Source organism: Curcuma longa, chromosome 16 (assembly GCF_044706935.1).
Source record: "Curcuma longa cultivar G26 ecotype Majalengka, Jawa Barat chromosome 16, ITB_CL_G26_1.1, whole genome shotgun sequence".
NCBI classification, from domain to species: domain Eukaryota; kingdom Viridiplantae; phylum Streptophyta; class Magnoliopsida; order Zingiberales; family Zingiberaceae; genus Curcuma; species Curcuma longa.
In genome coordinates, this window is record NC_133876.1 from 7,968,300 (window position 1) to 8,112,478 (window position 144,179).

Genomic DNA, 144,179 nt, shown 5'->3' on the forward strand with positions numbered 1-144,179 from the left:
TAAGTATCGAATAATACGACGGACTGCAACAAGATGAAGATGTCGAGGTGAGTGCATAAATTTACTAACTATATGAACAGCATATGAGATATCGGGTCTTGTAATTGTTAGGTAGATAAGACTACCAACAAGTTGTCTGTATAAAAATGGATCAGGTAAAATCTCGCCTTCATCTTTTCGGTATTTCACATTCACTTCCATTGGCGTATCAACAGCAGTAGCATTCTTTAAATCAGCTAGCTCAATGAGATCTTGAATATATTTATGTTGATTTAAGAACAAACCATGATCTCGAGAATGAACCTCCAGTCCCAAAAAATATGTGAGATGCCCAAGATCTTTCATTTGAAATGTACTATGCAACATTTCTTTAAGCTTAGTTATCAGTTCCTTGTCATTACCGGTGATGATAATATCATCAACATAGACTAAGAGAAAGACCATTCCAGTAGTTGTCTTGTGAAAGAAGAGAGAGGAATCATATTGACTTTGTGTGAAAGAGAAAGTGAGAAGAGTACTGCAAAACTTTTCAAACCAGGCTCTAGGTGCCTGCTTCAACCCATACAAAGAGCGTTTTAGCTTGCAAACTTCATGGGAAGCCATCATTTCCATACCAGGTGGAAGTTTCATGTAAATTTCTTCTTTAAGGTCCCCATTTAGGAAGGCATTTTTTACGTCCATTTGATGTAAAGACCAAGATTGAGAGGATGCAATTGCAAGAATAGTTCTCACCGTAGTCATCTTAGCAACTGGTGCAAATGTTTCTTCATAATTGAGGCCATATTCTTGTTTATTGCCAAGAGCAACCAAACGAGCTTTATATCTGTCTAGAGAGCCATCAGACTTAAGTTTTACAGTATAAACCCACTTACTACCAATGGGCTTAACATTTGGAGGACAAGAAACAATATCCCAAGTATGATTCTCTTTAAGCGCTTGAATTTCTTCTTCCATTGCTTGTTGCCAACACTCATGTTCCATAGCTTGCTTATAACAAGTGGGTATAGAAATAGAAGACAAGGTAGTGGACATGGCCACAGGAGTTGAAAAACCATACCTTTCAGGAGGTTTGCGAGGTCTAGAACTTCTTCGAAGAAGATTTGGATCATCGGAAATGGGTAGAAGAGGATCAAATGCCACGGGAAGATGTGAAGGAACTTCAGTGAGACCTGTAGAAGAATTAGATGCAGGTGTAGTACGCCTATGGTAAACAAAACCAGGTTTAAACCTTTGTACCGGTGTTGGCGACTGAGAAAAATGTGGCAAAGTGGATAGAGAGGAAAATTCGGGAGTTTGCTGGGTGCTAAAGAAGTATTGATTTTCAAAAAAAAATGACATTCCTAGAGACACGAGTTCGACGAGCATGAGGATCATAGCAAAGAAATCCTTTTTGGGTTCCAGCATATCCTAAGAAAGCACACTTGACAGATTGAACAGTAAGTTTATTTCTCTCATGTGCAGGGAGGTGAACAAAACAAACACATCCAAAAATGTGAAGATTAGAATAATTTGGTGTATGTCCAAACAAACGAAAAAATGGAGAATCATCATTTAAGTTGGAAGATGGTAATCTATTAATCAAATAAACAGCAGTAGATAAAGCTTCACACCAAAAATGAGAAGGAACACAAGACTCAATTAGGAGAGTGCGAACAACATCAAGAAGATGACGATTCTTTCTTTCAGCCACACCGTTTTGTTGTGGAGTGAAAGGACAAGAACGTTGTGATATGATTCCATGACTTTGAAGAAAAGATTGAAATTCATTTGACATATATTCACCACCTGAATCGGATTGCAAGATTTTGATTTTGACAGAAAATTGTGTTTCAACTAAAGCAAGAAATACTTTAAACACAGAGAAAACCTCACTTTTAGACCGAAGAAAATATACCCAAGTAAAGCGAGTGAAGTCATCAATGAAGGTAACAAAGTATTTGTAGTGTTCATGAGAAATTACAGGTGCAATGCCCCATACATCACTATGTACCAGTTCAAAAGGTTTAATTGTGCAGGTTTTATGTAATGGAAAAGGAAGTGTTTTGCTTTTACCTAGTTTGCACGATGCACAATCAACAATATCATTATGAGAAGAAGTCGAATTTTTATTTCCAAGTAAACCGGATTTAAGCAAGACTTGAAGTACATGGGAATTAGGATGTCCTAAGCGTCTATGCCACACCTGATTATCACATTGAGCAAGATTACAAGCAATAGAATTCGACACCGGAGAGGGAGATGGAAGTAAAGGAAAAAGACGTCCCACTTTAGGTCCCTTCGCAATTATCTTCCCGGACACTTGATCCTGCACAAGACAACCAGAATTTGAGAATTGAACAGTACAATTGTTGTCAACTAATTGACCAACAGATAGAAGATTAGTGGACAACTTAGGAGACACAAATATAGTATTTAAAGAGGCTGAAAGATCACCAACAGCTGTTATGGGTAAGGAATTACCATCGGCAGTATGAATCTGAAGATCTCCATTATATTTTTCAACATTATATAAAAATAAGGGAGTGTTGGTCATGTGATTGGAAGCAGCAGAATCAAAATACCATGGCTTAGAATTAGAATTTTTGTTACCTGAAAAACCTAAAGCAGAAAGGGCAGAAATTATCATTTGTTGGACCATTTCAGGAGTAATAGAAGGCTGACCAGGAGTAGGAGCATTCGAGGAACCAACCGAGACATTGTAGGCTGTTTCAGATTTCTTTGAAGGCCGAATGGAACAATCTTTGATGATATGCCCTGGTTTCTTACAATAGTTGCAAAATTTCTTAGTACAATCAGTAGCAATGTGCCCAAATCCTTTACAGCTATAGCACTGGACATTAGTCATGTCTCTTCGTCCTTTATACCTCCCTTGAGCAGCGTAGGCAACAGGAATTGGAGTAGAATTTTGAGCATTCTGCTCCATGACTGCCTGTGTGATGAGCCGTTGTTCTTCCCTAAAAAGCTCTCCTACACAAATATCCAACGAAGGAACTGGTTCTCTGTTCATCAGATTTGACCTGATTGCTTCAAAATCCTTCCTTAACTTCATTAAAAATTGATCACGCTTGCTAGTCTCAAGTACACTTTGAATAGCAAACAATCCTTCGGGAGGTACACTTGCATACACAATATCAGTGTACTCAGCCCACAGATTCTCAAAAGAAGAATAAAACTCTTGAATTGACATACCTCCTTGACTGAGTTGACTCAACTCAAGTTCCAATTGAAATCTTCGTGCTGTATTGTTTTGGTTGTAAACTTTCTTCAAGTAATCCCACATTGCTCTAGAATTCTTATAAGGCTTGAGATTTAGAAGTATGGAGGGTTCCACACTTCCAAGGATCCAAGACATAATCTGAGCATCCTTCACCTCCCATTTCACATATTTCTCCTTCTCCTTCTCGCTGTTAGGTGCAGGATCTGTTCCATCAATATGACCCCATAATTCCTTTCCCTTGACAAAGATCTGAAATTGGAATGCCCAAGTAGAATAGTTCTTGCCATTAAATCGAGCAAGAAAATATTCAGATCATTCCAAAGACATGACTCACAAAACAAGAAAAAAAACTAAAAATCTTTGAGATAGACAAGGAACCAGATCGTCCTGGCCAAACACACGATAGATACTCTGAAAAAAAACACTAAAATTCTTGGAGGTAGACGAGGAACCAGATCGCCCTGGCAACAAACACACGATGAGATGCTCTCAGAGTTTTGGCTCTGATACCATGACAAAACAAAGAAGAAATTCTGGAAAAAATTGTATATCTTTCATTAAGAGAATTACAATATATATACATCAATACATTCCTTGATCCTAGGGTCTGAAATAGTAAGCATAATCAGATCCCTTAATCTTAGACCTATTATAGGAAAATTTACAGCAGTAATTGCAGCAAGAATAATAAATATCCTCAAGAGGAAATCAAGGGATCTTGAGGAGGAAATCAAGGGATATGCAATAAACAATTTCTGTTCCGCCAAAGACACTCGAAGAGGTATATTCTTGTTCATTGCACTCATGGCCACAACCGGACTGGTTTCATGATTATCCATTTCCTCATGCGGACTCAACGAATTCACGTTGCTGAAGTAGGTGATATTGCTACTTTCCTACCTAAAAAGTTGAATATGATTTTCCTTCTAAAGTCTTTGGTCACAATTTCCTATTTATTAAGCAGGCATTGCAAATATTTGCTCATGCACGCCCACCAGGAATATATAAGCAGGAGTATATTGAAGCACTTTATAAGTTTTATCATGAAAGTCCAGAGAACATTTTTTGTCCTCCCACTCCAGAGTGGAAAAGGCCATCTGATCTTGACCTGAATGGTGAAGCTGTGCAAGACGATGATGATGAAGATGGTGATACTGGAATTGGATTGTCTGTATGTGTTTCATGCTGTATAAATTCTTTGTCCTTTTTGTTTCTTTTCTTACAATACTTTAAGTTCCTAAAAAGTAATACTGGTGATAGATCTATTAGGAGTTTTGTGATATAATATATGAGATTATTCAGGCGGATATTTGTTTGTAGCACATAATGTTTTGCTTTATTTTTCCTCTTTTTGTCACCCAAAGCTTTACTTCTCAGATGATACTAATCATATTGATTAATGGAGGCATTGTCTATCATATGGAAGTCACATGCACACATGCACAATTAGTAAAATTGGCCTTTGCTGATTTATTCATATTAGTGACATTATTAGTCATGTAAATCAATTGTCTGTTTTTGCATCACATGGAAATCATATGTAGGGCTGGTCGGTACGGTATACCGAATTTTGCATACGATACCGTATACCATACCGAAAATTTCGACATAAAAAAATCTATACCGTTACCATACCGAAATTTCGATATACCGAAATTTCGGTATACCGAATATACTGAATTTTCGATATATTACACCAAAAATACTGAAAATTTTGGTATACTGATAATTTCGGTACGGTATTATACTGAAAATGTTGGTATATCGAAATATCGAAAAATAATAATTTCATACCGATACCGATACCGAAAAATTCGGTACGGTATTATACCGTACCGAAATTTTTGGTATACCGAAATTTTCGATATGGACGGTAAATATCGGTATGGTATCTGCGGTATACCGAAAATTCGGTATTTTTTCCCACCCTTAATCATATGCACAGTTAGAAAAAAGAATAGCCTTTTCTGATTGACTCCAAATTATTTTTTCTCTGTTGAAGAGTTTTTCATATTATATGCTTTTCATCTATCTATAAACTTTCATTACATTGACTATTACATGATTATTGTTTTACTTTGATGGAAAATGGGCCAGATGGAAGAAAATGATGCAAAATACTAGAAGAAAATTTTGTTTATGTTGGTTGAAAATAGACTGAATTGAAAGTAGCAGATCATAAACATTCCAACTTTTCCTTGGTTTGTTTTCTTCCTAGTATGGTCAGGAATGGAAGGAATGTTTCCTAGTTGTGGAATGACTAATTGCTTCTTTCCTCCTAAAAAGTTATCCTATATACCACTTTCTTATAAACCACCCGTCCCACTTGCGCAACTGCAAATATATGATGCCTACAATCACACCACCAATTTTTCTCTAGTGACCCCCAAAATCTGGTGTCTACAACAATACAAACCTACATCCACACCAGCATGATAACACAAAGCCAAGGTTAGTAGTGCTGTTTTATTGAATATAAATTTCAATCTTTCTCTATTTCTCAAATGACAAAAGGAACACTCCAAAATAAAGTTTCATCCTCCCGAGTCAACAAAGCAAGAAAATAAATTATCATCTTTTATTAGTATCTCCCATCGTTCCTATTTCCTCCATCCACCCTACTTTATGTTCTCATAAATAAATACGACCTTGTATCACTTGGATATTTTCTTTATAAGAAGCTGTTCATTTTTATGATTCTTTGGCTTGTTTTGAAACATGGTAAATATACTGTCTTACTGATCCTAATTGACTTGGGAAGTGCTGGAGTTTACACCTGCTTTCTTTTTCAGGTGGATATGGATAATAAAGTCTTGACAAATGATGATGTTCTAGGTGATGCAATTCCTTATGACCAGCAAGATACCATGCGCCATCTTTGTTACCAATTCCTTGACTTAACTCCACCAACGGTATTTACATTTAGGATTATTGGTTAGATTTAGAATATTTCGTAAATATATATGTATAAATAAAATTTTAGAGGTTAATTATAAATAACCCTAATGAATTTGTAAAGATTAAGGAGGGGTTAATTATTAGATTTAATAATTAAGCATTAAAGGCTTAGTAATTAACTGGATTGTAACACCCGAAAATTCTCAAAAATAATTTTAGAAATATTCTATGATTTTTCTAGAATTTTAGAATATTTTTTTAGAATTTTTGGATTAACGAAAGTAGCAAAAATAAATAGAAACGTAAAAGCGCCTAAGCAGGATTCGAACTAAAAAACCCTAGGAATCTCAAAAATTTAAGAAGTATGTAATGTCCAAGTGTCCAACAAGGATTTACCAAAAGAAGATGAAACGGATTATTGTTATACGTAATAAAAGGCGAAACTACCCTTAGTATAAATAAGATAAGTTAGAGAGAAAAACTATTTATTTCCCCCCGACCTAATTCCTTCTCCACCTCGAAAACAGCGCTGCCTCTACTCCTCTTGGGCGAAAGCAGAAAAAAAAGGGAGAAATCCAGAGTTCTTGTGTGGTAGCCGACCAAGGAGAGGGAAGATCCAAGGAGTTCTTGTAGATCCGGACTCACCTGAGCGAGAAGAACGCGTAGACGTAGGAAGATCATCGAGAAGATCTTCTTCTCCGAAACTCTAACGAAGAATAGTAAGAAACTTAGCGCATGAAGTAAGTACATCTCTCACCTGCAGTATGAGTAGTTCTGTTATTATCTTTATTTTTCGATAGCATGATTTTATAGAGCATGCATAACGTATTCTTTCCATGACATCATTTTAAGTTAAAACATGTGTAAATTGTTTTTTTCCAAATTGCATAATATAAGAAGTATAAGAAAAGTATTTTACTTTAGACATGCGGGTATCGGGCACAAGGCCCACGAGGCCCACGGGCACGAGGCCCATGAGTTCTCTAGTAGAATTCGGTAGCTAGCTACCCCGATTTTTATTAGAGTTGCGCGCATTGATTCCACACTGCACCCAAAGGAGGATGATTATCTATTTTCACTCATATGTAGTATAAGTTTTTTTTCCATGTCACTTGCAAACATTTTCTTTCATGTAATAACATCTGTTATTACGAAGTCTTCCGTTGTTTTGTGAGATAGATGATGTATTTACTAAGCGTTGCTTATAGTTTGCATTCCTTATACTGCAGATAAAGGAAAGGAAAAGTTTTAGGAAAGAGGAGGCAGCTGGAAAAGTATTTGATGTGTGGTGTTGACGGAACCGCGAAATAAGATCAAAAAATTAAATAAATATTTATTTTATCCAAGAAGTTAATGTGTTTCCTTTTTGCTTCCGCATACTAAACAGAAAATTATTTGAGTTATTATATTTAATGAGTAAAAGTTAAGGAAAGTTTAAAGTACGTACCATCTCCCCATTAGTATAAGAAAGAGGGGGTGTTATAGTTGGGATCGCCCCGGTGCAATGAGCGTGTTTCACGTTTCAGAAACGTGCACAGTGGAAATAAAAGCGACAATAATTATAAAATTATCACAACAAACGCATGCATAGTAGAGAAACAATAAGTACAAGGGAAATTTAAAATTTTATAGAATTAACATTCTACACATACCTGGCGTATGAGGCTTAGCGACAAGGGCATCAATCGCATGGTCGTTCTTTGAGTCTCACCTCTACTAGTGATCCACACGAAGTGATCTTCAGGACGACTTTCAAAATCTCAAGTCACGTCACAGTCTTCGGTACTAGTCGACGAGCAATAACTGTCGATACGAGAGAAAATCCTAATATCAAAAACACGCACCAATACACGTCGCGCTCGATTCCTGGGCTTTCTTTTTATCATCGGGAATTTACAATTTCGACAACATAGAATACAAGAAAAATTACTAAAATAATTTTTGAAAAATGAAAAAGTCATAGGCACACAACAACAACCCTATAATATACCAAAAATCTCGAAACACCCATAATTTCTTCGTCCAACGAAGAATCCCACAAAAGCTTCTCCGGAGAACGGTTCGACGGCAGCAATTAGAGTTTTTGGAAACCTTAGGTGGCAGCAAGGTCAACCTCACTAGAATTTCGGTTGGTCGATGGCGGACCAAGGTGGCGGCGGCGGTAGTGAGCAGAAACCAACAGAAGAGAGGGTTTCGGACTCGGGAGCACGTAGGAGCAAAGAGAAGAGGTCAATACCTGTTCACGGCCTTCTCCTCTAACGAGCGGTTCCTCCGTCGAGCGGCGGAGCGTGCGCAAATGGCGAGAACAACGACGACCGCGAGATTTTAGGGCAAAAGAAGAAGAGGAAGAGGGGTGCTAAGGTTTGTGATTGAGCTCGTCTACTGAAACCTCAACCTCAGCCCTCTCTTATACCCTTTGCTGGCGCAAAAAAGGCAGCGAAATACTCGACTATCGACGGCGACCAAGCGGCGGTGAACTCGGTCATCGCACGCGCAAGGAGTTGCGGCGCTTGGTTCGTTTGGGGTCGCATGGGTCGGGCTGGGAAGAGAAGAAGAGGGATCGGTTCAATTGAACCAGGTTCAAGCTTAGTACTGTAGCAAACTATCTTTGCTTTTGGTTCGCTTGGTTTGGTGATCAAATGACCTATGATTTGACCCAAACAAGTTTTGTTTGATTCATCTTTTCGAGACGAATCTGGTCATCCCCTTTATTTTGCCAAAATAGTTTTCATTATTAATCAAATTAAGTTGATTTAATTTTGATTCAATATTAAGTCATTTGGTTCAATAACCAAATTCCTTCTAATCTAAACCAAACCAATTTTACTTATTGGTTGGCCCAACCACATCAACATTCTCTCGATATGAGAATTCAATTCTCAAACTTGTTTTAAGTCCTTCTGAAAATTTCTTGTTCGTATGACCCAATAAGTTCTCAGTTATGTTGGTCGTCCGTAATTAGGTGACAAAACTAATATTTTCTTGATCTTCTGATGCCAAGGGGATGTGGTGGTAGCCTTAGTATGCATTCATCATACATATGAGCCCACAACTTGAGGTCAAATCTACCAGTTGGTCAATTCGGGGAAGAGGATAGTAGTCCTTTGGGTAAATTTTTTTGAGATCGCAAAAATCCACACAGACTCGTCATTTTCCTTCAAACTTGGGTACCATCACCATATTTGTCAACTAAGTCAAAAACTCAACTTCCCAAATGTGTCATGCTTCCAATAGGTTAGTAATCTCAGATTGGATTACTTGGTTTTGTTTGTGTCCGAAATGTAATTTCTTCAGCCTGATTGGCCGAGTTCCTAGTGCAATATTGAGTCGATGTTCCATCACTATGAAGGATATGCTGCTGACTTCCTGGGTTGATTAAGCAAACACATCTTTGTTACAAGAAAGACAAGTGATCAATGCCTGCTTTACCTCAGGAATGAGGGCAAACGTGATCTGAGTGATTCTATCAGGTTGATCAAACATGATTTGTATCTCCTCCTGTCAATCATCTTGCCGAGAAACAAATATCTCTTAAAGGGCTTGAACTTCTATTCTCTGAGTCCTCCAGGCCTTTCAGGTGTCGACCTAGATCATTTCCATGTAACATTTTCTTGCAATCGTTTGGTCCCCCTAACTTCACTGACTTGATCGTCAATCGAAAACTCTGGTGAAAAATAGAGACGACTGCTTAGAACACACTCAGATCTGGCCTCCTCAAGATGACGTTGTAGGAGAAAGAAACATCGACTACCGTGACAACAATAGTCGATGTTTCGAGTCTGATTCAAGGGCTCTTCTCCTAAGGACAAAGGGAGGTTGAACTATTTGAGTGGTTGTACTAGTGCCAAGTGAATCCAAACAAGGCAGTGGGCATTGGTTGAAATTCGTCTCTATCGATCTAAATTTGGTCAAAGGCATCTTTGAATAAGGCATTGATCGAACTCCCCATGTCGATGAATACTCTAACCGCCTCATTGTTGGCTATCGTCGCCTTGACCACTAGTGCATCATCATGAGGAGAGACCACTCCTAAATCTCTTAGCTCAAACTTGATAAACAGACTGTCTTCTCTTCCTATTCTTGTGCTAACTCCATAGCACTCGAGCCATCGCCCATGAGCTTTCCTTGTTTTGTTCAAGTCCCTGTCTGTCATGCCTCCTGATATCATATTAATGGTACCTTGGTGGGGGCATCATCTCAAGAGGCTTCTTGTCGAGTGCCTCGGCAACATCTAGCTGACTCTTGAGATCGTCTCGCCGATGGCGTTACCCTTGGATGCCTGGGTTGACTGTCAGAGTCATCCCGCCATGGATACTTAGTCGGAGAATACCAAGGTGATGAATGCCAAGGTCAGAAATGTCAAGGAGAGGTTGGTAGTGATCTTCTTCCCGATTGGTATTGTTGGATGACTTATCGAATATCTTTAGCAAATTGGTTACACTCGTAGGTAGGGTGACCATGCATTTGATGGAAGGCATTTGATGGAAGGCATAGAATCGAGTGGATTTCTCGGCAAAGAGTTGACTCTACTTGATCGATGTAATCGAGACCTCGTCCATAGTTTGTACCTTTTCTCCCCTGCAAGCAGGGGCATAATTGAGAATTGGGTGAGGTACTTGGTTTTAGGGAGGCGTATGTGGAGGCGGATGCGGTGCCTTCTTATATTGCCGAGCGGAGGCAGGTACTTGAGAGTTAACAACACCTCTTCAAGCAAATTTAGCCACCTCCATGTTGATATATTTCTCGGCTTGTCCGATAAGGTTGTTAAAGTTAGTCGGAGGCCTCTTCACCAAAAATCTGAAGAAGTCTCCCTCTAACAGTCATTGAGAGAAGGCACTTATCAAGATCTCGGAAATGATCAAGGGGACGTCAAGGGTGACTTGGTTGAATTGCTGGATATACTCCCTAAGTGTCTCCCGAGCCTTCTGCTTCATTAAGAAGAAGTTGAGAGGTGTTTTGTTATACCTTTTGCTACTGGTAAAGTGATGCAGGAAGGAGGCATTGAATTCACTAAAGGAAAAGATGGAATCGGATGGAAGTCGATTAAACCATCTCTATGTCGATCCCGATAGAGTTGTCAAGAAAACCCGATACTTGACATCGTCTGTGTATTGGTGCAACAAGAAGGCATTCTCAAATCTGTACCGGTGATCTTTCAATTTCCAAGTCTAAGGACTCATGTACTCTCTAAGTTGCGTCTGTCAAAAATGGCAAGGCAGTTCCTCTTTAAGGATATCTCCAAAGAAGGGGTGCCTCATGCATTATTTTCTTTAGCAAGTAGGGGGGTTTTACCTTTGTTAAACTTTCCGAGTAACGACTCCCAGACTCTAAATTCCTGAGATTGTTCTTCCTGAATTGACAGCTTGCCATGTGTTGTACCCTTTCAGTACTCAAATTGAAGTTGGGGGCACTTAAGTGGGAGCCAAAGGCTAGGTAGAAGTCGGAGGCGGCAGAGTATGTCATTGCAGTATTCCCTCCACAGTGGCAGTGACGAGTTGATTGAAATCTTCTCTTGTTATGGTGATGAGTTCACCCCGACCCTTCTCATCAATGGAATTGTGATTGTCTTGTGTTCTTTCGGTATCTCCCATCTCAACATCTCAGCTCGGAGTTTCTACGGATGGCGCTAATTTGATCCGGTCTGAAATCTACGATGAGGGAACCACTAATGAGAATGCTAGTGATGAGTTAAAGGTCTTGGAGAAAATGCACCAACTTTGAGAATTCTCTATAACACTCAAAAAGAATTAGAATGAAAGTCAAGATAAACTTTAGTGTAGTCACTCTGACACTCAAGTCAATCCTGGTGATCAGAGACTGAAAAAAAATAATGTAATAGAAAAAAGTGGCTAAAATTGTATAAGCATATCTATGCTCGTGGGAGTGAATCTCTTTATATAGTACTTAGCGAAAGAGAAGAACAATTTCGCAGGAACTCTCGATCTGTCATTCATCTCACCATGTGCCTTCTACCTGTGTACTTGAATTTACCTCCCTCCATAACCGTGGAGCCAACTCTAGGGAGCCGCTGAGATGGCGGAAACCAACAACTCTAAATTTATGACGTCTTAGTTAAAGAGGTGTCACATCCAATCTCTTCATAGCCCACATTTTCCTCATTTGTTGTTAACTATGCCACCCCACGTTCACCACGTGGGTAGGAAACCATCATTTCTGCTACTTAGTAGTAAAGTTGTTAAACGAGCCAACTTATGATGGAGCAGGCAAACACGTTAGAAATCCGTCATATCAGGACAGGGCAGGCTGACCCATCAACTTGGCAGATTGAAAATTTTCCAACCCAACTCAACTTAAGGCGAATTGCGAGTTAGATGAGCCAACCCACGGAGCTATCAAAAATTAAAAAATATAAAAATTTTTAAGTCTAAATTATAATTTAAACGGATCAAGTTGAAAATTTTAAATTTGAATTGTCATTTAGCTAGGTCAAATCAACTAAGTCTGAATTTTCTCTTTTAATTTTAAATTAAAAAAATAAATTTTCTTAACTCGTCGGCCAACCCATGTGGGTCACGGGCCGACCACCTGAGTCACAAGTTTAGACAGATCGACCCACCTGAATCCACTTTAAAATGGATTGATAAAATTTCAATCCATCTCATTCAAATTGTTCGATAGGGCGGGACGGATCAATTTGACGGACCTAATCTAAATTGATGGCTCTGCTTAGTAGATCGAAAAAAATTAATTTAATTTTATGTATCCAATTTGAACTAAACAGACACTCATTCATTGAGTGCAATGTTAGAGAAATATAATAATAATTATCGTAGAAACGAGGCTTAAATTTTATTTCACAATTTAAACGTAAAAATAATTATTATGTCAAATTTAATAATAACAAAATAGCTATTTACAAGGCTGCTTAAATGTAAAATAGATTTAACAAAAAACGAAAAAGAATTCTATGCATCAAGCGGTCATAGATCCTAGGGAAGCTACGGTAACAAGACTTGCGAGCCTCACGATTTAGATTTTTAAAACTAATTTGTAAATATTTTACTTAAATAATTTTATTATTCTATGGTCAATCAGTCACTATCTTGATACAAGAGGGTCAAACACCATCAAAGGATAGGATAAGCTTACTGTGAAGGTTCTTTCCCACAGATGCGATGCACTATTCGTCTTTAATTTTATAATCTATAATATTCTTAAATACAATTAGATATATTTATAATAGAATTTAGTAACAACTAAATATAATTTAATAACCTTTAAATTAAAGCATTTAAAATATATTGTAAATGTTGGTTCCTACCGACCACCTAACCTATTCGCTAAAATGTTGGTTCTCACCGAGCACTCGATTTTAGTGCTCAAACAATGGCTTTTACCGAGCACACAGTCTCGATGTGCATATATTAATTTCTACCAGACACTGAACTTCAATGCTTACACATTGATTCCTACAAGTATCCATCCTAAGTGCTCAAACTTAGCATCTAACTTCAGTGCTAAGATATCGATTTCAAGATAAGTGACGTCTTCTAAATTAAAGAACAAGTAATGGGTGTCAAAACTGAATCCCTGATTCACTTGGTGAATAGAAAAGTTAATAGTGAATGACAGATCTGATTCCTTGAGCATCTTCCATAGAATATGTGGCAACAGATAAGTGAAAATGTCGATAATGATTATCAAGGCGGATCTCTTCATTGATTTTGATAAAAAAAAAAAATGAACACACGATATCTAATGTGGAGATGTTCTTTTGATATCTATATAAACGTTAGTAAAGGTAATTTTGGGAGGCAATTCAGTGTTCTGGTGGAGGGCCTAACCGAGCAAAAAAGGACACCCCTTATGAAATGCATCTACTATTGGTGTGATTTAAAGGTTTGTCCTCTTCGTATTCATCAAGTAATCCTTCCTTAACCTTAACTCATCATAATTTCTCAACAATTATGGCGTCCACATGGCCATCGACCGCTACCAGGATCTGGTCCGCGTTAGCAAAGAGTTATTGAAAAGTTGGAGAATTCTTTCAAATTATTAAAATTATTTACTATAATTAATAATTTTGTAATATATTTTAATATTTTTCTATATAATTAATTATATATTAACTAAATATACTTTGCATTATAAATAAATTCTTTATTAGTAGATATGAATTATAATAAATAAGGAGATATATGTTTATTTATAATTTTGATGTGAATTAAGCTTGTTTCTCTCTCTCGCTAGATGAAGCATCCAAACGCAACTCCCTGCAAAAATGTAGAGTTTTTTATTTTTAGTAATTTAAAAGAAAAGAAAATTACCTGATGATAGAAGTGTGAACCGACGGCGGCTCATTCCAAACGATACGCATAGAGGGAACATAACGGAGATGACTCCCATCACTGCAGACAAAAACCACAAGCACATCAGATCCTATTGGTTTTGCATCAACGAATTAGTACGCAAGATTAATTGAAAAGTTAATGCAGTGTAATTCAAAATGAATTTTGATTTCTTTTCTCCAAAGTGTTTGTTCCAGCGTAGCATCGACGCTAGCTTGATGAGAGTATGTACAAAACCGACGGCTCAGATCAAATCGCCGCGTCAATTCCATCTACGTCTAGCCTGCCTACTGAATTTGCCCAAAATGGAAGGAAAAAAAACTCTGATGTGGCCTCCGATCGGAATCCGAAGATCGCCCTCGATCCTGGCTGTGATGGCGAGGAGAAGAGAATGGAAGAATAGTGCTTGTTGTTTTTCGACGAACCTGGTTCTAGATCGGCGGGCGAATCAGATGGCGGAGATTTAGGGATCTTCGGCCTTGGACATCCGGGAGAGGCGGCTAGGGCGGGGTTGGAAAGCAACCCGCCGCCGCTGCTGGTGGGAGGACGGGCGGATGAGAGCGGAGAGGGCGCGCTTCACCAACTCTCCCTCAACCGCTCCGATCCGGACCAGTGAGTTGGCCATCGCGGACCTCCTCGCATTAAGCCTGTTCGACGGCGAAGCAGCGGCGGTGGTGGAGCCGCCGCCTTCGCGGCGGTTGAGGCCCTTGTGGAGGTGGCATCGGAAGGATCCGGGGTGGGTGGAGGGTGAACAGAGGCAGGTGCGTCGTCGAGCAGGGGCAGATCGCTTGTCGGCCGCCGTGGCGATGGAGCGAGCAGGAGAGGTGGACCGGTTATGGGAGGAGAATCGCACGGAGGGGCCGAGAGCAGATCCAGCACAGGCGAGGTGCACGCGGGTGGGGGAGGCGGATCGCTGGTGATGGTGGAAGAAGGTAGCAGGCGAGCGAGCGGAGAGGCTGGTGGAGGACGACGCGAAGCCGGAGAGGCCCTCTGCCCGGGAAATCGACCGCCGGAAAGGACACGCTGATCCCGTGGATCTTCTAGAAGAAGCCATACCCTAATCGGTGGCTATTTTGGCAAACATCGATCAACTCCGGTGTGGTATTTATAGCGAAGCCAGAAAGGGGCACAAGCGTAATAAACTACAAGTTACGGGGGAATTGGCTCAGGCGCAAGTCGGTCGGCTCGACACTCCATGGGCGGGAAGCCACGGATTCACTGATTCCATGGGCAATGCAGTGGACTTGCCGCGTGGAAAAAAGGTCCTAGCACTTGTACATTATTACGATCGATGCCACCCACGAAATTATGCCACCCACGAAATTACCAGATCGTGAGCCGGCAGCCGACTCGATGGCTCGACGTTAGGTTTTTTGTACCGATTCTTTTCCGTTGCTTTCTTTAATGAAACCCATTCCGGTCCCTTGTTCCTCCGAGCCTCGGAATAGCAGCTTTCTCGTAGCTGTGTTATTCTTTCTCGTAGCTGTGTTACATGGAGGCGGGTATCTGGGAGCTATTATTAAAGTTGGTTGGGTGTCGTCGTGACAGTTGGAGATAGACACGTTGTGTGGATCGAAACACGTAGCATTAGCATTAGTTGTCGACTTACATGCGTGGTCGGCATGGGCGATAGGATTTAATAAATGTCGCACTGCACACCTACATGCGTGGCCGGCATTGGCAAATAAAGATAGGATAGATAATGATTTAATAAATCAAGTTACTTGAATGTCTCCCTGGATTGCAGAATCCTTCAGATCCCAGTGCTAGTGTTTTTCACTTCTAGAACAATTAGTTGAAGCTGAATGACAAGAAAACGAGGGTGGACCAGCAACAAATAAAGGCTTGATCGTGATGGTTAATTTGGATTTCGAACCAAATTTTGGTTCCTTCCCTGCACTTCTGCCAATTCATCTCTGCTTGATTCCTCTCATGATAGTTGGGATTCATGCTCTTATGTAGATTTGGAATCCTTCCGTAAACACAGCATAAGAGTGCAATAGTTGGTCCCATACTACAACAGCTTCTACAGATCAAGAAAACTATTTCTCGAGGGTCAAACAAACAAAGAAATATAGAGTTAATAGCTTAATAGCTAGAACACTCATTTCCCTAACTAGTTATGTCCCACAATACCAAATGTATCTAGAAAATGCACTAGAATTGTCACTGATCAGATTCAGTTGAAGATAGAAACGAGGCCCATTTGTTAAGGCTGCTTTCTGTTTCTGGTTTTCTCACTAGAGTTGGAGTTAGAACATGAGGAACAGTTTGAACAATTTGGCACCAACGATCTTTGTTACTCTTCTCTGCTTTGTCTCTGAGAGACAGCACTTTCAGAAAAGCTTCTCAGCGACTCCAAAAACACCAAGTTAGATCCTGCTTTTTTGAGCTAAATCCCACTAGTAAACTCCTCTTTAATTGGTTCTAACATATTTTGACCTCGACAGCACACGAACAAAGATAATTCTCAAAGATCAAACATGCAAAATTCTAGTATCAATAAGCCTTTTGATCTCAAACAACACCAAATTATTCTGCCATATTTCAAACTTCCACATATTAGCAAATGCTACTACAAGTTTTACCCTTCACACCAATAGTTAAAGGTTTATTAGCATCAATGACGAAAGGTCAAATTCTACCTGAACAAACATAGACAATTGACATAGGCAACCAAAGATTTGAAGCATTGCATTTAGCAAAAGCTAAAATGTTTCTGAAGCACTAGTTTGCAATTAGCTAAGATCAGATACAAAACACTAAAAATAGATGCATTGTAACAAAATTAAGTCTTAGATAGTATTTACCTTGCTAAGTGAGAGGCAAGTATGTCCCTGATCCTTTGTCCATTCTCATCATCCTTCCCATCGAAATTTGGAAACTCTTGCTGCACCACACTGGTGTCAGTTCCATCCGCCATGAAGTCACCAGACTTGATGAGGAAGTTGTGGAGCAAACAGCTTGTTACCACCACATAGGGCAGAGCCTGAACGCACTCCTCCTTCCAGCTTGTGGGTAGAAGCCGCCATTGCATGCGAAGTCGCGCGAAGGCCCTGTTCACCAGCTCCATGGCGCAAGCGTGGAAATGGTTGAATGTCGCAGCTTTGGAGGAGTTCGAGCTCGAGTCGCCGTCTCTGTATGGTGTCAGCAACCAGGGTAGAAGAGGGCAGAAGGAGCCGCCCAGCAAATACTTAGGCAAAGTGCCCCCGTTAAGCTCCCGGGTGGACGAAGCAGTTCCCAGCAGCAAAGCTTGAGTTTTGGAGAGCTTCGATTTGGTGACTATCTCAGCAGGTGTGGTCGATCCGTGCCACCCGACGGAGATGTCGAGAAACCTCCCTTCCGAATCCACCAAACCCTGCGCGACGATGGATCCTCCTCGTGCGACCCCTTCGACGGTGAATCGGGTGAAACCGAGCACGCCGCAGCAGTTGGGCAGCGACAGCCGATCGAAGCCACGGACGACGCGTTCGAGGTCGGAGGAGAACTCGAAGAGGTGGCCGAGCCGGTCGACGGCGGCTTTGCAGACCTCGTAGAAGGAGCGGCACGCGGCTTCCGGCGAAGGGAGGCCGAATCGGTGGGCGACGGCGCGGTAAGGAGCGGCGTGGGCGAGGCGGAAGAGAGCGGCGCCGAGCTTGACGTCAGCGGGAACGGAAAGGTCCGATTGGAGGGCGGGGTAGAGAGACTGAAGGAGAGAGCCGAAGGATCGCTTCGACATGCGGAAGGACTCGGCCCATCGGACATCGTCGACGGCGGCGGAGGCCAGGAAGCGGGAGAACCAAGGGGCGGAGGGAGGAGGAGGCGGATCGATTGAGAGGGAATGGGGAGGGAGGACGGACAGGAGTCCGGAGAGGGATGCGGCGGCGGCGGCGATGGAGGAGTCGAGATCGAGGGACTGGGAAGGGAGGAGGAGGAGATCGGCGGAGGAGCGGAAGCGCAGGGAGCCGGACAGCGCGGAGGAGAGGATGTGGAGGAAATGGGTCAGCTCCTCAGCCGTAAGAGGCGGCGGAGGGTTTTTCGTGGCCGGTTGGGAAGGCGTCCGGGGAGCGGTCGTAGAGGAGCGCCGCTTGCTACCCCCAACCATTCCCCTATTTTGACGCACCAGCCATTTCGGACCTTCGGTGATTGCGACGAATCATCTCGAGCCAGTTACAAATGGAGTACAAGTGGAAGTAGAACCAAATTTTCTAACCTATTATTTTTTTTCTATGTTTTTATAAAATATTGAATATTTCAATCGATATTATGTATTTTTAAAATAAAAGATATAATATACTATTTTAAAATTGTCCTATATTAATCTATTAACACTAATTTTTATCCAAAATTTTATTGTATTTATTTTTTAAAATAAATAATAATTCATCATTTTCAAAAAAAAAACTTTATTTTATTGATTTTGTGATCACTAATGGTGCGTCCGTCACTGGAAAGCGATGATCTTGCCGGCCACTAACATCCAATCACTTGGGCTGCTCTGATCGCTTGTTCAAGAACATAATCAAGCTCAACTATGAATCCTTTCAAGAGCATGCTTCAGTAAATACGGCTTAATCCAATGTAGTTCGTACATTCTCTGCCAAAAATTCGCTTTATTATTGTGTGCACCTCCCCAAACACTTGGTCTGTGAGATCAAATCAGATCAATATCGAGAAGAAAAAACTTATGAAATCGCAAAATGATCAACGTTTTGAACACGGAAACCAGATAGCATCGACAGATTCAATACTGATTATAAACATTAACACCGCCTGATCCCTTTGGGTGAATCAAGCAGTATTTCATCTGGAACAGAGCAACCCAAATCCCTAAAAAAAAAAAAAAAAGCGGATCCACGCGCGTGTATATGGAAGTAGTTGGATCATGGTGAAGGAGAGGCAGGAATAGATCAAATTTTGGACACCAAAGCCGATCGAAAAACACCGACGGATTCAATACTAATTTATAAACACCAACCTGATGATTTGTTCGCCTTTGAATCGATCGGGAAGTTTTCATCGATCGGAAACAGAACAACCCAAATCGATCCACACACGTATATAGGGATGAGGGATCCTAGAGGCCGTAGATGGCGTCGGAGAACTTGTTCTTGATCCACTTGAAGCTGCTGGAGAGGGAGGACTTGAGCTTGCGCTCTGTGGCGAAGGAATTGTAGGACGCGATGCGGCGCTTGCGCTTTTGCTCGGGGTCGGTCGCCCCGCTAGGCCCGTTGAAGCTGTAGGATTTGGACCGATTGTCGAACCCAAACCCTCCTCCGGCGGCAGGTGAGGAGGAGAAGGAGGAGTAGGCGGAGGAGGAGGACGCCGGGAAGGACCTGCACTTCTCCATAACGAAGAAGGGGGAAATGCAACGATTGGGAGGGATGGAAGGAAGGAGGGAGTAATAAATACAGGTCTTAGTTTTCTACATGCCCCCTAAATTTTTCAGTATTTTCAAAACACCTCTTGGATATATTTTAATTTTTTAATTTCATTGAGAATTTGCCTCAAAATTAAAATATCTACCTTATCTTTCTAAAATATTTTTTAAATAATAAAATTTAATAGTTGAGGTAAAATTAGTTTATTAAAATTTCAATGAGTATTTTTAAAATTTTATTAAATTTACTATTAATTCGGGTAAAAATTAATTTCGCCAAAATTAAAAAGGATGTCCATAAAAATATGGAAAGAATGTCTCATTAATTTTTTTATCTTAAAATTTTTTTTCATAAATTAGTCCAACACTATTATAATAATTTTAATTAAAATTATTTAAATTTAATCAAAATTACTTTAATATTAATCAAAACTACTTCAATATTAATTAAAATTACCTCATTATTAACCAAAATTATTCTAATATTAGTCAAAACTATTCTAATACCAGTTTTATAGTTAAAATTATTATAATTTGACCTAAATTATTTTAATATTATTATTATAATTTTGATCAAAATTATTAAGACATGAAATAATTGTAAATAAAACAATTTTAACACTATTAAAATTACTTCAACTTAATCAAAACTATTCTAACTTGATCAAAACTTCTCTAATTGATAAAAAATTATTAGATAATGAAATAATTTTAATCAAAATTATTATAATAATACTAAATAAGTTGATTAAAATGGTTTGGGGCCGTTCTAATTAATCATATATTATAATCGTAGCATATGGATATTTAAAATTTTAATATATTAATAGTAGAATTTAAAACACCAATATATGAACATATTAAATGATATATAAATTTATTACAAAATCATACTATACCTTATGCTATCATTTAATATATCAATGTAAAACTTTATTATATTCAAAATTTTACAATATATATATGTTAAAGGATACTTTATATTCATTTGTTTTTCAATTTATCTAAAATTATGCAAATTATATTTTGTCAAAGGATTTATTTTGTTCAATTTTTTATCTATAAAAATTGGATAAACCACCTTTTCCCCCTCCCCTCTTACTCACATCCTTTGCTATTGTGAGATCAAAGGATGAGTTCATAGCCCACTCGCGATCTTGACTTGACTACGAGCTTGTGACTAGGTCCTAGTGAGCTCGTAACAATTGCATAGAGAACTTGTTCACTTGCGAGCCGTAATGACCATCTAATCTTTTTCTTTCTTTATTTTCTCGCCATGAGCTCTCTCACCTTTCTCTCTTTCTTTTCCACCATGGACCTCTTTCTAAGAATGATCCATCTTTCTTCAATCCGTCCTTCGTTGTAAACAGACCAAAGACAGGATCAGTTATGGGGGAGTTCAATAAAAATTATATCATTTTGAGGGGGTGAAGGGAAAAAATGAAGCATGATTGGTGTTGGAGGGGCCCAAACTACATTTGTGCGGGGTGGGCCCAGCTTGTTGGCCAATTTGGCAGCCAACTGCTTTGTCTGTTAGGTTCTAGATTGTTTTGTTTATAATTAATTCGATTTCATGAAAAATGAAATTTTTTATTTCATTAAAAAATATCATATAGTATACCGTGTTTATGATTTAAATAATAAATATTTGAATAAATCACTAAGCACATCATTACCATAAAGATTGATTTTTTGATTAGGTACATATATTTTAATTGTCTTTAGTGTCTCTATATGGGAATCAACTTTAACTTTCTGATTTACTATTTTATAGATGATTATGTGACTAACCGTGTGAAGTGTCTGAGTGACCTTTTGTCATATTTGATTGTCTTTTAATGTCAATTAAATCACTAAAGGCTAAGTTGGAGGCCACTTGCTCGCAAATGGATGGGTAAGAAAAAGCTCATTTGGTGGTGATAAACGATAATGGAGGGTCCTCCCTAATAAATCGACATGCCATTCAATCCCTTTTCCAATAATTCTCGTTGGATATAATCATAACTGTCCTTGTAAATATTAATAATTCACTTTCTTTTCCCGAAAGAAAATAAAAAGTTGCATAAAAGCAAAAGAAAGGCAACCAAAAGGAAATGCATTACAAAGCTCCACATCAAGCCCCTTTTTGGGCTGTGTTGCTTACCCAATTGGGCCGCAAGCCCATTTGATGATAGGCCCAATTTCAGGGGTTTTTTGATCTCATTGTCATTTTAAAAAAAAATTTAAATGCTCGTGAATTATAATTTACGCATACTCAAATTAGCGTCTAACTATTTACATAGACAGACTACGAAAGCCTACAATTAACTTATTAATTTATTTTAATAAATAAAGTTTAACTCATTAAGTTTTACTATTATTTTTAATAAATAAAGTTTTTTAAAATAAAAAATATTCTCTAATTTTTTTATTTAGTTAATTTTAAAATTTACAAAATTATTTTTAAGGTATATAATTGATTTTGTTTGAATTTATACTAACTTTGTCGCCCTAATTATAATAATACGATAGTGCCTAACAAACCCAACAAAATCGGATTGGATATTTAATTGGGATCCGGAAAGAGAACGGTCAGAACCGGTTCGGTTCGACAAGGAATAAATAAACCATCGGTTGGGCCGGGTCGGAGCCTTGCATCATTGTTCATGAAAGCATTGCAAGACGCCCTGGCCCCTTTTTTACTCTTTTTACCAGCAAAGCTAGGGCTCGCGAGGTCTTCTTATTCGTCGCGATCGATCGATCGATCAATCGGTGATTAGATCACAGCCCCCGATTGAGCGGTAGCAAGCCACTTTCACCCCTGCGCGACAGCGAGGAGGAGTCTTGAGCTCTGATTCACCTTCCCGGCGGCGGCCGTCCAACGGGTATGTTCAATTTTCGTCCTTTTTTCATTGTTTTTTTTTCCCGTTCTCCGACCCTTCTGCAATTCCGGCTTGTATTACGTTTGGCACAATCCTCATGGGTTTATTTCCCGTCGTTTCGAGTAATGGAAAGATGACTTTTTTTATGATTATTGACAGGAGAGCAGTGAGAAGAGGTGGATGTTTTGTGGTTCTTTCGATGGATTTGAATGCGTCACCTTTGCCTGAAGAAGATGAGCAGCCTTACGAGGAGAAGTTGGAGGGTGAGGTCATGCATGAAGAAATTATCGAGTCTGCGGTGGCCACAATGCGTCGGGTATGTACTGTTCGTCGACTTCATATCATGGTGGATTATCCTGTTAAGCACCGTCGGTATTTTTTTAAAAAATTTATTGCTTTAGCTCATCGCCTGAAACTGTTTAGCCCAAACTGTTGCCCTTCAAACATGCTTCTGCCCATGCGTGTCAGTTCATTGTTCATAATATACTCTGGGCATCGAAGTTTTACCTTTTGGTTGAATATGATGTCATAGTAAAGCTAGTTTCCTCGTTCCTTAAAATCATTAGGTATCGCTTGTTTTGCACTTCGGAAGGCCATCCTTTGAATGGGGTTTGTGTCTTTTAGAGAACAAATGTTTTTTATGGAAAGTGTTTCAGATTAGTTATATTGGTTGGCCTAAGATTTATGACAGTTTTGTTTCAGAATTATATATGTAAATGATCTTTTATACTAGTCTAATGTGCTGATTGAGTTTCTTGCTGATGAGTAGGAGCGTGAAGAAAGGCGTCAGAAGTTGAAAAGAGAAAACCATGATGAAGGTCATCGATATTCCCAACAAGCGAGAAACAATTACATGTCCCAGAGTAGAAATACTAGACAACATGGAAGAGTTAAGGAGGTCCCTCAAGGTATTTTCTTAATTATTTTACTTGTGTTGTTTGAGCCATCATATGCAGCTTTTAATTCTAGCCAAAGAGATAAAGATGAGCAATAAACATCAATTTTTGTTGCAATCTCAATTTAGAGTTAATCAGAAACCATATTTTGGGATCATAATGAAGCATATACAACTGACTGGTGGTACCTTGGTAGATTAATTATGCTTTCATTAAGTCAACATCTGAAATATTAACAAATAGGAAAAAAATGTAGGATCTAATTTAACACTAGAGAGGGGGGAGGGGGTGAATAGTGTTTTACAAATTTTACAAGACGATAGATTAAAATTGAATATTCTAAACCAAAAACAATAAGCAACAGAGATTAAATTTAGACCAAGCAGGAACAAAACCTAGCTTAAAAAGAATATTAATTAATTGAATTATGCAGACAAGAATAATAGTAAGCAAGATTCAACCACCAATGCAGATTTCTATAGTACTTAGCACGATAATCTTAGCATAATATACTTAGCACTATGAGCATGCAATTTTGATAGACAAGATAACACGAGAAGCATGCAAGGTTTATGAAGCGATAATTAAAGACTCGTACACAATTTAAAAATAATGATTCTTATTTAAATATTCTCCTTTCCAGAAAATTTTTGGAGGTGGAGAAACTTTAAAAAGAATCTAAACAAGGTCAACACAAAATATATGAATGCATGACAACTAATAGAATAAAAATTTACAATTCCTGAGTTGCCAATCGAAGTTGAATCTTGTGAGCTCGTCAACGTAGAAGAACAGAAGGAGCACGAGTAGAGTAAATGACAATTGGATGCGTGAATTATTTCTCGAACATCAGCCTCGAGCCTCCTTTTATAAAACTCATGTTGATGCGACATGACACTATGCCAATCGACTAGAGTATGCTGATGTGATTGTAAACTTTATCTAGTCAATGATGATATCTGCGATCTCCGATCGATTGGAATCCTTCCAGTTGCCTAGAGCTTGGCCAAATCTGATCTTGATCACCTCCTCCAGATTGTTAGATATCGTCAACTCCGGTCGTCTGGAGTATGCTGATGTGACTGCAAACTTTATCTCGTCAATGATGATATCCACGGTCTCTGATCGATTGGAATCCTTCTGGTCGCCTAGAGCTTGGTCAAATCCGATCTTGACTGCCTCTGGATCGCTAGATATCGTCAACTCTGGTCGCCTGGAAGCAGTCGTTCAGACGCCGAGGTCACCCCGCTCCTCGCTCCGTAGCCTGGACTCTCTTTCGGTCGTTTGAAACCGTCGAAAATGCTTCCCTGCATGAGTTAACATGTAATGAGTATGATTAAAATATAAACATTACTCGTATGTACGTTAGGTAGATGTTCAACTCCCAACTAATCCATCCGGACGCAATTGCCAAGACTCAACTACTAGCCGACTCCCTTGGACTTGCTGCCAAGATCTCATCTCCCAGCTGACTCCCTTTGGATTTTATCCACCTAGTTCCCAATTAGGATTTCCTTACTTGATTCCTAACCAAGTCTTTCTGGCCTAGTCCCACTAGGGTTTTGCCTCTGTCTAGTTCCCAACTAGGACTTCAGTTGCTTAGTCCCACTGGGACTTAGCTATTCCTGGTTTCCAACCAGGACTTCGACTCTTGTCAAGTAACTTGCACCTGCACACTTGACAACTTTCATCAATACAACACAAAACTAACTTTAAACTTAGTTATTCATCAAAATTTAGATTCGATATGGTGCTCCCCGCACCAACAAAAAGTATCTAAAATTAGCAATATTGTATTTTGGTTATGGCATTTCTACCTTGAAAAGCTATTGTGTCCACAGGGTTGAATCATTGGTTGAGATTGTATTTAGAATTTATTGTGTCCACAGGGTTGAATCATAGGTTGAGATTATTACAATCCCACAACCTACAACTGCAATAAATTTTGAAAATCATATTCAGAATTTGTGGTGTATCATAGTTACTAAATAATTTTTTTACTTTTTTAAAAAATCTTTTTGAAGATTGGATATTGATTACATTTATGTCTGGCTTTCTTACATTCAATATAAATATTCCAGTAAATTCTGTGTTTACATATTGTAAAATTAGGGTTATTTTGTAGGACGATAGACTCAATAAACTATGGCCGTATTTTACTTATTAGATAAATACTTTTATGCATTTCTAACTAAAATATGCAAACATGTGTTAGAGAATTTAGTTATATAGTAGCATAACTGTAATGTCTAAAAAAATTACAAAGGAATTTTTTATAATTTGCATACATTTGTAATCTGCAATCATTTCTTGATATCTCTACTATCTATTCCTTATGTACCTTCATCTTGCTATTCTTATGGGTTTTGTGGCTTTGCCAAGTCTCCATTCGGATTCTACCTTGAACATTTGCAGTTCCTTGACTTCCCCAAAATCTCGCTTCAATTTTCTTCTCACAACAGTAGTGCACATACCTCAACTTCATCCACCTCAATGTCTCATGCATGACGTATCAACACAACCTGTCCATATATAGTAGTTTATATTCAGTGGAATAGATAAAAAGCACTGGATTGTCACTGAATCCAATTGCAACCACAAAACTTCTCTATACTGATTCTGTACGACTTGCCTGATTTAGGCATGGATTTGCATGATCCTATGATTGTGAAACATGACGATCCTAAATACACTGGTTGTGGCACTGTTGTGACAAGTCTTAGAAGATGAAAGTTTTGATTTGAGCAGAGGAAAGGAGCTTCCAAGTCGTTTGCATAGCCTAATGTTATGCCAACCATACTTTGTAGGCTATAGTGGTCAGCAGTATGTAAACAGCCATTGGAGAATCAATTTAGTCAAGAAGAGGACGTTGAGGAGGAGTGCAAAGTAATTAAGAGAGAGAAAAGAATGTTACTATGCATGTTTTGTTGACTACATCTTTGATGGATGATAAATAAATGAAGATTGTATCAATATATTGTAAGATAATCCATATATTGTACGGTGTCCTAATCCAAATTAATTAGATTCAAAGGTGTAGAGTGCGAAGGGAGTTCCATAAGGACTCAGATCTTATTTAGGACATATTTCCAACAGGGGAAGAATACTGATGGAGACTAGTAGAAAGCTTCCCCATGACACTTGCTCTCCATTTCCTTTGGTGGAAAAAGGAGAGAAGGAAAAGACTAAGAAATTATATTTCTTCCATTTGATTGGAGTGGAACACTCACTTTTGCATGTAAAAATCTGATCTTAAAAAAAAATGCAAAAGTATCCTATCTTGTCAAATCTAATTTTGATTTATGATTTATTTTTCTAGTATTTTTATCCAATAAAATTTTAGCATTTAAATTCCCTCCCCACTTCCTATCCTTGCAAGGAAATTGTCAGATGGAAAACTCTACCTTTTCCCCTCTATGAGGAAATCAAAACTTAAGAAATATTCCTAGTGTTTTCCCTATGAGCCCCCCCATAGTTTAAAATCTTGAGCAGTATTGAAGTTTCGATCTATGATCGGAACGATACGGTTTCGGTACCATATCGTACTATGCCGATATGGTTTCAATATTTTTTAAATATAAAATATATTAATTAAAAATATAATATTTAACACAATCATTTTAAAAATATAAAAATAAATAAATTTTAAAAAAGAAAAAATATGGAATCGAAATAAATAAAGTTTTATTATATGTTTTTTAAAATTAAATTAAATTAAATATATAGTTAATTAGATAATATTTGTTTGGGTTTAATTAAATCTATTTAGATTATCCCTATCATAGTTAGGAGTTGATTTAGTTTATTAACATAAATTTTAATTAAAAAAATATCTAGCTCTCGCGTCTCGCGGAGTCGCGACACCCTGCGCCGTTGGGTCGTGCGAGCCCTCTGTCAGCTCAACCCCTCTGTCGTTGCCAATGGGGTCACGCAATCCCTCCGTTGCTACCGACGAAGTCATGCGACCCCTCCGTCGTTACCGACGAGATCGTGCGTCCTCTGCTGCGACCGACGGGGTCGCACTATAGTTTGTAGGATCGCGATCCTATGTAGGTCGATTTGGAGTTAGAATGGGATCGGTCGGGATCGAATCATAGAATCGTACAATCCTACCAAAAACTTAGTATTTGATAGGATGATCAAATTGATTGATGAAGACTAAATCAATTTGATATTTGATTAAAATTACCTTTAGAATAAATTAAATCAAATTAATAATAATAATATTAATGATATTAATGGTAATTATAGGTTGAAAATATATATAATAAATAAATATAATTTATTTATAATTTTTAAAATTTAAAATAAATTTATATATATTTTAATAGGATAATTCGATTAGGGGTTGAAAAAGTCTATTTAAACAATCTTATTTAAGTTAAGAGTTGATTAAATCAATTAACTAAAGTTTTAATTAAAAATCTAAAAACCTAAAGTTCACTCATCGGTCATCATTGTGTCGCCCTCTCCTCTCCCCTCACCCACCCGAGGTGCTCGCTGTAGCTGCTCCCCTCACGACCTCACTTGCGCGAGGTGCTCGCCACAGTTGCTCCCCTCACGGCCTCACCCGCGCAAGGCGCTTGTTGCTCGCTGCTCACTGCCACTACTCCCCTCTTCCCCATTGCAAGCAGTCGGAGAACAACCACTGGTGGTGCCTCCTTGCACCCCCCTCTGCAAGCCGCAAGAACAGTTGTGAGAAACTAACGACACCTTTCGTGCATCCCCCTCCGCAAGCCGTCGATGCCGCCTCCTCGTGCCCCTCTCGTGTCCCCTTGCTATTGCTGCCAGCCGAGACGTTGACAAGGGCGCTTGGTTCTGGTGCTGCGTCCGAATCGTTTGTAATGTGAGATCGATCGATTCCATCGATACTGTATGATTCCAACGATTCTGTTCCAATTCTATTACAAAATCCTATCCCAATTGATCCTGAATAGATTTAGTGCTTCTGGATCATTTGATCGTACGATCCGGATCGTGATTTTGTAAAGTATGGCGCGATCCCTCCGTCGTGGTCGACGGGGTCACACGACCCCTTTGCCGCGGCCACAAGCCTTGTGCCAAGCGTGTCAGTGCTGGTCGGCAGGACAGAACGAAATGTTTCACTCGTTTCGTCTGGTACGATGCGAGATTTCAAACCATGTTCCTCCTACTCATTCTTCGACTATAGCTGCTTCCTTCTGTAATAGGAAGCATGGCCTAATGACTTGTATCACTAGCAATATAGACTTACCTGGAAGCTCGATGGCAGGCTGAGAACCTTGTTGCCTAACCAAAATTATTGGGGTATGCAGTTTGCTGGTGGTGGTTATTGTTCTTGTCATTTTCATCCTTGCACCATCTTAACTGTTCTGGTCTTCTTAATATGAAGAAGTGTGTATTTTACTATCATGACTTCTCGAGAATTTTTTCATGGTTAAACACTCTAATGACCTTAAGGTTGTGTTCAAATATCGTCACTTGAATTTGATATGAACTATTAAGTTATGACCTACTTAAAAAGCCCATTTCAGTGACATTATCTTGTGTTTATGGTGGCCTTTTATTTTCAACAACTTGTTTCTTTGTTCTTCCATAGTTCTGAAAATAGGTGAAGCTAATACTAAGTCTAAGGATCTGTCAGAAGGATTAAATTCAGTGATAGTGCAGGAACTGGATGCTTACATAAACCTTCTGTCTTGATGCTACTTTTGTTGGGCAAAATTTATTGAAAAGATTTTAAGTCACTGTTTCTAGTCACTTTAACCTTTACATTTATAATATTTCTGAAATTGATGCAAGAAACATTTAATTCCTGGCTTTTTTTCTGGAAGTTTCAGATGAGGAAAATAAAGTCTGGTATTACTATGACAATCTGATTATGTCACTTATCGGAGACATGATAGAAATTAATGTAGTTGTAAGTTTATAGATTTTATGAGTTGCTAAATTGTGGTTTTTAAATTTGAAGGATTAGTCAATATTTTTTTCTTCAACATTCACTGCCGGTATTTTTTTCCCTAGAAACTATTTAGTAATGGAATATGATTTTCCTAAAATTCTACTAAATTGTGATGTATTAATATTGGTCTTCTCCATTTTTTTTTATCAGGTTGGATAGACTGTCCTTCATTTGGTCAGAACATTGGCCTCATAATTCCTTCCAAAGTTCCTCTAGATGAGACGTATAATGAAAGTGTGCAACCTGGAAAAAGATATTCTTCAAAACAAGTTATTAATAAACTAAGAAGTCAAGGACGCGAAGTGAGTTGTATACTTTTGTTGACAATGCCTGTTTATTTATTCCGTGCTTGTTTCATGCGAGTTATGATCATTTACAACAGATTGCTTCCTCTATCATTAAAATACTAATTTTGTTTTACTTAACAAATCAATTTTTGGCCTTTTGTACTATCAAAAATCTTCCAGTCCTCTGATTCTGCATCTTATTGTGTCTGACAATATTAGACTTTATTCTACATCATTGTAGTAGTTAATATATTCAGTTCATTGTGTAAAAATCCTATATTAGTTTGTTTATGAATTGGAGATAGAATCAAGATGAACACTCAACTATAACTTGCTATGCATATTCAAATAAAGCCTTGAAACAAACTACTTTTGCTATGCCATATTAGCTCCATGCTTTCTCATCCATGTAGTTCTCATTGCCAGGGATTATTCTATTGTCTCAAACAATTGCGAACTAATAACAAAATGATAATTTCCCTAGGAAAAATAATGAGATTATGATAAGTGAAACTAGGTATTTAATTATGCTGCTTCAGAGGGGAGAACTAGGGTCTGCATAGTTCAAAGACAGAGTCAATTAATTAAATTAGGTATTTCATTTCACATATAAAAAAACCAGTCCCATAACCATGACTCATAGGCTTATAGTTACTCATTTATTCATGTCATAATTTAGACTTTTATTTTCTAGTAATCTTGTCAACCATCAACTTTTATATTTCTTTCTGATACAATACTGGAGAGTTAAACCTTTCTCACCTGTTCTTTAAGGGTAGTAGGTGTTTAGGATCCACAGAATTCCAGCTATTCATGTGGTAATGCTTGGTATCCTAATAAAATAAGCTATTAAGTTTAGCTGGTTGGTTAATTTATCATTATTCTAATTTCTTATCTGAAACTATGGCTGTAGAGCAGCTATGCTTAACATGTTCCTTTATGCTTATCATGACTCAAAAGATATCAAAGGCAGAAACTTACCGGTTTTAATGTGGTGATAGAATATTAGAACTTGTGGAAAATAATAGTGTTCTCAAATTTAAAATATATTTTTTAATCATACAATTATAAAACACTATTTATGAAATTGCATAAAGAGAGAAAATGCTAATTATGTAAAGAAAATGGAGATCGATGCAAAAATACATGCACTATGTCATAATGACTATTCGATACATGTACTATGCCCTAATATTCGTGCTGATGCCATATATTAGACTAAGCAAATGAGACAGTGATATAGATGATGCAGATGATTAGAAGAAATAGATCAATCAGCATATGGACATTGTTTATGTAGTGCTTCCATTCATGGATGAGGTCAGACTCGGTGATAACACAGATTGAAGGAGCAGAGAGGGTGAATAATAGAAAGGTGGAGAGGATTAGAAGCGGTTGTACTCTCTGAAGTTGGCAAAGAGGATTAGCAGTGGCAATAATATGGACCAGAGTGGGTGGATAGTAGCAGGAGCAAAGATGGCTCACAGGAGAATGAGAAGGATAAGTCATAGAGAAGAGTTTATTTTCAGATTGGGTGGATAGTAGCAGGAGCAAAGATGGCTCACAGGAGAATGAGAAGGATATAGTCATAGAGAAGAGTATATTTGCAGATCTTATGTTGGGTTGCAAATCTAGAGCTAGGGTAATTCAGTGACAATAAGAAGCACAAATTTAGCTATAGAGAAACAACATGCTTGCAGACTAGAGACTAGAAGAGCAGATATTCTGGGATCCAGGATAAGATCTAAAGTAGATAAATGCCCTTTCAAATGAAGATTGAGAAAAATTGTTGAAAGAAAACAGTCTCTGGTACCTGCCTAAATTTATTTGGCCAATCATTTTCCCCCAAAGCTTGAACTTTTAGGACCAATCTATACATCTATGTTGGAAGCTTAAACTATATATTAACATAAGTAATGATAACATTTGATCAATTTCTCATATTATATTCACAATTTACTTAACTGGTTCCTTAGTCTAACTTAGGTTTTAGAAGGTTCTAGTTGTTCTTTCTGTAGTAGTCGAACTTGGCAAACCCCAATACAGATTGATCAAATTGGATTGAGATAGACAAGAGCCAATCTGATTCTAATCATATATCAAACATGCACCTGAAGATGGCCTGAAAATTGAATGAATATCGAATGAATCGAGTGAGAATTGGAAGGAATTGACAACTTAAAATCGGCCGATTTCTCAATGATCTTATGACAAGAATGAGATAAAGGAGAATAAATCTTGAGGTTAGGAGAGGAGGCGGAGAATCTCAACCTCAATGCACCACTGTCGGTTGAAGGATTCCATTTCAAGGAGATTCTCTTTGCTACACCCCTTGTTGAAGATGTTGAATTACTTGCAAAGGGGGAATTTTTATTTATGGGGTGAGATTAAAAAGGGCGAGCCTAGGAAGAATTATAGCTCTGAGAGGAGGAAGGCTTCTTATCTTGTGATTCCATGAGGCTTTCGTGAGAAACTGAGGAAGGATATGTGAGTTATCAACCTAATAAGTATTGTATTGCTAATTAAAGGGTATAAGATTTGAATATGTATAATTCTATTAGGTTATTATTATTTGATGGTTAAGGTTAATTATACTAGGTATAAGATTTGGAATTGTGAGTAATTTAAATGATTAACTGTGTTATGTAATGAACATTAAATATCGACTATTGACTAACATGTAAGAAACCAATAATCATGTTTTATTTATAATACAAATAATAACGGAAATAATTAAATTATTTACTTTATTAATATTTTGAAATAATATTATCATTGAATATATAGTATTCAATTAATATTAATATAAATAATAATAAAACATATATTCAATTAATATTAATATTATAATAATGAAGTCAACCAACTATTTGCTTTTTTAGTATTATAATAATAATATTTTTCAAATATCAAATAATTGGATGATTATATTATTAAATAATATTATGACATTATGTATCTATGTGAATTAGGTTTTAATTAGCGATATCTTATTATCATCAAATATTATTAGCAATAATAATTTAAAAATATTTTTCAAATATCAAATAATTGATGATTGATTATAATGACATTATGTATCTATCTATGTGAATAATTGACATCTTATCAAATATTATTAATAATAATTAAAATTTGTGAATAAAAGAAATGATAATTGAGATATCATATAATCTAAAATTTGTGAATCATACTTATATAATATGAAAACATATCTGCTAATATAATAATATACATACTAATATGCTTGTTAATCCCATACTAAAAAAGTTTGAAGCAAAATTAAATATCATACTAACCTGATACTATTATAAGCATATGATATTCATTAATCTGAAAATAATTATAGAATGATTATCAAATAGTCATATCAATATATTATTTTAATCAATTTAATATGCTGAGTGTATTTTTTCAATTGTTTTGATTTTTTTAAACTGATTCCAATTTACTGATTTGATATGGTTGATATCTCTCACCAGTCAGTACTAATATCGATTTTGACAACCATGCTTCTTGGACATCAAAGATATATAACCTGTGTAGTTTCGTGCTCTAAAGCTAGTGCAATCATTATTCACATTGAATATCTATGGAATAGCTGAAATCCCACCAAATTATGACCAATCTATACATTTATATTCATATATTACACTATATATTAAGATTAGGAAAGATAGTATTTGATCATTTTATCATATTATGCTCATGATTTGCTTAACTGGTCCCGTAGTCTTACTCAGGTTTTAGAAGGTTCTAGTTCTTCTTTCCGTAATAGTCACTTGGCAAACTCCAATATGGATTGATCAAATTGGATTGAGATAGACAAGAGATTCTAGTTATATCTCAAACATGTCTGATGATGGCCTGAAAATTGACATTCAGTTAGGATCTTGATGAATATTGAATGAATCAAGTGAGAATTGGGATGATTTGACAATTTTTGACTTCACAAATAATCATGTTAGTTATTCATAGGCCATCCATCTAAGCCAACAGATAGAAAACCTCCTAGTATTGTGTGTATTCAAGATATTCTTTACTGCTTTGGAGTCAAATTTTAACTAGAATGATTCTATGAGTTACTGGATACATTCAGCAGATGTTTCATCAATTTTTAGTTGGGGGAAGATTGCCAGCTCCTTGTCTTCACATCTACTATGTTGTGTTTAACTGTTTTAGCATTTTGTTTGCCGCCTTTCTAATTTCCTTGTCTACTCCCTAAGGCAAATTATATTTAATTATTTATGATGCTTTTCATCAGCTTGGATTGGTAATTGATTTGACAAACACAAGACGCTACTATTCACCATTTGAATGGACCAAGTTGGGCATTAAACATGCCAAGGTAAGAAACTTATTTTTCCTCTGCCAACTAGTTAGATGGAACTGCTTATAAAACCTTTTCCTAATACAGATTCCATGTAAAGGACGTGACTCTGTGCCGGATAATGAATCTGTAAATATGTTTGTTCATGAGGTTAGTGCTCTATTATCCATTTGCTGTTTGATATTCCTATCCTTATCTGGATAATATTGTTTAAAACATGATATCATGCTAATTTAATTCAATCTTTCTCCATGATTCTTTAAGTTATTTCTCCACGGGGAAGTGATTGTATTATAGGTTGTCATAATTGGGAGTTCTAATGGTTTGTGTTTGTCTTTCTATTTGTCAGTTTTCATGTATGATTGATTACTTCTATATAAAACAAGCTAACTGTGAACAATTTAGTTACTGGGAAACTATGCAAGTTTTTGAATTAATGTTTATGCTTCTATGAAGCAACAGCAACCACAAAATAAGTTGTTAATTTGCTTCATACATCTTCCCACCATTTAGTTTTATGTATGAATATTCCCTGGTAACTCCAAGTGAAATTATCTCGCTTATATTACTAGTAGATTTTCTTTCTCTACTACATCTCATCACACCTCCGGTTTCAGTTGGCGCACCTTGTGTTTGCGAAAACACATGGTTATCTTACCAATCATTGTCTTTTCTGTGCCTATAACATATTTATTTGCTTATTGTAGCTTCCTTAGCAACTGCATGTCCTTCTCATTACTTGCTATCTCTGCCATGCTAACTTAAACTCTGCCATGTTTAAATGTCAACCCCCACAAGCATGGCATGCCTACAACTGTCTTATAAGAACTTTCTTTTAGCTTAAAGGTAAAAATATTAATATGGTCTGGTCACACGATGCAACCAGCAGAAATTTATGCCAGTTTTCAGTTTGGTGTAACATGCTGACATGTTTATGGCGTGTACATAAAACAACAATACGGATGAGTAGAGCCATTTTACTCATTTATGGCCTTCTTATCAATATAAATATTTTATACATATACATACATGAATACTTATGTTTAAATGTACTCCTAAAATTACTTATTCAATTTGATATCAGGTTTTACAATTTCTGTTCCGCCAAAGACACTCGAAGAGGTATATTCTTGTTCATTGCACTCATGGCCACAACCGGACTGGTTTCATGATTATCCATTTCCTCATGCGGACTCAACGAATTCACGTTGCTGAAGTAGGTGATATTGCTACTTTCCTACCTAAAAAGTTGAATATGATTTTCCTTCTAAAGTCTTTGGTCACTATTTCCTATTTATTAAGCAGGCATTGCAAATATTTGCTCATGCACGCCCACCAGGAATATATAAGCAGGAGTATATTGAAGCACTTTATAAGTTTTATCATGAAAGTCCAGAGAACATTTTTTGTCCTCCCACTCCAGAGTGGAAAAGGCCATCTGATCTTGACCTGAATGGTGAAGCTGTGCAAGACGATGATGATGAAGATGGTGATACTGGAATTGGATTGTCTGTATGTGTTTCATGCTGTATAAATTCTTTGTCCTTTTTGTTTCTTTTCTTACAATACTTTTTAAGTTCCTAAAAAGTAATACTGGTGATAGATCTATTAGGAGTTTTGTGATATAATATATGAGATTATTCAGGCGGATATTTGTTTGTAGCACATAATGTTTTGCTTTATTTTTCCTCTTTTTGTCACCCAAAGCTTTACTTCTCAGATGATACTAATCATATTGATTAATGGAGGCATTGTCTATCATATGGAAGTCACATGCACACATGCACAATTAGTAAAATTGGCCTTTGCTGATTTATTCATATTAGCGACATTATTAGTCATGTAAATCAATTGACTGTTTTTGCATCACATGGAAATCATATGCACAGTTAGAAAAAAGAATAGCCTTTTCTGATTGACTCCAAATTATTTTTTCTCTGTTGAAGAGTTTTTCATATTATATGCTTTTCATCTATCTATAAACTTTCATTACATTGACTATTACATGATTATTGTTTTACTTTGATGGAAAATGGGCCAGATGGAAGAAAATGATGCAAAATACTAGAAGAAAATTTTGTTTCTGTTGGTTGAAAATAGACTGAATTGAAAGTAGCAGATCATAAACATTCCAACTTTTCCTTGGTTTGTTTTCTTCCTAGTATGGTCAGGAATGGAAGGAATGTTTCCTAGTTGTGGAATGACTAATTGCTTCTTTCCTCCTAAAAAGTTATCCTATATACCACTTTCTTATAAACCTCCCGTCCCACTTACGCAACTGCAAATATATGATGCCTACAATCACACCACCAATTTTTCTCTAGTGACCCCCAAAATCTGGTGTCTACAACAATACAAACTTACATCCACACCAGCATGATAACACAAAGCCAAGGTTAGTAGTGCTGTTTTATTGAATATAAATTTCAATCTTTCTCTATTTCTCAAATGACAAAAGGAACACTCCAAAATAAAGTTTCATCCTCCCGAGTCAACAAAGCAAGAAAATAAATTATCATCTTTTATTAGTATCTCCCATCGTTCCTATTTCCTCCATCCACCCTACTTTATGTTCTCATAAATAAATACGACCTTGTATCACTTGGATATTTTCTTTATAAGAAGCTGTTCATTTTTATGATTCTTTGGCTTGTTTTGAAACATGGTAAATATACTGTCTTACTGATCCTTATTGACTTGGGAAGTGCTGGAGTTTACACCTGCTTTCTTTTTCAGGTGGATATGGATAATAAAGTCTTGACAAATGATGATGTTCTAGGTGATGCAATTCCTTATGACCAGCAAGATACCATGCGCCATCTTTGTTACCAATTCCTTGACTTAACTCCACCAATGGTATTAATATTTCGACTTTACCCATAACTTGTAAAACAGTTGCCACTTCTTTTGGTTATGTGCATTGGAAGGTCACAAGATGATATTGCATAAGTGAGAGGAAGTACCTGTAATCTATGTTTTTTGTTTCTAGAAACTTTGCAAATTATGATTCAACTTCTTCTGAGCTTGCTTACTTTTCTTTCCTGGTCTCTCTCTCTCTCTCTTTTTTTTTCTAAACTTTATTTCTCATGTTATGTAAGGAACTAGGCTATCTTCTGTTTCATCCTGTGCCATTTTTTTAGCTTAAAACTAATTCTTTCCCATTTATAATTAGAGTTTACCTAACTCAGTTTTAAATAGCTATAATATGTAACAAATTGTTAAAACTTTATTTTCATGATATGATTTTGCCATCTTATTAATAATTTACTTGATCATATACTTTATTTTTCTGTATTATCTCTGAGATTTCATCCTTGGTTTGTAGGGAAGAGCAAACCCTCAATTTCCTGGCTCACATCCTGTTTCTCTCAACAGGTTAGTGTTTATTTTGGACTTCTGTATTTAACATGCTAAACCTGACTTGAAAGAGATGGGTAGAAATTAATGGGAGGAGTAGCACATTGTTTTTGTCAGACTAATGTGAACATTAGATGTGCATACAACTGATAATTTGTAGGTTCTCTGCATTAGTTTTTTGACTGTGTGTTCTTCTGATTGTTTCATGTTCAAGATTTTGCTTTCTGCTATAGAGAGCATCCTACATGTGGTTCTCTGCATTCTTTACTTTATTACACTTGATGGAATTTAGGTCCCAATCTGGAATAAGCCAGACATGTATCCTTGTGTGAATCATATGGCTTACAGTGACGTGACCATGTGACATGATTATGCAAGTTTTTAAAGTCCACAAATTGGATGTTAAAAGAAGTTGTTTGCTTCATTGTGCACAGTTAATGCCCCTCTGTTTTCTACTTTGCCATTGAGTTTATTTCTCCCGTAAATCAGACTTATTTAAATGCCATTCTTTGGAGCGAGCTAGTATGAACAATAGGAAGAAATTGGCATGGTGTTGGCTTCACTTCTTTGGAGCTACTTTTTTGATGTTTGAAAATAATTTATTCATCACACAACGTTTATGTGTCGACACAGGCAAGGGTATAATAGCATTCAATTGTTGATGAGTTGTCAAATCTTTTGTACTTTCAGAAGCATAGTTAGTGGAGCTCCACATTTCTCCCTCTTTTTTTTTTTTTTTTTGCTTCTAGTTTACAAATATCCTTATATATTGTAGAAGAAATTAATCTGATTCTCACTCTATATTTCATGAAGGGATAATCTGCAACTACTAAGACAAAGATACTACTATGCTACTTGGAAGGCTGATGGAACACGCTACATGATGTTTATTACTAGTACAGGATGCTACCTAATTGATAGAAATTTTTGTTTTCGGAGAGTTCAAATGAGGTTTCCCTTGAAGAATGCTGCTGAGGTACACCTGTTCTGACTTATTATGCCACATTCTGTAGCTTTATACCTTACCTAATCTGTTTGTTTATGCATGATCAATCTTTTTTGATGAAAGGGTTTCCACAATGAGACGCTGATTGATGGGGAAATGATTATTGACGAAATTCCAGATGTGGGACGGAAGAGAAGATATTTAGCTTATGATTTAGTTGCATTGAATCATTGCTCTGTTATGAAGGTATTGTCACATGCCCCTCATCCTCTTTCCCTGAACATTCTGATGTTAGGCTATCTTATTCTATCATTCTCTCATTCAAGTGTATATTCATGCTGATCAATGTTTATTTGTAAAGAATTGATGTGAGGCATTATATGTTAAATTGTAAATATGCCATTAACTTGCGCTAACTTTAGTAGGTTTATTTTCTCCATATCTTAAAACCATGAATTAGTTTTTTTAAATTGTAATCATCTTTAACATGTCTATTATTATTGTCTCGCGCTCTTAATTTTATTTTCTAATACTTTATTAGTTATAATTTTAAGTACAAAATTGACCTGTTAATAACAATTTAGTGAATGTGAATGTCTATCAACCAATCTGGGAATAATGATAAGATGAGGTGAGAGTGGGGGTGCATTGGGTATAGCCGTATAGATAAGTTGAGAATGTTGTATCCCAATATTATTTGAATAGGGATGCCATAATTCATTATCAAAGAAAAAGTAGTTAGGAACAATAAAACTTGAGATGGGTTACAAAATATAATTCACTCGAACACTCAAATAGCTGGTCGTAAATATTGAATATTACCTTTGGCCAAATCTGCATGATCTAACTCAGCCAAGAAAATAATTAAAATTTATGACACAACAAATAAGAATAATAATTAATACAAAGAACTTCAAAATATGCTTCACATGGTTTTAAGATATTGTTAGCTCATACAAATTTGTTAGTATATCGTAAGTTCCTAAAGCTTTCACCTTGTTAGTTTTTCTTTTATGACGTCTTGCTATTTACGACTGAATGACACTCAACTTTAGTTTTACACCGAGAGTTATGAGCTAATAAATAAACTTTATAAGCTACTATATTTACGATTTGCTTAAGTATTTTAGGCAAGTGGATGAACCTACCAAATCAATGGGTCAATTTCCTTATCTAATAAGAGGGTCATGACACTCACTCAGATTCTAACTGTAATGCGCTGAGTGAGCCCCTTCTCATGGATGCATTAACTACACTGATGGTGTGACAGTTTCATAGATGCACACCTCTTGTTGGTCAAAGGGTTGTGTTGTTGAGAAGCTAGATAACGCATCCATACACCCTGTTAACATGAGACAAGAGCATCACATACTTGATTTGAATAATAAAGAATAATGAAGAATTTGTTTATTATAAATGAAATGGATTATGCATTAATCCATTATGACAAGAAAAGTTTTGAATTAATTAGGTTAAAATACTGTAAGTACTATAATTATAAAAGGAAAAGTAAAGGAGGGAACAAGAAATAGCGGAAAGCTACAATGTCATACTAAAGCTCTAAATCCATTGGCAACAATGTTGTAGAATAGTAGATGCAATAGTATATCAAATGAGCTAAGTCAATGTCTCTATTTTCCTCTGACTCATCTGAAAATAGATATGAAAATAGCATTATATGTAACACTAGTAAAGGAACCTCCTAGGAAACCAAAATGCGGGGTCCGGGGAAAGGATCCATAAGCCTTAAAAGCAAAATAATTGAGACCGTTGCGCCTAGGAAACCAATCATGCAACTCTATCATGAAGTTCAATGTTAATCACAATCATAGAAGGGTGGGTTCATGACCCATATCGACTCATGGTTGGGTGATGAAACCCATCCATGGTTAATATGGGTAATGAGCCTTCCTATGATTGTAGTTGTGTTTCAGTCGAGGTTCATGATAGAATTGTATGCTTGGTTAGACTGATGATTGGGGCAAAGCATTTGCATTTACTTCCATGATTATTATTATCTTTGGTTTCTGGGAGGTTCTTCTACCAGTGTTACAATGTTAATTTCTTATCTACTAACAGATGAGTCAGAGGTAAATGCTGAGTCTAGGTTTACTATTGCATCTACTATTTTAGACTACTAACATTGAATTTTGAGTTTAAGTTCTACTTTTGGAATTTTCTGCCATTTCTTGCTATCTACTTCCTGTACTTCCCTTTTTTAAAATTGTAGTATTGTATTTATTATTGTTTCAAAACTTTTCTTGTCGTAGTGGATAAATGCTAATACATCATATTTTTAAAATAAATTCTTTTCCAGTAATGTGTTTGAGTAAGTAATGCTCGTGTATCCTATGAATGTTGTGTGTGGTTGTATTACTAGCATTATGTAGTGTCCTAGTGGCATAGCCATTGTCTGGCTGGAGGTACCTTCGATGGAATCATCTGTATGGATATTTCAAAGCCAGTGAAGGAGGCTTAGTCTAGGCGTGAGAAGCTTACTATCTGCATATAAAGATTGGAACCAATTTCTTGTATAATTTTCCACTTGTCTCCTAGGCTACTACGTAGTTTGGTGAAATACTATCAGAATCAGTTGTTCTATTAGCCTTACTAGTGGTTGGATCAATTGGTTCAGATTTATAAGAGTTAGACAAGAAAGTGACAAGTAATTAAAACTTGGAAAATTGAATGATTTTCCTAGAACTTGAAAATTATAATATACCTCTCGAGGTCTAATTTATATGATTTGGATTCAGGACTATAGTGTAAATGCAAAAAAAAAAAAAAACCTCCTGATTTTCATTTACTTGAATAAAATATCATTATGTGCCATGAAATGATTGAGCCGCACGCTGCTTGCTTTCCTGCCCATGCAAAGTCTTCCGCTGGTTCTCATCTATCTTCTTTCTGCAACTAGTCAGCACCTTTCCACCTTTGAAAAGAAAACCCTGACGGTAGTTATGCCTTGAATGGCACAATGGTTATTACACTTTGAATTCAAGAGTACTTACTGCTGCCAGGACAAACAATTGAATCCAAAATGTTCAGGATCTAGTTTTCAAGAAAATTGGGAGCATCTAACAGAATTTCTCTGCCAACATTCTCCAAGGTGTAAGTTAGATGATCAAAGGTTCTTCTGACTTTTCCCAATGTGATGTGCCATTCATCTTGAAGAAATCAACGCCTTTGACTGCTTTAACACTAATCTGACATAATACAAGTTGATCTAGAAAGAGAGGCCATAATTGATGATTATGGAAATGATATATATTAACAAGAGGTTGAAACAAACTATGGGGCTCTCTATTTGTAAACACGAATGCATTTTGTTGAACCCTATGAACTTCCTCACAAAAATAAGCAAAATAGAAAAATAGTTTCCTGGTTCTCCTTTAGTAGGTATTTATTTTGAGATAGAGAAAGAGATTAGGAGAAAAGAAGTGGAATATTCGCAAGTAGAATAGCACCGTGACATTATGCTTTCGAATTCCCATGATTAGCCGTTGATGCATCCCATGGCTGACAGAAAAGAAGAAATGGAAGAGCGGGTAACACATGACTTAGTCCCATTTAATCATGGTTTAGCTACTCCACTTGTGAACAACCAAAAACTTCTCATTACCTTGCAGACTCAATGTATGTATCTCACTTGAGAGTAACAACATTATTATTCTAATTATTAACTATATTATGTAATATATTGTTAGTAGAAGTTAATAGTGTGACACTAATTCACATCCATACTTTCATATCTTGACCATATTGTGTATACTATAATTAAAGTAATAACTACGTCATAAATAAATGGTATTATATTAAATTCCATTATTGTCTATATAGTTATCAACTTAATTAATTAAACTTATAATAATTTATCCTGTACAATTACTGTAAATACTATAAAGATTAGCTAGTAACTATTATTAACTGTATTCTTGCATTCATGTCATTTTTTGATTTTTTTTTTTTACTGATTCCGATCCTCCAATTTTATGTAGCCAATACCTAAAACTTTGAACTGATTGATGTATACCTATTCTGCCAACTATGATATCCTACATTTTAAATGTCTTTAAGTTATTTCTTTACTCTTCTATTCCCTTGATGTTCTAATCCAAATATTGTCATCTCTTTTGACTTCAACTAGCCTTTTTGCCATATGTGGATACCGTTAAAGTTGTTATATGCTATTTCTCTTTCGTAGTAGTTTTTCATGGGCAAATTTTATCATGTTACTTTTTGGGTTTAGTTACCATTTTCTGAGAGGTGGAAACTACTAGAGGAAGAAGTAATTCGACCAAGGAATTATGACAGAAAACAATTAGAGTTCGAGGGCAAGGGCCATCCCGTTTATAGATATGACATGGAGCCATTTTCAGTAAGTAACTCTAAAGGTAGATGTCTTAGTTATTGCTGATGTGCAACAGATACTATTGATCGTTGAATTGAACAGGTTCGCAGGAAGGACTTTTGGTTTTTGTCAACTGTTACTAAGCTTTTGAAGGAGTTCATTCCTAGGCTTTCACATGAAGCCGATGGTCTCATTTTTCAGGTACCAGATCATCTTTAGTAGTGTAAAATTATGATTAATGTCAACAAAGGTTATTTCATTCTAGTTTAAATTTTCAAAAGTGTGATTTGATTTAACTGGTTTAGAAAATTTGTTTCCTGGTGCAAATATTATATACCATGTAAATACTGCTTTATCAACAACAAATATTTTCAAAGTTGTTTGATCTTCTCTACTTCAATAGCGAATGAATGTACCAACTACTTCCGTTGTTCTCTAACTCAGGGATGGCTACATCAAGCTTATCCCACCACACCATTGAACTTTATATAAGAACTTATAGTTAGTAATATTTGTGTGCATTTATATCAATTATGTTAAAGTTGAGATCTTATTGGTTTTCCCTTTATTCCACAACGCACAATTTTTAACTATTATATTGGTATTTCCTGTGATGATAATTCTAATTAGAATTGTACTTTCCATCTTCCTTTTGTGTTTGATGAGAAAATTGTAGGAATCTCTGAAGTCATTTTAGTTGATTGTAGCTAGCATTAATCTATCTCTTTCTTGAATTCCAGGGATGGGATGATCCATATATACCACGTACACACGAGGGTCTCCTGAAGTGGAAATATCCAGAAATGAATTCTGTTGACTTTCTCTTTGAGGTTTTTTTGCCTATCTTTCATTTTCCAAATTTCCTTGTTATATTGAACGACTTTGATCATCTGTTCATGCTCTTGTTTGGTTGTCTTTCCTCATTTGCAGATTGGAAGTGAGAATCACCAATTGCTATTTCTTTATGAAAGAGGAAAAAAGAAACTCATGGATGGGGCTCGGGTTTCATTTTCAGGTGAATACTTGTTCATTTCAGTTTAAGAGAACATTTAGCAGCATGTCCTGACCCTTAAGACTGACATGTTTTTCACCGTCACCTTTTTTGTTCCTTGGTACATGATACGTTCTGTTTTGGAGCTTAGAGAATGCAATGTTAGATTTTGAGTGGAATCTATTTCATGCGTAAGCTTTTTACTGTGGTGCTGTTTTATCTTTTGGAAGAACAATCTTACTGGAGATTCTATACAGACACACTTGCTTGGAGATGAATATGATGTGTCAATCAGTAGTTTCCAGATGATTTTGTGCAGAGAAAGATTGGCATTTCAAAAATTAGATAATGTCTTCTTAAAGATCTAGAAAACCTTTTTAATGGTGAGTTATTTACCTTTCTAGAGGTGCTCCCGAGGCATTCCATGTGAGAGATGAAGTGAAAACTATTCGACAATTCAATACATGAACATATTTGGAGTTTTGATTTGGTATATCCATGAACAAGCTCTATTTTGTCTTCGAGCCAAATTTGTCCCAACCATATAGGTTCGGTTATATAAACCATAGTTGAAGTTCTATACAAGGGTGCAACACTAGTAACATCTTTTAAATATTTTTTTACTAAATTTAACTAAAGTTATTTTGGAGTTCACCTCAATCCTTCCATGCCTGACGCTAGTTGCTGCAATCTACTATTTTCTGTTGAACATGATATCATCTCAACCTTTATTATTATTATTATTATTATTATTATTATTATTATTCAATCTATTGGAGCTACACCTAATTGGTTTCCAATATGAACAAACTGTATATATGGGAAGTAAATAATTACGGACTATCAGCGACAGCAAATTGTTCATTAGTTTATCCAGGAGATTTGAGTTTTCCCGTTTCTCCATTTTGCCTTCTTTCTTCTTCTGCTGCTGCCCCTTCAACATTAGGTTAGCAGTGGAACAAGGGATTTGCAGGAGACTCAGCATTCTTCCTCTATTTTGGGACCTCTTAGCAGTTGGTTGTGGACAACATCTAAAACTAGCGCTTTAACATCTCGATATTAAACTAAAGTAACTTGTACATTAAGGAAGCAGCTGCATGAAGCCAAAGCTGAGGTCACAATATGCGTTGAACTCATTCCATATTGGATAGCCCCAACCTGTCAGCTTCTAGTTCCAAGAACCAAATTTGAGCATCTCCATCAAGATGGAATGATACAAGGCTGAGTTGCTAAACTTCAAATGAGAAGAATTAAAGCCTTGTGCAACCTGTGGCCTTGCGCAAGAGAGGGAGCAATGCAAGTGATGTGTCCACAGGAAATTGTTCAATAGGACGAATTAGACTATGAAAATGCCATTCCATGGTTCTCTAGTGTGGGCTTTCACCATTTATGCTGCCAATCACTGATCTAAATTTGGTGAACTTACCAAACTTTCTGAAACATGGCTCTCTGACTATTTTGACTCTCCAAAAGCAGGTATTCTTATGCCTAATCAAGAAGTTGAATGGTTCAGTAGTTGTTGTGTCAAATGTTTCAGGTTGAAATCCAGTCTTTTGGTAGGGGTGAATGTTGTTTTGTGATTTCATAGAGGTGCCATATCATATACCAGGGCATGTGCAAGAAAGGGTGGGAAACAACAAACGACATTTTCAGTCCAAGCTTGGATAAGTTATTTATAGTTTCATTTCAATGATTTGATTATTTTTTAACATTCGATCGTGGGACCTGCTGCAAGGAGTCAGCCATGGATGCCATCTCAAACTGGTAGCCTTAACCATGTGCTCAATTGAGAGAGGGATTGTATTTTGTTCTATCCTAATTCCATTCCCTGAAGAGGAAAAGACATGGCAGTTTCCTTACAATGAGGCCTGAGAAACATTGGAAACTTCTAGGGTGATACATTGTTAGGATAATGACTTATTTCTAGATTGAGGAAGTTAACTGGCAAACTTGTAGATTGGATAGAAAGTAAATCCTTTCTTGTGCTATTTATTAGTGCAGAAAAGGGAAGAAGTTCCACAATTTATTGCTCGTTGTAGAATGATCATTACTTACTAGGGAGGATATCACCCTAGGGTGATACACCTTGTTTTTCATTGAGTAACATCATATCAATATGCACATTTTATGCTTGTAAATATCATCTTTGTTGAGAACCATTCTTACAACTTGTACACAGGTGTGGAGGATATCGCCAGCCTGTCAGGCAAGATTATTGAGTGCTCTTGGGATCCAGAAGAAGGCTGTTGGTCATGCATGCGCATAAGAACAGATAAATCTACACCAAATGATATTAACACATACAGAAAGGCAAGCTTGGCTAGTCCTCAAAGTAGAAGTAACAAAACTATTGGGTTGAATAATACTTTGTATATCTAGTGAATCCTAGAGCCTTTTCTGTTCCTACTTTGTTTGTTCGTCTGATGCGACTTCCATTTCTGTCAATGCAATAGGTCATGCGCAGCATTAAAGATAACATTACAGAAGAAGTTCTGCTGAATGAAATTGCCGAAATTGTGCTCCTCCCAATGTATTCAGACAGGATACAACGAGCGCAGCAGCTTCAGCACAGGCAAAGGTGAGAGGGCTTTCTGTGGAGTGGTTGTTGTGATTGGAGATCATTAGGAAATGACTCAGGCCTCTAATCCTGCTGCTGTGCTTGCCTTTCAAAGATCTTAAATCAGAAGCTCCTTTCCAGTTACCCTAGAAGGCCTGGAGTAAGTCAGCAAATTTACCTTTAGTTTCATGATTGGCTTGCCGATTGCTCGCCCATGTAACTAGTAGTAAGTTAGTAGTAGAGCTCTCTGGGGTCGAGCAGTTTGGCTATTGCAGGCAGCTCAAACCCTAGCCAGAGGCCATTGTATATACCACTATTTTATGTAAAGTAATCATTTTTCTTGTATTGTTTTAGTGCCAATGGAGAAAATTTAGGAGTCAATTAGGAGAGGAAGAAGCATCCAATAGTACCTGTGCATTTTATTTAATTTTATTTCTCCTTTTCCTTTTTTTCAAATGACCAAATAAGTTAATTTTTCAGAATAATCTATAAAAGTGGTGGAAATGGAAAATACAAGACTAGAGTTTATTCCCTATGCTAAATGTTGTGTTGACGTGCAATCTAATATCAGTCAATGTTTATGTGAAATCATTTAGCCTTACTTTGCATGAATTTTATTTATGTGCTTGCTTGTGGTATATCATTATGAGTTATACGACACTTTCTAGTTTTTTCTTTTCGTGCATTTCTCTCGATTGTAAATTGTAATAACGCAAAGAAAGGTGGCCCTGAAAGATCTACCCTTGCATTTCAGAAAGAAGAAAAAAGAAAAATCAAATGTCAGTTGTTTATATATTTATTAATAAGTTTGAATTTTTTTCTTCATTAATATTTATGAATAATGTTCATAAATAATTTATTTATTAATTTATATAAAATTTGATTGTTAAAAATAATATATTTTATAAAAGAATTATGTTCTTTTCAAATATAATATTCATACTATATTAAAAATATAAATATAAATTTTATAAACTATATAAATGATAAGAATAATAATGTTGATAGTTGAGCACGATTAAAATTTTAAATAATATTGATAAATAAATTTAAATCGAACTCAACCTTGATAATATTTTTAATAAATAATTTCAAACATACTAGATAAATAAATAAATAAATTCAAATATAATTAAACTTAACTCTACTTAGTTTGTTTACTTCAAAAGGAATCTGTCACCTCAGCAGTTTCATACGATCGAGTTTCACGATCATTTGAGAGGTAAATCGAGAAGTTACAGTTGACCACATAAATCAAGAAGTTGCAGTTGACCATGACAGTAGCGGACATTATTTCGGCTTAATCGAAATTCGATCTTTACCCATTTTAGTAAGTCTATTTCATCATAATCAATTCAATTATGTCCCAAAAACTTAACTTAGTTTATTTGTTTACACTCCTATATGAGATTGATCGTGACTGAGATTGTATTTTAAAAAATTCACATTTCAGTTTTATATATATATATGCTTCCCCCTCTTCCTTCCCCTACAGCTACACCAAATGACAATCAAATCATTCCGGTAGAATCGATTTGTATTTCTCGATCTACTAGCCAATGAAAAATTACTGTAAAACCGAATCATTCTTTTCTAAAATTAATCAGATAATAAAAATTAAATATTTAAATTATAAAAAAATAAAAAATAAAAAGGAACATAAAGATCATGTCTACTGAGCACTAGAAAAGTTTTCATTTGTAACTGCTAACTCCATCGGAACTTTCTTTCATTCCAATTATTACAAAACTATTTTCCTGGAATATGTTTCTTCTCTTATTTATACATGACAGCACATTCTCATATAAACGTATGATCCAACAGTTCTACCAGTTCAAATGAAAAAGGTAAATTTTTGGGAGACTGGGTGAGAAAGAAAAAACTCATAAAAACTGGTAAAGAATGAAGCGAGGGAAAAACATCCTCCTCGCTCGTCATTCCAAAATAAAGAAACCTACACTACTTAGCTGGGGCCAGAAATCAGCACCAAACCGCCGTTGGTATGTTGCCCGTTCGCATGGATCCAACAAAGAAACCTAAACCTACCACTTAGCTAGGGCCAAACCATGGCACCACGCCGCCATTGCTATGCCCATTCGCATGGATCCCCACTTCATTCGGGCCTATAGATGGAGGTATACCAACAGCCATGGGCGAAGCTGAAGAATACAAGCCATGACCTTGAGCTAGAGGATGCCCACCCACCAAGGAATTGCTGATACTTTTAATGTGTTGAATGGTATGGATCTGCCTGAGCCCTTCTTCGTGAATGCGGACAACTGTCTCAAGTTCTTTCATTGACAAAGCTTCGAGGCCTGCACCGTAAAGTGGGGCGTGGCGTGACATTTCGTCTTGGAGTGAAACTTCGAGCGTCTGTATATATTGCTGCCAAACAGTAAAATGAAACATTGACTATGAGAAAATCTTCAGTTGATACAAAAAAATGATAATCAGGCAACTATGATTAATCTTGCAGGCTTGAACTCATGCACATTTCATAATCATAGTGCTTCTTTCTTAAGAATAGCGAAACAGTCGGTGACAAATTAGCACACGATCACTATTGTGTGCCAGTTGCAGTCCGCAATATCAAATTAAAACGAGCATACAAAGTGGGCAATTTTCGCTTATGAAACACAAACACCTAATCTAACAAATTTTTTCAATTCATGATGGAATAAAAGTGCATATTAGACTAGATGATTTTAGTTAAGAACAAAATAGAACAAACACAAGCACACAGAGATAGCAGTGTGTTCTTGATTGCATAAGTTGACGGACAAATTAACTCTAGGAATAATGTAAAATAAGTAAAATGTGCAATAAAAAACCTCATGCGGCTACCTGACACAATCTATTTTTCCTTTTTTGGAAAAGGGAAAGCGAAATAGCACAATGTTGTGAGATAGATACTAATATATCCATAATTAAGATAAAAGTTTACTATTTTATCAATAATCAAGGTATTGTGTGATACTATTCAGATGGTTGCTTTAGCATTGCATCTTGGACAGTTATGCATCCACTTAAATATCAGAGTAAATTGTTGGATATACTTGGCAACTACCCAGCTAGAGTTTAACCACATTCATAAGCAATGTTATATCACTGGACACCCGTAAGCATTTTCAAAAGGCAATTAAAAATTGTTTGAACCTTGTCATGCAAAGCATATGCTTTGAAGAAAATAGTCCATCAAGGTATAAGGTGAAACTGGGACTAAAATTTTTCTATAGAAAGATAGCTGTGAGAACGCTCAAGCACTCATATTCAGGTGAAGGCAGATTCCAAATCCAAAACTTTAGCAACAACTTCTAAGGTCCTTTAGTTGGCAGCCTGTTGAACTAATATTTTATTCACACTACTATAGAAATCATAATTAAAAAATGTTCCCGATCACAAAGGCACAATCTTTAATTCTTCCTAGTCACATAGTCAGGATTTCAATCTGACATCGCAGATTGGAAGGCTCTTATTTCCCATCTAAAATTAATCAAACAAATAAACCAGAAAAAAAAAATCCACAAGGGTTCGGTTCGGTTCCAATATAATTTGTTTTTTCTCTGTTTTTTGGGTTTAGGAAAAATGACAATAAGTTCCTTTTGGAATTAAAAAAAAAGTTTCAAACTTAACCAAACTGAAAGCTATAAATGCAAGCTAATGAATATCAATTGCCATAGAACAATCATGTCAAGCTGTTTTGTCTTACAGAATTATCAAAAGTATCAACATTGATAGCTAATAACGGACAAACTGAATCAAGTTGTAAAACATACATAAACATCAATTATATGAGAATATTCTAGAAGGTTTAGTGAAGCACACATCATTGACAGTATACTGCAGAAAAGGAAAACATTCTAAACACTCATAAAAACAAAGAAAAATACCTGGCATGCTTGCAACTTAGCTTCCATTCCATCAATATACGCTTCACAACGAGCAACTTGTTCTTCTTTCTCCATTTTTTCTCCCTCTGTTTGTCCAACAGTTTGTGTTAATCTCCGCACTTCATCTTCGAGTGATTGCCTAACTTCCTCTCTAGTCACTGTTTCTGTCGCATATCGCTTCAATTCTTCATCAAACTTTTTCCGTGCAGCTTCTGCACTTTTTAATCTTTCAGCCAGCACATTCTTCTCCTTCACCACTCTCTACATCATATTGTATGGTCAAATTATTTTCTGACAACAACTGGAACAAGTGTCCTTCCATAAATTCATCTCTTATGAGTAAAAAATGCAGGGAATTGAGAATAATTTCAATGTTATACTTGGTAAAAGAGAACACACAGTTAGCAGCTTATGAAAAAACCAGAAGCAATCAAAACCAACAAGAAGGCAACCATTACAATTTGCAAATGTCTTTTGTGTTATTTTAGATTGTTTTTAAAAAAGGTGATGCTTAGATCATGCACTATGTTACATACTCCAAAGTTCAGTTATATTTGGCACATAAGACAGTGGAACTCTTATTCACTTAACAAGGCCTTGGCATCCAACACAATATACCACACATGACGCATAATTGGAACAGTAGAACCCCATGGTGCAAAAACAATGTAGTCAAAGATGCTAAATGCATATACATAGACAGCTTCATTTTCCACACACTTGCCCTGGTCTATTACAAGAGACTAATCTCAATGTTGTTTTTTTAGTTTTTGCAACAGAGACTCAATAAATATCACCTGAAAAACATGTGAAATCAAGGCAATTGATGCCAGATGTTTCTCATAGATTCAGTAATCAACAGTTCAATGTATATTCTAAAATTTATTCGAGTCATCCTGTAATCAACTAATTAGACAAAAGGATCCTGACTAAATTGAACTTTCAGACAGCAAAATCCAAAATGATGTTCGAGACAGCACAACAACAACTCCATGACTCCATATACAAAACAAGAATGTACTTCGAACAACACCCATGGACATTGATGGATTCCATGTTGGTTTTGTTGATGGGTATGGTAAGGGAAAAAATATGTAAAACAGGGATAGATAATCAGCAATGCACTTTAAATATTTGAAAGACAAATGAAATAGAAATCAAACAGAATATAAATATGAAAGTTATCTACAAATCAAAGCAACTATCTATGGTACCTTTAACTCATCTCGTTTCCTAGTTTTCAACTGTGACAGTTGAGATTCTGCATCATGCAAGCGGTCCTGAAGAACTCTCTTGTCGGCTATGAGCTTTGCAATTTCGTCATCTTTCTCTGTTCGAAGCCATTCCAATTGATTCTCAACCTCTAGTATCTGCCCAGTTAATTCCTTTCTTTCCTGAGAAAATCTCTCTGACTCAACTTTTGACTCAGCCTGTCATTGGATAAAATAACAAAAAAATAATCAGAGGGCAAATACATGGTACAGCAGCTTAATGTAGACGGATAATTCAATCTAGGACAGACCTTAAGATGACTGTTGGTAGTCTCAGACTCCTTCAGTCTCTGGGACAAAGAAGCTTTCTCATTAGCAAAGTTCACACGCTCTTCCTGCCTTTCCTCCCGAAGATGAACATTTTCATCCTCAACAGCACATATCTGGTGCCAAAGCTTTGCATGATCAACTTGAGCAACTTCAGCAACCTCACGCAACATGTTCAAAACAGGTCGAGCTATTCCGTCCTCCTCCCTAACAAGAAATACCAAGACGTCCATATCTATATCAATTGCTCGGCAACTACTTGACAAATTTGTAGTATGTTCTATAAGCCCCTTCAACAACCTAACTCGGTAATGCTCCTCAGCATAAATCTTAAACATGATAGCATAAAGCATTCTCACAAAATCCTGGACTCTTGTGTCAGAGGAAAGTGATAATACTTTGCCAAGAGAAAGAACTGCTGTGAAGTCATCTTCTCGGATAGCCAATGAATCAAAGTCTCCATCTACTAAGATTGGCCTCTTCTGTGAATCATCCATAACAGGCCTAGATTTAACATTTGACCATTGAGAATGTCGCCTTTCTAATACTAGAGCAACTGAGCGGAGCCCAATGCATCCTCGAATTAAAGCTCTTTCAAACACCTGTGAAACTTCAACAAACAATCCAGGAACAGATAACATCTCCACCAAAATATAACCATCAGTGAGACGATGACATCCATCAACATGATCATTTCCCACGAGCACCCCATTAGGGGAAATGCCATTTTCCCGAAAAGAATAAGTACTACAAGTTATAGTACAATCACCATCAAGCTCATGATCAGAGTCAATACTGCTTAGAATGGCTTCAGCTACATCTGCATTATTATGCACTGTGTGTGACAGAAAATCCAGCACGCATTGAGCAACTTCAGTACCAAGGACTTTTAGTCTAGAACGAAAAGCTTTGACCTAGTGGATAAAGAGAAGAGGAAAGTGTCAACAATTAATTTATACCTTAACAAAAAATTATAGTGCAAGGTTGTCAAATCGAGATCCAATATCAAAGTCATCTTCCATTTGATGATTTTTCTATGCCAAACATAGGATGATCAAATTTCCTATTACTTATTTCATTTCAATTATAATGGAAAGAAATAAACAATAATAATTTTTTACATTGTCATCAATGTAAGATGTGAAGCTATATATAGTTTTATGAATCAACATCAACTTACTCCTATACTATTATACCGTTACGAAATATTATATTAATTTATATATTTTTGGTTATCAAGTAAAATGCTTTTTTAACATATTTTATAGTTTTCCATACTTGAATATGACATGACTTCAACTCACCACTTTCGCCTTCATTGTCATTCTATGTATCTATTTAACACAAGATTTATTCTACTCAATTATTACTAGGTGTCAAGTGCACCTTAGCTACAGTCAAACTTTGTATCTCCACGTGAGAAATTTTTTTTCTTTTTCTAGTCTTCATAAACTTTGAGATTTCAAACTCTTTGACCTTTACTTCTATTGTGTCACGTAAAATTCATCCTTTTTATTTTATAAACAGTTTAATTTCTAATCCATAAGTTTTAATTTAATTTATTAATGGTTTATATTTAATTATAATTGATTAGCTTTAAATTTAATTCATTCCCTTTCTTATCTTTTATTCTATAAACAAGAATCATATCAAATCGTATTGAATCAATAGCCATAGTTCTTTCTATTCCCAATTCATATGTAAGAACCACATCATTTTCCATATGAATTAAATTATATGATAAGTGAATTGTGCAATTCTGACAACTATCTTACAGAGTATATGGAGAATGGAGATTAATATAGTTCCAAAAGAAACAAAATACATACAGCTTCAGAAAGACGTTGACACTGTGATGCAGCTTTTAAAATGAAACTCATTGCTGCTACAAGGTTTTCATCCCTGGAATGTGTCAACAACTCAAAAGCAAGATATAGGATACGTTCCCAGACCTCATGTCCCAACTCCAACTTACAAACAGCACCAAATACCTGGAAACATATACACATGATATATTAGAGGGTGTCAACAGAAAATATAAATACTTTCTCCAAATAAAGTAACAAAAATACATAAATTGTGAAATGGCATATCCACATTAACAGATGAAAACATGTCATCAAAGAAATAAATAATACCAACAATAGCAATGAAGGATCAGCACATGGCTTATGTAGGTGATCTAGAAGTGCACAAGCAGCAACAGAATGTTCTGAAGGATCAACCAATTTAGGCACAAGTGCAACTAAATCGGGCTGAAGATGCTTTGGAGCTTTATTGAGCACAAGGATAATCTTCTGAATTGTCTCAGTGTGCCTTCTGGTTTCAGGACATCCTTGTGGCACGATGCTATCAAGTGTGTTCAGTGAATTGACAATCAATCTCAAAAGTTCTTCAGATTGTTCTGGCCATTTTGTCTTTAAAAAAAAATTGTCACAATATAATAAGAAATAATATAAATTATCAAGTGTTATTACAATTTGTAGTGTCATTTTTCTATGTTACCTTTGGAACTTGACTAAATAGATTGTCTGGTGGTTGGTCCCTGGCAGAAGACTCAGGAGGGAAGATGGCTTGCACCCGGTTACTTCTTTGCCTCTCATGTGTTTTTATTAATGAGCTCTGCACCGCATAAAGGTTTCTAATCCCTTCAAACTCGAGCCCTAACCTTTCATACAAGTCACATCTTGCATAGTCTGTTGATAATTCACTATTGACAATGGGTTCAAGTGAACTGCTAGCTTCATCTGAACCAGGAGAACTGATAGAGTTTGCTTCAGGATCATTCTCTGCTCTCCATTTTGATGGTTGACAACATTCCACCATGATATCTAGGAGTAAGTCGACGATAGCTTGTTGCAAGGCTTTAACCCCCATCAACAAATTAATCATGCTTGGAGAATTCACATCAGCCTTTGAAGTGTCATTATTGTTGCGCCTGCCTGAAGATATTTTAGTAGGTAGAAGCAAGCGTTTGAGTTTAGCAGGGTCATCAAGATAAACACGCAGACCAGTCAGAAATCCAGCTATTGTGCTTGCATCCATTAGAAGCTTTTCTCTTAAAGTAACTTGGGGTGGGTGGGAAGGGTTATCTCCATATGTCACATGGACGCCTGCTTGTGAAAGAAGGTTTCTGAACAAGTCTTCTTCATCTCCATTAATACATTCACTATCTTCAGACTCAATAAGGTCATCTGGTTCTGTTGACAATGCATCCTGCTCATCTTCTGAGGCCAAAACCTGATAAAAAGGGACAGAAATCTGAGTACATACAAGTGGACTATCAAGAAAGCATGCATTCTCTTCCTGAATTGACTGATGGTTCCATGGATTCAAGTTCCAATTGAATGTACTAAAATCTAGGGTGTTAAAAGACTATCTGCATAGCTTCCCTGTATAGTTCTTCTACTCACTAAAGTTTCATTTATGTAATATATATATAGGCAAGAGATATGAGGAAGTTGAGACTATTCTGGTCAATCGGAGCCAGGTATAGACATACATTTATATAATTTTATCTTGAAATGCGTGCTTACTATGCATACATGCTATACAAGAGAAAATTTTGATACACAAAGAATGACAAATATAAATGAAATAAGCCATGTTGTGAATGCATCAATTTACCAGAAAAACTGACATAAAACATGATAACAAAACAAAAAATACATGCAAATGCTAGGAATGCACTTTAGATTTCACACAGCTTGCAATCATATACAGAACCCATGGTTTGGCAAGGCTAATCTAAACATTAACCATTTACTGAATCAATAAAGACACATAACGTGCTGATTTTGCTGCCACTACAGATCATCAAGGATAATAGCTTTTTTGTAGTAACTAATGCAGTGTAGAGTCACACCTATCCATGACAATAAGCAGAACATCAAATTAAAATTTCCATTTTTTGTCATAGTTTCAGGCTAGAATCTGAACTTGAAACGTACAGTCCTACATTTGAACTGGCATAGAAGTTTCTTATTAGACCACAATACATTTGGACCATTAGGTTGGTAACCCATGCCATACAAACATAAACTTCACAATTTCATATTGTAATACATTGCATTTTATTGTTTTATAAGCATCATAGTAGGTGACTAAGCCCATTTTGTTACTGTTGAAAGTGTAGTCCCTGAATTCCATCTTACCTCAAGATCAGAAAAGTCAAACCAAGGACAGCAATCTAGTATCTCACAAATGAATACCATAGTGTCACGGACCAGAAATCCTGCATCTGATTCCAGTAAATCTGAAACCTTCATAAACTGCAAGACAGAATTGTTCCAAGTTTTGGTGCAGATTGATGATTCTTTCCAAATATTTTTTGCAGGATTTTTCTGGTTGACAATAGCCATTCTATAATGGACCCAAAAATTTTTGTCATGGCCACTTCCTGATGACTGATCACTCTCCAAATATATACAGATTGTGTCGAATGATTCATAGACACCTGCAATGTAGTCATATATAAAATGCAGCATTTATCTTTTAACAAAAAGGCAAGCATATCTTCAAGTAATCAAGAAACCTAGATTCTCAATGTACCTATTCGGAGCTCACATCCTCCTGCTTGAAAGAATTTGCTGAAAATCTTGCGTGTTTCCACGATCTCCTTAAATGATAAAAAGTTTTCCACCCTCCATGTGAATGATCCTCTCTTGCATATAGCATTGACTTGAGGCGTTAAATACATATTAGTTGATTCAGTGTCTGTGTCACTAAGTTCTTGGATTACAGAAGTCTCCTTTAATACGAGAACCTCAGCTGAGAAGACAACAGTGTCCTGGACAAGAAACCCAGAATCCTGATCAAAGAGACTAGTTAAAGTCACAAACTCACGCCAACCCCAATCTTTTGCAACCTTAGAGTAACGATTCTGTGACTCTTTTGTAACAGATTTCTCTTCCATTTTCTGATTGACAACTGACAAACGATGACTCACAAAGTAACTTGAATCACTTATAGTGTTACGGGAATCTGTGACCTCCAAAAATACAGAGAGATGGCATGGTGGTTGAGACTGTCCTGATGCCCATCGCAGATGCAGGATAAGATAAAGAGGCTCAATCAGCATATGTACTTTCCCATGAATATACTATGGATTAATCAGTCAAAAATATGTAATAGAAACTTATCTAACAATTAAAAGAGTGCTAAATCATGTGATGTATTACTAATTTAGTAATATGATTGGACAATGAGAATATAGAACATAAAAATTATCTTAGATGGAATGATTGCAACCAAAGAGAAGAAAGATGTTTTGCATGCCCAAGGATATGAGACTCATTTTTGAATTAGAGAATACAAAGTTGAACCTTGGCCCCGAAGGCTATGTTCCCTTTGAAGAAAGAACAAAATAAGACAAGGGAAAAGAGGATAAATTTGGCTGCTTCTTTCAAAGGAAAATAACAAGAGTTGAGAGAAAATAATATAGAAAACTTGAAGTTTTACACTAAAATGCTTCCACTTAAATTGGATGGAAAACACATTTGCCCTAACATATGAGTATGATGCTCCACCTGCCACTTCATCAAAACCGCTTCCCTCCACCTTAGCTTGCACTCTTCTCTTCCACCGGTTTATATGCACAATGTTTTCTCTTCTTTCCTTTTCCATTCCCCCAAAGAAAAAAAAAAAAAGAAAATTGTTATCTTTGACGTTCTCTTCCTTCCCTTCTATGTCTACCACTTCTCTTCTCTCATATTCTAATATTCCCTGGGGAGAAAAAACAACCTAAGAAATATAAAGGTAAAATATTTTTAATATTCTTTAAAAGAGTATCCAACATAAGTTTTTCTACATTTCCATATGGGAAACCTCATACTCAAAAGTAGCATGAAGTGAAGAGTCAAAGGAACATTTTAGAAAGAGCTTACCTCTGGGATAAACAATCAGACGACAATCCCGGTTACCAATCTGGAATCTCCTGCTCTTAATGCATAACCCTGTGATCTTGCGTTTCTTAAGCAGGTCCTTGAGCCTTGTAAAGTTCTCAATCCTCCATGTGAACTTGCCAAAATGCCCATCCGACTTCCTTGTTGCTCCCCTCCCACTGCTGCTGCCTACTAGAGGGCCAGAGTTCTTTGTGAAGTTGCTCGTCTCTCTAATAACATGGAAGGATGTACTGAATATGGCAGTATCATCGAGAAGGAAGCCAGTGTTTGCACCGATGAAGTCTTCCATGCGCATATAGTCGTTCCACCCTAAGCTAGTATTGTCGCCACCCTTGTTGTCGGCAGCAAACCGCCCATAGGAGTCGCGGTGCACATGGTTCAACCCAGGCTGCTGATTCAGGACAGACATCCGGAAGAGGCACCAGCAGCTGCGCTCAGGAGCAGGAGCGTTAGTGCTGGCACCATTATTGATCGCCTTCTCCGTATCCTTGCTCTCGAGGCACATAGAGAGGTGGTCAACCCCAGCAACCGAGCTCTGGTACACACTGATCCTGAGGTTGCAATCGCCGGCCGGGAACACGGGGCTCATGATCTTCTGCGTCTTGATCATCTCACGGAAGAGGCTAAAGTTGTGGACCTTCCAGGAGAATTTTCCGCCGTGGACGTCAGCGGGGGGTGGCTGCAGCTCATGGTCACGGCTGAAGACAACGGTTTCGTGCAGTAATAGAATGTCGGCGTGGACGATAAGGGAGTCCAAGGGCGGAAGGAGAAACCCGGATCTCGTGTCGAGGGCGCCGGAGTAAGGCGCGAAGTCGCACCATCCGTGCGACTTCTTCTTCGACGAGAATCGGTGCCAGGAGTCGCGGGAGACGGACTTGGACTCATCTACGTGGTTGGACACCGTGAGACGGTAACTGGCGAAGCAGTCCCATTTACCGGACGAGGAGCCGCCGCCACCGCCGCGTGGGTCGACGATCTGGAGGTAGAGCGACAGGTATCCAGGGAGCGCCTGCGAGTCACCACGGGGGTACACAAGGAGGCGGCAGTCGTAGCCGCCCACCTCGAAGTAGCGGCTCCAGAGCGCACGGGCCTTGGCGCGGGGAAAGTTCGGGACGGTCCATCGGCAGACGGCGGAGTAGTCGCCGCGCCGCTCCACGGCGACCGCGTCGCCGCCAGCGTCACGGGAGGGGACGATGGCTTCCGCAGCAGCGCCAATGGTCGCGCCAGAAGGACGGGGGTCGAGGAAGGGGCCCGATGCGAGGGCTGCGGAGGAAGACGCCGATGAGGAGGAGGAGACGGAGTCGGCGAGATTGGTAGCTGCCGAGATCATGGCTTGGGAAACTGGACGGATGGATCCACCGGCGGTGGATTGGATCGGGACGGTGTTCGCTCTATCGCCGCTCCGCCGGCGTTTCGGGCGACCGAAGGGTTGTCTGTCTGTCTGCGTGCGCGCAGCCCAGCGGAGGCTATTTGAGAAGGCAGCCGTGTGAAGCGTAGCGTAAGCTATTTAAAAGTTTTTTTTTTTTGAATTTGTGGTAATAATTTTTTATCCAAAATAAGATTATGCATAGAAAATGTGTATGAAAGATGGACCAAATTACTTGTAGTTAAATAATTGCAGAAATTTACATGGATAATAAAGGAGTAGATTGTCTGAGACATGAAGAACTTTGCCAAATGTTATTTACAAATGAGACTGCAGAGGCTATTTATTTTTCAAGGACTTCAAAATCTGAATCTTCAACAGCTTGCCAATCACTAGACTCCTCGTCAGAGGACGTCTTCAGTTTCGATGATGCTTGTCGATACCTCATGTTTTCCACATCTGCGGAAATATGTTTCCTCCTGAGGTAAGGAGGTAGACGCACCTGTTCTTTGGGGAAGAGAGAATCCATGTACTCCTCCATCACCAAGGCATTTCCCTTGTCACCAAATGAAATGCCATCAGGATGAAGCGTCGTTGCTCCATCAGCTCCACCAGAGACCTCGGACCACCGATCGATACTTTGTTGTGACTGTGTCTTGACTATCGTTGCGTCTTGCCATGCGTCGTCGCTATGCTCTTGCTGGATACTGACTGATTTATCGGTTGCCGACGAAGCCAAACTCTGTGAATCAGGGACGTGAGATTGTGTTGCCTCCCTGTTGCTTATTTCTTTTGCCTTTATGCGCATTGAGTCCACAATCTAACAACAGAAGAATATCAACAAATAAGCGCTACCGTAAGTTGAAAAGTGAACAAGAAATAAAACAATCCTATTGCACTTACATTACACATGTACTAAAATGTACTTATTGTACTGCACTTGTACATGTATTAGGACGTAGTTTGAAGAGATCCTCTACTATGAATAGGGGTGTCCACCCTCATTTGTAAGCATCCAAGCGGAAATACCAATCTTTGTGTTTCTAACATCTTTAGCTCATGAGGTCTTTGAGTGATAGATTAACTTGGGCATACAAGGAAAAAGTTCCTTACCTAAGACAGCATAGTACCCAACCAAAGTTTGCAGCCCGTGACACAGGCATCCTCTTTGCAAGCAACAAATTGGAAGAATTTAACCTACCTCAATAAGCTAATAAATTCCTAACACAAAAGCATCATGCATCTAGTTAAACTGATATTGTTAATGGTCAAAATTCTAGTTTTGTTGAACTCAACAAATCTCACTCAGACTCACAGAGGAACCAACTTCCTAAGTGCCTTTTTTTTAGTAGTGTATGCGAATCAAATATGCTCGATAGGGACAAGCAACAAATTCAAAAAAATTGTCCAAGAGTCATCGATTGAAACATGAAAGAGAACTTGGAAGCAACAAAGAGTAATGACAAAGTCCTCTTGAGATTCCTAGAAATAATCATCCTAAAATTTACTTGTGAAACTCATGTGAAACACAAGAAGCAAATTTCTTGCCTGACAAGTAGATAGCAATTCAGAATCATGCTTATTCAGCTTGGGATGCAATAGAGCGAAGTATATCTTCCAGAAAGAATCCTCACTCAAGCTGGTGGGACAAAGTCTAAGTCGAAGAGATTGTAAACTAGGCTTAAAGTGTTGAACAGTTGAAATGTGCTCTCTTTGAGCGTGAGACATATCAAACTCTGCAATAATAATGAGAAACAAATTGTGGTCAATTTCCATAAGCCACCCAACATAACAATATCAAATATATGAGATATAGCAAAGATAAGATTAAAGCAAAGTGAATACTCATTATAAAAGTGGCATATTGTTTTTATCCCCAGGGTGGATAATCTGTCAACTGTCTAGTAAATACCTTTTACATATCACAAGGGCAATTTAGTCCCAAGGGAAAGAATCTAGCAATCATCCGGCAATATGTTCGAACATATAGAAACCAACAAAACTTCAAAAAAGTCTCTTATATTATTGATATTTAAATCAGTATAAAGAATCATCAACTAATCTAACTCTACATATCATATTAGATAAACTATGCAACACAAACTGAGCTACAAATATCCTATATAAGTGTAGATCTAAGTCTCTGACAAAATTATTTCAAAAAATATATATTACACTTGATTAAAGGGATATCAAGTGACAGTTTCATAGTTTGAGTATCAGCACTCTAGTGTCACCATCTAACACAAGTGCAGAAGGGAAGACGAAAAGTCAAAGAATCAAAGCAGGTAGACAAAATTGCAAAAGAATCTACAGAAAATAAAGGCCATTCAATTGTATTTCTTTGTTCCTTTCTTTCAATGATATCTTCAGTTGTCTGTGTTTCCTTTTATAATTGCAAAAACGCATTTTAGGATGGTCATGGCACAGAATGATTGAGGAAACATCAACTGGCTTATCCCTATGCTAGACCTTATATCTTAAAGACAAAAATGTACACAAAGTTAATATTGAAAAATATTAACTCCAACATGAGATGGAAAAAAAATATAACTCTAAAGAAACATATATGAACTGATTAAAACACAGGATGTCATCATGTAGTACAGTCAGTGAGCTCAGCCAGGCCAATTTCAGGGTCAGCATTGATCCAACTAATGATCCATCTATCCAAATTTGACCAGATCAGGTGGAGGCAGGACACCAATTTATATAAAATCATCATCGAGTAGCAGCAAGCACATCAAGACATCTTTCAGGTCAAGGAAGGAGAATGCACTGTGCTAAGTCTACCTTGAGAAAAGTGAAGGTGCTGATCTAAGATGTTTATGGAAGTCACCAATCATGACAAGGTTGCTGGTCTAAATGCCATCTAGCTCTTTGCTCTACTCATAAAGTCTGTGAACCTCAAGAATGATGTCACATTTGATCACACTCATTGGTGAGAATCTTTAGAGAACAACAGATACCAGGCAGAGGATTGTTGCTTGATGATGCTTGCTTGTGTTTGAAATGATGACAATGGAGATTGTTGCAGATGTCTACACAGGTGTAGTGGATGGCGGAAGCTCGTAGCAAGGCTTCATCACAGGGGCCAACAACTATTATCAAAGTTGAAATAGTCCGCATGTTCCTTTCACTGTCCTAGAGAAACTTCAGTATCTCTTACTACAGCTTTCTCATTAACGCCTGACTTCTTATAGTTAATTTTTAAATTCCTAGGATTTATCTTTATCCTTGAACTTCTCGACTTTGACATTGAGATTGACTCAAATTCTACCACCCGCTTTTTATCTAGCTAAAACCCACTAGACATTGTGTTGGAATCAAATTCTATTCTTTTGAAGTGGAGCTACTACCGCGTACAAATTTTATGGACATCATCTTTTTCTTCATTATACTACAAAAAAAACATAAACGAGAAAAGTAAAAATACTAATCTTTAAGAAAGGGATTCCACATTAAAGAGAACACAAAGTATCAATGATCTTCTATGATGGTAATAGGCAATGCCAGAATTTGTAAGCGGCTACAACTTGGAAAGAGGGAGGGTGTTGTAGTTGGATAGTGGTTTGATGGCTCTAATTTGTAACTGATAGGATCCAAGGTCCCTTAACATGTAAAGAGACAAGGAAAAACAGGAATGAACACTATATGGAGATTAGCTTCCAGATGTTGATATTTTTAATATGCTTCATAAAAAGGGGCATAGGTTGATAGTTAATAAGCCTCAAAGAAATTGTCTAAAGGGAACAGAGTTATTTGAAAGAAAATAAAGGGAATATATAGGAAATAGGGAAGTTAGAAGTGAGAGAAATTTTAGTATCTATCTCTTTTCAGGATTATCATTTTGTGAAATTTTGCATGTGCCATTAAATTGATGGAAATCAAGTTGATCAGGATATTTCAAAAAGTACATCTAACATTAACATACAGTGATTCATCACCCATTTGCTGACCCATGAACTTTTAGTATAGACCAAATGAAACAATGATAACCTTGTCCAAAATGCATATTACACAACTAATAAGTTAAGGGGAAAAAAAAGACAACTTATTAGCTGTGTTCTAAAATAAATTGAGTTATCGTAAGAAAAGCAATTGTCCTCACAAACTATTTGACTCTACATAAATAGTTTAACTTTTGCTCCCTATGAACAGAAAAGCAATGAAAACTTGTAGAGGACGATGTGAAAGCGTGTACGACAAAATTTGAAAAATCCAGAAAAATCCAAATCGGTATTTTCTATCTAAAATTATCAAGGATTTAAACTTGGAGCAAATGGTATAAAGAAAATACAAATTTTGACATATCTAATCTCTGAATTAAAAAGCAAAGGAGTTTACCGTCGTCTATAGGCACCGGAAACTCCAACCATGACTCGGGGCACTTGACGAGATCATCTACGAACTCGAGAACATCCTCCGAAACCCCGACGTCACTCGACTCCACCGTCCGATCATCCGACGCCCTATCTCGGTCCGCTAGGCCACGCAACGCACCGGAGAGGCGGGAGAGTCCGCTGCGGAAGCCACCGCTGATCTCCGACAGGTCTCTTAGGATACCAACGAGCGCCCTGGCGGATGCGCGAGATGGCGGAGGTGAAGGTGAGGAGGCGGGGCGAGGGGACGGCGGGGGCGAATCGTGGTGGGCCGGGGCGAGCAGAGGGGAGAGAAAGCAGGCTATGTCGAGTAATTGGCGTCCGAGCTCGGAGAGATCGTCCCTCACCCCACGGAATCCCCGCACGGCCATTGCTAGGGTTTTGTGGTGAGGGAAGGGAAGGGAAGGGAAGGCGCGGCGGCGAATAATCGGGGAGGCGGAGGAGAAGTCGAGAAGAAGGGGCAAAATAAATATTTTCAGATATTCATTTATTTTGTTCCCTTTTTTATCCGATTGCTTGCGTCAGGGAGGTCCACTGAACCGGGTTATTTCATGGCTCACTGGAACCGCTGACGAACCGGTCAAGAACCCAAAAGCATCAGCAGGCTTCCACGTCAACAAAAAACAAACAGAGCGGGCCCCACCATTAGCATTTCAAAGTATTTGTTTATCTGGAAAATAATTATTTTAAAATGTTGTCGTGGTGTGGAAGTTTGGTATTCAATTTTTTTAAAAAAAATATTTGTTTTTATAAATATCAATTAAATAAATATATATGTATTACAGATTGTAAATTATTTATGAAGAATATATACCAAATAAATTTTTTTATCAAACTTATAAATAAAAAATAAAATAATTTTATAATATTAAATTTACTGATTAACAAAATAATCTTTAAAAATATAAAAATTTTAAAACTATCACTCAAACTAAGGATTTGATTAATTTTAAATTTAATTTAATTTACCTTGATTATCATATCAAATAACATGGGTGAGAAAATAAAAAATGTGCACTTTATTTTTATTATCATTAAAAGGGTGTTGCGTCTTGAATAAAACAAATATATACTCCAAACAAATTTTGTTATAGTTGTTCAATTATATAATAATTTTGATTAAAATTATTATTATAATAATTGATTTTGATTAGATTGAATCATTTTTAATTAAATTGAAGTAATTGTAATCAATATTTAGCATTTTTAGCCAATGTTAAAGCAATTCTAGTTATAATTATTAATTTTGAATATGTTGGAGTAGCTTTAACATAACAACTCTTGAATAAGTATATTTTTGAAATATAAGATGCCCTTTTAATATATTTTTTTGAAATAAAGTATTTTTATAATAATAAAAATTAAAAACGCGCTTTTGATATATTTTTATCTGTGAACTTAATTAATAAATATAACATTTAACTCATTTAAGGCGCTCTTTCTTATCATTTTTAAAAAGGGGGTATTTAAATTTTTTTATTAAAAAATAGTATTCGTATCATAAAAATGTTATTGTTTTAGCGCTATTACTACTGATTAAATATATTTTTAATTAAATTTGATCAAAATTTATTATACATATATATGTAATACCTTTATATAAAGATACTTTATTAATGTAATCAAAATTATTTAAAATTTATCAAAATCATTTAAAAATTATTATAATAATTATTAATAGTTGATACAATATTGTCAACTATTTAAATAGCTACTGTAATATTTTCATAGTGATTTTAATTATATTAAAATAATTTTAATCAATTTTCAATATGTTTAATTAAGTTGACAATATTGTCCACGTTTAAATTTTTAATTTACCTATTCAAAAATGCACTATCTTGATGGATGAGAGAACTCTGAATCCCTTCAAATAAAAATAAATGTACTTTTACAAATCATTTTTAATACAGTCCTCAAATCTAAATTTAACTGTAAATTGAGAGCAATTAGTTTTTAAATTTATAAAGACATGATAAAATTTATCATAAAACTTAAGATAATGATTCTTACTAACAAATACTATCAATGAGTTCTTAGAACTCTCTTGATTTTAAAAATACCAAATTTTAAAATAGTGTAGATAATCAATTTCAAATGAAACTGATTGATCAATCTAGAAAGATCAAAATACTTATGCAAATATTGTGATATTGGATTTTGAAAATCAATCGGAGCCATATATTGTGATAATTGGATTTTGAAAATCAATAATAATTTTTAATATTTTTCTTACCCTAAAAATGCCGAAAACAAATACTGAGCTGTATTATTTTCTCACCAAAATAACTACACCAGCCAACCTAACGAAACAAGAATGATGTCCTCTCAATGTCAGTTTGTGTCTTTAATCTTTTTAAAGAAAGCATCTTCTTCACACGTTAAGAATATTGAATGATCTTCAACACCAGAAACGTACGATTCAGGTTGCTGTCTTTTCTGTCAATTTCTTTTCTTCTTTTTGTTCTTCGTCGTCGTTGTGTATCTCCATCGTTCCCGGTTGCTGAAATGGCTCGCATCGCCCCACCACTTCTGTCGATCTTGTCAGATGTGCAGGGAGATCTCGAAAAGATCAGAATCCGCGTCCACATCCACCGCGTAGTTTGACTCATGATTCACGTAGTTCTTCTTGGCGCCGCTCTGGCTCTTCTTCGCCGTGTCGAACCACTGCGCGTCGATCCGTCCCATGGAGAAGAGCTCCCGGCTATCGTCGTCGCTGATGGCGGCGGCGCCGTAGTCCACCGACGAGGAGCGGGTGAAGCAAGGATTCGGCGTCCTGTGGGCATTGGCTGGTCCGTACTTGAACCTGCTCTGCCCCAAATTCACCAGAACACTGGCGTCGGTGTTCGATTCAAGAACCGGGAACAAGGGAGCTCTGTACATGTCGGAGTGGCAGTGGATGACGTGCATCAGCTGGGAGTCGACCGTGAAGAACACCTTCTTCTTCCTCGGGTCGAAGCCGCATCCGATCACCGTGTTCACCTCCGCCCACTCCGCTTTCTCCGATTCGAAAATTAGCTTCTTTCCTGCAAAATCTCACCCTTTTGAAACATAATTCTGGTAAGCGATGAAGAAAGACTCGATCTTGGGATCGCAATCGTACCGTCGAGATGAACAGAGCCGTCGGAGTGGAAGCCGATGGAGCCTGTGTACGTGCCGGAGAACGATCCACCAGGAAGTGCTCCGCCGTGGGCGAGACCCAAGGATAAAGTTCCGTTCTGGGTTTGGTTGCCTCCTTCCTCTTTAGCGTATGCGTTGGTTTCTTGGATGGGACGGTTGATTTGATCAGTTGCAGAGGGATGAATGGATTGGGACTCGAAGGAATTTGAATTCTCCGCGATCAGCTTCGCGCGATCGGTTTCCTTTCCGGCGTCCGTTGATTTGGTTCGCTTATTGGTTCTAGAAGAAGGCGGCGGCGGCGGCGGTTTCAGGTACAGGACGGTGATCTCGAAGTATGCCTCTTGAGGGAAGGAGGACACACCGAGCGGCGGGCCGGGCAACGGGAGGATCATCCTCGCCGTGGCAGCGCCACCCTCGCGATGGAGAGCCAGCGGGCTGCTCATGCTGCTCCTCCTCCCTCTCGGATGCAGCCTAACCGTCTGCGCGAACTCCGACGACCCCGGCGGCACCTCCCAGTTCGTCTCCACGGTGCCGCCATTGTCCCAGCCGGCGCACATCCCCCAGGCACCCGGCGCCACGGCGTCGGGCGGCCGCCCGCCTGCAAACACGAAGCGCGACCATCCGTGCTCCACCGCCTCCACCACCAGCCGCGGGTGCTCGTCCCAATTGAACCTCGCCGGCACCGGGCCGGCAGATTCGTAGTGGTGCGGGAGGAAGCTAGACTTGCGGCCGGTGCTGGAACGGTAGGGAAACTGCAGCTTGCCGATCCCGGCATGGAGGCTCTGGCTTCTAACCTTGCTTGCTGATGGAGGCAATCGGGGGGCGTCGTCCGGAGGGGAAAGGAAGCGCCTGCGGAGGCGGCGGCACCACAGAAGTAGGATTACGAGGAGGAGGGCGGCAGCGATCGCCGGAAGCAGAATTTTGATCCATATCCTCATCTGTTTACCTGTTGACAGAAAAATCGGCGTTGAAGATGAAGAAGAAGAAGAAGAAGAAGAAGAAGAAGAAGAAAGCAGGCATGGTTTGGTAAGGCGTCTTGACTTTGTTATTGCGAGGAGAAAACGAGCTTGTCGTGCTCGGAAGAATAACTAAAAGAATGGCCGACTCAAGGAAGGAATGGAGAGAGAGAGAGAGGACTCTTCAAAGGAAACAGCTGGATTGTTTCAAAAGAACGCCAATTTTTTTCATTATAACTAAAAGAACCTTAAAGGTTAAAAAGCATTTGAACTATTTTTAATCAATATTTACTTTAATATTAGTCAAATGTCAGTCAACGAATCATCGACAAAGCTACTTCAGGTTGGGTATCATGATCCAAACATGAAATACACTTCAAAAAAGAGGTTAGACTGGTGTCAGGGAATCTCGACAAACCACTCTGATGCTCAAGTTAGGGTTTGGATGGCGTTTTACCTCGAATAAATATGGGCGAAAGGTTTGGGAGGTACTTGTGAAAAAGATGCACTGGGGGATGAGAACCAGGTCTGACAAGCTGATGCACGGGGGAATGACATTTCCTACATACGCCATCAAAGTACATTGGAAAATAAGAAATCTCGACAACAAAGAAATGGCCGAGACTGGGCATGCCCGAGGGGACCAAATAGATAGGTCCGAAAAACGAGACATGTCCAAGACGAGACGAGAAATCTGGGTAAGAAACCAAATCTGGCACGTTTTGTCTTTGACGGGGTTGTTTAATACGCGACGAATTCAGCAGGAAGACTTTGGACTTTTTGATTTTGGAGATGTGCGGGGTGTTTTCTGGTACGAAAGACTGACCAAGTCACGTCATTTCTTGACTTTTGTTCTACAAAGCCACATCATCTATATCACCCGCATCAATACTTAATGAGAAAAAAGATTTGTGATGTTCCCAAAATGCTTAATAATTTTCACATGAGTCATGACTTCAATAAATATAGTCACTTATCCATTAAATAAATTTAAGAATTATTTTTGTATAATAATTATCATACATTCATGAAAAATAAAACAATGTTCCAGTTTTTTTTTAAATATATTTTTGTATAATAATTAATCTTCTGCAGCTTAGTTAATATGATAAGATATATGGCACATTTTTAGTGTGATTTGTGGAAAATGATGTGTTCATTTTTATGTTATTGAATTTATTAATAATGTGTGTTATCATCCTAATCTTTAGATATTTTATCTATAGAAAGTGTACAAGTCAAAATGGAAGTGAAGATGCTTAGGGCTGTAAATGAATCAAAATTTAGTGAATAAGTTTGATATTCAATTTGGTAAAATTTATTTATGTTCTTTCAATAAATACAAAATCAATTAAATAAATAAATTTTAACAACTTATTAAACTAAACAAATAAGTTTAAACACATATCTGTTTAGCTCATTGACGTTCATGAACAACATTCATGAACAATATTCATAAATAATATTTATCAATCATGTTCATCAATAAAATTTTTATTAACATGCTAAATAAAAAAAAATTAAAATGAACAAATAAATTTATATTATCGAGCTCAATAACCAACCAAACAAGATTAAAATATATAAATTTTGAACAATCAAACAAGCTTTAATTAAAAGCTCGATAACATGTAAACAAATCAAGCTCAAATCAAGCTTGAACCAAACTCAAACTCATAAAAAAGAAATCAAGCAAAGCTTGAACAATCATTTCAAAAGTTTGGTTCATTTTAGACTCGGCTTGATTACATTATCAAATAAGCTTGAACACCATAAAACTTGGCTCGGCTCGGCTTGTTTACAACCCTAAAGATGATTTTCAAAATTTACCAAGTGTTAAAATATAATTTATATTTGATGGTGTAATTTTTCACCAGCTTGGGCTCCTCCTCTCCCTCTTGCTCTAAAACTATGGTGGTATTGATTCTCCGGTGGGTCTGCTCCAAATGTCTTACGAATCAAAACTTGTCAACTAGGGACTGACATTGTCGGCATACCCCTCCGATGGTCAAGTCAATGATTGGCTGAGATGTGAAGCTCATGTGTGTGTGAGAGAGTGAAAAAGCTCGAAGAGGATTAACCTTTGCATGAGAGAAGAAAATCATACCTTTTCTTTCCTTTGCAAAACCTTATACAACCGTAGAGGTGCAAAGCTTGCGCGTGCAAGAAACCAAAAGAGCTTGAAGAGGATTAACTTTCGTGTGAGAGAAGAAAATCATACCTTCATTTACCTTCACGAGAACCTTATATAGCCGCAAAGGTGTGTTACGCTAGGGGGGCAACCATAATGGATCTTACTTCTGACACTATCTGGCCATTAGCCCTATGTTGCTTTCTAAATAGGCAGCCTTCGTTGGGATTGATTTTACATCAGGGGTTGTCAGAGTTGAGGTGAGAGAGATCAGAAATCTTGCTCGACTAAGATTCCTTATTGTCTAGGAATCAATATGGTCATACGGGTAGGGGAGGTCGATGCTTGGTGAGGGCTCTGTTGTTATGGAGGGTGTTGGTCGATGTACGAGACCCAAAATCAGATAGGGTGATGACCCAATCGGATTTAAAGCCTATGCCTAGGGCCCAATTTTAATTAGGGCTCATTTTTCAATATATCAATGTATATATTTTTAAAAAATAAAAATTATTAAAATATTTTTAATAATCAGTTTAGCTGATTAGGGCCCCAAATAAAATAGAAAAACCCCTAAAATGCCACCAAACCCCTCCATCTATATGATTAGAATAACTGATTTAGCTGATTAGGCCCCAAATTGAAACTGTAATGTTGTTTATATGATTATATCAACTAGAGGTAAACTTTTATTTCTTCAATAGAACTTATCAATTCCTTGACTTAAAATCATACGTACTGGTTCAACTCTTTCTGATTTTTATCTTTGGCAGTTCGTCGTTGGTCGTTCGTTGTTCGCCCTTCGCCACCAAATCTTTCACTTCGCCTTCGTAGTTCGCCCTTCGCCAGACCTTGTCGTCTCGTCGCGGTTGAAGAAGAGCAGGATCGAAGAAAAGTGATAAGCACCGAGCACCCCCTTTTGTGAATCTGTTCCTCTTTGCTACGCATAAATTAGATTTTATTATTATTTAATTTTAAAATAATTTTATTCCATAAAATAATATGAAATTATATTATTATTATTATTTGAATATAAATATGTCTAATAAAAAACTACATTTTATTTTTATAAAATTAATATTTTAATTTATTTTTAAAAAATTTTAAACCCTGATCTCAAGTTTGAATTAAAAAAAAGATGAGAGAAAATTTTAAAAAATAATAATTATTATTTAAAAAAATCACCGGACCTCTAGTAGACTTGAGCCACCCGTGATCCATAGTGCATTTGCCATGTAGAACTAAATTTAAATCTTAATTATTATTTATCATTTGCCATATAGACTAAATTTATAATTCAGTCGACTCATCCAATGGAATCTAACACATCCGATGTAGCAAATTGACTAATCATTTTTTAAATTTTTTGATAGGGTTTATGATTTTAGAATTTAGATGTGAGATTTTATCTAAATTTGATTTTTAATTCTCATATAAACAAAGAATGAATTTAAAAAAATAATTTTAACAGTAGATGCACGTGGGTTATTATGGATGGATGAGTAGAGTAACATTGTTCGAAAGTTAAGACTACAACAACAAATAAAAAGGAGAAAATATATAAGAACGAGGAATATGATTAACAAAGAACATGAAGAACACTCCTACTAATTTAAAAAATAAAAAATAAGTGGTCAATCATGTTGACTAATCTGGAGAAAAGGTCAACAAATTACCAATCAATCAATCAACATTCGCCTTCAATTTTTTTTCCTTTTTGCCATTTTTTAAAATAGAAACTATATGCATTTTTATTTATTTATTTATTAAAAAAATCCTATCTTCTCCACACCATTCAAAATAGTGATTTAATTGAGTACTTTACCATTAGAAATGCCGTGAATCCATGGTTACTAGGTTTTATTTATTGTTGTTGTTGAAAATTATCATTCAACGTTGACTTTGTAAAGGGTCAAAGTTGACGAATTATGCATCACATAATGCTGAGTCAATTATAATCTTAATTAAGATTGCTAATTAAGCATCACATCAAAGTTGAAGAATTGTCTTTGTTTGTCCCGGACCAATGGTGCCGCGGTAGGACATTCAGGTTGTCACTCAGGTACCTGTGGTTCGATCCCAACTACGGCGTATTTGCAAGAATTTTCCTCCAAATGAGAAGCGCAATCAAAGGATGCTGGACGTCTGACTGGCCGCTGCGTGCACTTCCCGACGTAGATGGTTCAAATAGAATAAAACAACGTAGATGGTTCAAACGATGGTTCAAGGCTTTGCCGACGTGCACGCTCCTTGAAGAAAATCGTCCAGACAGAAGAGAGGTCCTGAAAAGTACTCGACAAAGAGGGCCACAACGACGCCGAGATTGAATCCTAGTGATGTGGTAAGTCTTGCCCGGTCTGACGTGGCAGGGTAAGTCAACAGATCGCCCAACCTGGTCGGTCCCGGGGTCCACGGTCAGGGTGGTCTTGCTCGGTCCGACATGGCAGGGTAAGTCAACAGGTCGCCCAACCTGGTCGGTCCCGGGGACCACGGTCATGACGGTCTTAAGAATTCAGACCCAGTCATCCGAGAGTGGTCGGTCTAGTCCGTTCGCATGAACATCCTTACCCGGATCATGGGATCCAATGTTCTGTTCACCCGGATGAACATGGTTGAGGCTAAACCCGAGTGGACGGATCAATGCAATAGATCCTCGACCAATCAGCCTACCTGGCTTACCCATACTCATCATCTTGCCCCGCCTGCATAGGCCTCTACTTGGCCTACTCGGGCTAGCATGACTATGGTCAATCCCGGGTATGCGTGCATTGCTAGACCATTTCCCGGGCTACCCATCGTTTAACCCACCCCGGCTTGCTCGGGCTGCTCAACTTAGCCAGACTCGGCACAGCTCAGCTCTGCCATTCGGTTCGGTAGCACAGTCCTGCCCCTCCATTCGGCTCGGCACAGTTCAGCTCTGCCATTCGGTTGGCAGCACAGTCCTGCCCCTCCATCGGCTCGGCACAGCTCAGCTCTGCCATTCGGTTCGGTAGCACAGTCCTGCCCCTCCCTTCGGCACGGCAGCACAGTCCTGCCCCTCCCATTCGGCTCGGCACAGCTCAGCTCTGCCATTCGGCTCGGTAGCACAGTCCTGCCCCTCCATTCGGCTCAATCCTCACTGCCATTCGGCTCGGCTCGGCAGCCCTCACTGCCATTCGGCTCTGTAGTTCGGCAGCTCAGCCCTGCCAGCTCCACTAAGCCCACTCGGCACTCATCCCAGCCCCCACTCAGCCCACTCAGCATTCAGCCTACTCAGCCTATGCGACTCATAATGGTCTGCTCAAGGCCATATCCTGTCAGGGATGGTCACCCTTGGATGTGACTTATCAGAAATGGTCTTCTCAAGATCATGTCTTGTCATAAATAGTCTTCCCAAGATCATACCTTGTCACATCAAGATCTTCTTAAGGACCATGTCTTGTCGGCAAAGATCTCATTGAAATCTTCTCAAGGACCATGCCTTGTCAGTAAATGTCTTATCAAGATCTTCACAAGGACAATGCCTTGTCAGCAAAGTTCTCATCAAGGTCTTCTCTCCGAAGGTTATAAAAGAGGGGGCTCCGGCTCGCTCTAGAGGCTCTCTTCGGGATCTCTCTATCTCACTCTTCTTATCTTTTTTGAGCTGAGCCTTTTATTACAGTATTTCTATTTTACTGTACTTCTTCTTCCTCCTGACTGGGCTGACTTGAGCGTCGGAGTGGCCGTCCGGGGACTCCCCGGCGCCAGGATGACCTCTTTCTCCGGTGATGTTTCAGGGCCTCCAGGTGGCTGATCTTCTCTCCTTCCTCGGTGTGGAGGCCCTCTCCGACGGATGCAACCCCCTCTCTTCCCCTGCATGCTGACTGGTCCGGCGGCGCGTTCAGAAGCCGATCTCAACAGGAACATATTTTGGCGCCGTTTGTGGGAACACAAACTGCCCTGCCTTGAGACGTGCTGGGAGACAACCTCGTCGGACCTGCTCACACATCACTTTAACCCAAGAGGGATATCACCGCCTCATGGCTGCCGCTGTCGCAGCCTCGCAAAACCAGCCCTTCGCTCCAGCCCGACCCTTCACAAAATCACCCTGGCGGAGTTCCTCAGTATTTCAGCAGACCTCCTCACTATGTTGCTGAGCTCCTCAACATCTTGACTGACCTCTCAATGGCTCAGCCTGCAGCTCACCGATCTTCTCAGCGCGACAGCTTCGTCGATGTGTCAAAAGGAGCAATCCTGGTACACATGATTGCATCGTATTCTGATCCTGATGCATATGCTTTTTGCAGGGCATCTTCTACCGCAATCTCAACCTCCCCGCGCTCCTGCAGCCGGGGTCGAGCTAAACTCTGGTGGTCTCGGACCACTAGCTCCATCGGCAAACGTCCTACTATACAGGGCTCAACCTCCCCCGCGCTCCTGCAGCCGGGTCGAGCTAAACTCTGGTGGTCTCGGACCACTAGCTCCATCGGCAATACTCCCTTCGGCTCGGACATAGCCAAGGTTGAGCACAACTTTGGTGATCTCGGATCACTAGCTCCATCGGCAAACGTCCTACTATACAGGGCTCAACCTCCCCCGCGCTCCTGCAGCCAGGGTCGAGCTAAACTCTGGTGGTCTCGGACCACTAGCTCCATCAGCAAATATCCTTTTCAGGGCTCAACCTCCCCTCCCAGTGAGGGTCGAGCTTACTCCTGGTGGTCACGGACCACTAGCGCCCGCCACAGCAAAGTCTGGTAATTCTCGGAACACTCGCTATCTTTCCATGCTTAACTCCCCCGCTCTCCTGCAGCCGGGGTCGAACTCCCTTCGACAACAGAACCTTACTACAGTTAGCTCAGCCAGCATAACACTCCCTGACTCCAATCAGCACTCTCTGACCCATTTAGCTCAGCCAGCAACACTCATTAACTCACTCTGCTCAGCTAACACTCTCTCTCTCTGACTCATTCGACTCCGTCATGTCTTTTTCCGACCCGCTCGATTCAATTAGTACTCTAGGATCCACTCAGAACATCCTGCCGCCCTCTCGGTTGTGTTATCTGCAAGCTTCTCAGCTTCACTATCTGACAGTTCCGTCGTATCCCAACTTTTCACATAACTCAGAATCTCGAACAGTAGATCCTCCTGTGCCCTCCGATCAACGAGCAATTACGCCTCGACGTCAGTAGCCGAAGGGAGACAGCCCCATAAAGATCACGTGTATCCACACAAAGGGACCTCTCTCTCTCTCTCTACAAAACTTTTTCTTATCCAATCAATAGAAAAGCCATAGGAAGATTAACACCATCCGACACAAAAAAGCAACAATGAAGAGAAGTCAAAGGAAGTGATTGATGGGACCACCGTCAGTGAATGACTGACATCCTACCTACTTTCAAAAGTTGAGGTCCTAGCAAAGACAGATATCACCTCATTAGGCTTAAACATTTCGATCCTTATTCTTTTCTTCTCTCGGATTCGAGCGGCTCGACCCAGTTTTTCCTCTGCTCCACTCGATTATTCACTTCCGTTCGTTGATTCGCATGGGGACTATGGACACGGTGCGGTCGGCGCGGACAGGGCCCCGAAATCTCCCTCTCGGTCCGAAGTACTTCCTCCCCATCATCGATGGGCACCCACCTACTCCGCTTCCCATTGAATGCTTCCGACCAAGCCAAGTATACAACGCGGACTGGCCGCCGACCGGTGCACGCCACGTTCCCGGCCAGACTCCTCACACGCGAAGACCAGCTCCCTCTGCTTCTCTCAGTCTTCGCTAGCGCCTTCCTTCACCGGCGTCCAGAACCTTCATCTCTGAGCCTCCGGCCTTAAAGCTTCGCTCGAAAAAGCTTAGTCGTGGCTCGGAATCGCCAGCGACAGCAAGTTCTTCCCTCCTCTTTTTCGCTGCTTGCCTGAGCCGAACTGCGACAGCAAGCACCTGCCCAGGCTGAATCACGATAGCGAGCTCGACGCTGCCCACGCGAGCCGAATCGCCGGAATAGCCGAATCACGAAGTCCAAGCCCTTCTTCTCCGCTGTCTGCACGAACCGAGTCGCGACAGCAAACTCGTCGCTGCCTGTGCGAGTCGAATCGCGGAGGCAAGCTCCCCTCTTCTTTCCGTTGCTTGCACAAGCGGCAGGCTCTCCTCCTCCTTACCGCCAGAACCCGCAAGCCTCGCGCGTCGACTCCTCACCCTGAAGCCTCGCGTACCGATCTATTGGCCACCAAGCTGCGATAGCCTAAGTCTGTGTCAAGTCTCGCCAGCAAATTTCGCTTGCCCGAGGCCTTCGCCTGCGAAACTACGCCCACGGCCCCAGCTGATCGGGATTGCCCTGACACCTCACCCGAGGACCCCGCCTCCAGGACGACCCCATCACCACGCTCTCTGCCGACAAGCTCTTCTCCGAGGGCAAGTCGGTTCCTATCCAGCTCACCGCTCCGAGACGGGCGGAGGAGGAGCCCCGCTCGGCCCGGGAGGTCGGTTTGCCAGATCCGCTTCCGAAAGTAGAGAGGAATCCGCACGCGTCCTCTCCCCGTGCGCCATGGTACGCCGCTCGCTGGCGCAAGCTTCTCGATCTCAGGCGACTGCGCGGGGAGAAGTCCGTCGGCACCTGGCGCCCCGGTTGACGCCGCCGTTCCAAGGAGCGTTAATCCCTAGGTCCGTCATCAAGTATTCGCTCCTCTACCAGCAAAACAAGAACGCCTCCATTGACGATTCAATGAGTCTCCTCCTCCACCTCGACTCGGATCACGATTCGGCACAGATCGCCTCCCGTCTCTCCCACTCTTCCTCCGTGAGCTTAGACCACGAGGACCTCGCCAGACCCTCCATCGACTCGGACAAGCCCCCACCTCGTCGCCGGTTCGCCTCGCACGACGGCGCCCCGCCATGTTGGCGTCTTCAAGGGACTACCTTGGGCCTAATGAGCGGACTGCTGATCCGGTGGCGCAACCGCCACGGGAAGTCACGGGAGACAGTCCGCAGATGAGCCCGTCGGGCAAGATCCTACTCCAAGCAGAAGAAAGACCGCTACGACTTCGAATCGAAACAAGCAAAATTGGCTCGACCAGCCTGCCGCCACCGGCATCAGGATCGGGACCGCCATGCCGCCCCAAAAGACGAATAATCGTGTTAGTCCCACTCTGCTCCATCCGGCTCGACAGTTCAGCTCTGTCAGTTTCATTCGGCTCGGCAGCTCAGCTCTGCCAACTTCACTCAGTCCAGTTCTATCCCTCAGCCACTTCGCTCGGCTCTCTTGACAGTTCTATCCACTCTGCTCTCAAGACAGCTTGAATTTGACCCATCATAAATGCTCTCTCCAATAGTCAACCTTGACAAGCATTAATTGTTGATATGACTCATCAACAATGGTCTTATCAAGGTCTCAACAAGAACCATGTCTTGTCAGATTAGCATTAATGGGGAGGGGACCTATCAGAAGTGGTCTTCTCGAGGCGATGTCCTATCCATTCCTACCACCAAGAAATATACTAACCATATGGAACTATAAAAGAGATGACTCATCAGGCAGAGTCCTCAGTTGACGCCTCAGGCTGAATCCTCGATCAACGTCCCGCCTTACTTCCTGAACGGGAAAATAAGATACGGTCTGTCGCTACTGTTTGGTCTAGTCAGTCGAATCACGCTCCTTCGACTAGACTAGCGGGGAGGCTTGTGTTATGGGTGTTATAGCCCCCCCATCTAGGATTAAGCCCACTCGGCCCATTCGGTGTTCAGCCCACTCAGTAGCCCCGACCCTCCCCCTTCAGTTCGGCTCGGCAGTCAGTTCGGCTCGGCAGCACAGTCCATTCAGGCCATTCGGCTTGGCACAGCTCAGCTCTGCCATTCGGTTCGGCAGTTCAGTCCTGCCCCTCCATTCGGCTCGGCACAGCTCAGCTCTGTCATTCGGTTCGGTAGCACAGTCCTGCCCCTCCATTCGGCTCGGCACAGCACTGCCACTTTCAGCTCTCCATTCAGGTTTCGGCGGCACAGTCCTGCCCCTCCATTCGGCTCGGCACAGCTCAGCTCTGCCATTCGGTTCGGTAGCACAGTCCTGCCCCTTCCTTCGGCTCGGCAGCACAGTCTTGCCCCTCCATTCGGCTCGGCTCACAGCTCAGCTCTGCCATTCGGCTCGGTAGCACAGTCCTGCCCCTCCATTCGGCTCGGCAACCCTCACTGCCATTCGGCTCGGCTCGGCAGCCCTCACTGCCATTCGGCTCTGTAGTTCGGCAGCTCAGCCGGCTGCCAGCTCCACTAAGCCCACTCGGCACTCATCCCAGCCCCCACTCAGCCCACTCAGCATTCAGCCTACTCAGCCTATGCAACTCGTCATAATGGTCTGCTCAAGGCCATATCCTGTCAGGGATGGTCACCCTTGGATGTGACTTATCAGAAATGGTCTTCTCAAGATCATGTCTTGTCATAAATAGTCTTCCCAAGATCATACCTTGTCACATCAAGACCTTCTCAAGGACCATGTCTTGTCGGCAAAGATCTCATTGAAATCTTCTCAAGGACCATGCCTTGTCAGTAAATGTCTTATCAAGATCTTCACAAGGACAATGCCTTGTCAGCAAAGTTCTCATCAAGGTCTTCTCTCCCAAGGTTATAAAAGAGGGGGCTCCGGGCTCGCTCTAGAGGCTCTCTTCGGGATCTCTCTATCTCACTCTTCTTATCTTTTTTGGACTGAGCCTTTTATTACAGTATTTCTATTTTACTGTACTTCTTCTTCCTCCTGACTGGGCTGACTTGAGCGTCGGAGTGGCCGTCCGGGGACTCCCCGGCGCCAGGATGACCTCTTTCTCCGGTGATGTTTCAGGGCCTCCAGGTGGCTGATCTTCTCTCCTTCCTCGGTGTGGAGGCCATCTCCGACGGATGCAACCCCCTCTCTTCCCCTGCATGCTGACTGGTCCGGCGGCGCGTCCGGAAGCCGATCTCAACAGGAACAATCACAAACTTCAATAATCAATGATCTGCGACGAATAAATTTTTCATCGTCGATTTTGCAATAAAAACTTATTTTCATCGTGAATTTTCAACAAATAAATTTTCATCACAGATTTGCAATGAAAATATTTTCGTCATCAAAATCGGTGATGGAATCAAATTTGTTGCAAATCAACAGGAAGTCGTCATAGTAGCGTATGAATCGTGTCTTAGGGTTTCCCCTTGCAGCTGCATATAAAGGTCGATCCAGGTGCTTAGAAGTCCTTCCGAGTACCTTTACGTCATCCCGTCGATCTGCTTCTGATGCTGACTAAGCATCTTCCGGGTGCTTGTATCCCTTCTGGGCACCTAGATACTGACGTGGAGGTTGTCAGATCAACTTCAACTCTGCAATGCCTTATCCCTATCCGGGTGTTGGAGTCTTTCCAGGTGCTTGAAGGCTGAGGTGTCTCAACCACTGGGACTTTGTCACCTCATCTATCTAGCTGGCCCTCTCGACTGACGTTCAGGTGCTTGGATCCCTTCCGAGTGCCTAGACCGTTTAGTCGCCTGGATATAGATTAAGGCGTCAGGAACCCAAAGTTTCTATCTCACTTTTCCTATATCACAGAGTTAGCTCAGAACAAAATATAAACATGAATTTAACAGTTTTGGCAAACTATCTAGTTTTGACTTTTATATGTCCAATGAAACTTAGGTCAAATCGACACGTACTATTCCCCTTCCCAAGAATGCGTCCTCACCCACTCCACTCGAGAGAATTTACCTTTTACCAATCCGATCCTCCAGACCTATTGGACATTTGCCAGCCTCTGATCCTCGACCTCTAGGACTTCCATCGCTAGACGTCCGATCCTCCAGATCTTGTTGGACATTTAGCTACAAAATATTTTCGTCACAAAATTGAGTATTTGTTACTCTGCGATGAAAATTTATTTTCATCATAAATTTTGTAATAAAAATTTATTTTTGTCGCCAAGGTTGCGACGAAAATTGATTTCGTTGCTATAGAGAGGCTAAAGAAAAATGATGATATTTGACGATGAATAGTATTTTCATCGCCAATGTTTCGATAGCATAGTAAATTACGATACTTTTGCGGTGAAACTATTTTTGTCATAAAATTCATCACAAATCACTAAAATTTCCTACAACTTTTATTCATTTCATTCTCCAAATGAATCCTGTTTACATAAATCATACTGCACATATCAAACAACCAACCAAACATTAAACATATCTAACAATCAATCACATCATAACAAACAAACAACATATTAACCCAATATAATACTTACAACAACTAATGAAACATTAATATCAATGAAACATTAACATCAATACAAACACATCATCCTAAATAACATCAATGTTTAACAAACATTCACATCAATATCCAACACATCATTTTATATCATCCTGAATGTTTTACATCGTTGTTGATTCTTATTAATTTTTGTACCTAGCTTGATTACAAAATTTACACACATCTGCATCTTGATCTTCTCCCCAATATATCATACAACCATCTCTACAAGAATCAATCCTTTCCACCAGAAGACCTAAGTCTTTCACAAATTTTTTCATACTGTAAAAATCATTAGGCATTATGTGATCACGTGGAAATACCTCTCCAATAACTTGAATAAAATTATTAAAATAATATTCAGACATATTATGCTCTACCTTGATATTTAATAATCTTGTAGTAAGAGATAATTTAGTATGACTGTCACAACCAGCCGACACAGGTTCATCTGCAGCACTCAATATTTCTTGAAATTTAAGATATATGTCTCATTATTCACATGTTCATGAATATTTTGTTCTTGTACCCCTCCAATGGTGATGTATACGTAATAAATATTTGTTTATATGTTGAAAGACATCTAGAACTTCTAAACTCGGTTCAGAAAGAAATTATGACCTCCTACATCAAGTATCATCTTCTGATATGGATTAAATTGATTATAATAATTTGGATCACCATTACTTGAGACTTGTATATTTTGTCCATAATTCTCATTAGATATAAATGGTTCATCATGACATATCCAATTATAATAATTTGGGGTAAAATTAAATTTACAAAGATGTTCACAAACTTTGTCAGACTGTAAAAATTTACCATTGTAACATTTTCTACAAAGACATCTTATCTTATTTCCATCCATAAACTCAACATTAATAGAAGCAAAATCCAAAAATTATTCCAACCCAATAATAAACTCATCAATTAAACCTCTATGTTCAGGTTTACTCTTTTTATACATCCAACCCCTTTGTTTTTTTTCTATTTTTAATTTATTAATTTATTAAACAAAACTATTACATATAAAATCTATTACTACCTCATTAACAACCATAACATAAGTTAATCATACTAAATTTTTATAACAATAAGCAAAATTATACTTAAAATATGTGAACAAAATCAAGTGTATCCAAAGACTTGAAGCACACCTAAAAATGGGACCTGTACAAATAAAATTATAAAGTTATATTATCTAACAAAGACAATGAATAGAATTATATTGAAAACTAAATAAAATGGGTCTAAGTGGCGCTCGATGATCGACCAACGACCTAAGCCAAATCGAGTGCCAATAGTGACCTAAGCGGCAGTCGACCAGTCAAATCGGACACCGACAGTGAAATCGAGCACCGACCAACTAAATCAGGTGTCGCCCAACGGCATAAGCCAGGGTCGGCGACCGACCAACGGCCTAAGCTGCGGCTAGGCAACGCTAATCGACGTCCGACGATCAGGCAGCGGCTTAATCGATGCTTGGAGGTCGACCAGTGGCTTAAGTCGCGGGTTAAGCCACGGCTGGCGACCAACCAGCAGCCTAAGTTGCAGCCGATGGCCGACCAGCGGGCTAAGCCACGGTCGGCACCTGGTCAGCGGCCTAACCCACGGCCAGAGGCCCCGCAACAATCTAATCGCTGGCCGTCGGCTAGCCAGCAGCCTAAGCCGCAGACGATAGTCAAGCAGCGACCTAATCGACACCCAGCGGTCGACTAGCGACCTAAGCGGTGATCGGCCGACTAAATTAGGCGTAGGGAGCAGAAGAGAAGGAAAGGAGAGGGCAAGGAGGGCTTTACCGCTTTGCACCATCGCCTAGCTCATCGCCATCGCCATTGCAGTCACAGAAGAGGTTGGAGAGGAGAAAACCGGAGGGATTTAGGGTTTATCGCGGGATCGGGTCGCTGAGGAGAGAGTCGTGTGTGGAGAGAAAATCACGAAGGAGGAGAAATGGAAAGTCACGGTGGAGGGGAGATAAGTTAGGGTTTTTGACAATGAAGCTATGTTCGTCGCCAATTTGGCGATGAATCCTCAATTCATCATAAAAATTTGGCGATGAATGCGAAATTCGTCGCCAAATTGGTGATGAATCCGAAATTCATCGCCAACTTTTGGCGATGAATTCGGATTCATCGGTAATTTGGCAACGAATTGAGGATTCGTTGTCAAATTAGTGACGAATTGAGGATTCGTTGTCAAATTAGTGACGAATTGAGGATTCGTCGTTAAATTAGTGACGAATTGAGGAATTCGTCGCCAAATAACGATGATTTTTGCGACAAACGTTAGTTTTGCGATAAAAATTATTACATCGCAAGTTCCGCAACTAAATTATTCGTCGCCAAATAACAATGATTTTTACGATAAACGTTAGTTTTGTGAAAATTATTACATCACAACTTCCGCAACTAAATTATTTTCGTCATAAAATTTATTGTAAATTGACGACGAAAATATATTTCGTCCCAAATGTCATTTTCAATTTGTAACGAAATATTTTCGTCGTTGATTTTCGTTGCTAATACCCTATATTTTTTTTTAGTATTTGTAATTACCATAAATCATTCTTTAAGCTATCTTTTGTAACTGTACGTTGTGATTTTTATAAAAGTAGAGTAGAGACCTAGAAAATTTTGAACCAAGTTAAACTCCTTTTTATTTGTGTTCTTGGTGCTATCTCTCTCTTTTACACATTAATAAAAGTTGTTCTTTTGAAAAATGTAATTGATTTTAAATTTAAAATTAAATATTGTCAAAAGTATTGTATTTTTCGTTGTAACTCTGATTTCAAAATAAAGCTTTTAAAATAGACTTAAAATTGATTTAGAATTATTTTTTAAAACATTAATAATATTATTCATCCACCCCTCTAGTGCATTTATATGATCCTACACACATCAATCCTATAGATTCAACTCAAGTTCTTATATATATATTATTTGCATTTTATTCTTGTTTGAGAGAATAAAATTAAAGTTTAAACATCCAAGTGGGATTGCAAGAGTTTTCTCCATTGTCTTTCGGAAAGGGTGATTTTAGTGGAACATTTAGGGGGTGAGGCACCAGATGGATTAAGATCAAGGTCTCTAAATTACATTAAATATGTGGGTTACGTTGTTTGTATAATAATAATAATAATAATTATTATTATTATTATTATTATTATTATTATTTTCATTGTTTATACTAGACACAAACAACTAAACACACATAAGTACTATGTGCAAGAAATAATATTTGGTTTATTTTTGATTTGCAAAGAATTTTATTTTAAAGTTATGACTATTCACCCCTCTTTTAGTAACGCACAATCACACTCAAATCACTTCGAGACTACCCATTGGTTCATGACAAAACCAACACAATATTATTTAAAAATATCAGATAACTAATATAATTGTTGATTAAATTTTTACTAATTTTAGTATTATAAATAAGACAATAATTAAAAAGGCACTTTTTATTTTTATTATCATCGAAAAGTGCACAGATTGAAAATTAATAAAAGAACCTTCATTTTTTATTTTCATCTCAAAAAACTTTTAATATAATATTTTTATAACAATTATAACTAAAATTATTACAACGTGAATGATTCAGTATGGATATTTAGAGATGACGTAGAAGTTAAGTACGAAAGAAGAAGCAAAAAAAGAGTAAGGGTATAATTTAGGATATCCCAACTTCTTTTTCTGACCTTGGTGCACTTCCATAAAAATCTATCAAGCACTCTCCGATCTAGTTCTGCCTCTTTAAACATGTACCGTGCTCCTGTCTTAATCCTTACACACCCTCGGTATCACATGGCGACCTCATGACTTGGTCCCGGCATTATCTGTCGACCTCATGACTTGGTTCCTATATCACATACTGACCTCATGACTTGGTCCCTGTATCACATACCAACCTCATGGCTTGGTCCCGATATCACCTATCGACCTCATGACTTAGTCCCTGTATCACATACCGACCTCATGACTTGGTCCCGACATCACCTGACATCACCTACCTGCCGACCTCATGACTTAGTCTCTGTATCACATACCAATCTCATGACTTGGTCCCGGCATCACCTGCCGCCCTTACGACTTGGTCCCTGTATCACATACCGACCTCATGACTTGGTCCTCACATCACCTTCCGCCCTCACGACTTGGTCCCTGTATCACATATCGACCTCATGACTTGGTCCCAGCATCACCTGCCGCCCTCACGACTTGGTCCCTGTATCACATACCGACCTCATGACTTGGTCCCGACATCATCTGCTGACCTCACGACTTGGTCCCTATATCACATACTGACCTCATGACTTGGTCTAAGCATCACCTGCCGACCTCACGACTTGGTCCCTATATCACATACCGACCTACTTGGTCTCGGCATCACCTGCCGACTTCATGACTTGGTCCCTGCATCACGCGCTGATCTCATCCCTGCAGTTGAGACTCACTGCCGGTAAGCAACATTTATTGAAGACTTGGTCGTTCCGCCTAATTCATTTATTGAAGACTTGGCCGTTTCGCCTAATTCAGAGAAAATAGAACTAATTCCTCCACAAAAGCAGGAACGATACAGATAAACAGACAAAGTCCCTCCAAAAAGTGGAACAGATATGAACGAATATTTCTCAAGCGGTTACGAATATCTCGGAGATCAACTGCTATAAAAAGGTAATCCATGCCCATGGGTACAGGTATGCACACACATAAACCCCACTTTCTTCAAGTCTTTCGTTGCTTCCTCTTTTACGTCGAACCCTAACTTGAGCGTCGGAGTGGTTTGTCGGGATCCAATCCCGGCGCCCTTCTAACCCTATATGTTGAGTGCTTTTCAGGACATCTCATCTTCACGAACGATTCTCTTGAAGGAACGTGCACGTCGGCAAAGCCTTGAACTGATGTTTGTATATCCACGGTGTACAGTGAAAAAATTTTAATCAAAGTTGCTCTAAACAATTTCTCATCTAACTGATTTTTATTACAACTGCTTCAACTTGGTTAAAAACTATTCCTATACTACTAGTTAAAATTATTCAGGCAATCAACTAATTTGGATCTCAACGTTGGTCAAAACTATTTCAATATTAATTAAAATTATTTCAACTTAATCAAAATTACTCCAACTTAATCAAAACTATTCTAACAATATTGTAATAATTTTGATCAATTTTAGGCCAAAATCAATTCAACATGAAGTAATTTTGATCAAAACTTCTACGATGTGAAATAATTTATCTAAAATTTCTAATAGTTTTAGTTAAAATTAGTATAATAATATTAAAATAAGAATAATTTTAGGATGAAAAATTTCCATGAGTATCACTTAACAAACATTAGTATGTGAATTCCATGAGTCAGTCTAAAAGTTCACTAATATTAGCTCAGTGTATCAGTGGAGTTGATCAAATACTAGTAATCAGGGCCATAAACAATTTGAAGTTGCACAAATGGACAACTGAGCAACTACCAGTGACCTAATACAAATACCACAACTAGACAATGATTAAACAATTACTAGAGAAAACTAATATTATTGTTAATAAATAAAATGTCTAAGTTTTAACTGCTTAATTAGTATTAGTATATTAGTATTAGTATTGTTTAAAAGATCATTGTTTCTTTCGATATTACTAGTTCATCGTGGTGAAATGCAAATACTCACATATATTTGGAGCAAAGTGAAAGTTTTTCACATCTATTTTCCTTTGGCGAATCCCCACCGCCATCTGTTGATCTACTGCGCTTTGAGCGTTCGACAGAGCCCGCAAAGAAAAATAGAGGGCAACAAGCGAGAGCGGAAAAGGAAGAGGACGATGGCGGCGGCGGAGCAGGTGAAAGCTTCGCACATACTCATCAAACACCAAGGATCCCGTCGCAAGGCCTCGTGGAAGGATCCCGACGGCCGCGTCATCTCCGCCACCACCCGCGACGCCGCTGTCAGTCAGCTGCTTGCCCTCCGCGAGGACATTGTTTCCGGAAAGGCCGGCTTCCAGGACGTCGCAGCACGCTATTCGGATTGCAGCTCCGCCAAGCGCGGTGGCGATCTCGGTCTGTTATCCTTCCTATTCGCCTTTCCTGGCGTCCTAGGGTTATATTACTGGACTTTCCGCCCCCACTTCTTGATCCGTTTTATCTTTTCCTTTATTTTATTTTATTTTAAATTGATCTCTGCTTTCATGGTACCGATTTTCAATTGATAATCAAAACATTTATTCGATCCGTCGACTTGCTCCTTGGTTGGGTTCATTTGTCTTCTTCGTCTGAACAATCGGGTTGATCTTTTGTTATTTTCAGAACCCTCATGTTTCTGTCTCATCTAGGGTAAATTTACCATATGTATATTTCTTATGTATGGCCCCTTTTGCAATTCCTAAAATTTTATAGTTTGGATGCGTGGGTGTTATGGATTTGATAGGTATATGATAGTGTATAATTAAAATCAGGAGCATTGGGTATTCCAGTGGTTGATATTGATAATCGTTGTATATGGCTAGTGGGGAAATGAAATCTATATAAAGGAATTTGATTTAGGAGGTCTTTGCAGGACAAGATATATACTATTAGTAGTTTGGTGTTTGATCTTGGCGTTAATTAAGGTGTGTTTCCATCACAAAAATCTTCATTTGACACAATCACTGTCTTTGTTTATGGTTAAGGGTGAAAATCCACCATTTACACTAAATTTGCTATCATGTAACTGAGAGAAACATGCCATCTATGTTCTATCTGTTTAACTTATACTATGTCATATGGAAGTTTCTATATGAATGATTGTTTTTGTGCACTAATTTTTTTGAGGACAACAATAGAAAAAGCTTGTACATTCTAACAATTTAGAGTCAATTACATGGATCTTATTTATTTCTATATTAGATCATACCATTACTATTCAAGGTTTAAAATTTTGAATTGTGCCGGAGTTTCGGATATGATCGGAACCATACAGTTTTGTACCATATTGTGTTGTGTTGATATAGGTTCGATACTTTTTTGAATATAAAATATATTAATTAAAAGTATTTTTATTAATATTTGATTGTTATAGATACTTATTATTAAGTTATATTTGAGATATTGAATGTTGAGTTTAAGTTTTGATATTATCTCGTGAAATGTTTGATTCTTATTATGTAAAAGTCAATTTAGGTTAACTGAAGTCCATCAAAAAAGTTTAAACTGGATTTAATTTAGATATATTTTGATCAGTTTAAAATTAAATCCAATTTATATATAAAATAATTTAGTTTATTAGTAATAATGCATTTTATAAAATTAGAAATTATATTATAGTATATTTATTTTATGTGAGAAGGGGAAAGGATAATCTTCTTTAAAAAGGTTAAGAGGTTTTATTTTTCCTCTATTTACCTTAAGAGGTATTTTTCTCTTTGTTTATTTTAATGGAGAAAAAATAATAACGAATGAAACAGGAAAAAAATTAATGGATAAAAGGAAAAAAATAAATAAAAGGGAAAAGAAAATACTAGTTAAAAAGTAAAAAATTCAAATTTTAAAATAAAAAATATAAATAAAAAAACATGAAACCTCCGTGCCCCCGTGGAGATCGAACGGGGATTGTGGAGGCCTCCACAACCGGTAGCCATGCGGGGGTCACGCACCCCCGTGCACCCCGTGGTTGCTTCGGGCGGGGATCGTGGCAGTGCCAGTATGTGCCGGTGTCGATCGGTGGGTGGAATGGTAAATTCCTCCCATGCAAATCAGCACAACACGAAATTAAGAACCATGTTACTACTATACAAGTCATTTAGGTCTATATTAATTTTTGTTACTTTTAAGTTATCTCCTATTATTCATCAAACCTACAAGCATCTCTGATTGTTTATACCATCTTAAGATATTTTTTTTATGGGTGCTCCACATTCTGCATAAATATTATAACTCTAAGATTGTTAGAATATGTTCCATCTTAACGTATTTCCTTTCCTTTTATGGATACTCCCAATTCAACCCAAAAAGTATCATTGGCTCTAGGTTTAGTATGATATTTCATGCTCAACTAATATTTAAGTCGTTGTATGATTCATACAAATTGTCAAGAATCAATGCATAATGAATTTAGAACTGCTTATTTTATTGAGAAACAAAAAGTCCATTTTCAAACAAAGTTTTAAATAAACTTCTACAAGCAAAATGTGGTTGTTTCATTGCATAGCACATATGTTAGATGCAACAAGCATGTCAGGTCCAAGATTCTACATAGGAAAAAAAGAGAGGGTCATATGTCCGGATTGTAGGATTGGAGCGTAGCATCAGAAGGTCTTATAATTTGATTAAAATATTTTAGAATTATATTTAACTTTATAATTTATCACACACACACACACACACACACACACATATATATATATATTAACTTTCAATATAAAGTAATTGTAGGATTGTTTCAATTACAATCATTCTAATTCCATGAAGTATAAACAAAATTATGATATAATGAATAATTGAAAAATAAAAATAGTTCTTAAAGTAATTTTACATAACAAGTACACACACAGATGAATGTTCATGATAATGATAATAATTAAATAGGACACTTCTAATTAGAACTTAAAATGAATTCTATACAATTGAAAACTTTCTCAATGATACGACACGAAAAAAATTAATGATTAATTGAATTTATATAGTTATGTTTTGGGGACCAAGATCCTATGTATAGGGACAGTAAAGAGAGGATTGAAAGTTCATAAACATTAGTCTAATTTAGATCCTACTTTGGATTTGTATTGTTTAGGTCAATTTGTACTGGAAGTTGTAAGATCCTAAGGTCTAGATTGCAATCTTGACTACCATGGTTGCACATATACTCTTGATTGAAATATAATAATAATTTCATATGTAAAATAAAGTATACTAATCAAGCTATTTCATCGATAAATTTCATATGTAAAAATGAAATATTCATATGTAGCTGTATAGATTGTTTGTGTGGCTTCCTAGAATGCCTAGGCCTACATATTCAATCCAATTGCGGATAGGGACCCACATGCTATACATGATGTGGTTCCTTGCTGCAAACAGCTAGGCAACTGCTTTTTGAAACCATGTAATCCAATAACATAAGGTATGATAGATAGAGGTCAAGATGTAGTCAACTGCCTATTTGTTTGATAGACAAAAGTTCAGTTGTACATAAAGTTAACTACTGTCATCTATACTTTTATTCTTATGTTATAGTTTCTTAACAAGCAATTCTTTGTAAATTGTAATAATACTGATTTAGTTTTATAGGTGACTTGGCTTCTTATTCCAAATCAGTTATCAATTTTATTGCTTTAGAACTCATGTGTTATGAACTGCTCTGAGTCTTTGAAAACCTCTCAATCGACTTAATGTGCTATTGAAGAAAGTTCTAGTGGATGTTCCCACTTCAATCACTTTGAAAGATTTCTGAGATATATAATTTTTTCAAATTATTAGCATTATGTTGTAGCTCTTTGTAGCTTTTATCATCACTTTTGCATATATTGATAATATTCAGGAGTCAGAGATGCAGGAGTCAAAGTTAATTGTAAGAAAAGTATAAAATTTCTGTTTCTATACTGGTTTCAGTATCAGATCATAATGATTATTGTCTTGGTGCTGAATGAGGTATGGCATGGGTGGGCATGGTTTGTACCATGCCGACCTAATTTTACACCAATTTTAGGGTTAAATTTGGTTCCAATTGTTTCAATTGAGACCTTATAAGATTTGTAATGGGTTGTTAATTAGGATTATGGTGTGTTTTGCCTGATTTGGGTAGGACTAGAGCCAAGTCAAGCTGAACCAAGTTATTATTTGATTGAATATGAGCTGAATTAATTTATTATATGATATAATTACATAAAATAATTATTAATTTAAACTTGCTCAATTAGGGATTCTCAAGCTCCTTCCTCCTCCTCCCTCTGCCTGATCATCAATTGCTGACCTTCTTTACTGCATCAACTGCTGGTTTCTGATGCTCAATTGAACTCCATCCCTTCTTTGGTTTTTGTTGCAAATCTTTATCTCGAGCTTTACTCCCTTCCCCTACTTCCCTTTTAGCCCATCACAGGGTTGGGTTCAACTATTAGGTCGAGATGAAAGGCATGTGCTACTCGTTGCAAGTGATACATCTTTGGTATGCACGATACAGGTGAAATATGTTACTTATATGTTCATTTCTGATGTGGTGCAGCCGTTGTATGTTATTGCATACCGAGGTTGATCCTTGATATTATAAGTTACACTTCAGTTACATGAATCTTGGATGCTTATAGAGAATAATCTCCTCTAAACAAGAGATTGATTCAGTATTTGGAAACTATTTCTTGCTTTCTTTCAGAATGACATCATAAGTTGGTTTGTTCAAGTCAATTTTTAACCTGATCAATCATGTTCCCTCTAATGACAACACTGGTAGCTTAATTTGTTTGAGAGAGAAGGGGGAAAAAATCCATTTGTATTATGCATGAAAAGTTGGAACCTATCATCTCCTGTATTTATGTTATTATGGCTCTGCTTTCGTTAATCATACTGTTTAGTTGCTGGTTTAGCTTTTTTATACCAAATTGCTCATCAATTTTATTCTTTTATCCCCTCACGTAACATGGGTTGTTTGCAACTCCTTGAATCATCTAATTGTGCTTTTGGAGACAGTTCTAGAGTGATAAGTGATGTTATCACTTAAATCACTTAGAAATTTGTAATATTCAAGAGTAAATCCATCATGATGGCACTATCAATCAAATTATTTCGAATTAATGCAGGTCGCTTTGGGCGTGGACAAATGCAGAAGCCATTTGAAGAAGCTACCTTTGCACTCCAAGTTGGGCAAATTAGTGACATCGTCGAAACTGACAGCGGTGTCCATATCATTCTGAGAACTGGTTGATGCTCACTGCAGTATGGAACTTTGTTTTCAAACTCCATTCTGATTATTAAGGGTCAATCTACATGGCATTAATAATAAGATGCCCTAATGTTTTCGCTTTACAGCCATGCTTTAAGGACCATTGGCATCACTATCATTTTTTGGCCCTAAACTCTTTTCAGCAAAATGATTGGAAAAAATATTGGTGTTTTGCTTGGTTTGTTTGTGACACGATAATTGAATCATGCTCACTTTAAAAAATAAATGAGAGTATGTTTCTGTCTATTTTGCATGGTTGATCTTTGTTCCTGGATATTCGTAAAGCCTCTGGACATTTTTTCTAAGTTTTATTTTGTTAGTTTCAGAATTATCTACTCACCAGTTGATATATTGATGTAACTTGTGTGTCGTTCAAGTAAAGAGTTTCTAATTTTAGCACATCGAACCATTTAAAATATGGTTGTCTTCGCCGTCGTTTGCTACGATGTCGAGGTCTCATCCGGAGCACTTCTCCCCTCCTTCACCGGTAGTAATATTGACAGAGTATTTGTTCATGATTACCTTAGCAGAATTGTGAAATTACATAGCAGAACTTGGAAGCAATTTGCTTCATTTTTCATCCCACCTTTGAGCTCCAGCAAGAGGTTAAAGTGGTCAGGTCGTGAGAAAAAAAAAGTTGAGAAAACCATGTCAGAGATGGCACCCAGCGATGAGCACCGGCACTCCATGGAGATGTAAAAGGCACAAAAGGAACTTCTCTGGGTTTCCAATCCAAACCACGACTGGAGTTTCAGAATGGACTTCAATGAAGACAATCTCTTCGTGGGAGAAGATATGCCAGTGTAATAGGAGGGATGCTCATTGTTGAGATCACAAAGGAGAAAGTCCGTGCTTTAGTGATCAATGAAGAGTTTCATTGCTCGCTAATTATGGAGGTTTGATGGAGGATTAATTACAACTATGTCAAGAATAGATTTGCAACCCTGTAGAAATCCAAAGAGTGCATTCTCATTATTGGACATCATAAGCGAATTTCTCATTGTGAATTTTTTAAGCATAAAGGACACAGACTTCATCCTGAACAACGCATGGATTGTTTTAAATTACATCTACCCTGCAGAGGTGCTAGAATTTGTTATGGATGTGATGAGCCGTGTGGATATGTAATATAGGGACTGGCAACAGAATACTTGAATGCTAACAGAGTAATTGGACAGCCCATGGATTGTTATAAATTACATCTCCCTGTGGAGGTGGAGGTGCTAGAATTTGTTGTAGAAGATGTGATGAGTTGTGTGGATATGCATATCGGGCTGCCGTCTGATTACTTGAATGGGGAATGCCTTTGATTCACTGGCAACTCTTTTTGGATGTAAATTGATCGCCGATCTAGTGTGAGGCTATTTTGAAAGATTCTGATTGAGCAGACTTCCAAACTAAGCTTATTCCTTGCTTCAAATTCAGAAGAACATGTCTATAAATGATAGTAATATGAGAGTTTAAGAGATTAAATTCTGAAGATTGGGTAAGGTTTCCCTCTCTGATTCAGCTATGTATTTCTATGAGAGCTGGACAACTCCCACAATGAAACTGAAGGGTTGCTGCATTCCTTTCCTTGACTCGTCACTGATTGAGCAACAAGAGAGAGATGATACCTTGTAAGTTTATGACCTTCAAATGACAGTGCAAAAGGAAACCACCCTCTCTACTTAGTATATCCATCATTATCCTATCATGAAATTGTCGAAGGGTGAGGTGCCCCAAATTCCATAGGACACTAAGAGACTACATCCATACTCGTAGTATGAGAATCCAAAATCCAAAATCAGTGATCATAGAGCATGCAAGGTGGAAGCTTTATTCCCCAACATTCGAAAATCATGAGTTAACTTCTATGGTTTCTAAGAAGTATTTGGTTATGGTAGGAACAACATGCCAATTTTATTTTTTTTTTTTATGTTGAGTAAGCACATCCTCAATATATATGTGTGCTACGGTGAAGGATGGTGATGGGAACTAGTGGCTATCTACAGTTTATTACAGTGGCCTTAGGGTTCTTGATAGATTAGAGCTTTGGGTCATATTAGGAGAGTTGCTACTAGATCCTTAGAACCATGGTTAACTCTTGGTGATTTTAATGATATTTAAAGTGTTGTGTAGCAACAATGACATGAGAGACTAAATCACTCAAAGGTATTTAGCTTTTGATAAAGTTCTTGAAGATAGTGGACTGCCAAAAATTCTCACATATAGGCATGATTCACTTAGAACGGTGGAAGCATAGATGGATAAAGTAGTCACAAATTCATAATAGTGCAATATAATTCAAGAAGGTTTGGAAGTTGCCTCTTACCATCATTCATCACTTATTAGCATGGTGACTAATGGAGGTATTTCTAGAAGGGTGAGGCCATTTTGAATTTTTACTTGATGAGACCTTTTTGGAGATTGCTAAGGTGACATGGGAGAATACAAGGGACCACCTGCACTCTGATTTGAACATTATAGGATTGAAAGAATGCAAGAGGGGGTGCATAGTTGTAGGAATCTTTTATAAAAAATAATAAATAAACGTAGCAAAACAAAATCGATCTTTCCAGAGATCTATGCGAATGTAGTATATATGTTTGATCAAGTTGTCACCTTGTTGCGTGAATGGAACAATTTTGGCATCAATTTGATTTGGTAAATTTTAGCACGATCAAAATGGTACGCTTCTTCAGTATTCAACACGAACACGTCATTCGTTTATCGCATGAATTTAGCCTTCGGAGAAGAACCACCTTCGTTGTGCTAGCACCATGGATGGTTTTGCCAAAAGTAGAAAAAGAGGAGACTAGAAGTGATCATCCACCAAATGCATAACATTGACCTTTTGTACTCATCCAATGAATATAAAAGATCATCCAATGAATATAAAGGGTCATCAAATGAATACCAATGAATACAAAGAGTTATCTAATGAATACAAAGAATCATCCAATGAATACAAAAGATTTTTACCTTTTGCTCTCCTATTCATCAATACTCCATTAATATCTATTAATGGACATTAATTCTCTTTAGTGGTTGAGTCTAATCCAATGAGCCTAATTTGGATTAGACTCAATCCAATAATCTAATAATTGAATTCATTTGAATCTAATTCGGATTAGACTTAACCCTATTGTTGGGATCTCTTATATGAGAAACAATAATATATGCAGCGGAAAATAGGATCCCTTCTAATGATCCATGCGAAAAATTCATACAAAGTTCTAACTAAGAGTTATACTTTTATTGTGTGCCCTTAGCGTATCCCGCTAATCCTTGGTTCGTCGGATCTCTACACGATCAGAATGGTTGTGCCTCTAATAATATCCACATGAACACGATCTCAATCTCGGAGATGAACCACCTTAGTTGTGCTAGCAACTTGGAATAGTTCACAAGACAAGAGGACCAAAAATACACCTTGTGTGTTTCGGCCAAGACGAAAGGAGAGGAGGAAGAAGAGGGATGATGAGCACTCTTTCTATTTCAAAATTGCAAGAAGCCTTTTTGTATTCATCCAATGAATACAAAGGTCTTTGCCCCTTGAGCTTCCCCTCCTCTTAATGCCCATAAATCACAATGAATACCAAAAACTCTTGGTATTCTTTTTGGCTCTTCATCTTCTATTCATCCAATGAATAGAATGTCTCTTGACCTTCCTCTTTAATAATGTTTCATTAAACCTTTTAATGAACATTATCCATTATTAAGTGGTTGAGTCTAATCTAAATGAGTCTAACTCAGATTAGACTCAATCCCATAATCCAATTAAATTCATTTGAGTTTAACTCAGTTTAACTAAAATCAACTTAATTAATCCAATTTCGAGATTCCAACATTTTAGTCAAACTAAAATCAACTTATCTCCGAAACATCGTGTTCTTTGTGTGTGACCCAATAGGTTCTCGTAACGTTGGCAATGTATCTAAACTGCTTTAGACACATAAACAATGAGCGGCATCTAGCAATGCATCATTGCTACCCAAGTGACGAGAAAGTCGAGATCCGACCTAACCTTTCCGTGTCTATTATAATGTATGACTTTGTTTTTCTATCCTCGATATCGAGATTGATCAATGAGGCATAGACCGTGTCATCCTCTTATCAATCTTTGTGTTTCTTGATCCCCCGAAGTAGACTCACTCAAGCAAATGAGCTCAATATCTCATATTGACTCATTTGAGCATGATCATGCGTTCTAGTAGTCCTTACTCGATCAAGGGGCCCACAGATATCACTCCCGTCATATGGGAGGGATAGATCCCATCTACATCACTCACATCCCTCCGCATAATTCATTGCATACCCAGTGATCGACTTTATAGTCCACCCTGTTACGGGTGACGTTTGACGATACCAAAGTATACAACTTCTTATGTAGGGAACCGTAGTGACTTCAAGTCTAAGGACTATTCATACCAATAGTCACTATGAGAAAGTTTATGACACTCATATAACAATCCATGAAATTTTCTCATGGCAGGTCAATTCAGTATATATTCTCCAATATATACTCATGTGTCAATGTGATATCTCATATTCATGACTTGTGAGATCAAGTCATCAATTGACCTACACGCTAGTCTCAACGCATTAATATTATCCTTGTATATTAATGCTTGACTAGGAATAGTTAAGAGTAGTGTTCTCTACATCATCTCACTATCAATTCAACCAATTGATATGATATAGATTAGAACCTACTATCCAAGGACATTATTATACTTATTCATTTGGCACAAATATAAAGTAAATATAATAATCAAAATTTTACCTTTATTAATAAAATATAATACAAAAAGTTTCCTAGTCAATCATCTCATGATTGGCTCTAGGGCTAACACTAACAATCTCCCACTAGCACTAGTGTCAATCACTGAAATATCTAATACCTAGTGACCTAGTGTGACCATCATGCTTCCTCTGTGCCAAAGCCTTGGTCAAAGGATCTGCGATGTTAGCATCAGTCGGTACTCTACATATCCTCACATCTCCTCTATCGATGATCTCTCGAATGAGATAGAATCGTCGTAGTATGTATTTGGATCGTTGATGAGAGCGTGGTTCCTTAGCCTGTGCAATAGCCCCATTGTTATCATAGTAGAGGTCTATTAGGTTTGCTATGCTAGGAACCACACCAAGCTCTGCAATGAACTTTCAAATCCAAACAACCTCCTTTGTTGCATCAGAGGCAGCAATATACTCGGCTTCTATTGTAGAATCTACGACTGTGTCTTGCTTCGAACTCTTCTAGCTCACAACACTACCATTCAAATAAAATACATACCCTGACTGCGATCTTAAATCATCCTTGTCAGTTTAGAAGCTTGCATCACTGTAACCCTTTACAGCGAGCTCCTCATCGCCTCCAAATATCAAGAAATATTCTTTCGTCCTTCATAAGTACTTAAGAATATTCTTAATAGTTGTCCAGTGATCTTTCACCTGGATCTAACTGGTATCTGCTTGTCATGCTCAACGCATACGAGACATCAGGGCGAGTACAAAGCATGACATACATGATAGACCCTATAGCAGATGCATAAGGAATCTGATCCATGCGGTCCCTCTCCTCCTTAGAAGAGGGGCATTGAGTCTTCGAAAGACTCACACCATGTGACATCGACAGAAATTCCTTCTTGAAATTTTGCATGGCAAAACGATTAAGCACCTTGTCAATATATATACTCTGACTTAGGCCAAGAAATCTGTTAGATCTATCTCTATAGATCTTAATGCCTAAAATGTAGGTTACTTCACCTAAGTCCTTTATTGAGAAATAATTCCCAAGCTATGTCTTTATTAGACTGTAGTGAAGGGATATCATTTCCAATGAGGAGTATGTCATCTACATACAAGATCAAGAAGACAACTATGCTCCCACTAACCTGCTTGTAGACATAAGGTTCATCTTCATTCTTGATGAAATCAAACGCTTTGTTGCACCATCGAATCGAAGATTCCAGCTTCAAGAAGGTTGCTTTATATCATAAATGGACCTTTGCAACTTACATACCTTTTTAGCATTCTTCTAATCTACAAAACCTTTAGGTTCTGTCATGTAAACATCCTCGAGTAGATTTCTATTCAGAAATATGATTTTGACATCCATCTGTAGATCTCATAATCATGGTAAGCTGCAATAGCAAGTATGATCCGAATAGACTTAAGCATTACAACTGGTGAAAAGATTTCATCATAGTCTATGTCATGAATCTGCTTAAACCCTTTGGCTACTAGTCGCCCTTTATAGGTATGCATAAGATCATCCATGTCAGTCTTTCTCTTAAAGACACACTTACACCCAATGGATTTGATCCCCTTAAGTGGATCAACCAAAGTCCACACATGATTAGTATACATAGATTCTATTTTTAACCTCATGGCCTCTAGCCATTTCTTGAAATCTGGGCTCATCACAACTTTCTGATAAGATATAGGCTAGTTCAAATCAACAAGAATAACATCATCGTGGTCAAACAAGAGAAATGAATATCTCTCAGGTTAACGATTTATCCTATCAGATCTACGTAGAGCTTGGTCTACTTGAACAGGTTGTTGCTCCACAACTTCTTGTGTAACAAACTCATGATCCACAACACTTGGTGGTGCTTATTCAATTTCCATCAAGATCTCAATACTATTTTCTGCATCATGAATTTCTTAAAATGGATTTTACTCCTACTAGTTCTTCTAGAAATAAACGCTCATTCTAGAAAAATATTATTTCTAGTGACAAACACTTTGCCTTGTATGGAATTGTAAAAGTAATATCCCTTTGTTTCGTTGTGATATCCTATAAAATAGTACTTATCAGATTTGGATCCTAGTTTATCTAAGACTTGATGTCGAGCATAAACCTTACAATCCCAAATCTTCATACAAGACATCTTGGGACTCTTCCCAGTCCATATTGTATATGGTGTCTTTTAGACGGTTTTAGATGAAACTTGATTAAGTGTGAAAATAACTATCTTTAGAGCTCAATATCTCATATTAACTCATTTGAGCATGATCATGCGTTCTAGTAGTCCTTACTCGATCAAGGGGCCCACAGATATCACTCCCATCATATGAGAGGGATATATCCCATCTACATCACTCATATCCCTCCGCATAATTCATTGCATATCCAATTATCGACTTTATAATCTACCCTGTTATGAGTGACATTTTACAATACCAAAGTATACAACTCCTTATATAGGGAACCGTAGTGACTTCAAGTCTAAGGACTATTCATACCAATAGTCACTATAAGAAAGTTTATGACACTCATATAACAATCTATGAAATTTTCTTATGGCGGGTCAATTCAGTATATATTCTCTAATATATACTCATGTGTCAACATGATATCTCATATTCATGACTTGTAAAATCAAGTCATCAATTGACCTACACCCTAGTCTCAACGCATTAATATTATCCTTGTATATTAATGCTTGACGAGGAATAGTTAAGAGAAGTGTTCTTTACATCATTTCATTGTTAATTCAACCAATTGATATGATATAGATTAGAACCTACTATCCAAGGACATTATTATACTTATTCATTTGGCACAAATATAAAGTAAATATAATAACCAAAATTTTACCTTTATTAATAAAATATGATACAAAAAATTTCCTAGTCAATCATCACATGCATGATTGACTCTAGGGCTAACACTAACAATCTCCTACTAGCATTAGTGTCAATCACTGAAATATCTAATACCTAGTGACCTAGTGTAACCATCATATTGCCTTTGTGCCAAAGCCTTGGTCAAAGGATCCGTGATGTTAGCATCAGTCAGTACTCTGCATATTCTCACAGCTCCTCTATTGATGATCTCTCGAATGAGATAGAACCACTGTAGTATATATTTGGATCACTGATGAGAGTGTGGTTCCTTAACTTGTATAATAGCCCCATTGTTATCATAGTACAGGTATATTGGGTTCGCTATGCTAGGAACCATACCAAACTCTGCAATGAACTTCTAATCCGGATCTAAACAACCTCCTTTGTTGCATCAGAGGCAGTAATATACTCGGCTTCTATTGTAGAATCTACGACTGTGTCTTACTTTGAACTCTTCCAGCTCACAGCACCACCATTCAAATAAAATACATACCTTGATTGCCATCTTAAATCATCCTTGTCAGTTTAGAAACTTGCATCACTATAACCCTTTACAGCGAGCTCCTCATCGCCTCCAAATATCAAGAAATATTCTTTCGTCTTTCATAAGTACATTAGAATATTCTTAATAGTTGTCTAGTAACTTTCATCTGGATATAACTGGTATCTGCTCGTCATGCTCAACGCATATGAGACATCAGTGCGAGTACAAAGTATGACGTACATGATAGACCCTACAGTAGATGCATAAAGAATCTGATCCATGTGGTCCCTCTCCTCCTTAGAAGAGCGGCATTGAGTCTTCGAAAGACTCACACCATGTGACGTCGATAGAAATTCTTCTTGAAATTCTACATGATAACACGATTAAGTACCTTGTCAATATATATACTCTGACTTAGGTCAAGAAATCTGTTAGATCTATCTCTATAGATCTTAATGCCTAAAATGTAGGTTGCCTCACCTAAGTACTTTATTGAGAAATAATTCCCAAGCTATGTTTTTATTGACTGTAGTGAAGGGATATCATTTCCAATGAGGAGTATGTTATCTATATACAAGATCAAGAAGACAACTGTGCTTCCACTAACCTGCTTGTAGACACAAGGTTCATCTTCATTCTTGATGAAATTAAACGCTTTGATTGCACCATCGAATCAAAGATTCCAACTTCGAGAAGGTTGCTTTAGACCATAAATGGTCATTTGCAACTTACATACCTTTCTAGCATTCTTCTAATCTATAAAACTCTTAGGTTCTGTTATGTACACATTCTTAAATAGATTTCTATTTAGAAATATGATTTTGACATCCATCTATCAGATCTCATAATCATAGTAAATGCAATAGCAAGCATGATCCGAATAGACTTAAGTATTGTAACTGGTGAAAAGATTTCATCATAATCTATGTCATGAATCTGCATGAATCCTTTGGCTACTAGTCGCCCTTTATAGGTATACATAAGATCATCCATGTCAATCTTTCTCTTAAAAATCCACTTACACCCAATGGGTTTGATCCTCTTAGGTGGATCGATTAAAGTCCACATTTGATTAGTATACATAGATTCTATTTTGAACCTCATAGCCTCTAACCATTTCTTGAAATTTGGGCTCATCACAGCTTCCTGATAAGATGTAGGCTTGTTCAAATCAACAAGAAGAACATCATTGTGGTCAAACAAGAGAAATGAATATCTCTCAGGTTGACGATGTATCCTATCAAATCTGCGTAGAGCTTGGTCTACTTGAACAGGTTGTTGCTCCACAACTTCTTGTGTAATAAACTCATGATCCACAACACTTGGTGGTGCTTATTCAATTTCCATCAAGATCTTAATACTATTTTCTACATCTTGAATTTCTTTAAAATGGATTTTACTCCTACTAGTTCTTCTAAAATAAACACTTGTTTTAGAAAAATTTCATTTCTAGTGACAAACACTTTGCCTTGTATGGAATTGTAAAAGTAATATCCCTTTATTTTCTTGGGATATCCTACAAAATAGTACTTATCAGATTTATGTTCTAGTTTATCTGAGACTTGATGTCGAACGTAAACCTCACAATCCCAAATCTTCATACAAGACATCTTGGGACTCTTCCCAGTTCATATTGTATATGGTGTCTTTATGACAATTTTAGATGAAACTCGATTAAATGTGAAAATAACTATCTTTAAAGAAAATCCCCAGAAGGAAGTAGGAAGATCCATCTGACTCATCATCGATCGTACCATATCTAACAAAGTATGATTCCTCCTCTCGGATACATCATTCCACTGTGGTATTCCAGGTAGAGTGAGTTGAGATATGATCCCACACTAAACTAGATGATTATGAAACTCTTGGCTAGTATTTACTATCTCGATCTGATCGAAGTATCTTAATAACTTCATCCTTAAATTCCTTAAACTTTTCAAAGGATGACTTGTGTTTCATTAGATACACATAGTCGTATCTACTGACATCATCAATAAAAGTAATGAAGTACTGGTAGCCTCCTCTTACTGCTACATTGAAAGGGCCACATACATCAGTATGTATGAGTCCTAACAAGTTCGTTGCTCTTTCGTCGTGTCTACTAAAAGGAGTCTTTATCATTTTGCCTAGAAGACAAGATTCGCATGTCTCATATGATTCAAAATCAAATGATTCCAGAAGTCCGTCCTTATGGAGCTATGATATGCGACTTTCATTAATATGACCCAAGCAACAATGTCAGAGATATATTTAGTTCAAATCATTATATTTTAGCCGTTTGGTATTTATGTTATAGATTAGATTTTTGAAGTCTAGAACATAGAGTCCATTCATCAGAGGTACACTACAATAAAACATATCATTCAAAAGTATATAATAACATTTATCCTTTATTATAAATAAAAAATCTTTTTTGTACAAGCAAGAAATAGAGATAATGTTTTTAGTTAAAGCATAATTAATCTTATGCATCAGCTATAAGATCAATTATGTATGTTATGTTATATACGAGGCTCGATATATCATACACTCTGAGTGTCATAAGTAGGTACTAATCGAATCCAAGCACGGATCATTGGGTGGTTGTCAAGGTAATCCTTAAGTACTTAAGAAGAACTAAGGATTCATTCTTGGTATATGGAGGGAGTAATATGATTATACGTGGGTATACTGATGTCAGCTTCCAAACAGGCAAGAATGATTTCAAGTCCCAGTCTGGATATGTATTCACCTAAATGGAAGTGCAATAAGTTGGAAAAGTTTTAAGTAAGAAACCATTGTTGATTCTACTAATGAGGCAGAATACATTATTACTTCTGAAGCAACAAATAAAGCAGTTTGGATCAAGAAGTTCGTCACTGAACTTAATGTGGTTCCAAGTATTGTTGAAGAAATACCAATTTACTGTGATAATTATGGAGTCATTGCTTAGGCCAAGGAACCTAGGTCTCATCAACGATCTAAACATGTACTCCGCTGTTATCACTTGATCAAGGAGATCATTAGTAGTAAAAAAAAATACAAATTGAGAAAACTCCCATCACAAGGAATCTAGTAGATCCTTTGATGAAACCTCTACCTCAAAATAAGTTTGAGAGTCATTTAGAATCCTATGGTATTGGATACCATGGTGATTGACATTAGGCCAAATGGGAGTATGTTATATTTGAGAGGTGCCCTAAGACAATCCGCCTTAAATAATATACTATTTATTGAATAAATAAAATCACTATTTGAGTGTACATTCTCTATGTATTTGATTTGATCTTAAACTCAATTACTAAGGCTAACAATACAATGCATAACATGAGATAAATTATGATTGGATCACAATTAGTGGATATCTATACATATGTAATTATGTATGTATTAAAATATTTCATAGTCGATGAATTGATGAGACTAGACATCATCAATTTTATAAGACTAGCATATATGTTAGACTCCTTAGTTTTATCAAGCAGTCGATCCTTACTGACTGGAAAAATGTTTAGAGTTAACATATGAATGTTGGTTAAGGGTAACTAGTTCATCGAAAGTGACCTGCCATGAGACTTCATGTAGTTCTATACATGTCTATGAAGATCTCATTGCAGCTCGAGTGTAGATTTCCTTTGACTTGAGGTATTCAAGTCATCTTGGGCATGAAGACTTGCATTTTGACATCTTAAGCAAACATCTCTACGGAGGTGTGGAGTCAAGATGATTGATATAAGTCAAAGAGCCCGAAGTGATTGAGTAGCCAATCGAGGATTCACCACTCCTTTTAGTAGAAGATGTATACCCTATGTCCACTTGTCAAAATTATTACTCGTAAGTCTTTGGCTAAAGTAGAAACATGTCAAGAGAATGGTCCTCTTGGATAGATATTTTTAGTTACTTGAATTCATAGGACGAGGAACTATAACTTGGGCTAGGTGTGATGTAGTAGCCTCCTAGTGGAGACTAAGAATACATAGACCACTGTTCCTGAAGGGTTTAGAAATGGTTCTGTAATCAATTGTGATTTTTATATATAAGATGAACAATATTTTTATATTATCAATGAACACATGAACAGCACCATGCTATATATATATATATATATATTCTGATTTATATGCAACGTGTACGTAATCGAACATGTATATCAAATCTACTTGATCATAAGCATATTGATCATGAGATAATCGATAAACAAAATATGCTTCAAAATCTACAGCTCTGATAGCATTGTTGTTTTGAATGCATGAATTATCAAACAAAATGAATGCATAAATTATCTACAAAATATAATTTTATATACTTATAGTGATTCTTCGTCGAACTTGTTCTTTATGCTCGTTGTCTAAAGAACTATTACAATGAATGAGCAGTTCTTCTGTTTTCACAAACCAAAATTCCTCCGACAATAAATGTTCCTCCTCTGAAGAGATTTCCGCAAGACATGTAGCCTTCAAAAATTTTTACAGCGTTTTCTCACACTACTCTCATCCTCATTAATGTCCTCCTCGCTAAGCATCATACATCAGGTACGTGTATAATTTTAATTCGGTAATATTTTAAATTTTCTACTATGTCTTGTACTTGTTGTTTCCCTACTATGCATGAGTGTTGTGATAATTTTATAATTATTATCATTTTTATTTCCGCTGCGCACATTTTCGAAACGTGAAGCACGCGCATTATACCGGGACGATCTCAACACTAACACCCCGCTGACTAAGGTCATACTTTCTCTCTCATCCCATCACAATTCTCACCAATATAGCACTTTGTGACATATACTGGTTAATTCAGAGACCTCGAGAAGATTAGTCAAATGGACTACTGAACTCAATGAGCACAACATCCAATATTCAACCACGGACTGCCATTATGACCCAAGCCTTGGCCAACTACCTGATAGAAATTTCGGGTCAATATTTGGAAGAAACTTGGAAGGTTTTGTGGATGGTTCCTCGACCAAGTAAGGTAGCGGAGTCGGGGTGTTATTGATTTCACCTCGAGGGGGTGTATTTCAATTGGTCATCCAACTCCACTTTTGCACCTCCAATAATGAAGATGAGTATGAAGCACTACTGGCTGACCTTCGATTAGCTAAATAGGTCGGCGCCTTCCGAGGGGTCATTCACTCGGACTCGTAACTGGTCACCCAACAACTAGAAGGGACCTTCAAGATCAAGAACGATCGACTTTGTTGGTACACAAAGACCTTTGAAAAGTTGAATGTCGAGTTCCAAGAGGTTGTGCTTTAAAAGATCCTCCGAGCCGAAAACCAAAAAACTGACGAGCTAACAAAGATGGCAAGCGCGACTTGGACTTTGGATGATCTAATAGCTCGAGTCCAACTAATTGCTCAGATCAATCAAGCACTCGATTAAGGTAACATGATCGACTGTCGTACTCTGCTTATTTCCTTCCTTCAACAGGGTGTTCTATCGGATGATCGTGAGCAAGCACAACTCCTCAAAAGGCGTGCAATCCAATTTACCTTGATTGGGGATAATCTATACAGGCGCACTTTTTCTCGCCCCTTGCTCAAATTCCTTGGTCCCAAGGACACCGACTATATCATGCGAGAGATCTATCAAGGCTATTGCGAAAGTCATGTGGGGGGGCAGATTCTGGTCCGGAAGATCTTGCTAGTCGGTTATTTCTGACCAACATTACAAGCTGATGCTTCTCAACTCATCAGTACATGTGTCAGCTATAAGAAATATTAATGCTTTACTTGGCATTCCACCAAGTTCTTGAAGGTTTCCTCAGCCTCATGCCACCTCCTCCTCAGATCATGAGACTTCTAGAATTTTTTATATCCCTCAAAACATACCAAGTTTGACGAATCTTCCAAAAATAGCAGGGTGTCGCTTACGTGACACGACCCATGCCGACTGGCACTAGGGGGGAGTGTCACGTGTTGGGAGAAAGGGCATTGGCCTAACATGGCCCATGCTAGTTGGCACGGGGGTATGTTAGGGCTTTGATTAAATGGCTATGGGTTGTGCTCAGTGGGACGACCATGTTGAATAAGTACCTGATCAAGGTTGTCCTCGAAGTTGATAGGGCACGACTTGTGTTGGATGGGAGGGGTTGCTAGAATGGCAAACTCCTCGGTTGGTTTGATCCACGTCTAACTTTGGTTAAGGGAATATACCCGTGTTATGGGACACATTTTTAATTGATTCAATTTTGGATTTTTAGTATGAAAATAATTGTTAAATGAATCGATTTGATCATATTTATTTTATATTGCATAATCTGAGGCTCGATTATAATTTCATGATTTAATGGTAATTTTTGCATTAATTAGATTTTAATTGATTTTAGGGCTCAAATCGGACCCAACTCGAGCTCAACCGCGGTCAAATCGAGTCAAATTTGCCAAATCGATCAAGCCCACATGGAGGACACGACCTAGATCAAGCCCGATCAAGATCCCTCAAATTTTTAGGAAGCCCTAAGCTGCCCTAAACCTCAGATCAAATCTGCACCGTTGAAATCAGAAATGAAGGGCTCAGATTGATCAATTAATCAAAACTATTTAAACCCAACCATTACCCGATGAACAGTGGCTGCGCCACTATTCACCTTCGTCCCCGACGCCATTTCCCCTGTTGCGCAACGTACCTCACGGCCAACCCCCGTCCATTTCTTCCTTTCCCTTCGTTTTTCTGGATCACCGAGGAAACTAGAGCCGGTATATTGGGCGTCATTTGGCAACTGGAAGGCACGCAACGAAGAGGGTTTCTCGTTCGTGTTCAGCCCCTGTTCCGGTGTGATTTTACGATTTCTGGCAGCGGTCGAGCATCAGTGGACTCCGGGAGCTGAGGAGGGGTTCTCTGAAGATCCCGGAACACGACTCAATCAGCACCAACTCCATCAGCACCAGCACGGGGGTTAAAAATCCAGAATTGCATCTTCAAATTCCTGTTCGTGCCATTGTCTGATTTCAGCGAGGGTTTCGCTGATTTTCCGAGCTGTGGACGCGAGCAAAACACGACCAGCATGCGACACTCGAGCTTCCGAAGGGATTTTCGATGAGGAGGGTCTCCAATTCGGGTTTTGTTTGACACCAAGAGAGGAAATCGAAGAAAAGGGAGTCGTGGATGTGTTACTGAACATTTCTGTTTCTGTTTCATTCTTGTTTCTGAAATTTCATTCCTAAAGTTTGTTTTGATCCAATTTGTTTCAATAGCACTTGAATTCCTTTTGGTTGATTGATACTTTAGTTGCAATTCGTTGATAGATTGATTTTGGAGAACTTTGTAGCCTTAAGTTGTCAAACCATTCGAATCTGAATTTTTTCTGAAACTCTGATATTGCTATTGTTCCGTGCCAATTTAGAATTAGGTTAGTTAGGGATTAATGCTTGGTTGCACCTTAGGATTTAGTTATCTAGTTTCATCGAATTTCAATTGAATTGTTTCATTTTGCTTGCATCAATAACATTGATCTCCACTTAGATTCAATTTAGGATTAGGTTTCATGTTTAAACAGTTAGAGATTTCTTATAGGTTTTAGATTACTGCATTTAGGGTTGTTGTTAGGCTAGATTAGGAGAAAGCTTGATTTAAATTGCATTTCATTGCATTTTCATTGCATTATATTCCAAAAACACCAAACCTCCCATTTTTATAGAAAACCCCAAAAAAGAACGACACGTAAGCTCAATTCGCACGATTTTCTACTAGTCCTTGGAAAAATACGACTCGAGGCCCCTATACTGCATTTGTTTGTATTTCTCGTAGGTTTTTGATAAATTTATAAATTCTAATTTGAAGCCCTATCGTGACACTCCAATTAGGGCTTTTCAACATGTCCAGAGCATGTTCTTTGTTGTGGACTATTGTTCAAAAGTTATTTTGATAAGCTTTGATTTCATGTTTTATCAATAAAAAAAAATACAAAAATCATTTTTTTTGAAAAAAAGAGAATATCATCGATGCAAAAGAGATAAGAGTATGCAATATATGTTCATGTAATGAAACGAAATGCATGCAAAACAATACGAAAACTCCTATATAAAACACACACATCAGTCGTTCCACCAGCTTGTCCAACATGTCTTTTGCGCTGATGAATGATCGACCTGATTCGGCTCCGATAATGGTTGCCAATTTTAGGGGCGTAAACTTAATGAATTGTGCCAAGGCTTCGGTATTCAACAATTTGGTATTCAACAAACTTTCATTTCGGTGGCATACCATCAGAGCAATGGGCAAGTGAAAGTAGTTAATTGAGAACTGGTTTTAGGACTCAAAGTCAGCTAGATTATATAAGCCGCAATTGGCCAAAGAAATTATCAAGTATTCTATGGTCTTACTGAACGACTCCTCACAAAAGCATCGATTTGTTTGATGGTAGCAAAGTAATAGTTCTAGTCGAGATTGGTTAGAGTCAGCAACTATGGTCAAGACAACTCTGATATATGACTACTTGGGTTTGACTTGGTAAGCGAAACAAGGGAGAAGATGACTACTCGGCTCGCAACATATCGACCACTCGGTTCGCAAATTTGCATCTATGATTTTAAATTATGAAATAACATTTTATTGTTCTAAATTGTTTGATTTGATATTATATGTATATATAATTTTAAACCTAGATTTTTCTCATACTGTTAGTTAAAAATAAAGTTAGATTAACTATGCAAATTAGAGGAAGAATTTATCAAAATAACTTATTATAATTTGATAATTATTTAATATTATTTTTTTTGAAGGAGAGTCTTGGCGCAACGGTAAGATTGCTGCCATATGATCTAGAGGTCATGAGTTCAAATCCTGGAAATAGCCTCTTATCAAAGGCAAGGTAAGACTGCGCACAATGGATCCTTTCCCTAGACCTCGCATGGTGGGAGCTTCATGCATCGGGCTACCCCTTTTATTTTATTTTATTTTTTAAAATCTTTTTTGTTCAAATTATATGGATTTTAATATCAGATACCTCATTTGGATTTTTGTCAATGTCATTTTGTCCATTTCAGTAAAAGGTAGAATTCGTCACCCCAGCGGTCCCACACGGTCAGTCCCACGACTATTGTGAGGAGGTAAATCAAAAAGCTATAGGTGACCACGATGAAGGAAGAGACATGATTTCAACTTCGTCGAAATTCGATCCAATGTCATTTTGCTATATGCATAGTATATGATTATTATCAATGACATGAATTTAGTACTGTTGGCATGTGATTAATGTCTAGAATATAATTTTATCCTCTCGAATGCTTCATGTTGTATCCCTTGGGACCTCCGTTAGGCCCCCACGGGCGGGAGCAGCTGGTCAGGGCATGGGAGCTTGCAACATGAGGTAGGCGGTTCGAAGGCTCATGGCGCACATGCGATAACATCAAAATGTGTCATGTTTCCAAATCCTTCAACCACTATGCCCTGGCCAGTCCCGCATTCACCGTGATTTACCTCCTTACAGATGGTCGAGGGGCCGATCGTGTGGGGCCGCTAGGTTGGCGGATTCCAACCTTGGGACCTCCGTTAGATCTCTCATCATCCGTCAACATTAGTTCTAATGGCAAAATCAACTCGGCTAAAGCTCGGATAAGTTAATACGTGGCTCCACCTTTCAATAGTTCGAATGTGTGTGTGTTTTTTTAATTTTCTAGTACGCGAACTTGCTAAATTATTTTCACCATCACTGTCCTTACTTGGAGATAAATATTTATTTAGCTCATTGAGTTACAACAATTTTTTTTAAAAAAAGATCAATATTAAAAATTAGGCGGATCAAGTGAAAAATCTTAAATTTGTATGATATGAATGAAATAAAAAATGATAAATATGTTGGGATTAAATTAAAATTTTATATTAAAAATATATGAAATTTTTTTTAGAATTATAGGACGGAAAATATCTCATTGGTACAAGGTTATTTATGTAAAAGTCAAAAAGTAAAATCATAAAGGTGTGGATCCAAAATGGACAATATATAGTATAACTCCAAAATTAGACAGACGAAATTTGAAAATGTATATTATAAGAAATAATAATAATGTAGAAGCATTAAGAAAATCCCAGTAACAAACCGTTATTTTTAAATTTTGCAGGATTTTTTCATAAAAGTATGCTGAGAATTGGATCCGGGCGAATGGTCACCCGTTATCCGCATGTCTCAAGTGGATTATAGGATCCTCCTTAAAGATCCGTACCCGATTAGGATTGAGAAACCCCTAGACTTCGATCACTTCTCTTGTGTGACGTCACCTCATCCATGGTCATGGGGGCTCTCCCTCTCCGCCTCCCATCTCTCTCCCTCCTCCGCTCCCCCTCCAAGTCCCTCCTCTCGTCACTCGTGCCCTCTCTCCCTCACCTCACGCCTCCGCCATCTCCGTCCCAGGTCCCACTCCGCCCACATCTCCAGAGGCATCTCCGCCCGCAGCCTCGCCAAAGAAGAGGTATCGTCGTCCGCGACGCCCTCGACCGACCGTAAGACCTCCTTGAGCTACGAGGGCTCCGTCACCCCTCGATCCGTGGACTTCAACTCCTGGTACCTCGATGTCATTGCCAGCGCCGAGCTCGCTGACTACGGCCCCGTCTGCGGCACCATGTTCATCCGGCCCTACGGATACGCCATATGGGAAGCCATCCAGGTGAGGCTATTCTTCTACTTTCAATCATTGAAAAAGTTGTTGCCTTTCTTTGTGCGATTTTGTATTCATCCGTTTCCTTTTCCCCCCTTTGCAGGAGTATCTGAATGTGAAGTTCAAAGAAACAGGACACAATAATATGTACTTTCCTCAGGTGTGATGATGCGTGTCTCACTCGTATCAAATGCGAGGCTTTGTTGGATATTCTTGCCAATTTATACACTTACAAATGTTTTCATTCATGAGTCCATTTGTTGCACTTCATTCCATATTCATTTATAGAGAAGGAAGATAGTCATGTTGAGGGTTTCAGTCCAGAACTTGCACTCGTCACCATCGGAGGGGGCAAGGAACTTGAGGAAAAGCTTGTGGTATGCATATGATTGAAGTAGCACCTTTTCAGTTTTTCTTCTTGTCTACCATGTACCGTTCAGTTTAGTAGATGTTCAACACAATGCTTTGTAAGCAATCAGGAAAATTCAATGTTTGAATTACTTATGCTTTTGAGGGTTGGTAGGTTAGACCAACAAGTGAGACCATTGTAAACCACATGTTTACTCAATGGATTCAAAGCTACCGGGATCTTCCTCTAATGGTTAACCAGGTTAGGATATACCTGGTGCTATTCTTACATATTGCACTTCTTGAATACAATTTTGCCAACTTGCATCTCAGTATCGAGTGCTGTACTTTTAGTGGGCTAATGTCACGAGATGGGAGATGAGGACTACAGCCCAGGCATTACAGATAATTTTACCAACCTTTTGTGAGGACTCTTGAATTCCTCTGGCAGGAGGGACAGACAGCCCATGCCACAGCTGAAGAGGCAGAAAAGGAGGTAGGTTTTAGTATCTACATGCTGGAAAAATATTAACTTATACCATGGTTTAATTTCTTTGAAATTGTTTTGCCGCAGGCATTACAGATGATTGGTTTCTATAAGAAATTTGCTTATGAGCAAGCTGCAATACCTGTTATTGCAGGTAGAAAATCGAGGGCTGAGACATTTGCTGGTGCTGCAAGAACCTATACTATTGAGGCTATGATGGGTGACAAGAAGGCTTTACAAGCTGGAACTAGCCACAACCTTGGCCAGAACTTTTCTCGTGCTTTTGGGACACAGGTAATCTACCTTTTTTTTGTTTTTGTTTTGACATACATTTTGTTGTTTGAAGAGGGAAGCATGCACCTCCACTTTATTAGAAATAGATCAGTTGTACAATATATTTTCTTATGGTACATTCTTTGTTACTTCAGATAAGGAAAACTTAGTTGTGTTTTTCACAAGTTGGTTGTTATCAAATAATGTAGTTAACTAAGTCTTATGGTTCTCTGATATGTTAACTCTCTTCTATAAAGGGAGCAACAGGCCATACAACTTTTCTACTTCCTGCGACATTCAACTGTGCAGGGCCTGTAGGTGATTACTTAAAGCTACTCTAGGGGAACCCTAAATGGAAAAATTACCTTCACGGTGTATTTGATTATGATGCATTAATAAAGTCCATGATTCTGAGATGTTATTTTTTCCATTCTTATTCATATATTTGTGCTTTAATTTCATGATTTATGCAAGTCAGGATACTTTGGGGTTTTAACATGAAATGTTGATTTCCAGTTCACTGATGAAAATGGTCAAAGGCAACATGTTTGGCAGACTTCATGGGCTGTTAGTACCCGGTTTGTCGGTGGTATCATCATGACTCATGGAGATGATGCTGGTTTAATGCTTCCTCCCAGGATTGCCCCAATACAAGTAGATCTTCTTCTTGGCTTTGTTATTGTCATTCAGTCAGGTTGAAATTAGAAGCTCTAAGTTTTGTTCCTTTATTATGTATGTTTGAAGGATGGACTCTCTAAATTAATGCTTCCTCCCAGAATTACTTGCTGCTTTACCTTGCTTTCTACTTACAACATATTCGATGAATCACACCTATATGTCTCCTTGATCCTATTGGATACAGTCTATCAAAATTTATGTCGATGGATTTAAGTCCAATAAATATATTGCTTTAGTATCATCTTTGACTCTTGTTTGTAGTTTGAGGTTATATTAATGTTAATATCATTAACTACCAGGTTGTGATAGTACCAATCTGGAAGACAGCTGATGACAAAAGTGGAGTGATGGATGTCGTGTCCTCCCTCAAAGATTTACTTCTTAAAGCAGGGATCAAGGTCAAAGTTGATGACTCCGAGCAAAGGACACCTGGATGGAAATTCAACTTTTGGGAGATGAAGGTATGATCATAACTCAACAGTTATATTGTGATTCTATTTTTGATGTTTCAGTTTATTTTTATAGCATTAGCATCTTAATGATGAGGGTCAACAAGGCTCTTTTTTTTCCTTTTGCTGATGCATATTCGTCTTCTCTGGCAGTTTATTTTTATGGCATTAGAATCTTAATATTGAAGATGCAATGAGGTGTCTTTTTATATTTCTGGTGATACATATTTATCTGCTCTGGCTGCTTTTGTGTTGATTTCAGGAAACACCAGTGTGTCTCACCTTCTTTAGCAATGAAATGGTGAAGAATTTTTATCAACAACAGTGCAATAGCATATGGAGTTCTAAGCTTTAGGATTCACCTTGAATTTGGGAAGCTTTCTCATATATCCCATTGGTTATTATATTATATATATATATATATATATATAAAGTGTTCCTCTGGCTTTCTTGTTATTGGCGTCATTAACTTGTACTTAAATGGACTGTTTTAATAATGTTTCTGATGAAACCCTTGGCTTCCATAGGGCTGGACTTGCACAATTATTTAAGAACTTAACCATCCATATTTTTGATTTGACTTGTACGGTCTGTCTAATATGATTTCTATCTGCAGGGTGTCCCGTTGAGAATAGAAATTGGACCTCGTGATGTCGCCAACAATAGTGTGGTGGTATCTCGAAGAGATGTTCCTGGAAAGCCAGGTAAAGATTTTGGGATATCTATGGAGCCTTTAGTTCTGGTAGCCCATTTAAAAGAGCAGATTGGATGACATTCAAACATCACTTTTGCACAGAGCTACATCATTTCGAGACAGGTAAATTCATAGTTGCTCTGTATTAATTTTAAATTGACAACTAGAACTTCAATTTTCTTTTCTTCGTTTAAAGTTGCAGTGCGTTCTATAATTTGCTGACTTCATTTCATAAATCTTTTCTTTATTTTCCCTTTTAGCACAATGATAATTTCCGATCATGCTAATCATGTAGCATCCTTGGAGCAACATACCCTTCGTGCTCTCCGTGGAGAAATTAGTAATCATTTTATTAGAATTTTGGTTGAGCAATTGTTTTTCATTAGAACAACAAAAGTGGGCATTCTAACAGGAGCCTCTTTATACATATATATCATCCCAAATGTAGAGTTATTTTGAGTTGAACATAATTCCAGAAAAGAAAATACAACCTGGTTTAGACAACTTACACCTCAGTTGAACACGACTGGTAATGCATCACTTCCATGTCATTTTTAGAGTCACATGAACAAGCTTTCAATTACTTGATCTTTGTTAAATCTCACATCTTCTGAATTTTCCCATGTTCAACATTCTGATTGCCTCCAACTTGGACTGTTTGTTAATCAGTGGATGTTGGAAAGTCTTTGTGGCATATCTAAAGTTTTGCTAAAAGTGGAAGGGTGCTTGTGCAGTAACATTGTCGATGTGAAATCGTACGAGGAGTTGAAGGCCGTGATTGCTCAAGGGAAGTGGGCAAGAGGTCCTTGGTCAGCTAGGTGAGAATCTTGAACTATCACGAGCTAATTCAGTTCTCCATTAAGTTCCCTGCATTTCAAATATGCATTACTCTGATTCATTTCAATCGAACCAAATCATCAGTGTAACCTTTTCTTTGAACAAAACTGAATTTCTACATATACGTTCCTTACATTTGATAGTTTAGATTCAATTCATTTTTGATATGAACCAAACATAAGCGAGTATCAACAACACTAAATTTCAGTGAATCCGAGGAGCAAAAGGTTAAAGAAGAGACAGGTGCGACTATCAGATGCTTCCCATTCGAGCAGCCGCAGGGGAAGATGACATGCTTTATGACCGGTAACCCAGCTGATGAAGTTGCTATTTTTGCAAAATCTTATTAATTTCTTTGAATCGATATTTAATTTAAGATTCAACGTTTCCGTAGAGAGATTTTCTCTTCTCCCTTCATAATTATTCATTCCTAGTGAGTGATCCCTGTAACAATCAAGCTATTCAGGCGTTGTAATGAAAGTATTGCAGTGAATTCTGTAGATTTTGTGAGGGGGGATCAGCTGAATTGGGAGTAGGAAATTATCTTCTTACTGGAAGATTGCAACCTATATGATCTCCCTACTTTCTAAGAATTTTGGAAAAAAAATGTATTAGCGACATGATCATTATATGGGTAGAGCTAAGGGTGTAATGGAACCGAGCTAAGTCGAACAATAAAAGGTTCGAGCTTGGCTCGGTTGATTTTTTTTTCTAAACTCGAGTTGAATTTAAATTTTAATTCTTAAGTTTAAATTCGATTTGTAATGAAATTAAATACTTTGTGAACTGCTTAAGTTTGATTTGAAAATAATTTTTTTAAAAATTAAACGAGTTTAGTTAATGAGCTCAATTTGTTAATATATAATATTTATAATTCATGTTATATATAAATTTTCTTAATGAATGCGTTCATAAACTTCTAATTGAACATGTCTGTGAGGATATTATTAAGTTTAAGTTTGACTTGATAATATTTTTTTAATTTGAGATTAAGTTGGAGTTCGGCAGAAAACCAAGCAACTCTTGTATAAAAGAAAAAAATAACAATTATATATTTAAATTTTAGATATATAATCTGATATCAATATGGACTTGCGACACTTTTATTTATATAATTAAAGTTTATATTATATAAATGTATATCATGTAACTATTACAAATAAAACACGCAAAAGATATTTAATTTATATTAATATATAAAATAAAATTTGTTATTTTTATTTTTCACTTATTTCACAAACTAAACAGAGAAGCTATTATTATAAAAGAATAAAAAATTGATTATGCCTTCATGCTTTTTAGGTTTTCTGTTGCAGTTTATGCTCTTGGTACCTTTCCCAGCACCAATGCCAACTTAAAACAAACAGCACAAAGATACTTAGAACAACCAAAGAGAACACAAAAAGAACCTCTACACTGGTTCAAGCTAAGCTAAGAATAATCTACATTAAGGAAATATGCCACTAACCAAAATAAAATAAAATAAATAAATGATAAACCCATGAAGACCTTCTCTTGAGGACAATTAGGTTACCAAGTAAAGCATGACATTCCAATCAAAGTTTACATATAGCCACCTCTTCCAAACATTGCCTCTTCTTCAACTTTGAGAGTTTGAGTTCACGTCCGATCACGCGATACAACTTTTCTTTTCTTGCTTTGGTAGGAGAAGGCAAACCAATGTCGAATCTCACTCAATCTACACCAAACTCTTCCAACTCTAATCATTCGCAGGGGTCATTCGGCCCTGTTTTCATTGTTCTTGGTGCAATTGTCGTGCTCACGATCATTTCATATGTGATTGGACGACTCTGCACCCGCCATTGCTCTCGTAGGAGTAATAATAGTTCTCATGGTGACATAGAAGATGTAAATGACTTAAGAGGTTCAGATGCTAAACAAGAGAAGGCACTAGGCGCAATGAAAGTGAAAAGCACTAAACATGGGGAAACTTCAAGCTTCCAAGGCAAGGGCAACTTCTTCTAGATGGTTTTAAAAGAAAAATAGAATTTAACATAAAGATTTATTGTGGAAGAAAAAGAAATAGATAATAATAGTGCTAAAATGTAAATTCACAAAAACTAAATTGTGAATTCTCTGTTGTACAATGTCTATGGAGAATAAAGTCAAAAAAATAGTAAATTCTTGTAAGAATCATGTTGAATGAAATCTTGCTTTTAGATGTTTCAGTAAATTATATTGTAAATTTGTTCTAAAACATGATTCTCCTTACATCTATATCTATCTATATAAAATATAACTTGAAAAAAAAAAAATTCCCCTTGGGAAAAAACAAGAGTTTAGTACTCATTGAAACATAAACATTAAATTATCAATTTGACATGTACAACAGTAACAATAACCAAGTCAAGAGTTTTTTTTTTTTAAAAACAAACTCTCATATGTCTGTTACTACAAAAAATAAGACACCAAAAGTTTGAGAACACATCCTGTAAAAAATTTCAGAATTTGAGAAGTAACATGGATCAATGAGAATAACAAAAAGATAATCATAGAGCACCCACAAAATTTTGAAAAAGTTTTGTTAAGCACATTCCACAGCAATAATAATTAACTTTTAAAGGCACAGGTGATATTGAACATTTCAGTAAGTATTCTAAATAGTTTAACATTTTCAGAAGGAAAAAAATATTCTAACTTCTACTATTGAACAGTTAAGAATTCTTATAGAATTCTAAATTCACTATAGAAATCAATTTTTACATCATCATATTTAGATTTAGATATAAAATTTATATAAAGATCACATTAGAATTCTCATGCACAGATTCTGAACATTTTGACTGATAACCTAATGGTTCACATGGATACCAATCTCAGCTAACTTGAACATCTACAGAGAATATCTCAAAAGTTTCAAGAACACTAACAAATTTTAGTTCTTTATTCACATGCGCTTTAAATATCCACATGACAACTACCCAACTCAGCATTAGATCATGAATGTTACATCAATATCAGAATAAAACATTAGTCTGATGATTTATCCATATTCATCAATATATTAGCTCATGTTGGTTGTCCAAAAGGATAGTGTTTACACAATTCACCACCACTGGTGGTGGTGGTGGTGGTGGTGACGGTGATGATGATAGTCATACCTGTCTTGCTTGGGATAATCGGGTTCCCATCTGAACAAGCTCTCACTGCTCCAATGATCACGGTTCCAGTAGTGATCCCTAGGGGATTGCAAAGCTGAAGAGTAAGGGTATGGATTGTGGGGGCTTTGAATAGGTGAAGTTTCAAAAGGCAAGGGATGATCCCATCCTCTCTCATATAGCGACCTCCCCAAATTTGAGCTCCTAGAGCTTGAGTTATGACTGTTAGGGTGGTACCGTGGTGAATAATCTGAATATAAGGAGAATCCGTGCTCTGTGGTGGGCATGCTATTGTCTCGTAGGTCTGAAGACCGTCTTTGTTCGTGGTGGTTCTCTTTATGGTGGTCAGAGGAATGGCTGGATCGATGGACTCGATTCCTGGATGAATTGGAACATGATCCAAAGGACAAAGTACCCCAACGCTTGGAGTCTGCATTGTCTGGTATAGGTGCATTTATCCCAGGAAAGGCTACACTCATCTTTTTCCGTGGAGGCTCCAGATCACACCGTTCTGGGAGTTCTCCATCCTTGAACTCTTGCTTTGTCTCATCAGCAAATATGGTGATTCCAGAAGGCAGGTCTTCATCTTCATCATCATCTGACAAAACAAGAAAATTCATGAGAAGCCAAGTTGAAGGAAACTTGATTAGGTGTAAAGGCACATGCAAATAGCATCTGATTACTGCCATGTACTGCCATGAAAGGAAGCATGCATTTGGTAAACAATAAAGAAAGATTTCTAATGAGATAATAAGGTTTTAGATTGGTGCTTATGATACTAAATTTTGATTTCTAATGAGGTAATTAAAACAGGTCAGAGCCATTGAAGAGGATTAAATTTGTGATGAAATCCATAGTATTCAGAAACATTGAGAATGGAAAAAATGATTTAATCAAACTGATCTAATTCATATTCCTCATTTTGGGTAAGGAAATACTTCTGTATAGATTACAATAAGAATCCTTGGTTATCTTCATCAGTTTGCAAACATCTTTAGCCTAAAATCAAATCGATCAAAATTAACTTGGCTAGATGTAAATTGCATGCAATCCAAAGTATAACTTGTTACCTAAATATCCAGGAGGGTATCCTATTTCCTGCATCCGATGTAGCCAAGGTGGTGGATCATTTTCCTGCATAAAATGGATGCACATTATAAGGCAGCGAAGATCACTGCAGCGTAACAAGCATTTAAGAGTCTTTCCTAGTAAAGAAAGAGTAAAAAAACATGGTTGAATGCATTAAAAGAAGCTTTGTTTCAAAGTGCTACTAAGTCTAGTCTAACAGTTAAGGATAGATCAGACGAATAACCAACAAATGAAAACAGCAAGCGAAACCAAACACATCTTGTACTTTACTGTATATTCTGAAGGTAGAACATGATCAAAGCTTTGAACAAAAGTCATTAAAGCTGTATAATGAATGCTAAAACCACTGAATCTTGGGAAAAGGGGTTGAAATAATGGAGATAAAAACAACATATTAGATAAAATTATGGAGTTAAAATAAACAAATAAGATAAAATCCTGAATGCGCCACGAAACAGTTTCATATCATCACCATTTACTTCTCAAGCATGAACAGAGATGATTCATTCCCAAAAAATCATACATTTGCATCCATTTCATGTGAGAAATGGACATGGATTGAATATAATCATAAACATACATGCTGAAGAACAATTGGTGAAGATAGACTAATGACAAAAAAGAACATTTTGCTTAAACAAATCAAAATAAGAAAAAAAGTACCTATACTGTACTAATTAACACAACCAAGAGATCTATCACAACAAGAAATTGTTATTTCTGTAGTTCATACAATAATTGTAATTCATAATTATATTAAAAAAGCTAAGAAGAATTGTTTATTACTCCAATTCCCAAGCATCTTCGTGTTTCAGCCCCAAGAACTCCTGCACACAAATCATCAAATTTACCAGTAGTTTTCTGATAATACCGAACTTGTGCACGGTCAGTTGGATTTCGTTTTGAGCTATTGTGCATCTTGCGAGCATTGTTGATTGCAACATTGTCATGTGGCTTTGGGCACTCTTTGAGCGAGTGACTGTATGAGCCACAATTGAAACACCGGGAAGCTTCCAAAGTTTCAATCCTACATTGAAAAATAGAAAAGCCACATTTCTTATAATTCAAGGTAACAGAATGTCTGATGGTTTGCAGTATAGAAGCTCTCATTACATGTATTATTTTCATGAGAAAGAAAAGGATGAAGTCACCAAGTAATGAAGGCAAAATTCATACCCACGACCTTAGCAATAACTACCAAAGCTCTTACCAATCAAAATAGTTGGCACCTTTATTTGCTTCATTTCATATCAAGTATAACTATAGGCAGGATATGGTCGTTAATATTGAAAAAATATCAGTTATAACATTGAACTTGTGTATTATATAAATAAATAGATAAATAAATAAACAATGTTATGATATTATCATAAATATAATAAATACAACTTCAAAGAAGACAGCAAATGTGCTCTAGCACAAAAACTACATCAACTTACACATCCTGACAACATGACATCTTAAATACTTCAGAGGTGGAAGCTAAGGTAAAGGAAGATATTCAAGGTAAATCCAGAAATTCCTTAAGATCTTGTGGGTAAGATGAACAATGAGTACACAATAACAAAAGATAGGCATCTAGATCTTATAGTCAAATAAAAAATGTAACATGCACAATGCACAGATATTCAATCGCAAAGCTTCATAAACAAAGTAGTACTTATTCCAGAATTCCATTACAAATTCTATATAAAAAATTAAGCTCATACGTTCCATGGCCACTTGAACCATCAACTGAATTTGAGCCTAAAGTGTACCCTCGATCATAGAAAGGAACATCTGCTTCCAATAATGCTTTGACTTTGTCGACCTCTTGTCTTGCTTGATTATCTATCCAAAATATCTTTTGTGTAAAAAACAGGGAGAAAACTTACTAAAAATTTAAAAAAATTATGAGCATATACAAGAAACTTAAAGACAATCTTAAAGACAAAAGAGAATGTAAACTCAAAATGCAGATCATAAAGGAACCTAGCTTCAGTTCAGTGGTAACACAAGAACATCAATTTTAGCTAGGTGAAAGAAGTTTAAATACACAAGATTAAATTGTAGAATAATAAAGGAAGTGAAATACAATTCATCAACTATCAACATCTTCTTCACATGGTAATATTAAGGAGAGCAATTTAGATTTAGTGTAAGCAAGTAAGCGATGTATTACATCTACATTAAATATCACTTTCAATTCTATTATATGAGTCATGTTTTTTCATGCAATTGATTTTGTTTCATAAACTTAGCTGTTTTTGTTTTCATGATAAGCAACAGAAACTAGAGATAAATTTAATATCCACCCTTCAACAATAAAGACGCTTATGATATGATTACTTTTTCAATGAAAAGAAATTAAGTCAATTGATAAGACAAGATACAACATCCAAATACAGTAAAACAATGCTAAAAGCCCAGATGAAAGAAAAAAAAACCATAATCCACTAACTTATATTTGATTTGAGAATTTTGTAAATTACGAAGAGAGAACAAAGTCTCAAGTCAGGAGCAACTAGTAATGATAAACTGCATCAGGTTGACTGATAATAAGTACAACTATCAGAGCTTAATTCTTATTTACCACTGCATTTGACTTTTCAGTGCCAAGATGTAATGCTGGAAAATATGTCTCTTCACCATCTTCTAAGAGCACATCTTCAGGTCTCTTCTAATAAATGAGCAAGAAAAATTCAATTGTATAAGAATCACAAATTCAGTGATTAATCAAAACTAATCTCTATTTACTCTGGCATGGAAAACAATATCTTTCCTGAGATAATTTTTTCCAGAGCCATCAGGTATGGATATAAAGGATATATTTATTCTAGGTCTGAGTAAAACAGCAAGACAATTACACTTGATGAAAGTTGATTGTCAGCCTGCCACTGAGACCACTGCTGCATAAGTTCCATCAGCTTCCTTTTGCTTTCTCTGCAGTAGCAAGAAACACTACCCATTATAAGCTCTCGATACATAATGCATGATTTATCAAAAAAAAAAAAAGAAGCAAATATAACCAATGCATATGCCTTTTCAGAAGCTTGCGTGGTCATTGCACTAGCATCCTGTTTTTCTAGACCAACCTTGTCAATGAGTGGAATATTACATGCACGGATGGTTGTTTCTCATAGTCACTTGTTCGAGCTCTTTTTACTCCTTTTATAGCTAACACTCCAAATTAGGAAAGAACAATAATTTTACACACATTAGGCAAGAATGGAGCAAAACAGCTTACAGATAGTGGCATTGATTTTTGAGCAAAGACCCAGATCAGGCCCAAATAATGAAGATTCAAAAAACAACTCGATAGACTGAAAATTTGCAGCTAATATATTGTATGAAAATTGATCTAGATGATAAGGCTACCCTCAAACATATTGAATTCTGATAATATAACGTAAAGACAAGTGGCCAACAGTGTGAAGTAGGCAATCTCCACTCCTGGAAATGTTGTTTGGTGAAATAACTTGATGAACTGAAAATTTGCAAGGAAAACCATTTTGTTTCAAATTGACTTAGATACCAATATGCTCGAGTATATTAAATTACAGTTATATGCTATACAAAGAAGCTGTCAAGAATGTACAATGAGCAGATTCTGTCCAATTTGTTTTTCCAAATGGTAAAATAGCTTGAAAATTGAGGAGGATATTTTTATACAATAGGCTGTCTGTGTGTGTCTGTGGTGGTGGTGGGAGGGGGGAGGGGGGGGGGGGGATCAGATTTTCTTCATCAGAAGGTTCTGAACTTGGTTCACTAAATGGTATCCTTCACTTTGTATTAAAGCAGAGAAAACTAATTAATTTTGAAGACAAATGTCGAATCAATCTAGAATCCCAATTGTTAATAAATGTTTGGATTGCAGTACTTGTATTTAAAGTAGAAAAAAAAAACATAACCGCACAGAGGATACAACTTTCGTCAATCAAAAGGTTGTTGGAAATGCCACTGATTAATGTAGCATCTCCTACTACAACCATAACTTGATCTGACTTTTCTAATGCCGAAGAACCAAATAACTCAGTTGTCTCATAAAGAACAGGGTACTGTGTATCTATTCCTTCTTCAAGCTTCATATCCAGCACATTAAGGTCATCTCCCCCTCCACCATCTCCTTCTGAATTGGCACCATTCTCCGGAAAAAGATTATCTTTCTTCTCATAAGATAATCTGGTAGGATAATCCATTTCAGAATTCTTGGATTCTAACTCTTCAAGAACACCATTACTGTTATTTGCAGATGATGATTCAAGGCCAATGAAATCATGAGAATGCATTTTTTCCCACCAAGTCCTTGTTAAATAAGAAATCCTGTATGAGAATCATAATAGAGTATCACAGAGCACTTCAATAGGGGAAAACTAAGCGTCACAATTTGAAGATGAACATGTCATTCTGTATTTTTAATTGGCTTTCATGTTGTCGACACACATTACTTGATAAAATTAAATATTACTTAAGTAGAAAATGCAACATGCTAAGCTAAACAACATATTAGTGCTAGGCCCACATTATGAAAATTAGTCCAACTTCTTCATCATCTAAGAATTTGAAAGATAGTTATGGGAAAATGAACGCATCTCATGATGTTCATGCACCATAAGTTAGCAAACAGAGAAATTAATCCATATGCTAAAAAAAAAACGCTTGCTGTTTCACTCCAAAGGAAGCACAATGCCAGAGCACACCGTAACAAAGGTTACCCATCATAGATTATCACGAAGACAAAGAACATGAAATGAGAATGAAAAAAATACGACAACAGAACGAACGAGTTCATTTTTAATAACCGAAAAGTTCATAAATGGAATCAGGAGGAGAAAGCTTAGGGTTTGGTAGCAAGTCAGAAATCAACATGAGGTGAAGACTTCAAGCAGTCAACAGCGAATAGTGAACTGGAAAAAGATACACCATCAGGAAGGGGCATGCAGAAGGAAACGAAGACCTAGGGTAGAGCGCGCCGAAGCCAAAAAAAAAAAGGGGGGGGGGGGGGGGGGGGGCACAGTATAGAGGACGGAGAAGGCAGCCGCAGGCGGCGGCGCCTCAACCTCCATGGAGAAGAAACAACAGATAAACTACGCGACAGCAGCGCGTGAAAAGCGGTGAAATCCGGGCTTCCACCAAAAAACTACGCGGCAGAGGATTCAACTGACGGATCCAACGAGATGGAGAGGCAGAGCAGACAAGAGGGAGTGCAGGGTGAGCGAGAGGGAACCTGAGTTTCCGGAGGAGAACTGCAGCACCTTCTCCGGCGTCCGCCGCCTACGCTGCCAGTGGCCCGCCAGAGGAGAACCCTGACGTCCGAAGTTACGAATTTAAATTATCCTAATCATGGGTGAAATTTGCATATGCAAGCAATCAATTTTACTTTTTAACAGATTCGTCCTTCGAAATTCACACTAGGGTCCAGCAAATTATTTAGTGGTTCTTAGTTTCTGGTTTTCAAAAACAGATAAAATCAAATATATGACAATTTTAATAACAATTACAAATCAACATCCCATGGCCCGAAAATTATCTGAACGTAAATTACGTGAGCAGGAAAGGTATTCTTACTATCATTAATTTTTTCACAAAACTAGGGACAGTCCACAAAGTTCGGATCAAAAATACGTGCGTTGGTTACAAACGAATTTGGCTAATATTTCCTCGCATAACATCACCGTAATCCGCAACAAGATCTACAAAATCCAAAATGAAGCTGCATTTCTCTCAAAAACTGGCTGAAGAGGCGGACATCAACACGGATGAAGACATTGCAGTTTATGAGTCCACTCGAACTGCAAAATCTCCATTGGAAATGGCCTTTGTTGTCGTCCTTCTGCAACTGGTTCTCGCGGCAGTTCCTCTTGGTTCCTTCTTTCCGATGCCATCTCCCTGTTTTGTGCTGGAATTGCGCTTCTCGTGCTTCTTCGCTTCGTGGGTTCCCTTGGGAGCTTGTGCTTCTTGAAGCTTACCTGCGTGACGGAATCCATTTAGATTGCAATAAGAAACTATTAGTGAACCCAGAAGCTGAAGGTAGTCACCACTTTTTGAGGGGTTTGGTTCAACAGTTGAGGAGCCTTCTTGATTGATCTTAAACAAGCTCCCTTTTGTAGGAATCTTGGTATTGTTTTGTGACTTGGGAACACTTACATGCATTTCAACCACCTTTACATTGCAACACAAAAAGACAAATATAGTTAGCATTTTAGTTTGTATCAACGATAGAACCACTACTTCCATGTAAGCATCTTTCTATTTATAACTAACAAGAGTAAATTAGATTTAACTTGAAGTAAAATATTCCCATAAAATTAGAATGTAAGTGAAACCCTGGTAGTGGCAAATAGCAAGATTTGACACGTTACAGGAGATGATGGAAATTCAATTTAGTTTCAGCGATCCATAAGTGGCAGCAAATGTTTTGGTGGGCAAACCAAGTATGTCTCGGCTAATATTTCATCTTCGAAAATCATGTCCTAAAATCATCCAGACCTAGTTGAAGCATACAAGTCACCAGAGTATATATAAGTAATGCAATTTATCAAAATATATTAATTGATACCAAAGTTGGTGAGACAGTAGTAGGGGTGGGAAAAAATACCGAATTTTCGGTATACCACAGATACCATACCGATATTTACCGTCCATATCGAAAATTTCGGTATACCGAAAATTTCGGTACGGTATAATACCGTACCGAATTTTTCGATATCGGTATCGGTATGAAATTATTATTTTTCGATATTTCGGTATACCAACATTTTCGGTATAATACCGTACCGAAATTATCAGTATACCAAAATTTTCAGTTTTTTCGGTGTAATATACCGAAAATTCGGTATATTCGGTATACCAAATTTTCGGTATACCGAAATTCCGGTATACCGAATTTTCGGTATGGTAACGGTATAGATTTTTTTATGTCGAAATTTTCGGTACGGTATACGGTATCGTATGCAAAATTCGGTATACCGTACCGACCCAGCCCTAGACAGTAGTTATGCTACTACCAAATCTTGGGTAAATTTGGCATAGTTATATAAGAAATTGGTGACCAGTTATCAATATTATTAATCGACACTGAAGTTGTTGAGACAATAGTAATGCTAGCACCAAGATTTAGGAGTCAATTTGGTGCTAGTTACATGAGAAAATGAAAGCGATAAAATTTTCACCCCTTCATCATGCTTATGATTTACTATTATAGTCGCAGGAAAAAAGCAGTTAAAGGCTCTTCCTCTATGAAATGATATATCATGCTTATGAAATGATAAATGGTTATGGACCTTTTTGCTATTCGTGCCGCCACGTGCAGCTCCATTGTAGAATTTAGGCATAGGAGTTGCCTTGAAGTTAAGGCTCTTCCTAAACTGCTTAATCTCTGTTTTTGCTTCTTCCTGGAGTGATGCATGACAATTGTGTTTAAAAGCAAACATTGAATAAAACAACGATTTCCATTTTACTAGGACATATATCTGGTAAGGGTATTGGAAAATAAATACCTGTGTTCTAATTTGTATCTCAGTCATCTCGACCTCTTTGGCATGGAGCTTTTCTTCTAACTTCATGTAAAACTGAACCATAAGGGTGGTCCCGAGTTAGTTACATATCTGAGGTCCAACCTTTCTATACAAATGAAGTTCAAAATGAGAATATAATGAGTTCCTGCCTCTTTTCGTTTCATAGCCCGTCCTTCACTTTTGAAATGGAAGTCAGAAATACCTTGACTAACTTCTGTCTTAGCTGAAACAGTAAACTTCAAAGATCTGCAAGAAAAATGTTACTTGAAAGGACACAATGAAAAACAACTGACTATAGAGATTTTGTTCAAGTACCTGTTCACAAAATGGTGCTCATCAGTTTGACATTTTCCAGCGATAGGATTAGGGATCTGCACTACCTTGTTTTTGCTTTGACCTTTATTGCTGTTAAAATCATAAAACATTAATGCAAGATACCCATGAAAAAGCATGAGAATGTTGAAATTAATGTAAGAATGTATGGCACCTTCTGTTTTCTACTTTTACTTTGACTTTCAGCTTTTCTGAATCCTGAAACAAATATTTTATCATTAGATGATAATAATGTCATTTCACCATCATAATCTAGGACTTAAGAAGCCATTAACTTCTATTTTTTCCTGGTATTGATATTGGGTGACTTAGGCTGCTACAAAGTCCATCAACCATAAAAATACTTCAATGGCATCTGCAATCTCTCTTACTAGTTATCAAGTTAGAAGGGGTGCAACTAGACTCACCACATTCTCAAGAAAATCCTCAAAAAAAAAATGGAGAATGTCAAAATAAGGACTTTTTTTTTGTTCAAAGCACCCAAATATGGCTACAAGTTTCAAAATTTTCTTATTGATGCCCTAATGAAATGAAATATCTAGATTATCCACAGAACAATTTTTATGCAAAACATTGTTATTCATGTTTTATATACAACTAAAGTTTTATCAAAACAATGCTTCATGAGTAAATTTGGAGTTGTCTTTTTCGTAGGGTTTTCATGAGGATATCTTGAAAATGAAGGCCTTATTTGGCTGTTTTAGAACAAGTCTTTAAAGAAAAAAAAAAAAGTTCTTTACATTCTCAGATGGCACTCCAATCAAGTAGGGTAAGATTTTGTACCTTAAATTTCTGGGATTTAGCATCAAGAGTATTTCTTGGAACTCTTTCAGGCAATTTCATTCCTGGTTGTGCCTTCTTTGTACTTTCTCTCTCCACCTCATCTGTTCTTTTTGCAAACATCTTATCAGGATAATGAGAATTCTTCTGAGTTGAAGGCTTTCTCATAATTTGTGAATCAGATAACTGATTCTTTGATTTTGCTTTCGTAATTTGCTTCTCAAATTCTCCCTTTACCTTATATAAGGAAGTAGATTAGTGGTTACCGTACCAGCAAGAAAAAATTTAAAAAGTTGTTGATTCAATGTAGCAATTCTTGTTGAATATGTATCGTCAACATAAAAACTGGAAGCAGCTATTAGCTGCACATCAATCTTGTAGTAAATGCTCCAGCTCACACTATACACAGCTGATATGAGTCAATATGACACTGATAGGAACAGCTAGTCAGCAACATGTTGACGCAGAGGAAAAGTTAATGAAGGCATGAGAAATAATCAGCTTTAGATGCGACAGATTGATGTTGAGCTAGCAATGAATAATGGAGAATATATGTTGCTTGATAGTTTAGGGACCAACACTTGCATGGACAGTAGCTCATAGCTAATGAATTAGTTGTTGTCAACCAAGTTGTGTTTCTCCTAAGTATTTGGTGTTGAATACTTCTTATCCCTCCATTGAGCTAGCAATAAACAATGGAGACTATATGTTGCTTGATAGTTTAGGGACTAACTCTTGCATACCTCATAGCTAATGGATTATTTGTTGTCAACCAAGTTGTACTTCTCCTAACTATTTGGTGTTTACTTATTATTCCTCCATTGAGCTAGCGAATATATGTTGCTTGATAGTCTAGGGACTAACTCTTGCATGGAGCATAGCATAGCCGATGGATTAGTTGTGGTCAACCAAGTTGTGTTTTCTCCTAACTATTTGGTGTTGACTACGTCTTATCCCTTTGTTGAGCTCTATATAAGTTAATATTCAAATTAACTAAATTATTTTTTATTACAATGACTAACATTTTCTTTGATCCTCAGTTTACTCCATACAAATTTAACTTTAATAAATTAACCTTTTCTAGTTACAAAATCTATTGGTAGTTTGGAGCATGTTCAGACCATCCACGCCAATCTATTGGCAATCATTTTATTAACTATAGAGCAATACCTAATTGCTCTTTAATATTAAAATTTTATCATTTCTAGTAACTCTACATATCTATCTTAGCATTCACATGTATATCACATTAAGTTTTTATACATGTTATTTCCTAATAGCCTAATCCTCCAATTCATGAAGTATGGTGGGTCATATTATAATCTTATAAAAAGTCCTTGTGATCTATGGGGGACACAACGATTACACAAAACTCCAAAATCATTTCTATTTTAATTGTTCATTCTTTATCCTAATAATGATGTCTTCCACAATGGTCCCTTCTTGTAGAATAATATGTTCAATATATCAAAAATTTTCATGTATGGAGATTTTATGCCTATCGATCTTAACTATTCAATGCAATCCTTATTTTTTTGTTACTGAAACTATATTTCATGTATTCAATTGAAGATCTTAAAAACCTTTGTTTGTAAAGCTTTTCCTCCATAATTCAAGCTTCACATTTATTCCAATTACACTTTCATCAGTTAATAAAATGATGTCTGTGAATATCATGCACCAAAGAGATTCATCTTGAATGTGATTGGAGAGTTCATCCAATGCTAATGTAAAAAAGATAGGGACTTAGAGGTCATGCTTGAAGAAAATTCATTATAGCTCCCAATTGTTCTACCACTAGTAATAGTAATATCGTACATATCTTTTGCCAAGATAATATAATTACTAAGATATTCCATAGAAACATTAGTGGAAAATATCATTGAATTAGTGTCAGAAACAAAGGTTATTCACCAGCAAATAAGTGTAAATTTTAACAATCTCTAAACAAATCAAGGCCAAAAAGAAAGTGGGTAAATGCAATGCTGGGCAAAAGGGTACATATATATTTCAAAAATAGCAAGTCAGAGAAAGGAAATATTTGTATAGGTGAAGCAAGAGAGAACTAAGCTGACTAGTGGATGTGTTCTAGACTGCAGAAGAGCTTATTCACCTTTTATTTTAGGGCTAATTGGAACATTTATCCATTCATAAATAATAATAAATAACAGATTATCATTAGAAAAAAAGGTGAAAGACAGTTCTGATAATTGATATCTCACTTTAATATTACTTTTCTCTGTTTTCTTGGAAGCAGCAGCCTTATTTACCAGATCTGCAGGAATTTCAGTTGCAATTTGCACTTCATCATGTAGTTTTTGAGGGGAACCAGAGTAATTCTCATGATTCTCTTTAGAAACCGTTTGCAGAATCTCATCTCCTGGAACATCATCATTTGATTGTGTTTGGTGTGCTTCACCACACTCTACAACACCACAAACTATAAGATGCTCACTATTTGATGGACTAAACTCTTGTGAGAACTCAGGGCTCAAAACTTGTTTGTCATGTTCATGTATGACCAACTCGAGCTCATCAGAAATTGGAGGTGTCTCATCATAGAAAGTAAATTCAGTGGGTTCATTATCACCACATTCAACTAAATCATCTTTACAGCATTCAATATGATCTTTGGTAGGTTGGTACTTTTCATATTGACTACCGAATGAGTTGAGATGCAAAAGAGGCTTCTTCTTAAAGTGAGCCTCAAAATAAGCTTTTTTCTGAGTAACCAAACCAGGTGTAGCATATTTCTCAACCTCTTCAAGGTATCTGTTATGTGAGAATGATGACCTTTTTTCCCACAACAAGGTTTCAGATTCAAAGCGGCCAAATGATATAGACCCAGAGGGTAAACTCTCAGCCTGTGAAGAAACAGAATTTTGGTGCAAAGGTAAATAAAGAAAGTGTAATAGCATACATCTTAAATCAGGAAGAAATGGTTAGAAGAAAACATTCTATTTTGAAACACAATATAAACATGATCGAATAGCTCTCAAATTTAATTTGAAGAGGAAAAAATGATCTATTAGCAACACACTAAACATTTCTACGTACAGTGGCAAAAGTGTTCTACATTGGTTACCTAACTCAACTAGTAACTAGTACTCAAACTACTATAGTTTAGTTGCTTCTAACTAGTAGCGAATACACCATAATGGGAGGCAAAATTTTATGTAAGAATCCAGCCCTGTTTTTTTTTTTTTGTCGATGTTCACTTGTCTAGGGGAAAAAGTTTTGAATTATTAAAGTAGGAAAAAAAGACAGAATTTCTTTCCTATGCTTCCTTGTCTCATACTAACATTCAAATCAAACTAAGAAGCATATGCACAAAAAAAAGCCAAAGAATAAAACAGAGAAAAAGAGTAAATTGATGACGCTACAATCCTATGAAGTTTGCCTGATGTTACCCCTAGCTAACTTTGTGAACTATGAAAAAAATTAAAGAAAGGTCAGTTTAAAAAACTACACGGTACAAGTGTGTATCTCTCTTTGAATCTATCATTTTCTGTATTTAAGCAAGATTTAAATAAATAAATAGCAGACTTGATTCTGCAAGTGCACCATCATTTGAATTCTGAAGTAAAGAAACAAACCTGGTATAAAACGGAGTCTTCAGTTTCTCTCATTGTGGAAAGCCGAACCCTGATCACCACATATCCATTTTCCTAGGTGCAGATCTCCAAGCTTTCTCCGTGTAGTAAAACGACCTATTCACATCAGCCTGAAGTACGTCAGTGTGACGATCCAAAATTCCATTCAAAATACATTCCGGAAGAAAAAAAAAACAAAGGAAGGATTCGAATAGAAGGATTATGTTTGTCTCAAAGAAATACTCAATTTTACAAGATGAAATCTACAGAATAGCAAGCAATCAAGAGTAACAATGTAATATGATATCAGCTTGTCTTTCAGTATAAAATTTCCAGTAGTTCCAAAACAAAGATCTGCAAAAGCGACAAACGGAGAAAATAACGAAGAAAACAAACCTTTGCATATTGACAAAAGATTCAGATTACATATATTAAAACCCCCAGAAACGGTAAATCCTAATCGCCAACCCACTACTCCCTAACTTATAGCATTAAATTGCATTAAAAACTACTCCAGTGGTCTGGTCCTATATCGACGGACCACGTAAGAAAGCAAAACTCCTTAGTTTCCTCAAAGAACAGTCCAATAAACCCTAATCTTACCTCACTCCAACAAAATCCGACGACGAATAGCTCAACGAGAAGATTTCCCCTCGATCTACTTCGAAAGATTTCACTTCCCGCTTCTCCCACTCATTCAAACAGACCAATTTGACATCTGCGAACTATCCAAATCAGCGCAAGGGGACGAGGTGCGCCGATTCCTTGGAAGACATCCACAGAGCACTTGGCATCGAGCAAGCAAGAGGCGGAATGAGTTGGTTCGCTTCTTATTTTGTCTCGATTACCATCGGCGTAACGCCTTTCCTTTATTCTCCGTTACAGATCTCGCATCGCAGCCGTCGATTTGGCGTCTTCGTGGCCTTAATGGAACGGGCTCCCGACGTGCCCTCACCGGTGGGGATGAACACGTGGCACCGCCGGCGTCGCCTACAATTTGCCCATCAGGCCCGCTTCCTGATCCGGTGCACGTTGCTTGTCTCAGCGATCACAGTCAAACCCAATAGGAAAACGAAACGTATGTGTCAGTCACGTTTCAGGTTCTCACCGCGCGACGCGTGTACGACCGGCTTTGCCGAAGCGAATCGGGGGCGTAGATCAGAGATCGTACGGCTGGAAGCGACGGCGTCGGGTCCAGGGCGTGTGGGCGTTTCGTGTCCGGTGATTGAGACTCGATATCTGTTTGGGAAATATTCGCTTACGGAGAAAGAACCAAGGGGAATTACTCACATCGACCCCTACAACAATGAAGTTTTATAGGATTTAGCCCCTTATTAAAAATACCCCGGCTTGACCATTCAATCTCTCCCGCCGGACTAACAAAAAGTGTAAATATTCGAAAATACAGCTTTTATATAAAAATTGTTTCAACCAGAGAAAAAATATTTAATTATTATATATATATATATATATATATAATAAATTTAAAAATAAAAAATTGGGACCCAATAGAATAATAATTTTTGCTAAATTTTGAAGAATTGGAAAATAAAAAAAGGGAAATGATGGCAATTGGTGGAAGGGTGTTGAGTTGGCAATTTCTAATGAAACGTCATGGGAATTGAACAATTATTTGATTTGCTTTAAAAGCCAAGTAAGTTGGTGCAGTAGGACCATTTATTGCATGGTCGATTTCATATTTGATTGCTTGGCAATATTTTATTTTATTTTAGGTGGAATAATATCTTCTTAAAATATTTGCATTGCGTTAATAATTTCTTAAAATGTCATTGAAAAATTAATATTTTTTATATAAAGGAAAATACTGTGTATGAAAACATAGAAGACCTACCAACGTAGGACCAAGACAATAGAGGAGAGTGAATATCGTATCAAATATTTTTTACTTTTTTTAACGGTTACTTAGTTTAGAGTCTAGTAATTGCTACTCGAAATTCTACGATCTATGGATCATTTCGGATAGACAATTCACTAATACTTTCTTCTTTAAAAACTTTCGGAGAAAGAGAAAGACGTGTACAGAAGAAAAATTATACACTACTATTTCTTAATTTAAATGCAAGTAAATGAAAGAGTTACTGACAACAACTTAATAGAATTGAGTGTAGGTTGTCGCAGAGTAGATCAACGTAGTAGACTCGTAGAACGTACTTTAAATAGAAAGACAAGAGCGTTGAGTTCTAGAGAATTATATTGTTGAGTCTTGGATCTCGAGACTCTTTTATAGATTTTTTTTCGATGGCTGATCCTCCTGATTAGTCAGCTGAATTTAATTAGGTCCCGCTATGTCCACACTTGATTTTGGAGGTTTTTGATTGATTAAATGTCTTAGACTTGTAGAACGTACTTTGAACAGAGAGACGAGAGCATTGAGTTCTAAAGAATTATATTATTGAATATCGAATCTCGAGACTCTTTTATAGACTTTTTTCCGATTGACTAATCCCCCTAATCAGTCGGCTGAATTCAATTAGGTCCCGCCATGTCCACATTGGATTTTGGGGTTTTCGATTGACTGAACGTCCTATTAGTTGACTAAGCCCTATTCTTTCCTTGCTTGCTCTGATCCGATTAGATCAATCCCATGTAATTTGCTTGATCAATCAACGAACCCCAAGGATTTCTTTGTTATTTAATTTAATCACATCCAATCTTCAGTTTCTATATATGTTCAGTTGACTGATCCTCCTTATCAGTCGACTAAACTCTTGTTTCCTTCTGAGCTCAGATTGACTTTGATATATGTTTATTTACTTTTATCGGTCGACCAAACCACTCTGTTTAGTCAACTAGATCCTTCGATTTTAGATAACTTTATTTTTCTATAAAATAAAGTTAATACAATAGATATGATAATAATCCTACAAAATTGAGTTAGAAACATATATGTATGCATGGATTAATATGACAGTTAAGACTATTTGATCTAGACTTAGTCATCTCTGTTGGTTTTTTTAGTCGGAGCAACACCTAAGGTTTATTGCAAATGGGGCACGTCCTCATCGCTTTTCATTTGAAAGACTTGATCAATTCATACGGTCTAACCCATCAAGTGTTTTATCAGATCAACTCATATGACTTCTGCCTGGTGTCATTCTGATCCATTAGTCCTTTTGATCCACTAAGATTTTATTTTTTAGTGTCTGATCTTTCTAATCTACTTGGACTTCCGATGTTTAATATTCAATTTTCTTGACCCATTAGGATTTTCCATGTTAAGTGACCTATACACTTAACTTCCAAGTCAAATACAAAATGTCTAATTTTAAATTCATTGTCATATATCAAAAATACAAGTTCGATTATTAGTGCTACCAGCACCAACAGTATATTTATATATTTGATATATTTTCAAAGACCCCTTTGTTATGAGTCATCCATATTTGATATACCATGTAAGCAAAACTTATCTTCTTCATCTTATTTCAGTAATCGATAAGTTGTTCCTCAAGCTTCCTTTATCAACATCGAATGCGTCCTCATATAGCACTTCTCAAAGTCATCATTTATCAAGAGATACCTACCCAACCCCGAATGTGGCCACATAAAGTAGATGGTCTAGCTTTTCCAAATCTTACACATTCATAGGGTTATAAGTAAATCAAACGTTCATGAGCAAGCTTTGGTAAGAATTTGTTTATATTCATAAAACCAATTACACAAACAAACTTGAATAACTTATTAAACTAAATGAATAAATTTAAAAATATAGTGTTCAGTTTGTTAATATTTATTATAAATTATTGATAAATAATATTCAAGAACAAAGTTTATAGACTATATTCATCAATAAAGCTGTTATTAAACTTGTAAATAAACTCTCAAAATAAATAAATAAACTTGTAATGTCAAACTCAATAACTAAATAATTTAAAAAAACTAAATTAAACTTGAACATCTATTTTAACAGTCTAGTTTATTTTATATTCGACTTAATTTAACTTGATTACCTAATCAAATAAGTTTTAACAACACAAAATTTAACTCCTTTACAACCTTACAAAATTTGACTCCAAATCAACCTCGTGTATAGCTGAATATTAATATTATTCATAAGACAACAAGATCAATAGTGATACTAAAATGTCCAAAGTTTATTATTTACAACCTTACAAATATATTGGCAGGGATCGATGGATCAAGCCCCCGGGGCATAGGTGATACGACGCAGCAGACTTGCATAAGAGGGCAACAAGATCAATAGTAATAGTAAAATATACCTCCCAAAGGTTATTATTTATGAAGATGGCGGATCCACCTTTTTGCAGAAGAAAAAGAGATCGATGGATCAAGAATTTGAAGTGGATTGGGCTTTGAGCGTGGAAGGGGTGGGCTAAGCACCAAAACAAAATGAACACAGAGAGTGAGAGAAAAAAGAACATATTAATTCTCTTTGGTGCCAAATTGTAGACTATAAAATATCTATATAAAGTTTTTTTTAGACTAGGCTAGAGTCCAAGACAATCCTATCTTAGATTCATTTTTGTAGGTTGGCAATATGAATATGGATTCAAAAAATATATTCTTTTAGAGATATATTACACCTCAATATAGGGAAATTTAAAATTCAATTACTTCAGAATTCACAAATAAATATGATTAGTTAAATGAAGAAGTCATCCTATCTTATATGTTGAATAGAGAGTTGATAAAGAAGACTATAAAATGTAAAAAAATGAAGAACATTTGAATAGGTCTATGTAAACTAACCAAATCCAACTAAATTTTATAGTGTTCAAATTTATTTTTGATAAGGTAACTAAGTCGAAAATTTAAAATTCAATTACTTCAGAATTCACAAATAAATATGATTAGTTAAATGAAGAAGTCATCCTATCTTATATGTTGAATAGAGAGTTGATAACGAAGACTATAAAATGTAAAAAAAAATGAAGAACATTTGAATAGGGCTGTAAATTAGCCAAATCCAACTAAATTTTATAGTATTCAAATTTATTTGATAAGGTAATTGAGTCCACTCAAGATGAACTTAAAATAAATCTAATCATGGAAATGATTGTTTAACGTTGGTTTGATTTCTTTTTTATAAGTTTGAGTTTAATTTATGTTTGACTTCAACTTGGTTCATTTAAATATTATCGAACTCTCAATACAAGCTTATTTGATTATTTAAAAAATTTATAATTTTAAACTTGTTTGATTGGTTATTAAGCTTAATAATACAAACTTATTTGTTCATTTTAAATTTTTATTTATTTATTTACCCTGTTAATAAGAGTTTTTTTATTGATGAACATTAATTAATAAACTTTCATGAACAGTAATAGTTCACAATTTTTGTTCATGAACATTAACCAATTGAACACATATGTATTCAAGTTTATCATTCAATTCAATAAATTATTCAAACTTATTCATTTAATTGACTTTGTGTATTGAATGAATATAAACAAGCTATTATCAATCTGAACACTAAGCTTACTCATGAGTATTTTGTTCAATTACAATCCTAGATTTGATTGAGAACTTTTAACTTCCATTGTGACTTCAATAATGTCAATTTCGAAATTAATATAAGACTCAAGCCATTATTCAATCATATAATACAATAGCATGCAATATTAATGTATAAAAATCAAGAGGTTTAGGAATCAAATGGAAGTGAAATATGCAACAAATTCTTCATAATTTTTTTTGTTAGAATGAGACATTTCGGCTAGAAGGGGATCGGATGAATGGACACTGATCTCAAATGATAATTTATTCTACGCAAAACAAAATTAGTGATACGAGCATGCTCTTGTGTGGTGATTCATGTTAATAAGTAAAAGTAGGTCACCAAGTTTTGATCACTCAAGCACATTGGAAATTCATTTAGTAGGTTGTTGCTCGAAAAAAATATCCTACTAATCTAAAACCTACATTCGACTAATCGGTCAGTCAACTAAAATTTAAATGGTCCCGCCTTCACTTGACTCATAACCACCAAAAGCTGTCACAAAGGTTTCAAACTAAGTTAATTGATAAATTGACTTAGGGCATTAGTCCTCTTAGCAAAAGGCTTCATAACCAAGTCATAAGCAACCTACCCTTTTCTAGAAAATGTATACATTGTTGGTGTAATCGGCCTCCAAGATTTTGATGATTTGATTTAACAATATGTTTAAGGGAAGTTGGTCAAGGATGACTAAATAATTTGATCAAGGTTGATCGAGTCGAGTGTAGAGTCTAAGCAAAGTCAAAGTTGACTTGAAGTTCGAAGTGAGTGGGAAGTCCAAGTAGGACCAGATACTTGTCAGTTGGTGGAAGTCCTAGTTGAGAACAAGACAGTAAAAGTCCTAACTAGCCTAGGTAGTAGAAATCTTAGTTGGGAACCAGATAGTGGAAGTCCCAACGGGGCTAGGCAGTGGAAGTCTTGGTTGGAAACCAAACAGTAAAAGTCCTAGCTATGTTAGGCAGGGGAAGATCTAGTTAGGCACTAGGTTAAATCCAAAAGAATCAACTAAGAGCTAAACACTTGACAATGGAAGTTCCGGTGGATCAGCTAGGAGCTAAGCACTTGACAAAAAGGAAAGTTTTGGAGGAGTGAATTCCAAGTAAATGAACTTAGTAGGTTAGGTAAATCAAGTACTACATCTTGCATGTTTTATTTGTTGTCTGCTTGTTTATTTTGTAGGCAACAACAGTTAGATGAAGGCTCAGGCGAGACTAGTTGGGAATTGGTTCGAGTCATCAGACTCATGGTCTGGGTGATCGGAAGGTAGTCTGATTGACCAAAAGTCTGATCGATCGGAAGTTAGCCTAATCGAGTTCGAATGGAACGGGCATTAGATAAGTTTTGATTAAACTCCAAGCGACCGAAGGTTGTTCAGCCGACCGGAGAATCAAAACTTAGCTCAAAGATGATCGAGTTCGTAGCAGAATCAGTGGAGGTCCAGTTGATCGGAGGAGTGTCTAATCAATCGGAGGAGTGTCGATCGAGCTGTATAAAAAGGGACTCGAGAAAGTCTCTTTGGACAACACCTACAATAATTCTCTCTATTCTAAGTGCTCGAAAGTGCATCCAAGTTCTGCCTCGTGTGATCCTGGAAGATCTAGGACGAGCATCGTCACACTTAGGACTTCTAGACAGTCATGAGTTTGTTTGTTTATTATTTCTCCATTACTACTTTCATTATTTTTGTGTGATTGCCTTGCAAATTTTGTAATAGGTTTTTTTTACCTCCGAAAGATTTTCGAAAAAGAGAAAATCACTAATGCCCACATTTGATATATAGGTGGAGTAGAGATTCTAGGAGTTGTCGATTCATGTTAAAAGAATAGGCTAGAGGTAAATTTTTTGATAGAAAAAGAAACGACGAAAAAGATGATTATGTTATTCACTCCCCTCTAGCATAAAAATAGATCCTATAAAGTGGTATCAGAGTAAGAGGCTCTTCACTGGAGTAATTGCCTGAGGAATAGGCTAGAGGTAATTTTTTAATTTTAATAAAAAGTGTAAAAAAGATGGAGATCGAAGGAAAGCTCGGTCAATGCATCTACGAGCTACCACCATACGAGACGGAGTACTTTGAGCTTTGGAGGTAGGCAATGGAGAGTTTAGTCCTAATGGGCGATTTCGACAATTGGGTGGCTATGAAGAAACCATCCGATCATGAATCCAAGGCAGATCTAAAGGTAATAAAAATTATTTTAAACATTTTACCTAACCAAGTTGTGTGTAGATTAGGGAATGACAATACCTACGATCTATGGATTCAATTAATCAAGCTTCACGAGAATCCAATGGAGCTAGAAGATCAACTCGAACTTGAGGTAGAGTCATCAACTAGTAAGGAGGAGATAAAAGGTAACTATTTTAAAGTTAATTTAAAATTTCACGTAATATGTTTTAAATGAAAGGAAAAAAGAACATTATAAAAATAAGTGTCCTGTTTCTAAAAATCAGTTTGCATGATCGACGATAAAAGAGGAATCGATGATAGAGATCCAGAGAAGCAAGGAACATGTTGACATGTTCAAGTGCAAAAAGATCGGACATTATAAGAATCGGTGCCCGTTTAGAAAATCTAAGGATCTAGGAGGAGCAATTAAGGTTAGTGATTTCAAAATACATGAAAATTCTATTTTTGCAATGCAAGCTAGGATAATTTAATTAATTATTGTTATTTGATTTAGAGTTTTTTGAAAATTTAAATATGCATGTTAATTCAAACAATTTATGTAATTCAAAGTTAACAAACAAAAATAAATTAATTAAAAAAGATAAAATTAAGCTGAATAATTTAAATAATAAGATAAAATATAATCAACTTAATTATGATTTTGATCAAATCAATCAAGATTTTGATCGGATTGACATAAATCTTAGCTAGATCAATTAAAATCTTGACATGACTAATCAAAAGATTAATTCAAAAAATAATTTAATTAACTTAAATAATTCAAAATTAACTAATTTGAATTTTATTAAGAATAATCAAATTCATAAGAATTTTTCAAAATCAAATAATTTTTTTTCAAAATTTAGAAAATCAAAAAAATAATTCTTAAAATTTTAAAAATCCAAAAAAGAAGTTTTCAAAACCTAAAAATTTGAAAAATCAGAATTTAAATTTTAAAAATCATAAATTGAATTTAAAAATTAAAGAAAACAAGTTTTTGAATTTTGAAAATCCTAACTTAAATTTTAAAAATAAGAAAAATTATGGTTTGAATTTAAAAATCAGAAAAAATTTGAAACTGAATTTAAAAATTTTAAAAATTAGTTTCAAAAATTAAAATTCAAAAGATCAATTTTTTAATTTTAAAAATTCAAAAAAATCATTTCCTAAAGTATATAAATTCAAAATTAAGGAGTTTGAAAAATAAAAATAATATTTTGAAAAATAAAATTAAAAATTAAAAATATCATTTATAATATACCTAGAACTCAAAATATAGATTTATGTGTTGGGTTGTAAGGGTGCAAACATAGTTCCACATCTAAAACACATGGAAAAGATCATGAGTTTAAAAAGATGAAAGATACCTTCATTGACATGAGACCCTTTGGGGAGAGGCCAGGAACAAAACTAAGGTTTAGACTCAGAGTGGATAATATTATGTCATTGTGGAGATATTTTGATTCCATTGGTACTAACAAGTGGTATCAGAGCGAGGTCGCTCTTCATCGGACTAATCGCCGGAATAGCCACGATCCAAATCTAATCATGTGGATTGAACCTTAAATAAAAGAAGTGAGTGCTCCTGTGTCTGAATCAAGAGGACCAGACATCAGGCAGGAAGTCCAATTGCGGCTAGGCAGGGTGCTCCCGTGTCTGAATCAAGAGGACCAGACATCAGGCAGGAAGTTCAGTTGCAGTTAGGCAGGAAGTCCTAGTAGGTTGGATGGACCGAGGGGCAGAAAGTCCTGGTGGATCAAGAATTTGGACATCAAACGGAGGCTTTCCGTTTAAGGGGAATCGAGGGGCAGAAAGTCTTGGTGGGTCAAGGATTCGGACATCAAACGGACGCTTTCCGTTTGAGGGGAACCTGTGGTCCTTTGTTTGAGGAGGGGATTGTTGGGTTGCAAGGGTGCAAATATAGTCCACATCTAAAATACATGAAAAAGATCAGGGGTTTAAAAGGATGAAAGATATCTCCATTAGCATGACGACCCTACCTGTTGGGCCTAAGCTCTCATGACTTTGTTCTTGGGCTCTCCTCAAAAGGCCTCATACCAATGGAGATATCTTGCATCTTTTTAAACTCATGATCTTTTTCATGTGTTTTAGATGTGGGACTATGTTTGTGTTAGATTTGAGAGGTGTCCTAAGGCAATCGCCTTATGGTTATACTATTTATTGGATAAATAGCAATTCACTGTTTGAGTATACATTCCATATGTGTTTGATTGGATCTTAAACTCAAATATTGAATATCCGCAATATGATTCATAGCTTGAGAGAATTTATGATTGGATCACAACTAGTGAGCATTTCTACACGTGTAATTATGAATATATTGGAATTATCCCTAGTCGAGGAATTGATGAGTACGGACGTCATCGATTCTGTCGAGACTAGCACGTTTTGAACTCCTTGATTAGCCAAGCAGCTGATCTAACTACTGTCGATATTAGATATTGAGAGTTAAACGTGGATGCTGGTTAAAGGTAACCAATTCATTGGAGTGACATGTTTTGAGACTTCATATGGTTCGATATATATATGTCAATGAAGATCTCAGTGCAGCTTAAGTACGAGTTTCCTTTGACTTGTGGTATTCAAGTCACCTTGGTCATGGAGGCTTATACTTTGACATCTTAAGTAAGCATCTCCGAGGAGGTGTGGACCCGAGATGATTGAGTATAAGACGAAGTGCTAAAGGTGTTTGAATAGCCCATAGAGGATTCATCGCTCCTTGGAAAGGGAGACGTATACCTTGCGGCCGCTTGTCAGGATTGTTATTAAAAGTCTTTGACCAAAGCATCACATGTCAAGAGTATGAGACTCTTAGACACATGTGCAAGTAACTTGAATCCACAGGATAAGAAAGCAGCTTGGGCTAGGCGTGACGTAGTCAGCCTAGTGGGGACCGACACATAGACCATGCCCTGAACCAAACGGGTATAAGACGGTGAAAGGAACGAGGTACGATTTAGTGTAGCTGCTGAAAGGTTTAGAAAATGTTCTGAAATTAATTGTTGATTTTTCGATCAATTGAGAATTATGATGTACTACTTGGTGTCACTCATGATTGTTCCATAATTAATGGTTAATTACGGACGACCAACATAACCGAGAACCTATTGGGTCACACGTACAACAAGTTTTTCGAAGGACTTAAAACGAGTTTAAAAAATTAGATTTTCAGAATGAGAGAAATAAAATTTAGTTGGATCAGACAAAGGACAAAATGATAGAACTCGTATTGCGAAGATGAAATGAACGAAATTGATTTCGTTTAAATCAAAGATCGTTTGATTAGTGAACCAAATAATTTGGTTTTGAACCAAATTGAACCAACTTGGTTTGGTTCATGATGGAAGAGGTTTTGACAAAACGGAAGAGATGAGTAGATTTGTCTTGCAAAGACAAATCGAACAAAATTAGTTTGGGTCAAATCAAAGTTTGTCTGGTTTGTGAATCGAGCGAACCAAATTTGAACATAGTTTGCTACAGTAATATGATTTAGTTCAGCTCCGGTTCATCTCACTGTGCAAACCCTAATCTCCCGGTTCACTCCACACGCGGCGATTAACCTTGGCACTGTAGCTTCCTCATTAATCCTCATTAAAAGGTAATCGCGATTGAGGGTTAAAGGGGTTGTTGTTCATCATCTTCACCGACCGGTCGGCCTCTCCCTCCACGCGAGCAGAACGGCGCACCACTCTCCTCATCTTCGCGAGCAGAACGGCGCCGCCCTCTCCAAGTTTGCGAGCAAAGAGGGATCAGTTCATCCTCTCCATCGCGACTTTAGGGTTGTGGTGGCGTTCTCTGCTCCACGTGGTCTCGCCGGTCGTGAGAGAGAGTGTCGGTCTTCCCTGCCAGCCAATCGCCGGAGGATCAAGGAGGAAACCACCCTTGAGAGCCGAGTCCCTCTTCTTCTCCTCTTTGCTAGCCGGAACCATCTTCCCTCCTCTTCGCGGCGATGAACAAAGAACCTGGTCTTCTTCTACCGGCGGGCGCGGCTGTTGCTTCCAACGGGATTAGAGTGGGCTACTGGTTCTTCCACCTGCACGGTGGTGCTGCTTCTTTCAGTGTTCTTCATCGCCCGTCGACTGCCCTTGATGCTTCGTACGATCGGCATCTCGCAGCCCTGCACCCGAAGCACCGGATGAGGGAAGAAGACAAGGAGGAAAACCCCTAGCTTGGGTGTGGGTGAGGAGGAGATGAAGCCGGCAAACTTTTGTGCCTTCTGTTTTCGGCTGATTGTATGGAAGAGGAATAAGTCCCAGAACGATCGCAACAAATGTTATTGTGTGGTTTCCGGAATAAGATTTCTCTCGATTCGATCATCGGCTAGTACCAAAGACGATGACGTGACTCGTGGCTTTCGAAGCCATCTAGACGGGAGCTTGGCGTGGATCACCAGTAGAGGTGGGATTTCGACGAGGACCGCTCGATTGATACCAACATCGTTCAACGTCATCATCCACGAGGTACACGTAGAATTATTTTCTTTTTCTGCAAATTATAATTATGTGCATAGAATAATTTTATTTTGTAAATTTTAAATTCCCGACATGCCTTGTACTTGTTTTAATTCCTGCTTTGCATGCGTGTGTTATGATAATAATTAGTTGTTAATTATTATTTTATTTCCGCTGCGCACGTTTGCGAAACGTGTAAATACGCGCATTGCACCGGGACAATCCCAACAGTTTGCACCTTTGTAATCCAACAATCCTCCCTCAAACAAAGGACTACAGGTCCCCCTTAAATGGAAAGTCTTCGTTTGATGTTTGAATCCTCGATCCATCCGACCTATTAGGACTTCCTGTCTAGTCGCAACTAGGACTTTCTGCTTGGTGTCTGGTCCTCTTGATTCAGACGCGGGAGCACCCACTTTCTTTATTTTTAAGGTTCAATCCACATGGTTAGATCTAGATCATGGCTCTTCCGGCGGTTAGTCCGGTGAAGAGCGATTTCGCTCTAATACCACTTGTTAGTACTGATGGAATCAAAATATCTCCACAATGGCATGATATTGTCCACTTTGGGTCTAATCCCTCATGACTTTATTCTTGGACTCTCCCCAAAAGGCCTTATACCAATGGAGATATCTTCCATCCTTTTAAACTCATGATCTTTTCCATGTGTTTTAGATGTGAGACTATGTTTGCACCCTTGCAACCCAACATTATGCAAGTACGATGCAAGTTAATAAGATTCTTATTGTTAAGATTTTCAAAGATAAACATAAATATTTTAAGGGGTTAAGGAACAAAATTTGGTAGTATTTGAAATAGAAACATTATCTCTAAGAAAGATTCAATCTTGCACTTCCTAAGATGAAATATTAGGTCATTATGTTTCTAAAATATTATGTTAATAGGTAAATTAGGTTAAATAGTAATGTTGATGTATTTTAAGAAGATGCAAAATGAACCTATTTCAAATAGGGCATCTCCCCCTCCACCACCTTCTCCTCTTTGTCTCCTTCACCATCTCCTAATGTTGAATTGAATGAGTATTATAACAATCCTAGCTAAGAAATAACATCTTTGAGTATAATGTGAATGAAAGGATATTGTTCAACGTTACTATTTATAAAAAAGTCCATTTCAACCTAAAAAACATAATATTCCTTAGCACTTGTCCAAAAAAGAAATAAAGATTTCAAGCTATATAATTCAGTAATCATCCTAATTAGCTAGAGTACAACATTGTAAATGACGCAACCTTCTATCTTTATTGTTATTTATTCAAAGTTGATTATGGTGGTCAAAGTGATGGTGATTCTTTTGTTATTGAGGGATTTAGAAATTGGAGAAATAAAGAAAAATTTGATGAACATGTTGGAAATCATACCAACATTCATAATAGGTGCATGATGGTGATTTATAACTTAATGCATCAAAAATAACATATTGAAACTTGTTTAGTCAATTAGTCTAGTCAGATAGCTATCGATTACCTCTTGTTTGACAATATCAATTGATCACATAAAATTTCTTATGCGTCAAGGATTATCATTTTGTGGTCATAATGAATCCACAAACTCACTCAATCATGGTAATTTTGTTGAACTTTTAAGATTTCTTATTGACTATATATAATGAAGATATCAATAGAGTTGCTCTAGACAATGCTCTTTTATGTCTCAAACTGACATTGCCTAAAATTCAACAAGATATTATCAGATTCATTGCTTATTCAACCACTAATTCTATTCTTGGAGATCTTGGTGATGAATTATTTACTATATTGGTTGATGAGGCTTATAATGTATTTGTTAAAGAGTAAATGATAATTGCTTTACGATTTATAGATGAAAGGAAAATTATTGATGAACGTTTTCTAAGCATTGTACATGTAAGTGACACTACTGCCTTATCACTTAAGATTGCTATTGGTTCTTTATTATGCCAACATGAGGTATCTATATCTAATTTGCAGGATTAAGAATATGATAGAGCTAGCAATATGAGAGGATAATTCAATTGCTTAAAAAACTTAATTATGATGGAGAACAACTCTGCTTATTATGTTTATTATTTTGCTCATCAATTGCAACTTACACTTGTAGCGGTTGCTGAAAATTACATGAGGATTTCTACTTTATTATGTGGTTGCACATTTGAATAATATTATTAGAGCATCATGCATGCGAAGAGGCATATTTCATGAGAAACAATTTGAAAAAGTTCCTGAAGAGATTTGCAACGTGATATCTCCACCGGGCAAGATATGAATCAAGAAAAGACATTGAAAAGAGTTGAGAGTACACGTTAGAGTTTACATTATAATACATTATTGAGTTTGATATGCTTATATCCTTCAATTATTGATCTCCTTTTAATTGTTGAAGAGGAAGGAAAAGATCACAAACAAATGACACAAGCAAATAATATGTTAGAATTGATAGAAAAAAATATGAATTCGTATTTCAAATGCATTTAATGAAAAATATCTTGGGAGTCACAAATGATTTGTTGC

The 144,179-nt window shown here is 37.3% G+C and overlaps 11 protein-coding genes and 2 pseudogenes across 11 annotated transcripts; 4 read left to right on the forward strand and 9 right to left on the reverse strand.

Annotated features, from left to right (window-relative positions):
- Window positions 1-2,084: 2,084 nt before the first annotated feature.
- Window positions 2,085-3,393, reverse strand: LOC141848078 (uncharacterized). Its single transcript, XM_074736192.1, has 2 exons — window positions 2,590-3,393; window positions 2,085-2,305 (listed from the first exon to the last, which is right to left on the reverse strand). The coding sequence occupies exons 1-2, from the start codon at window positions 3,350-3,352 to the stop codon at window positions 2,268-2,270; spliced, it is 801 nt and encodes a 266-aa protein (XP_074592293.1). The 5' UTR covers window positions 3,353-3,393; the 3' UTR covers window positions 2,085-2,267.
- Window positions 3,394-14,550: 11,157 nt separating this feature from the next.
- LOC141847743 (uncharacterized) lies at window positions 14,551-15,634 on the reverse strand. The gene has a single exon (XM_074735819.1). It carries the CDS (start codon window positions 15,476-15,478, stop codon window positions 14,888-14,890), a length of 591 nt encoding a protein of 196 aa, XP_074591920.1. The 5' UTR covers window positions 15,479-15,634; the 3' UTR covers window positions 14,551-14,887.
- A 1,169-nt stretch (window positions 15,635-16,803) lies between these two features.
- On the reverse strand, window positions 16,804-18,661 carry LOC141847799 (protein ALP1-like). The gene has a single exon (XM_074735887.1). The coding sequence runs from the start codon at window positions 18,506-18,508 to the stop codon at window positions 17,231-17,233; it is 1,278 nt and encodes a 425-aa protein (XP_074591988.1). The 5' UTR covers window positions 18,509-18,661; the 3' UTR covers window positions 16,804-17,230.
- A 335-nt stretch (window positions 18,662-18,996) lies between these two features.
- Window positions 18,997-19,788, reverse strand: LOC141847980 (uncharacterized). Its single transcript, XM_074736087.1, has one exon. It carries the CDS (start codon window positions 19,751-19,753, stop codon window positions 19,481-19,483), a length of 273 nt encoding a protein of 90 aa, XP_074592188.1. The 5' UTR covers window positions 19,754-19,788; the 3' UTR covers window positions 18,997-19,480.
- Window positions 19,789-22,480: 2,692 nt separating this feature from the next.
- LOC141847967 (uncharacterized) lies at window positions 22,481-46,646 on the forward strand. Its single transcript, XM_074736075.1, has 18 exons — window positions 22,481-22,647; window positions 22,804-22,960; window positions 23,414-23,552; window positions 29,632-29,783; window positions 34,033-34,116; window positions 34,186-34,248; window positions 35,183-35,314; window positions 35,404-35,610; window positions 36,835-36,954; window positions 37,424-37,473; window positions 38,269-38,431; window positions 38,525-38,647; window positions 42,651-42,779; window positions 42,855-42,953; window positions 43,493-43,582; window positions 43,683-43,767; window positions 45,923-46,053; window positions 46,197-46,646. Exons 2-18 carry the CDS (start codon window positions 22,844-22,846, stop codon window positions 46,323-46,325), a joined length of 2,013 nt encoding a protein of 670 aa, XP_074592176.1. The 5' UTR covers window positions 22,481-22,647; window positions 22,804-22,843; the 3' UTR covers window positions 46,326-46,646.
- A 1,359-nt stretch (window positions 46,647-48,005) lies between these two features.
- Window positions 48,006-59,000, reverse strand: LOC141847974 (uncharacterized). The gene is made up of 10 exons (XM_074736082.1): window positions 57,614-59,000; window positions 56,280-56,759; window positions 55,883-56,184; window positions 54,234-54,968; window positions 53,867-54,145; window positions 53,558-53,719; window positions 51,713-52,642; window positions 51,405-51,620; window positions 50,191-50,451; window positions 48,006-48,685 (listed from the first exon to the last, which is right to left on the reverse strand). The coding sequence occupies exons 1-10, from the start codon at window positions 58,959-58,961 to the stop codon at window positions 48,350-48,352; spliced, it is 5,049 nt and encodes a 1,682-aa protein (XP_074592183.1). The 5' UTR covers window positions 58,962-59,000; the 3' UTR covers window positions 48,006-48,349.
- A 238-nt stretch (window positions 59,001-59,238) lies between these two features.
- On the reverse strand, window positions 59,239-63,805 carry LOC141847727 (uncharacterized). The gene is made up of 3 exons (XM_074735795.1): window positions 63,345-63,805; window positions 60,546-60,733; window positions 59,239-59,817 (listed from the first exon to the last, which is right to left on the reverse strand). Exons 1-3 carry the CDS (start codon window positions 63,748-63,750, stop codon window positions 59,341-59,343), a joined length of 1,071 nt encoding a protein of 356 aa, XP_074591896.1. The 5' UTR covers window positions 63,751-63,805; the 3' UTR covers window positions 59,239-59,340.
- Window positions 63,806-65,651: 1,846 nt separating this feature from the next.
- Window positions 65,652-67,640, reverse strand: LOC141847759 (uncharacterized). Its single transcript, XM_074735844.1, has 2 exons — window positions 66,483-67,640; window positions 65,652-66,405 (listed from the first exon to the last, which is right to left on the reverse strand). Exons 1-2 carry the CDS (start codon window positions 67,435-67,437, stop codon window positions 65,924-65,926), a joined length of 1,437 nt encoding a protein of 478 aa, XP_074591945.1. The 5' UTR covers window positions 67,438-67,640; the 3' UTR covers window positions 65,652-65,923.
- A 6,086-nt stretch (window positions 67,641-73,726) lies between these two features.
- On the forward strand, window positions 73,727-76,835 carry LOC141846995 (uncharacterized; annotated as a pseudogene).
- An 8,687-nt stretch (window positions 76,836-85,522) lies between these two features.
- Window positions 85,523-90,946, forward strand: LOC141847757 (peptidyl-prolyl cis-trans isomerase Pin1). The gene is made up of 2 exons (XM_074735841.1): window positions 85,523-85,844; window positions 90,551-90,946. The coding sequence occupies exons 1-2, from the start codon at window positions 85,610-85,612 to the stop codon at window positions 90,673-90,675; spliced, it is 360 nt and encodes a 119-aa protein (XP_074591942.1). The 5' UTR covers window positions 85,523-85,609; the 3' UTR covers window positions 90,676-90,946.
- An 18,062-nt stretch (window positions 90,947-109,008) lies between these two features.
- On the forward strand, window positions 109,009-113,750 carry LOC141847622 (proline--tRNA ligase, chloroplastic/mitochondrial-like; annotated as a pseudogene).
- A 2,267-nt stretch (window positions 113,751-116,017) lies between these two features.
- On the reverse strand, window positions 116,018-122,580 carry LOC141847773 (uncharacterized). The gene is made up of 9 exons (XM_074735858.1): window positions 122,557-122,580; window positions 121,255-121,652; window positions 120,425-120,506; window positions 120,197-120,272; window positions 119,923-120,006; window positions 119,060-119,193; window positions 118,137-118,377; window positions 117,332-117,395; window positions 116,018-116,859 (listed from the first exon to the last, which is right to left on the reverse strand). Exons 2-9 carry the CDS (start codon window positions 121,616-121,618, stop codon window positions 116,210-116,212), a joined length of 1,695 nt encoding a protein of 564 aa, XP_074591959.1. The 5' UTR covers window positions 121,619-121,652; window positions 122,557-122,580; the 3' UTR covers window positions 116,018-116,209.
- Window positions 122,581-122,883: 303 nt separating this feature from the next.
- LOC141847761 (protein WVD2-like 7) lies at window positions 122,884-130,428 on the reverse strand. The gene is made up of 11 exons (XM_074735846.1): window positions 130,156-130,428; window positions 129,556-129,669; window positions 128,182-128,823; window positions 125,963-126,196; window positions 125,334-125,377; window positions 125,162-125,251; window positions 124,996-125,092; window positions 124,829-124,900; window positions 124,613-124,723; window positions 123,368-123,491; window positions 122,884-123,298 (listed from the first exon to the last, which is right to left on the reverse strand). The coding sequence occupies exons 2-11, from the start codon at window positions 129,586-129,588 to the stop codon at window positions 123,105-123,107; spliced, it is 1,641 nt and encodes a 546-aa protein (XP_074591947.1). The 5' UTR covers window positions 129,589-129,669; window positions 130,156-130,428; the 3' UTR covers window positions 122,884-123,104.
- Between the last annotated feature and the right edge of the window lie 13,751 nt (window positions 130,429-144,179).

Coding starts and splice junctions, on each gene's coding strand:
- LOC141847727 (XM_074735795.1), bottom strand. CDS start 63,750: ATGGCCGTGCGGGGATTCCGTGGGGTGAGGGACGATCTCTCCGAGCTC. Junction 60,734..63,344: donor TCCGGTGCCTATAGACGACG/GTAAACTCCTTT, acceptor TTATTATTGCAG/AGTTTGATATGTCTCACGCT. Junction 59,818..60,545: donor AATTGCTATCTACTTGTCAG/GCAAGAAATTTG, acceptor TTCTGTTGTTAG/ATTGTGGACTCAATGCGCAT.
- LOC141847757 (XM_074735841.1), top strand. CDS start 85,610: ATGGCGGCGGCGGAGCAGGTGAAAGCTTCGCACATACTCATCAAACAC. Junction 85,845..90,550: donor CAAGCGCGGTGGCGATCTCG/GTCTGTTATCCT, acceptor GAATTAATGCAG/GTCGCTTTGGGCGTGGACAA.
- LOC141847759 (XM_074735844.1), bottom strand. CDS start 67,437: ATGAGGATATGGATCAAAATTCTGCTTCCGGCGATCGCTGCCGCCCTC. Junction 66,406..66,482: donor CGGCTCTGTTCATCTCGACG/GTACGATTGCGA, acceptor GAGATTTTGCAG/GAAAGAAGCTAATTTTCGAA.
- LOC141847799 (XM_074735887.1), bottom strand. CDS start 18,508: ATGGTTGGGGGTAGCAAGCGGCGCTCCTCTACGACCGCTCCCCGGACG.
- LOC141847743 (XM_074735819.1), bottom strand. CDS start 15,478: ATGGCTTCTTCTAGAAGATCCACGGGATCAGCGTGTCCTTTCCGGCGG.
- LOC141847761 (XM_074735846.1), bottom strand. CDS start 129,588: ATGAGAGAAACTGAAGACTCCGTTTTATACCAG. Junction 126,197..128,181: donor CAGAGAAAAGTAATATTAAA/GTGAGATATCAA, acceptor TCCTTATATAAG/GTAAAGGGAGAATTTGAGAA. Junction 125,378..125,962: donor CTAAATCCCAGAAATTTAAG/GTACAAAATCTT, acceptor TATTTGTTTCAG/GATTCAGAAAAGCTGAAAGT.
- LOC141848078 (XM_074736192.1), bottom strand. CDS start 3,352: ATGTCTTGGATCCTTGGAAGTGTGGAACCCTCCATACTTCTAAATCTC. Junction 2,306..2,589: donor TTCTGCTTTAGGTTTTTCAG/GTAACAAAAATT, acceptor TGTCTTGTGCAG/GATCAAGTGTCCGGGAAGAT.
- LOC141847980 (XM_074736087.1), bottom strand. CDS start 19,753: ATGGAGAAGTGCAGGTCCTTCCCGGCGTCCTCCTCCTCCGCCTACTCC.
- LOC141847974 (XM_074736082.1), bottom strand. CDS start 58,961: ATGATCTCGGCAGCTACCAATCTCGCCGACTCCGTCTCCTCCTCCTCA. Junction 56,760..57,613: donor TCTGATTGTTTATCCCAGAG/GTAAGCTCTTTC, acceptor GATGGGCATCAG/GACAGTCTCAACCACCATGC. Junction 56,185..56,279: donor AGGATGTGAGCTCCGAATAG/GTACATTGAGAA, acceptor ACTACATTGCAG/GTGTCTATGAATCATTCGAC.
- LOC141847773 (XM_074735858.1), bottom strand. CDS start 121,618: ATGCATTCTCATGATTTCATTGGCCTTGAATCATCATCTGCAAATAAC. Junction 119,194..119,922: donor CTGAAAAGTCAAATGCAGTG/GTAAATAAGAAT, acceptor TTTACACAAAAG/ATATTTTGGATAGATAATCA. Junction 116,860..117,331: donor ATACCCTCCTGGATATTTAG/GTAACAAGTTAT, acceptor TTGTTTTGTCAG/ATGATGATGAAGATGAAGAC.
- LOC141847967 (XM_074736075.1), top strand. CDS start 22,844: ATGGATTTGAATGCGTCACCTTTGCCTGAAGAAGATGAGCAGCCTTAC. Junction 22,961..23,413: donor CGGTGGCCACAATGCGTCGG/GTATGTACTGTT, acceptor GCTGATGAGTAG/GAGCGTGAAGAAAGGCGTCA. Junction 38,648..42,650: donor ATCATTGCTCTGTTATGAAG/GTATTGTCACAT, acceptor TTTTGGGTTTAG/TTACCATTTTCTGAGAGGTG.